The sequence below is a fragment of the Rhizophagus irregularis genome, chromosome 19 (genome assembly GCF_026210795.1).
Source record: "Rhizophagus irregularis chromosome 19, complete sequence".
In the NCBI taxonomy this organism is placed as follows: domain Eukaryota; kingdom Fungi; phylum Glomeromycota; class Glomeromycetes; order Glomerales; family Glomeraceae; genus Rhizophagus; species Rhizophagus irregularis.
In genome coordinates this window covers 2,601,561-2,730,179 of record NC_089447.1, presented here as the reverse complement: position 1 = coordinate 2,730,179, position 128,619 = coordinate 2,601,561, and the positions used below count along the sequence as shown (strand labels likewise).

Below are 128,619 nucleotides of genomic sequence, written 5' to 3'. Positions count from 1 at the left end.
TAAATGTAATATTAATTTGTTTTCTTCTGTATAAAGGTGGATAAAGTAGTTAATTGTAAGCATTATTTTTTATATGTAAATTGTCAACCATAGGAAGTAGGTTGTTCAAAACTTCAAATACTTAATAAAGTGAATAAATTGGTTATTGGTATAAAATGAAGAACAGTTTAGATACTCTTATTAATTTTTATAATTAGTTTTTTTTTAAAACTAGTTTTTAATTTTTTTTTAATTTGTTAAATATGAAGAACTTATATCAATACTTTTATTAATAAAAATTGCACATAAAATATCTAAAATTAAATCCAACCAAAACACCTATTCATTTAATATAAAATTAATCCAGATGTAAATTTGCATAGCAAAGAAAAAAGGAAAAGGGAAAAAGGAAAATTATTGCCTAATATTAATTGTTATTAAATTTTTTTTCTTATAGACATCCTTTTTAATAATCCAATTGATTAATTTTGAATCTAATTAATTTCTTTTTAAGATTTTTAAATTAGAATTATAATTTTTATTATTCTTAAATAATTAATTAAATATTTTGCAAATTTTAGTAAATTAATTAATACTATATCTGGAAATATGTAAAATCTAATAAAGTGTATATTTAGACAAACGAGTAGAAATTACACAAGAAGATCAAACAACATGGCTGTCAAACTTATTAGATAGAAACACTCACAATAATATAATTATAGATAAGGTGCTAGTAAATGAGGAACCAGGAATTTCGACTAAGAGACTGGCTACAGAACTGGGTGAAGTTAAGAAAGCAGTGGACAATGATTTCGCGAGAATGTTTAGGAAAAGAAACACTCTACTGGAAACAATGACACCGCTTTGGCAACAAATTTACGAACTCACAGGTAAATTCAAAGAAATAATAGAATCTACAATAGAGAAGATCACTAAAGAAAAATGGAACAAGACAGTTAGAGAACTAAATAAAAAGTTGGCTGCAGGGTTGTCTGGTATTAATTATAAAATTATTGCACAATTACCCGAGGAATTAGTCCTCCTTTTGGTCAAATTCGGAAACTTGACGCTACAAACTAAACTTGTACTCATGACATGGAAAACATCGATCATTCTCCCCATACCTAAGTCCATCAACTTTAAATACAACATTTTGAATATTCGACCTATTGCATTGTTAGATTGTTTTCAAAAAACTTTTACAAAGATGATCACGAACAGGTTGAGTTATGTAATAAAACGATATAATGTACTTCAGGGTTACAACTGTTGCGGTTTACCGAAAGAATGCACAAACGAACCAATACACCTAGTTAACAATTTTATCGAGGATGCTAGGGAAAATAAAAAGGAACTATGGGTCCTCACACAGGACATGAAAAAGGCGTTTGACTCAGTTGGGTTAGATGTTTTAAAATAAACCATGCTTTGTATTGACATTCCGGCATCGTTGGTTGAATGGATTATAGCCCTTTTCAAACACAGATCCCTTAGAGTAGCCACTGCGTATGGTTTAAGTGATGGGTTCACTGGATACGACGGAATTGATCAGGGCGATGCACTCTCTCCACTACTATGGAGGATTTTCTATGATCCGCTTTTAGTAAGAATACAACAAACCAAAGATAGCATATATGAAATGAAAGTTAACTGGCCGAATGATATTAATGATCCTAAAACATGGACGTAATACAGACTTTAAGTTCCTGTATGCGCATATATAGATGATACGGTATTTCTAGAATCCTCAAAATTTAGGATGCAAAAGATAGTAGATATAGCAAATGAATTCTACTTGATTAATGATATCGACATCAACACTAAGAAGTCGGAAATGATAATCATCAATCCAACAGTAGAACGATAAGAACAAACTATTGAATTAGGTCAGGATCGTTCCATAGTTCAAGCCACAGACAATGAAATAAGGTATCTTGGGGTCTGGTTCTTTAACAAACCGAATAGGAAAAGATGGATGCAACACCTATCCGCGACAATAAAAAATTTTTGCGATACAGTCTGTAGGAAATTCGTTCCAGCTGGTCAATGTATTTACCTAATCAATAAAGTATTAATACCCAGATTGATGTATATAGCTCAAATCATGACATTGACAGAGCTAAAGAGGAATCGCGTATTGTTCCTTTTTGTAATGAAGTTAGTTAAAAACTGGTTGAAATTACCTAAGAACACACCTTCATCACTAATATTTCATGAGGGGTGTCTCGGCATGGACCATCCATGGAAAATATTTTGTATCAATACTATAACGGACTTGACGATTAGACTGAATAGTGATTTACATGCAGCGATATCTACACATATCAGACTCAGAGACGCGTAGCTTAAATCGCTCATCACAGATCTGATCTTTGACTGTGATCTTCACGTAATGCCTTGGATAAAACCTCAAACTAGGAAAAACGTCTCATTTAATGCATTAGTAATAGCTAAAGCTCTCGATATAGCAATGGCAATGGACCTGATTGATAGATCAACCTGGAGTGTTACATGAGGAAAAGAGCCATTATTAAAGTTCTTTAAACAGTATCAGCTTACAAAATATATATTCTGAATTAACCAAAGCTCACATTATCCGATATTCTATATTGATCAATTATTTATTAGAGGTATATATGCTATGCGAAGGCAATGCCGTAGGTTAGCATTCTGGTACAAGAAAGGGTAGCTAGATGGTATCGTGATGTGGCCCATTTGTGCACATCCAGAATAGATAATATGATAAAAATTGATGATATGGAAATAGCCGAAGTTGATCATTAGGCCTTTTTAATGGATATTATACCAGACGCGCGTCACAAACAAGTTATTTTTATTCGGGAACCCCTGGCTGATTCAGACGTATGGTCATTAGGCAAAATTAATAAGATACGCCGTCATGAACAGGGGATTATAGTGAATTATCGTCCAGGATATAATGATAATGGAACAATTGGCTGGTAGGACATGGGACGATCCATACCAGCTTACTGCTGTAAAGTGGCAATATTAGATAAAACAATCTAAGACGCTGCGCTAGTTTCCTGGGCGGAATGGCTGTCATCAACCCATCAATTTAACGTCTCAATACCTGATGACAGGTTGCCAACATCAGCTTCAAATCCCATAATTAGCCTACCGATGGTCCTAGACATATGGATTCACAGATGGATAGATGATGATAACTTGAAAACGCAACTAATGGATATTAGAAATATACTGGCATAGAGAACAATGGTAGAATATTATACAGATGGTTCGTTCAGGCCAAGCACCCCTACAACAATGGGTAAACAAGATCCCAATTTAGTGTACGCAGACATAGGTGCGGCGTTTTGTGTTAATAAGGAACGCACTTTGTCGGCGAAAACGATATACGCTATGGCGCTTCATACAGCGTGCAGAATTAGTGGCATATATTTCTAGCATTACTCATGAGGTCCTATAAATGCAAAAATCAAGATATACACAGATAGTCAAAGCGCCATACACATGATAAACAACCAACATAACAAATCGGGCAGAAAATTATTGAAGCAGTCTAATTCTTTAATATTACTCAAGATAGATATTCTTTTACAAGAAAAAAAGATGGATCTAATATTAGTGAAAGTTAAAGGACATAGTGGAGATATTATGAATGAAATGGTAGATGGTTTAGCTAAGAATACAAGTAACAGCAGATGTTACTTTAACAATAGGTTTAACTATAGCAATAGGGCAGTCAGATTTTTTCCAATTTTTAAGCAGATTCCAATTGAATACAACTTAAGAAAATTTATCAAAACCCACGAATACTAGAGCGGCATGCAGAATGGTCATGCTAAAAACCATGGATACGAAACACCAATTGCCTGGAACATAACTTGGAACTTAATTCATAGATATAAAGGATTTAATTGTATTTCAGTTAAAAAACATTAGCATTTAATATTTATTATTAAACTATTTGCTAAACTTCTTCCTATAGGTACCACTCAGATATATACAAAGATTTTGTTTGTCCCAGGTGTAATGATAACAAAGAAGAAGACATATATCATTTTATTGAATGTGATGCCAATAAGGATCTATGGCCTATAATTAAAAACAGAATGCAAGATGATGTGATTCATATAATTCAAAAATGGAGTAATATGGAAAAAAATACACCTAAAGCCATAAGGGAGAAACTAAAACAGATACTAGGATCACAATATGACAACAACAAATTTATTGACTTTTGTTTACTAGCCCTGGAAGCTAAAGTTAACAATAATTTTTCCAAAGTATCAAAACAATTATTTGGATTTTCAGAGTCAAAGAACATTTTATTTCTGGCCTCACTTCTGGATTCTTTTATTATTCACTTTAAAGAGCTAATCTGGCTGCCAAGATGTAATGCTACTATTGCATGGGAAAAGGATAGAAATATTGAAAGAAAAGACAAACTAAATAAATCTGAATCTATGGATCGTTATTTAAAATCCTGTCACCAGCATGAAAAACAGTCAAAACAGGATAAACATTCTTCAAAAAAGAATGATTTACAAATTTCACAGAAAGATCAGACTGTAGTATTGGATGATATTTTTGAGTTGGAATCAGTACAATCTGAAAACTCAATGAATGAAAATTTTATTTTATCAAAATATTATAGAATGGGGAAAAAAGCTTATGATCAGATGTGCTTACTGATTAATAACAACTGGTGGTATAGTTGGGCTTATAAGAAGACAAAAAATATTATTGATAATGTTATAGCAGATCTAATAACAACATAACTATCATTATTCTGAATTTAAATTCTGAATGGAAAAGGAATGGGAATGAAGAAAAAAAAAAAAAAAAAAAGATAATAATAACTTTTTATAGATAAATATAGTATTACTAATTTTTATTTATTTACTTTTATTTTTATTTGTATTGGCATTTTGATGATTGCATCCTTCTGGGTGGATATAGCTCATGATAATTTGTTTGTATGATATATAAACTTAATATCAATAAAGCATATATAAATCATTAAAAAAAAAAAAAAATAAAGGTATATTCAAAAAATTATTTACATATGTAAATTAAATAAAATTAGAATGTTTAAATAGTAAAATTAAAAAAAAAAGAAAATATTATATATAAAGATACTATAGCTTGCATTATATAATAAATAATTTATTACTATATATATAAGAACTCTGAATACCTTTTATACAACTTACATTAGAGTTTGCATAGAGTTTATATGTTAATTTTGGCCAGAATTATATATTTTAGAGTATTTTCAAATTTTCTTATCATACATACCTCTGCTTTTAAGTAATTCAGTAATTAGAATTTAACAAATTTAAGCTTATTGGATTCATCTCAATAAGAGCATTTTTAGCATCAATATTGACTGAATTATTGCTAAAAATGCATTTTACTGTACATTACCTTTAAGTTATATGAGAGATGTTCAAAATCCTTATATATAAAATATAAAATATAAAAAAAATCTATATAAAATATCTACTATTAATAATAATTAATTAAGTATTCTTTAAATGGTTTTGCAAGCAAATTTGTCTGCAATTTTTTAAATAAAAATTATATTTAAATACAAAGTTTGTCAATATTCTATAATTTTGCAGTTATATTAATCTACATTTTTAACATTAATTGTATTAGTTTGATATATAGATGATCATTAAATTAGACATAAATTAACTATGAAAAAATAACATCAGAATTTTTATATAATAAATTAATTTTCTTTACCATAATATTCTATTTTATTACAAAATATTTTTAATATATTTTTTTTTTCTTATAAACTTCATACTTTAATAAATAAAATAGAGATGATAAAATTTAGCTTTATATATCTTTTATAAATTTATAAAAATAATTTATTTTTTAGGATTTTATGTAAAGTTAAAATACTAGTACTTCTAAATATCAAAATCTATAATAATAAATATTATTTCCTATAGTAAATTTTACATATTCTATTAAATTTTAATGTAACCAGTAATTAGTGTTCTGCATATGCGACTCAAAATAACTTGCATAGACTTGTATTACATAAATAATATAGTTAAAGTATTATAAAAATTAGCATAGGACAAATTTTATTATATAAAAAATTGATTTGAAACTTGATTTGATTCGATTTGTGAAGAACACTAGTAATCACAATCAAAGATCATTAAAGTTAAATGCAAAATTTTTTAAAATTTTTTGTTATCTAAAAAATACAACTTTTAACTAATAGTTAATCTTCAATCTTATAATATATAATTAATTATTATATAGATGAGAACTGAATTTTTAATAAAATTGCAAGCAAATTTACTTACAATGTTTTACTATTTAAGAGATAATTTATAAAATATTTAATTATATAATATATAAAATTATGAATTTGCATTACTTACTTTTTTTTTTTTTAACCGCAGTATATTCACTAATTTATTAAAAGATAAATGTTTAACGTAAAATATATATATAGGGTGGCCAGGTGGCGAAAAATTTTTTTACTATGAGCTGTACGCAGAGACTTTTTATATGAGTAGTACGCATAATTGACACCTGATATTGAAAATCCTGCAAAAATACGCAAATAAAATTTCAGACAATAAGTTATTAATTATTTTATCATGGCTTCTATATTATTTATAAAACCAAATACTAATGTGAAAAAATAGAATTTACCATTTTTTTAATAATATTTTTCTAAAATTTCACTTTTTAACCCTTAGAAATTTCTTTCAATTAATACTAAATATTACAATGCGGTTAGTACATACAGTAAATATATTATATATATAAGATTAGTCAAATTTAGGCCAAAAATACGCAAACTAATTTTTTACATATAAAAATTTTGATAAAAAATACGCAATCTTGATGACCTAACTATAGATGAAAAATTCTAAAATTGTACGCAAATCAAAACTTTACTCCGTCTAATTCCACTATGATGGCGACGTATCTACGTACCTCACCCCCTGTATATATTTATTTCGTCCTTATTAAATATAGAAATACATAAATACAAAATATTATATATTAAAAAATCTAACATTATTAACTAACAAATCACTCGTCATATTATAGAAAATACCCTATATATATACTGTTAGATGGAAATTACACTTAGAGATTAAACATGTATGAAATAATCTTTCTTAGCAAACATCTCTTTTTCTACGTAATAGAATTAAGGTTGCTTGCCGAAACCTAGAGGTTTAGGCAAGATGGCGTTTCACCGAAAAGCGAAATTCTGCCGAAACTATATTAAAGTTATATTAAAAAACTGGCGAAACTTTGGAGAAAGGCGAAACTGCCGAAACTTATTATAAATGCTGAAACTGCCGAAATTCTGCCGAAACTATAATAAATCTATAGTAAAATTTTGACGAAACTAATCGTAGGATTTTGAAGAGGTTTAGACAAGCAACCTTAAATAGAATCTACAGGATCTACTGCATCATAGATAAAAAAATTATTTTTCTTACAAAGTAAATTAGTAAAAAAATTAACAAAAAACACTTTATTAAATCTACTACCAATTCAAATCTAAGTAAACTTCAAAAGAGATCTGTATCTACTTTATAGGACTTAATTAAATTAATAGAAAAAAGACCAGGTTGAAGTACTCTTCAGACTTTAATTACTTCCTCTAAATTCATCAAGGTATTAGAATTAATAGACCCATATTTGTGAAAATTTTTAAGAAGTAAATAGGATAAAAGACTGACCATTAGATAAAATACACAAATATAGTAGGTGGCCATCTATTCAAATTCTTAAAACATCTATCAAATAAATAAATAACTCTATATCCTATAGAAAAAATTGAAAATAATAGAAGAGAAAAATAAAAAAAACAAATAAAAGAAAAAAATAACAAGAAACAGTAAAAAATTAAATACAAATCAGTTCTACAAAATAAAATTTTATTTTTATTCTTCTTCTTTTGAAATGTGTAAGAACAATTGAAAGTGAGCCTTTATCAAGTATTGTTTAAAAAGAAATCAATATCAATTATTTTCACAATATCAAATAAAGAATAGAACCATTAATTATCTAAAAGAAATTGTCCATTTTGGAGTTAAATCTAAAGTGTAGTTACTCTCGTATTAAGAATTTTTTTGTTCAGTTAGTTCAGAATTTGCGAAAAATGTCTAAAAACATATTTAATTTTAGACATATTCTAATTCAAAAATCTTTAGAGAACATCATAATCAGAAGTCATATGATTGATGAATAGAAAAGGCTGGCAGTAAGAATTAAACAATGGGCAAAGAAGAAGGTTTGAAAAGTTATATTCGTAGCACTTTAATAGACTAATAAAAGTATCCTAAAGGTAGTTTTTAGGTACTTAAAATTATGTTGTAAAGCTATTGCATGTTTTTTGATAATATCTTTAAATATCTTAAAAAACATTAATCTGTTAGTATGAAGTTTGTTGAAAAAATATAACGAAATCCTTAGTAATAAGTCGTTTGTCAAAAGCTCTTTTTATGTTTAAAAATTATATTTAAAATTTTTCAAGCCATATAATAATTTTCATAATGTTGTTATTTAAGATTTCTTTCTCTCTAAGATATTCTGTTTTTTAATTCCTGTTCTATTACATTTTCAGTCCAACTATTTCATCATCCTGCTTTTACATTAAAAATTTTTGTACAGACTCAAAAATTAAAAAATTACTAATATTAAAAAGAAAGAGTATATAAACTAAGATATTATAAAAAATAAAAGAAAGCTTAAAGAAAAATAATTAAAAATAAAAAAGAAAAATTTTTATTATTTAAAAAAAATGGTACTGAACTGATTATTTATTTGCATTACTTACTATTTAGTTAAAGTTATAATTTTAGATATATATTTAAATAAACTTTTATATAAATTTTAACAAATTTATTTTAAAATTATAATACAAAAAATATTTTTATAAAAAATAAAAATTTTATAAATTTTTGAATTTCAAAATAAAAGTTTTATTTTTTATTGCACCTACATTATGTTACACTTCTATAATATATTACATAGAAAAGTCAAAATAATATTCTAAATCCTTTTTAATATATTAAAAAAACTTTAAAGCAGTTAAAAATACACATAATATAAAATTTCTTATAATACATAGTATAAAATGCATAAAATCTTATATTAGAAATTTTTAAAAAATAAGAAATCTTACACAGGTCGAAAAGTGAAAAATCAGGCATCAATCAGTCACCAATCGGTCACCAATCAGGTACCTGATTGGTGACCGATTGGTGCCTGATTGGCATTTTCGCCAAATACCGTCACCAATCAGGCAGTTTGCTAACTTTTGATCCAGTGATCAGAAAAAGATGAAATATAGCTCATTGGAATCGTCTCAACAAGACGAATCTAATGGTAGTAAAATCGCATTTCTAGGATTAATACTTGATGAGAAATTAAGTAAAATATAAAAATGAAAATGTATCATTTATATTTTATTTAATTTTTTATTAACTATTAATCCTAGAGATGCGATTTTACTACCATTAGATTCGTCTTGTTGAGACGATTCCAATGAGCTATATTTCATCTTTTTCTGATCACTGGATCAAAAGTTAGCAAACTGCCTGATTATGACGTATTTGGAAAATAAAACTATCAGGCACCAATCAGTCACCAATCAGCTACCTGATTGGTGACCGATTGGTGCCTGATTTTTCACTTTTCGACCTGTGTTAATAAAATTATATAATTAAAATGATTAATATAATTAATATATAAAAATTATTAAAAAAGAGAAATGCGACATATTGTAGATAAGCATATAGATTAATTTTCAGAATTAACAAAATTAGGATATTTTACAAAATTTTACAAGTTACTACAGCTTGAAATATAAAATTACATTTTACAAATTAAATCATATTGTATTATAAGGTTATATGATATAAATTTAATTTATTTATAATAATAGATAAAAATACTCTAAAATAACTATCTTTAATGATGAAACTTAAATTTACATAATCCAATTTAGAAGGAAGAACTTGTCCTAGATTTTCTAATATGAAGAAATATTTTTTTCTTTCGCAAACTCTCTATTAGTCTTCCCATTAGTTTTCTCATCAGTTTTTTAAGTTAGATAAGCTTAAGGTTGCTTGTCTAAACCTCTTCAAAATCCTACGATTAGTTTCGTCAAAATTTTACTATAGATTTATTATAGTTTCGGCAGAGTTTCGGCAGTTTCAGCATTTATAATAAGTTTCAGCAGTTTCGCCTTTCTCTAAAGTTTCACCAGTTTTTTAATATAACTTTAATATAGTTTCGGCAGAATTTCGCTTTTTGGCGAAACGCCATCTTGCCTAAACCCCTAGGGTTCGGCAAGCAACCTTAGATAAGCTAAATAGTTTTAAAAGCATATATATTAGTTTTTCTACTTTATATATAAGCAGTAGCTTTCTTTTTTATTATTTGAAAGTTTTTTTAATATTCTGTGAAAAAAAAAATATATTATTCAATAGAAATATTTAAGAAATCATAATTAATAGTTTTATGTGTAATTTATTATTAAAAAGAAAAGATGTGATATATCACAAGTGCAAAAAAAATATATTTCATTAAAAAATACTATTTATAATTACAGTTATATAAAAAATATAATAAATTACTTAACATCTACCATATATCATGAACCATAATATCCTCTTATGTATAGTATCTCTCTTAAAAAATTTCATAGAATTGTATAGTATCAGAGAGATATTTTACAATTATCTTATAATATAGTGATCAGCTTTGAGCCATTTTTTTGTTTGATAGCTTTCATTAAGCTCTTCAAAATAAAAAAAAGATTGCTCAAATTGGACTGGTAGATCATGAGATATTTGCAAAAAATGGAATTTTTAAGTTTTATTTAGTACTTAAAGTAAGGTTGCTTGCTGAAACCTGTTTGGTCTAATGCCGAAAGGTGAAACCTCTTATATGTCAAAATTGCGAAATTGCTGAAATATGCTGAAACCTCTATAATAGGTTTCTCCATAATTTTGGCATAGTTGATCATAAGATTTACATATAGTTACGCCAAGTTATACCAATTAATAATATAATTTAGATGATCAAATAATCTACAGATAGGGATGATAAATTAACGGTTAATTATAATTTGGGTTAATTAACCGTTAATTAACCGTTAATTAACCCAATTATAATTTCTGATCTATTATAACAAATTTTTATAATTTTTATAATTTATTTAATTAAACTTATATTTTTATTTTATATTTATCAAAATTTATTTATTATTCAGTTGCTAAATCCGTAATATTTAATTCTAACCTGAATATTCTATCATCATCATCATTATTGTTATCGTTACCAGTATTATTATTATTATTATTTATATCATTATTGTTATTATCATTACGCTGATTATGTATTAATTTTTTTTTTAACTCCTTTTCGTACAACTGAAGATTTCTGTAAATATAAATCAACTTCTTAATACATTCATTTTGCAATCAATTACAGATTTTATTATGAATAAACCCAAATGTAGAAAAATTTCTTTCAGCGACGGCGAATGACGTTGGAATTGAAAGAATCTTAATAGCTAGTTGTTGAAGGCTACTATTTGGCCAAGATTGCCACCATACAGACAGATTAAGGTTAGTTAATGATAACCAAATCGTTTTATTATCATATGGTGAATTTTTTTGACGAAATTTTACTAATTCTGTAAATATAATTACAGATTCCTCTTGACCGAACCTTTTACTTGTGAATTCTGTGAATTCTCTATATCCCATTGTCTCTATATCAGTATTTTTGCTTTTTTCTAAAAAACATGAATCTAACATATAAGCAGCCATCATAACAGGATGGTATGTATAATTCCACCATTTTTGAACAAGTTGTTGAATATTGTTAGAAAAATTACAAGAGATTTCACTAACTTGATGCATTAATTTTTTGAAGTGAAAATAAACAGTTGAAAAAGTAGATGTGTCTGATTCAAACAATTTTAACGCTATAACCATTGGCTCTAAAAATTTTATAATTGTATGATTTGTGTCCAACATATTCCAAAAATTTTCTGATAATACAAAATTTCTTACTGTATTATTTATTTTTTTACGGATATCAGGATCCATTAATGTTTGTTCAAGAGCAGTTTTTGATTTTTGAAGTGACTGAAAGCAGCTAAGATGTGATCCCCATCATGTAAGTACTGGTAAAATCAACGCAATCTCTTTATTATAATTTTCACCTTGAATACGTTTAATTTTGCTGCTGATTGTACATAAGACTTAAAATAATTTACTATCATTTTAGAATTTTCAACTATAGTTTTAATTTCATCAATCTTTAAAACATCCTCAATTAAAAGATTAATAACATGAGAGTTACACCCAAGACAAACAACATTGGAATATTTTTTCTCAATTCATTTCCATGCTGATTTTATTACACTAGCTGTATCCGTAATAACAGCTGAAAATTTTTGAACACCAATAGCTTCCATTTGTTGAATAATTTCATTTGAAATCCATTCTTCTGTATGGAATTCTTCACCTGAAAATGTAGCATTAAAAAAAACTGGTTTAAAAGTACAAATGATAAAATTTTGTACTGATTCTCAATTAATATTAAACCAACCATCAGAAACCATACAAAGAGTCTTTGCTTTGGAAATTTGTTCATCAGTTTGTAATTTTACTTCATCGTAAATATCATTTAATAAATCTCCAGCAAGTTTTCTCCTATTTGGCAACTTGAAGGATAGCCGAAGACATTTAAAAAATTGAATGACAAGCAGATTTTCAACAAAGGCAAATGGTACTCCAGCTGAAAATAATGCTTGTGCTAGTTGAATTTCAAGGTCGTCTTGTTCTTCTTCACTTATACGATCAACAAAATTCTTAATCTTAGATGTTTTAGTTATTTTAATTCATTTTACAGGTATATTTGTATAAGTAGTATTTGGAGTAATAGTTGGAATGTAAATAGTGCTAGTTGTGGAACCTTGTGAATTAATATTTTTTTTAGACTTTGCATTATCTGGTGCTCCTAGACATTCTTTATCAAGATGATTTTACATTCGTGTAGGGACAGCTCTATTCAAAACTTTAGAACAATAATTACATTGTACAGTACGTAGAATGGAAGTTATTTTTATTACTTTCTGTTTGGTTTTGCGTAATAATAGTCCAATGTTTCCAAACAGCACCTTTTTTTAGTCATTGTTAAATTGAAAAATAAAAAAAATTATTGAAAAAAAGATTGATAAAAATCAAAATCGGTCACGTGACTGTAATCACTTCTTTTAATTGGCTAATTTATAATTAACCAAATTAACTGTTAATTAACCAAATTTACTTAATTATAATTAACCAAATTAACCGTTAATTAACTGCAGTTAATTAACCATAGTTAATTAACTCCATCCTTATCTACAGATAAAAGATTAAACTTCAATATTTTAACATCGTCTTAGTTCTTTTAAGCTTTATCTAGTGTTAGAATTTTCATTTCTAACTCCCATATTAATATTATAATATTACACATTTTTGCAGTTTTTTTTAAGAAGCTTATATTCATTAAAGGAAAATGCGTAATATGTATTTAATAAACCCAATTCCGTCATCTCCTTTAATACTAAACTGAAGTTTCTTTTACTTTCTTCCATTTTCTTAATAATAAAATTAATAATAAACTGTTTCAAATGACTGATCACAGAAGATTCACCCATTAAAAAGAAAAATAGAGAAGGTCGGCCACCTAATAGCATTTGGGAAGATATTAATAAAGGAGAAGCTGTTAGTTCTGGCAAATTTGCCACCTCTTGCAAGTACTGTAAAAATATATGGTCACACAGTAAAGTTTCAAAGCTTGAAGAGCATCTTTCAAACCATTGTCCAGATGCGCCAGCAGTAGTTGTTAGAAGGTATATGACTAAAGTAATGGAATGGCAAGATAAGTCCAAGTCATCCAAAAAAGGAAAATACTCTGAAGGTCAAAGTAATATGGATGATTACCATGATTTAACAGAGCTTAACAAACAAAGATGTACACGAATTAATCGTGCATTGGTTAAATTTTTTATTGCGTGCAGAATTGCGTTTAGAATAGTAGAACATCCCTTTTTCATCAATTTTATAAAAGAGCTTAATGCCAGGTACAATACATTAACAAGGGAAGTATTAGTAAATCAACTACTTGAACGTGAATTAGTTCAAGTGAACTTCAAAGTTAATTCTGAGCTTGAAAAGAAAATGAATTTAATGTTAGGTTTATTAAATTAAATAGGCTATTATACGTGATTTTTATTTAATCTTACTTATTATATAAGATTAATTTATAATTTAGCCTTTGATGGGGGACGTCCAAAACTGTGTTCGATCACGTGACTTGTAAAAAATTTATTTTTTACAAATAAAACTTTTTCGCCAATACATAAAACTTTCAAGTTACATATAATATATGTATTTTAGCCTGCTGTGCAAATTTACTTAGTGCGTAACATGGGGTTTTGAACACCGTTTTTGACTTATTTGAATTTTTTATTTTCGTCATCCATTTTTGGATATAATTGGCAAAGATTATTCGTTCATATGTAAAGTCAAAAACAGTGTTTAAAACCAGCTTTTTTTCATTAAGTAAACTTGTAAAGCAGGCCAAAATACACTTATTTTATAACCTTCATACTTACATTAGTCTTAGTTCATAAAAAAATGGCTTATTTATAAAATGTCAAGTCACATGATTGAACACGGCTTTAGACGACCCCCTTTGATGGTTGGACGTCTAATACACATCGTTCAATTTGGAACTTCATTGTAATGACTCCATCGCATAAAGAATATCTTTATCAACTTTCTGATTTGTCTGAAAATTCGCATACTGCAGAATATTTAGTTATGGTAATTGAAAAGGTTATAGAAGGTATTGGAAAAGATCGAATATATGCTGTAGTTTCCAATAATATGGCCAATGTTCATAATGCACAAAAATTATATATGAGAATCATCCAAAGATTGAGAATGTACATTCTATCAATTTAATTACATGCGACATCGTCAAGAGTAAGTTTATATTAAACTGAATATTACGTAATATATGTAACTCTCCTAATAACTGTAATAGAATCATAGAAAAAATTTTTTTAAATATTATAAATTTTAAATTACTAATAATTTATAAAATAAACCTTAATATATAAAATTTTTAAAAAAATATGTATATTTTTGCCTACTCTGCAAGTTTACTTAAAACATCAAAAATGGGTTTGAATGTTATTTTAACTTATTTTATTTTATGAAACAATATTACAGTCTTATATATCAAAAGAAAAAGACCCTAATTGTAACTCTTCATCCATTAAAAGAACAGATCCTTACTTCTACCTTCTATGAGCACCATTTCTTATTCCAGCCAATAAGGAACAGCCATGTCATTTTTAACTTATTTGACAAACATTTTTTCAGAATTTTTTCGTTAAATCACGTGATGTATTTAATTCTGACCAAAATTAAATGATCGAAAAAGTATTCTTTTTTGGAAAAAAAGCGAGGACGAGATTTAGAATTATCCAAAATTTATAATGATAATTGTTAGGTTTCTAACTGATACCCTTTAATAAAAATAAAAATTTATAATGATAATTAATTACCAAATTAAATATTAATAATACTAACTTAATTATTTCATTTTAAATTATTTGAAATGATATACTTTCCTCATTTGCATCTTTTTCTATGTGGAAGACATTAGGAAATCTCTTTGCTGTATTAATTAATATATATTATTAATATTTCTATTACATGGCATCTACGTAACAAAATTTTCCGATAAGATCGAAAGCCAGGGGTATTTGCTCGTGTGAAAATTGGGTGCGATCAATCATCTGATTAAATTCGCACATTATTTTTTCGAAAGTAAATTAATTTTTTTTCACCTTTATTTATTTTTATTTATTTTTGTTTGAAAATTAAATGGACACGACTTTCTTTCCTGAAACTGTCGTGAACATTGATGGGCATACTGTTAACGTTGACGAACTCGCTAAGCGCTTTGTTTTGATTTTTATTACATTGAAGGTGAAAATTCACCGTTTTATCATAATTTCTTGCCCAATTTTTTTTTGTAAATTGACACTTAATCTTTGCTGTATATAAAAAAAGGCCACATGGTGTCCTGTTTGCCCCCAACTTTTGTTAATTTTAAACTTCCATGGGTTGAAAGATGACTGTCCAACTTCTTTTTGCGATCCTTTTGATAGAACTAGAACTGTTACGGAAATACCCCAAGAGGAAATCCCAGTATGTTTCAATCCAATTCTTTTATTTAATCGTATTAGTTTATCAGATAATTAAATTACCTCAATTCAAATTTTAGCTTAATCGCTTTCTCCTTAGACAAGAGGCATTTTTTATCATTATTTGCCCAGGGCCAGTTGAATTAGTTCGGCAAATTCAAAATGATTGTAATTTCTCTAATTCTCCGTATCATTTTGTCGTAGATGAAAACCTTTCTCTCGCCACTTCAATTAATCTTAGGTACTTTATTTCTTTTCGATTTATGTATCTCTAAACATAATAACCAACCATTTTTTGAATTCTTTTTTCGGTATCAAAGAATGTCACGTAATGAAATTTGGCCATGTATCGCTCACATAATTCCAGAGACACTTGCAATACATCCTGTCTTTTTTGGACGTGGTCCCAGCTTTTATGGATATAGAGATTTGTTAACTTATTTGCGTGAGCATCGTTTACAAGTTGAAGATAACGCGGAAAAACTCATTCTTAAGGCCATGAAAGTAGAGACACGTTTGAGAAAATCCGTATTAACCGAATATTCGGTCGAGAATATACAACAGCAAATTCAAGCGGATCAGCTGCAGCAAGAACACCGAGAACAAATTTTTCCTTTCGAGTTGTTATCATCTATATTTGAATACCTTGAACCAATAGAAATTGTTAGGAGTGTTACGGCAACTTCTCGACTTTGGAGAGCAATTGGATTGGAGGTAATCATTATGAATCTAAAGCGTGAAATAAAAATCGTTTCAGAGTCTCTAGTAACTTATCCTCAGACAATAGATAATCAAATGCCATATTTTTCGCGAATTGTTATGTTAAAACAAAGGAATAAATTAATTGGAATTTATGAACTGGGACAACAAATAAATTATTTGACCAAAATTGTTGAAATTTCTCAACGTCTTTTAGTGTATTGTAATGTTGTTTAGGACATAAACTCTTGTATCTTTCAATGTAGAATTTAATTTATTTAGATTGTATGTATATAAATTATTTATTTTATACTTTGTTTAATTTTATTACAAAATTTAAAATATACTTTATACTTGTATAATCCATTAATCACGTAAAGGCTAATAAATTAACCAGTTGACCCCGGATATTGTCAATTTTATCTGTTTTAGGAATCCACAGTGACAATTCTATCTCCAATAATCGGAGCGACAGTGACCCAATCTTTTATGAATTCTGTATTTTTTGAATCTATTTCATCATCAATTATATCATCGTTATTAGATGATTCCTCATTCTGTCTTTTTATATTTTCACCTAGAGAAAGCTTTAATGCATTTTGAATAGTATGACCAGAAATGTGTTTCTGAGCTGTTTTATCACGGCCTTTTTCTGCCAGTTTTTTCCAGGTATCTGCTGCTTTTGAAACTGCTTCCTTAGTCCTAGACTCACAGCTCATATTGAATTTAATGGCATTAACATAATAAAGACCAAGAAAATATCGACGGATTAAGGTTGAAAGAATAATACCATTTTCTTCATCAACTAGGTACTGTGTATTAGGTTGAGCGAAGGCAGTATAACCATCGTAGCCAGACGCCATATAATTGCGAGTACTAACTGTGTAAATTTTGTGTAAATCTAATTTTTCTATAATATTAGGTTTGTCATAATCAGATTCAACTACACTTTCTCCCGTTGTATGTGGACTTTTCTCTGTCAACCAAACATTTCTTAGTCGATGTTCCGGTTCAGCATTTGGATTATATTCTATTTTCAAACCACTCACTACTGGAAATCTCCCTTCTTGTTTAGGTACCTTTGAAACAGCACTTTCCAAACCATCCCACAATTGTTGCCCAGTAATTCGAATAACAACTACCGTGTCTTCGAAAGGAAATATCTCAAGCAAATCTCCCAAAGTAATTTTTCCCGGTCCATAAACTGAATCTGAACGTATAGTACCTCCACATAATATCGAACAGTCTATATTATGAATGCATGGTTGATATGCGTATAACATTATATCAGCTACAAAGTTTCCAAATGCAGTTTCTCGAGTTCGAAGCTCTGTTGATCGGCAGTCCTACAAATCGATGACATAATCATTTAATTTTTCATAGATTAAATTAATTTACGTTATGTCGAAGATAATTATTGTAATACCCATTGTGTTAATGTATAAGCTATAGGTCTAAGTAATAAAATTAATGTATTTAGTATAAATTTGTTTAAAAATTACAAATTACATATTGACGAAAATTATAATCGAAAATCGTACCTGGACAATTTCGACTTAATATCAGAGGTAGCGGAATTAGTTAATTCTATAAAATGAGAATCCTCGGCAATTGATGACGTAACTTCTTGGCGCGTAACTGTGCGCGTTAATATGTAATATACATAATATAAATTTAAGCGGATAAATTCTCGAATAGATTAAAAAGCTAATGTTACGCTAACCTGCCACTTTTTTAATTATTTTGATAGTTCCTCCTTCTTCGTTGTCAATTTCTTCAACTTCACATTCTACAATACTTAATTCTCGAAAATCTGTTCCGCTCTTAACAACGCGCACTCCATTATCTTCACCGCTTCCACTTACTTCTTCTCTTATCCAACCATTGATAATTTCACAACCTTTCCCGATGTAATAAAAGTGATCGTGTCTATTACACATATAATGTCATGTTATTATTGGATAAATAATTATATTTAAATGAGAAATATTTTACCCTCCAAGAATCAAATCGATTTCATCTTGAGTTTCTCTTGCTAATAAAATGTCATTTGGCAAACGACAATGCGTTAAGGCTATAACAAGATCTACTGCATAAGGCCCTTTAGGGTCACGTAATTGTGCGGCAAGTTCCTTTCCAACAGCTATATAATCTTTATACTGTAATGCTGGTGGAAGACTAGTTTTTATAATAATTTGTTATTATCTAACAGAATTCAAATAAAGATATCAACAACAAATTGCATGTGACATACCCAGGAATAGTTTCCAACCAATCTCTATAAAATAATGGAATAGGTGTTTTTTTTACAAAATACTCATAATGAAAACAAATATGTAAGTTTCGTTTAAAACTTACTTTTCAACCAAACCGATAATTCCGAGTTTAAGATCATTCTTCTCCAGAATATGGAACTTTTTTCCGTTCGCAACCGGATTTCCACTTTCAGAATCAATAACGTTTGATAATAACCAAGGGAAATTGGTCTCTCCAACTAATGCTTTAAGGTTTGGTTCTCCGTAATCAAAATCATGATTACCCATGCAGGCAACGTCCACACCAAAATTATTCATCACTGGAATCTTTGATCACATGAACGAAAAAGTAAAAAATCATAAAAAGCGTTAACATAATACGTTTATATCATAAGATACACGTAACATACTTATGAAAGATTTGATACGATACGATACCATATGTCTGCCTTTACTGACACTACTCTCAACAGAAGGATTAAAAAGATCACCACTGAAAAATACACATGAAGAATCAGGCCCATATTTTGCACGAAATTCTTTTAAAACGGTAGCAAACCGTGCTGCTCCTCCAACAGGCTCCTGTTTCCGCGGTAGAAGGTGATAAACATCATTAAAGTGAAGAATTTGAATACCTCGCATTTTTTTTTAGTGAAATTATCTGTTATGAGCGAAATATAAGTTATTTTTGAAAAGTCTTAATTTGAAGTTTATTATATATATGATATGGTAACACTCGTTCCTGCATATATAGGATAATATAAGTTATTCTAATATTTACACGAGAAAGGATATAGTGTTCTGCAAAAAATATCGAAATATCATCTGAAAATGTTTCGCGATAGCTGTTATTAACTTAAAAGGTTAGTTAGTGAACACAACATGTTTGTGTATATAGTGAAGATTTACATAGCATCAATATTCAGTACATCAACTACAATCCCAAAACTTTTTTTAATGCCACCAGCATTGATTTCACCTTCGGAAAATGACTACATTCTTCGAGGCGTCGATTCTAATATCCGCGCGGATGGTAGAGGACGTCTTGATTATCGTCAAATAATATTGGAAACCGGTCTTATCACACAGGCCAGTGGAAGTGCTCGTTGTAGACTGGGAGAAGGAACTGACGTATTAGTTGGTATTAAAGTCGAGCTTGGTGCAGTAGAATTAGATGGTGCTGACGAAGATGTTGCTGCAATAAAAGCTAAACGGGGAAGGGTTGTCTGTAATGTTGAATGGTAAATTGAATTCATTGCTAAAAGTTATTCATGAATCATTCTTTCCTTTGCATCATTTTAAGTCTTGCAGTTCTCCAATCGCTTCCCAACAATTTGCAGGTAGAGGAGCTGACGATTTCAATAATGAGCTCACACAGATGTTGGATCGCGTGTTGAATGGCCCGCAAGGTGGTTTAAATCTTGAAAAACTCTGTATCATTCCCGGACAGCAATGTTGGATTGTTTACATTGATGCCATAGTAAGTTCACATAGTTTACACATCATATTTATTTCTCAACATTAAATATTTTTTCAATTCACTTTAGGTTTTAGACTATGCTGGAAATATATTAGATACAATATTTATGGCTACACGAGCTGCTCTTTATAATACGAAAATACCGAAGACAATTATACAGGATCGTGGTGACGGTGAAATAGAATTTGATATATCAGATGATGAAGAAGAATGGGAGAGAATTGAAGGTTGGGACAAGGTTCCTGTTGCTATCACTTTGAACAAGGTTAGATACACTTGTAAAAAAAATTTTTATTTTCATTTACTAAGAAATTTCTTTTTTTTTAGATCGGGTCACGTCATATTGTGGATGCTACGCCATTAGAAGAACTTACGACAGAAGCTAAACTGCTTGTGACAGTAAATAAGGATGGTAAAGTTTGTGGACTTCAAAAGAGTGGTGGTGGAAGCATAAATCCAAGTTTGTTAAATGACATGGTGCAGGTATTTTAAATTTACTTTTATCTATTTAATTTCTTTGCTGTTAAATTTGATCTAGTTATGTCTGCTCTTCCGATGGTAAAGAATCGTGCGTGTAAATCATTTTCTTGATAAGAACATTGCAACCCTATAAAATATTTCTAAATTTTATTAGACAGGACGATCACTAGGTCAAAGCTTGATACAAAGTTTGGATGAAATGCTCCAACGAGAAGAAAATGATATTAATCTGAAACGAGCGCGAAAAGAACGCATAGAGAAGCTTGGATTTTTTGCTGCGATATAAAATGATCAAATAACATGTTTTAGTTTTTTTTTTATTTCAAATAAAAATGAATGTTGCACAATATGAAATCATTTGACGACATAGATCATATGATGTATAGAATCATCTGATTTCTGATGTATAAAAGTTGTCTTGCTTCTATATTCTATGTTCTATATTCTTCCTCCTATAAAAACTAAAAACGATTAAATGGAAAATAAAGTACCTTTAAATTCGGAATATTTCCATTCTCGAAAAACAAATTCTTATCGCCGTCGTTCTAAGAGTTTATCTGATAATGTTGATAACGGTAAAAATAGTTCACTTTACAGCAGACGTCATCATTCTCCCCCTCCGAGACGTGCTCACCACCAACCAATTATGAAATTCAATGCTGATATGTGGATGCAGGTTCAATTCTTATATTTCCATATAATGTTTCATAATTTTCTATTGATCATTTCAAGTTGCTTTTCTTAGGAATTCAAACAAAATGTAATGGAGAAATTGTTTAAAGAAGAAAGATTCAAGGCCTTTCAAAAAAAACGAAGTGAATTAGAAAATGTTATGGATATTAGTGATGATGAAGAATGGCAGGAACAACAAAAGGTACAAAGTTATTCATTAATTGACATACGTTTTTCTGTTCTTTTTAAGTTTTATAAAACGTTGGTTTCTTTGTTGTTTTATTTTTTTGTGTGCAGATCACTCCAATGGTGATCACCCCTCAATATGTAGTAATATTTATCTTAACCACTCACCGTGGCGCAGTTGATCGCTGAAAATTATGAAACTGATTTTGGACTTTCTTTCTTTTTTAAAGTTAATCCAGTCAGTCGTTCAAAATGAATGGGAATATTATCAATCCTCTCCATATTCTCAGTACCAACTTTGGCTACAAGAACAGCAAAATCTTGCTGCGATGCAACAACAGCAAAATTTGTATAGTACTCCACAGCTACAGCAACACCAGCAACAAGAGTTTATTAATAATTTGCCTACAGAAATTGCCCAAGATGTTACGGTAAATAATTTGCCTTCAAAGTGGTTTCAATACCGAGAAAGTAAAGAGCAATGAATGTACAGCACACACATATATTTTTGATTGGATATATATATATTTTTTTAACTTTTTTTTTTCTGGGAATTTTCTTGTAAGTTTTCTTGTATTTCATTATTATTATAATAAATAACAAAAGCCATGAAAAAACAGAGTTGTAAATAAGTATTTAATCTAAAAAAATGATATTTAAAATTAAATCATAAATAAAATGATGAATTGATCTTAAAGGCTGTGTTTGAGGCGAAGCAATGGCTGTGCGATCATATTTGGTCCTAATTCATATATAACTTTTTGAATTTACTTTCATTTGTCTTTTTATCGCTCTTTAAACGATTTATCTTCAAAAAGTCTTTACGATATAATTATTTGATTCATCGTAAAAAAATTCATATCTAGAATTTGAGATTTTAGTCTCACTTTATTTGAGGCTTAGCTTCGAATTTGTTTCTTTAATCAATCGATGAACGTCTTGCAAGAAAAAACTTGATTAATTACTATTAACTGATAAACTAAAAAGCTGGCTAAGCAAATGCTCAGCCACGCGTCAGTTAACATACGGTTAATAAATTATACTACATTAATTTTTCTTATCATTTTTTCAAATTTTGGAATTCTTTCGTTCCTTTAAAAGTAACTTTATCTAATTTGATTTTATTTATTTTATTTAGAGAAGTGCTTTTCTTTAAAAAAAAAAAAAATAGTAAAAAACATTGTTAAATATGGTCCAAAGATGTTGTTGTTGGTAATTTTTCAGTATTGATTTATGAATGAATTTAGTTCGTAAACTTTTTTCTATTAAAGAAGAAAATTTTGATTTTTAGTATTAACAATCGTATTGGGACAATTCTTATTTCTCTTATTGTCCTAGTAAGTTTTTCGATTAAATATACAAATTGTTTTTTTATATCTTTAAAAAAATATATATATATATATATTCCTTTCAATCTCGTATTCACGAAAATTCAATTTAGGTTCAAAGTATGGTCGGAGTATGGATCGCTTTTCATTTCATTGATTGTAAGTACCGCTTACTTTATCTTGATCACGTGACGTGGACAATTCTCTTAAATTATTCTGCATTTAGCGGCTACGATTTTTTCAAAAGGACTTGGATATGTTCACGGTATTTGGAATATCGTTAGAGGAGTAATGGCTGTGGGAGGACTTGTTGGTGGTATTATGGTAAATGACAATTTTGTGATATTCCTTTCTACAATTTTAAGTAAAAAAAAGATGATTCATTTTACGTTCCCTTTTTTCCGTTTTATGTAGCAAAATCAAAAATTGGTTAAATTATTCTCAGTGGTTGTTAGTGTTAGCGCATTGGTTTATTTGGTATTTGGAACAGCAGTTTCAATTATTACTGCCAAAAACAAAGATAAACTTGTGGATATGTGTCTCAAAAAATTTAGTGAACAAGCACATGAAGGAAAGTATTGGAGCCCCCTTGAAAATTGGTCAAGACCATTCGATAAACGACAAGACAATGGTACAACGAATGAACAACGAGAATTATGTCAGCAAGCTGTAAAGTTTTATATTGGATTTGCTGTTGTGTATACAGTTGCCGGTTTCTTACTTATGGTAATTTATATATATATATATATGTATATATTTTGTATATATTTTAAAAAAAGCAAAAAAATTTACGCGTTTTTTTTACACAGTTCTATTTCGCATCAGTCATCTCTAATTACAATGGAGAACTCAAAAGGAAAGATATGTATAATAAAGTAAAAGCTCTTGATAATACCACTGTTGAACCAGAGAAACCCCCAAGAGGAATTGCTGTGGATTTATAAATATTATGTCAAAACTACTTATATTAATTTATTTATTTTATTTCATTTTATATTATTTATTTTACTTTTTTTATATAAATAATATTCGAATAGCTTACAAAAGGATTTTAAAGTCATAAATTTAAACAAAAAAAAAAACAAAAAAATATGTTCTTCTGGTCTTGTTTTAATTGATATGTTTCTAGAATGTAACAGTTTAAAAATAAATTTTTTCATAAATACCTGCATTCACTCCGATGTTAGTGAAAAGTCCGAACTTGAAAATCCTATTGAAAATGTAACGTGTTTGTATCAGATTTTAAAAAATTTCGATAGTTTTCTTTGAACACTTTACTCGTTTTCATCTCATTACCAATAATAGCCTTTTAAAGTTTATATATTAAAAAAGATGAGTGGCATCAGTGACGTTGAGAAACAACAATATTTTAAGGTTTTTTCTGCCCTAGGGCCCACAAATGGTTTTATTTCTGGTAAGTTAAATATACAGCTTTATAATTTATCTGACAAAATAAAGCTTTAATTATATTATCAATCTAGGTAACCAAGCTAGAAATTGGCTCATGAACTCGACTTTACCTATGCAATGGCTTGAAAGGATATGGTAGGTTTTATTTATTTTTAAAAAAAACTATATATATATTTCAACTAATACTTTTTTCTAATAAATAAAGGGATCTTTGTGATATTGATAAGGATGGTCAACTTGACTTTGATGAATTTTCAGTCACATCTAGATTGGTTAATGATTTATTGGCTCGGGTATATTCGGATGTCCCACCAACATTACCTCCTCATTTAATCCCCCCCAGTAAGGCATATCTCTTTGGAGGAAGCGGTGGTGGATTTCATGGAGGTTCAACATTAGGAATTAATTCCGGAGTATACCCTCGTACAATTAGTCCTATTCCGCAATCGATCAGCCCAGTTCCATTATCCATTAGTCCAATCCCTCAGTCAAGCAGTCCACTTCCTAACATGATGCCTTCATATTCACAATCACAGATACAACCTCCACTTCCACCTCCTTCACTACATCATCAGGTATATCAATTATAAATTAATATTATTATAAACCTTATATAAAAGATCGGCTAGAAAATTTTTAGTATTCTTAATATTAGTCGAGTAGTTATGGTAGCTTCCCAACAGCACCTTTATCCGATGATTTTGATTGGTATATGCCTCCAGCAGATAAATTTAATTATGAAAATGAATATACTAAACATGTCGGAGCTCATGGTTATGTCCGATGTAAGTTATGGTTTTTTTTCCTCCCACTTTTCTTTGATTTAACTAAAAAATTATTTTTTTTTAACTATTACTTATATTTTACTTTAGTTGCAAACTTTGATGAGCTTTATCAACGACTTGGAATACCGAGAGAAGAGTGTATAGCAGCATGGTTTTGAATTTATTTGTTATATTAGGTTTTCTTAAGTTGTATACAATCGTTAAAAATAATTTTATTATGAATATTTAGGGGTCTTGTCGATGTTAACTTTGAACAACAACTCGGAAAAGATCAGTGTCTTGTCTTCCTTCATATATTAAATCAGCGAAGTAAAGGAAAACGTATACCTGATAGTTTACCTAGTGCTTTAAAAACATCATTAGTAAGAGGAAAATTGAATTACAACTATAATGAAGCTCTTGATCCTTCATGGAAGTCAAAGACAAATGATAGTGTTAATAGTTCAACTTATGGACAATCTTCTAATTCAGGTGGTAGGTGAAAATTTAAAATTTATTTATATAAAAAATATTAAATTTAATAAAATTTAACTTCTCATTAGGAAAATTGGAAGAAGAAAAATTAGAAAAAGAATTAGCCGAATTAAATGAAAGGATAAAGAAAGCAGAAGACGCTGCATTATCTTCTTATACAAATGCTTTACAAATCTCATCTAGCGGAGGGAAAACATCAGAATATAGACAACTTTATGAATTTAAACAAAAGCAACTAGCAGAATTAAATGAAAAAGAACAGTTAAATAGAAATTTAGAAGAATGTATTCGAAAAGAACGTCTTTCAGTACGTGAATTACAAGATAACATTCAATCTTTGAAAAACCATGTAAGAACTTTAGAAAATACTTTGGAGAATAGTCAATCAGAATATAGAAGAATTCAACAAGATATTGATAATGTAAAACTTGGAAGATAATATGAGATATTAATTTATTTACTTAAAATCCTATTATTGTATTTTTATTTTAATATGAAGAAAATTTTTTAGATTTAGATGAAAAACTATTTAAATAAAAAAAGAACCAATTTTGGTAATGACGTAACTCAATGATCTGCGAAGTGTGATACTTAATTTTTTATAAAATTTTTTTATTAAATTTACCATCAATCCATGAAACTCTCTTATTAATTAATCTTAACCATGACAGATGAAAAATCCGAAAACTTGGATGATGACATTCCAAAGTATTTATTTATATTTCATTTATGAGTATATATTTTTTATTATTACTAAAATTTTAAAATTAAATAATATATATAATATGTTTATTTAGTTTATCTGAACATGCATTATCGGCATTAAATGAATTTCTTTCAGAACAAGAACAACATCAAATAAAATTTGAACAATTAAGACAAAAATCTTTATCATCTATACAAAATTATTTAGGAACAAATTCACAAAATAAAGGGAATGAGGAGCAAAATGAGGAAAATGAAGTTAATATGGAATTGTTTAAAGAAGATTGGCAGGTATGATTATGTCATTTTATGGATATGGTTATTATATAAATGAGAAGATTTAAATTAATAATTTTTTTTTTGTTCTTAACTTGGTTAATAAGTTGAGTCAATTTTGGGTTAAGTTTCCTTAATTTTAAAAAAGTCAATTTTTGTTGATTTTATTATAATTCTTAAAATGACCAAATATTATTTTCTGTTTAATTAGTATGATGAAGAAACATCGAATACATTAGCTCAAGAAGCTTTAGCTAATACAAGTCCAGATAGTCGGATAGCATGTATTAGTACACCAACAGCATTTGTAAAATTAAAAGTATTTTTCACATTATTTTTAAATAAATTTATAAAGGAATTAATTATACTTTTCATTATATTAACAATATTATTTGAAATTTATTAAAATAGTCAGTAAACCCACTTCCAAAACAAACAATTTGTCTCTTTGAATATGATACAAGATTTAATATATACGGAAATGATTTTTATGAATATGATTATAAGGATCCGACTAAATTTCAAAATTCTTTGGAATTAAAAAATTCTTTTGATTTCATATTAGTTGATCCTCCATTTTTAAGTGAAGATTGTTGTACTAAAACTATGATAACAGTTAGATGGCTTGGAAAGAAAGAGAATTGTAAAATTTTAATTTGCACAGGTAAATTATCAATTTATCTATCATTTATTATTATATACTCTCAAAAAAAAAAAAGAAATAATAATAATTATTTTTTTTTAGGTGCTGTATTGCGTGACCTTATTTATAGACTAGTCAAAGCAAAGATGACAACTTACTTTCCAAGACATAAAAGTGGATTGGCAAATGAATTTCGTTGTTACTCAAATTATGAAAGCCAAAAAATTAAATGGGTAAAAGATGAATTATAATAAAAATAAATTATATATTTAATATATATTTATAATAAATAATAAAAAAAATTACTGTATTGGCGGCTAGCCCAATAGTGTGCTCTTTATAAGTCCAACCTGATTCTTGATTCTGATCAAATGATTTGTGGAATAAACGTCGTTAATTTTTATTTCGAGTAGCTTAAGAATCTTTTTTGAAATGAAATTATATTCAGTCTAACTGAATTATCACCTGATATAATCCATTCTTTTGCAGTTTCCCCTATTTCTTAACGATTAGATAACACTTTCCATGAATTCATTCTTCTTGCTTCTATGATAATCTATGCGAAACGCGTTCAAATCTGTGTTACGTAAAAGATCTGAAATATTTATATCAATGCCCGTGATTGAAATTTTTTGCTATTTCATATTTTCGCAATGTTAAAAAGACTGTTACGTAGACCTACGCTTCAACAATCTCTAAAAACTAACCATGGTTTATCAAGTCTTTTATCTGTATGTATTTTATCATTTTATGACCCCTTTTTTCAATTAAATTTTTAAAACTTTTTCTTTGTGAACTTTAAGAGAGGCTATGCTTCTAGCGCAGCTCAAAAGGAGGTATTGAAAAAATAATATTTTTTTTAAAAAAAATTTTTTTTATAGTCATAAAAGCTTATCTATTTGCTTTATTATTATTAGTATTTGAATAAACATTTGTCGGAAATTGACCCAGAAGTTTTCGACATCATAGAAAAAGAAAAAAAGCGACAACGCGAGAGTATAGTACTTATTCCATCAGAGGTGAATTTAATTTACCTAATTGTATTCACTCTTATTACTTACTATTCATGTTAATATTTATAAATTAATTATCAAGAATTTCACGTCACGCGCGGTTATAGAAGCTTTAGGCTCTATTATGCAAAATAAGTATTCGGAAGGATATCCGGGTGCAAGGTATGAAATTTGATTCTAAAAAAATTGTTATCATTTTTTTTTTATAATTGGCTTTTTTTTAGATATTATGGTGGAAATGAATTCATTGATCAGGCAGAAATTCTGTGTCAGAAGCGAGCTTTAGAAGCTTTTAATTTGAAAGATTCTGAATGGGGTGTAAATGTTCAGCCTCTATCAGGTAGTTTTAATAATTCATAAATTATTTCAAATATGATATCTCAATATTTCTTTTTTATATTATGTAGGATCACCGGCCAATTTATATGTGTACAATGCTATATTAAAGCCTCATGAACGGTTGATGGGATTGGATTTACCACATGGTGGACAGTAAATATTTTTCAATTAATCATTGTAGTAATTTCAAACATTTATAAAATTTTTTTTACTTAAAAATTTATTTAATTAGCTTATCACATGGATATCAAACAGATACTAAGAAAATTTCAGCAGTTTCATCCTACTTTGAGACTTTACCATATCGGTTAAATGAAAAAACGGGGATAATAGATTATGATGCCCTCGAAGCTTCGGCGGTATTATATCGACCAAAGGTTATTATTGCTGGTGCTAGCGCATACCCAAGAAATTATGATTATGCACGAATGAAGCAAATTACAGAAAAAGTGAATGCATATTTAATTGCAGATATAGCTCATATTAGCGGTATGTTTTGCAATTGAAATTTTATGGTTTGGTACACAAATGTCTAAGAATTTTCATTTTTATTCTTTAGGTTTAATTTCTGCTGGGGTTCTTCCTTCGCCATTTGAATTCGCCGATATCGTCACAACTACAACGCATAAGTCTCTTAGAGGTCCACGTGGAGCATTAATATTTTACAGGAAAGGTGTACGTAAGGTTGATAAGAAAGGAAAAGGTGATTATGTGAATAATTATTCGATTAACTTCTTTTAGATTATCAGGCATCGTTAATTTTTTTGTTTGTTTTAACTTGTAAAGTAAATCCTCCCTATCTATAATGATCAAAAAGAAATCTTGTATGATCTTGAAAATCCTATCAACCAATCTGTATTTCCCGGACATCAGGGTGGGCCACATAATCACACTATCACTGCACTCGCCGTAGCACTCAAGCAAGCTAAATCTCCAATTTTCAAAGAATACCAACAGCAAGTATTAAAGAATAGTCTTTCATTCGCCGAAGCATTTAAGAAAATGGGATATAATTTAGTTTCGGGTGGTACAGATACACATCTGTTGTTAGTGGATTTAAAGTCAAAAGTGAGTTTGAATATGAACAAGTTCAATGAAATGTTGACATTACGCGAATTTTAATCACTTCAATCTTTTTTTAGAATATCGATGGCGCGCGTGTGGAACGAGTCCTTGAATTGGCAAATATTGCGGCTAATAAGAATACAGTTCCTGGTGATAAGAGTGCCTTTATACCAGGAGGATTACGTGTTGGTACACCAGCCATGACAACACGTGGTCTTAATGAATCTGATTTTGAAAAAATTGCAGAATTCATTGATCGTGGTGTCAAATTAACTGTTGATATAAAAAAGAAAGTTACGGGTAAAAACAATTAATATATATACATAACTTTTAATAATTAAAGTAATATAAAAAAATATTTAATAATTTTTGTATTTGTAGGGACCAAACTCCTAGATTTTAAAGAGCATTTGGGTGATCATGGTTCCAGTGAACCACTTATTAAAGATTTAAAGGATGAAGTAATAAATTTTGCAAAAAAATTTCCTACTATTGGTTTTGATGAAAGTGAAATGAAATATGCATAAATAATATCGAAGCAGTCTGTAAAATCTATATTAAACCTGATCTTTGTGCATATTACAATGTAGTTTATATTGTAAATTTTTATATTATAAAATTAAGTCAACAACAAAGTTCGAATTTAGTAAATTTAGTGATTTAAATGGTTTATTCGTACATAATAAATTGTACAATTACAGTGATTATTATTTGTATAGTATACATAATGAGCTACAAAATATTTTCATTTTCTGAATGGTACAATGTGACAAATTCTCAAATCTTAAAAACCTAATTCCATTATAATATAACCTAATATGACTTAAACTAACTAAACATATCATTTGTTTGTGGGAATAAAGAGACAAATATTTGACCATGTGAAATTATTGATTAATTCGTATCTTGTATCGTGTTTTTATAAACTTTTACGATTCTAACATAGGAATATATATTTATATTTTTCATAAAAATTATTAAATATAAGGGTTCATTAATTTTTATAGGCGAAAATTATAATATTACGAAAAAAAAAATAAAAATAAAAATAAAAATAAAAAAAATTGAAAAAAGAAGCGATCCAAACGATTCAATTAAATGAAGAAGGTTATTGTGATACTTGATGATGATGATGAATAAAATGATTTATAAATATATATATAAGTTATATAATAATTTATTTAATCTACACTAATTCATGTGAATCGGGTACTAAAAAAAATATACTATTATATATATATATATATATATATATAACATCATAATTTCGATCTATAGTTCTAAAAACATCTCTGTTTTATCCCGTAAAATAGGTTAAATCATAATTGAATAAGTAATCATTTTCAGAAAAAGGTTTATCAAAAATTAAAAGATCTTGATTAAAGTCGTCATTTCTAGAAGTAAGTTTATCAAAAATTTTCATTAATTGAATCAGTAAATCCATTTTTTTTTAATTTTTCTCATCATCAATTAAAATGAATCATAAATGGTATTATAATAATATTACTATATTATCTATCATTTTATAATGAATATTTTTTTAGAATTGATATGTTATAATAATAACAATTATAACAATCAATTAAATTTAATACATTATGATCACCTTTCAGATTAATCCTATTTCAATTAAAAATTATATATCAAATATATCTAGACAAATCCTATTTTGTAAATTTCACCCCCCTGATGATACTCGAATTTATTCCAATTTCTAGAATCACATATTCAACAAATTGATTGGATTTTACCAGGGGTTCCTCCTATCTATCAACTAATAAATTTATTGAAATTCCATTAGTAATAATAAATGTAATTGAATATATTTTATTGGGGATCAAGCCATCAAAAATTTTTGTAACAAATTGGATTATAAGATTACCAATTACTAGGTAAGAACAAAAACGAAGAAATTATTAGATAATAATAATCATCCTATTTCCTAGATTTTTTTTCCAAGTAAGGAGAGTACAGTACGTTTTTAAAAACTATAATCTTAAGATTTCAATTAAATAATTAAATAAATTAAATATAAAAAAAGAAAAGAATTCCTTAAAATAGTATTTTATTATAAAAATAAGAAAAGAAAGAAAAAAAAAAAAATTTTTTTTGATCTTTGTTATTTCTTCCTTAAAAAGTTAAGAACAAAATCATTTTAATATTTCTTTTTTTTTTTTAAAAAAAAAAAATTACTCGGGATCTTCAAATCCTGATGGCACATTTCGTGGACGTTTTGGCACTAAAAACAAAGTAATAAAAAGAAATAAATACAATACATAATGTATTAATAATCATTTCATAATTTTAAAATAATTTTAATGATTGTAAAATGAAACAAAAATAATAAAAAAAAAAGAAAAAAAAATATTTTTTTTTTTTATTTTATTATATGCATAAAATAAACTTGAATCATGCATGCAATAATCAAATCAATAAATCAATAGAACACCAAATAATAAATAATACAATACAAAACAAAAAAAAAAATAATAATAATAATTTACTAGGATAAGTAGTTGGTATAGGTTCAGAAGGAATATAACCAAAATATTTTCTACGAATAGGTGGTATAACTACAGCTCCAATTGGTCCTATTTGAAAGGAAGAAAAAAAAAAAAAGGCTTAGCCAAATTACTTTAAAAGGAAAATAAGATAAAAAATAAAAAAAAACATTAAACTATTTAAAAAAAAATATTAAAAAAAAAAATAAAATAAAAATGAAAAAAAATTTCCATTTTTCTTTTTCTTTCATCTTACCAATTATCCCAATACCAACAGCCCATGTGTAACTTGGATATTCTACTGATACGCGACGCTATTATTATTATTATTCATTATTGTTATTATTATTTACGATTTCAATAAATAAAATCGGAAACATTTTGCCGCTTTTCTTTATATTATACTTTTGATACAATATAATTTATTAAAAGTTTCATACCAAAAAATTTATTGGTCCTAAAATATATGTCGCCATTAACATAAAAAAAAAAAAAGTACAAAGTGAATTTGCCAACAAAATCAATAACAAAAAAGAGAGAAGTTGTAAGGAAAAAAAAAAAAAAAAATAAATATAATCGAAATAAGAATATTGTGTTACTTATCACAAATATTATGAATAATAAAATCAACAAATTAAACTTATTAGACGCATGATCTATTTTACACAATTCAACCAATTAAAAAATGGTCAAATATACAGGATCATCGGAAAATTTTTAACCGGGTCGTAGAAAATTCCCCGGTTTGTTTCAAAATTTTTTTTTTTTAAAAGCAAACTTTCATAAATAAATTTTATTCGGATTGTTTATCCGAAAAAGTTAACTCAGGTAAAAAAGAGATTTTTGAATTTAATTGTTTAGCGACATAGTTGCTTATAAAGAAAATATTCCTTTTGGGTCATGCAAATTGAACCCGGAAACTTCTAAACGAGGTTCCTGAAACTTTAAACAAAAGCAAAAAAAAAAAATTGTAAACTAACAAAGGTGCATAAAAAAATTATTTACTTTGTTTTTTAATCTTTCCTTATTCGGAAAATTTAAAAAAAAAATTTTTTTTTCTTCAAATTTACCAATCGAAACGAAACAAATTTAAACAAAGTTACTAGACATTTTTTTTCAAAGATCCGACTTTATTGTTAAAAAAAAAATTTTCAACTTAAAAAAAAAACCCAAAGGGATCGTCTCTTTTAAGAAGAATCCGGTAAAAAAAAATAAAAATAAAAATAAAAATAAAAATAAAAATAAAAATAAACATTACATTAAATATGTCAAATCAGAATTCTCAAATAAGAAAAATAAAAATTGATAAGAAAAAAAAATGTAACAATATTAACAAGGTAACAAAAAAAAAAAAAAAAAAATTTTTTTTTCTTTTTTTTGATTAAAAAAATAATAAATACAAACATTTAAAACAATGTAAAATACATGACTGATAACATATTAAAGTTTATCTGATTAAAATTTATACTGTATATAATAAATAACATGTGAGGAATAATTAGATTAATGATTGAGCGAATGATATGAAATTTTATTAAATAAAAAAAATATAAATATGAAAAAAAAAAAAACTTAAAATCCTTAAAATCGATATTTATATAACATTTGATCGAAGCTATTATTGGATCTTCCACATACAGTACAGTATAAAACTATAAAACTGCAATTCAAAATTTTTTTTTTCTTAAAAAGAAAAGAAAAATGGAAAAATCATGGATCTCTGAACGCCACCACACCTTGAATTAAGATTATATTCAACAAATCAAAATGATTAATCCCCCCTATTTTTATTCATGTATCAAGATATCTATCTGTTATATGCTCGACAATTATTTATATGAAAGTGCGCGAAATAAATAAAAAAAAAAAAAAATTTTCATAATGGCAAATATAGCATAAAATCTCAGGCTTGGCACCGAAAAAGGTATCACGCGATATTGTTTCGTTACACAATTATACATTTGCACTTTACAAGGGTTCATTCTAATACCCATTTTATTTTTAATTTATTTATTATTTACTTTTATTTATTTATTTATATTTCTTTCATTATTATTAAAAAAAAAACACCACCAAATGTCCATTCTGGCTAATAATGACATAACGGATTATCAAATATGTACATTCTTTATTTTATTTAATTCATTACTACAATAGTTATTTATATAACGAATATCATGGAATAATTTATTGATTAGACGTTAATGGCGTACGATTCGGCTAGTTTTCTTGTGTTTCATTTCCCTTTTACACGTTTATATTTTTGACCAAATAAAAAAGAAATTTGTCCGAATATGGAAAAAATAGTAAAGATTTTTTTGGCGGTATTGTTCAATCGAAAAAAAGTAATGCTTAATCATCTTTTTATTAGTTTATTGCATCTGATCTATATTAACATGTGGTCTTTTTTATCAATTAATTGATATATTTGATAAATTTTTAATTTTTGCACTTTTTTTTTTAAAATTTTTCGGTCTAATCCTTTATGTATACTTTTTGCCGTACAAATTATTCATAATTTCTTTTGTAACCGTTTCCCTCCGTTCTCCTTTTTTTACAGTAGGGTCCCCTTTTTTTCTTGTTCTTCAACAAACAAATAAACGGGGTGATCATCTCCTTAGTAGAAAAGTAAAAAAAAAAAGTGGAGAAAAAAAAAGCATCCATTTCCCAAATTGTGTTTGGTATCCTATTATCTTTTGGTATAATATATATTTTAATCTCATGACTATTATCCATTTATATCATTCATATAAATTATAATACAAAGTATAAATAAAATAAATTAAAATATTTTTTTTTTTTTTTTCTTTTTATTTTTATTTTTATTTTTATTATTATTATTATTTTTTTTTTTTTAAATATTTTTTTTTTTTTTTTTTTTATCTGCACTATTAGATTTTTTTTTTCCCAGAGGATTCCGTGTTGCAAATAAAGAAAAAAAAATTTTTTTTCAGTTTTTTTTTTCTGCTTATATAAAGGATCAAACGTTCCGTTTGGTTCCAATAAAAAGCACAGAAAAATTTTTTTTTTTTTTTTTTGCATCAGATTTTATCATCATATAACTCCTCATTTTTTTTTTATAAAAAAATTTTTTTTTCTTCACGAATAATTTTTTTTTCTCTTCACGGACAATTTTTTTTTTGAAAACAAAAATACTTGTAAACAAATCCATTTTTTTTTCTTAACAAAAAAAAGAGGTAATTATGGGTCTTCCTATGTACGTTTCGCCATCTATATCAAAGAGACAGCTTCCGTCAAAACAACCGACGTCACCGCCGTATACACCTCAAGCCGAAGAGAGCTTTGACGAAACTTTTCAAAATGCTAGAACAAGCGTTTTTGGTAATGGTCGCGTCCTATTTCATCGTTAACTTTTAACAGAAATTTGATTTTTCGTTTTTTTTTTAAATCTTAACCTTTTTTTTTCATATATTTTGTAGATATACCAGAATCTCAAACAGAATCAACACAAAGAAGTCAAAGGTCAAGAAGGTCATCTTCATTACCTTATACCTTAGTTCAACAACATATACATAGACTTCATCAACTTCATCAACTTCATCGTACAAGAGAACAACAACATATTTCAACAAATTTGGCCTCAAGGCGTGGATTAAATTCTGCTCACCATTTAAGTCTTAATCATCGTACACAGATACAACAATTACAACAAATGCAAGCTGCTGCACAAGCAAGACGTGAAAGTAATTTTGATAATTCTAGGAATTTTAGGGAAGAAAGATCAGATGATTCTCATGATGAAATGCTTGATTTATCTTTTGATGATATCGTTTCTTCATTAGATAATAATAATTATAATTTTGGTGACATTCAAAGGAATAATGATGATAATAATAATAATACTAATAGTAGTAATAGTAGTAGTAGTAATAATAATAGTAGTAGTAATAATAATAATAATATTAATAATAATATTAATAATAATAATAATAATGACAATAATAGTAATAACTCACATCATCATCATCGTTCTTCAAGTTCTTCAAGTTCTCCAAATGTTGCGTTAGATAATGTTATAAGGAGAGTAAATTTATTAAGACAAATTTCTCAACAACAAGAAATGAGAAGTATGAGGTCTTCATCTAGACATCATAGATCATCAACAGGACATTCTTCTGGAAGATCATCAAGAATGACTTCACAAAATACAAATGTAGATCGAAGAAGGGATGATTTAATTCAACGTGGAATTGATATGCCCTCATCACGTCATCATCAAATCCCTGATTCAAATTTATTATATGAACATAGTGTACCATTTCCTCCCATGCAAAGACTTTCAGCATGGCATACTCGTAGGGGAGTTAATTGGTCAGCTGTTGATCCACCTCCCGTTCAGAGAACGGAACGAAGATCATCATTCACTGACGATTTTTATTCAGAAATTCCTCATCAATATGATTCAGATGACCATCATCTTTCTCGTATAATATCACCAATACCTAGGAGGTATGATTCTAGATTTCCTGCTACTTTATCATCTTTACCTATTGGAAATGATCATGGATTATTATTAGAATCTGATAATAATAATAATAATAGTAATAATAGGACAAGTAACAATGATTCAATCGGGACAGAACCAAGAGGTTCAGCATCAGGAGAAGTTTGTTAGTTTAATTATAAATGTTTGACCGATTTTCAAAACTCACAAGATTTATAATAACAAATATGCAAAGTCATTTATTTCTTGACACAAAAAATTTACATTTTTTATAATATATTTTACACTGATATAATATAAATAATCAAATAATTCATTTTTATCCTTTATGATGTTATAAAGGATAAAAATAACAAAAATTGGTGGGATGGATGGGGTCATATTAAAATTTATCAAACTGTATTAAAATTGTACAACAATTCGTAAAAAAAACCAAAAAAATCATTCTCATTTATTTTTTCCTCAATTGTATTTTTCTTTCGAAATTTTTTTTTCTTCAAGTTAGCTTTATTAATAATATGCATGAACTTTTTTCTTCACAAGTTATTCAACAAAAAAAAAAAATTATAAAAAAATTGTAAAAATAATAAAAAAATTTAAAAAAATTAAGGAAGCTTTTTTTTGAGAAAAAAAAAAAAGAATATCATTTTTTTTCCCTGAGTACAAACAAAAATACAAGATGTCATATTACCATGTATTAACTTCTTTTGTAAATTGATGATAAGATGGTCTGTTCTCATTTATTTACAATTTTAACTAACAAAAACTTGTAATTTTTTTTTTTTTTAAAAAAGTGGCACAGCAATTTGTTATTATCGTACTGTGTGATGCCTTTGTACTTTTTGATAATCCTAAACCGAGATTGATTAGACCAAATGAACGCCATTTCATTATTATTGATGTTATTGATATCCGCCTTTATGCCGTTATTCTAAAATTAGTAAATAGTATAAAAAAATTAGCTCGTGAAAATTTTTCAAAAGATTGATTTTAATACTTGTTATCAACAAATTAGCATTTACTGCACATTTTGCATATTTTTTTAGTTTTTTTAGTTTTGCAACATTTTTTTTTTTTTTTAATTTTTCTAATTTTATAATTTATTTGTAAAATTATGTGCGGCATGTACGGCACAAAAAAAAAAAAATAATTGCATACAAAAGCAAATGTATGTTTTTTTATCCTGATGAATATTCCGATGAATATTTTCCATATCTTAACTTGATTTTTAACCTGTTCTTTTTTTTTTTTTTATAAAGATAGTATTAGATGAAATATAATAACATATATTTCTATATAAAGACACAATGATTTCTAATATTGAGGAAAAAAGACGTATTTATTAAAATAAAATATAAAACATTATATACATATATATATATACATATATAAAAAACATTATCTGTTATAATCAATCAATCAAATCAATAATTTTTAACTATAATAACATAATTGTTTTTTTTTTTTTTCGTGACAAATGGAAAATCTTTTTTTGGTAATAAATTGAAAAAAAAAAAAGTTTTTTTTTTGAAACTCAAAAAAAAATTTTTTTTTGATTTATACCTTATAAATATAAATTATTTTAAATAAACAATTAGGTAAAAAAAAAAAATTTTATTTATACATTATTATTTATCTTTTATCTGTTGTCAAAAAAAAAAAAAAAAAAAAAAATTTTTTTTTATTTGTCCCTCCCAAAAAAAAAAGAGGAGGCAAAATAATCAATTATACATAAAATATAAAAAAAATCTCTTTGATTTTTCCTTTTTTAAGAAAATCGGATTTAAATCACGCTATTATTATATTATTATTATTATTTATTATTATTATTATTATTACTTTATTTATTTGTATTATTTATTTGTATAAAAAATATTTTTTTTTTTTTTTTATCTTGATATAAATATATTTATTATCTTGATATATGATATATAATATTATACTGTAATAACTGTATATATTCGAAAAATATATATATATATATCGATATATATATATATACATACGATATATATATATAAAGTATTTATGCGGTATTTATACAGTATGTGTATGTATGTATGCGAATATTGGGTGAAAGAAATATTTATTTTAGTACGGGTTATTTCAGGCTAATTTTTTTTTTTAAGTTTTATTTTTTTTATTTTTTTTTTCATCGTAACTTTAAATTTTAATTTTTTTTTTTGGTCAGAAAAAAAAATATTTTTCTAAAGTTCTTTTCTTTTTTTTTTTTTAGATTGGTTTAGGGCGTAAAATAAATAAATAAATAAATAAAATAAAATAAAATAAATTTTTTTTTTTTTTGACATTATTATTAAATTATTTACTTGATCTTCGACTTACTCTTTTGTTTTTCACATATTTGATTTACATATTTATTATATCCAGTTATAATGTTATAATTATAATTTTGAAAAATTATAAATTTTTTTTTTATTTAAATTAATTAATTTGATAAAAATGTAATTATATGGAAAAAAAAAAATAATAATGATATAATAATAAAAATAACGTATGTAATTTTGATTCAATAATTTAACACATTTGTAGTACAAATTCCAAAATATGTAATTTCTATTTACAGGAATTTATTTATCATGAATCTCTGAAATTAAATTGAGGTGGTGGTAGGTTATCTAATATTTTATCAATTTCTACCATGAATTCAGGTGTTAACTTTGGTAACAATGCAACAGCTCGAAGGTTTTCTTCCATTTGTTCAGGTTTGGATGCACCGGTAATTACTGTATTGACTTTTGGATGTTTCATACACCTTTTTTTTTTAAAAAAAAAAAGAGGAAAATTTAATCAGTCACATGATCATTTTCTTTATCAAATTGATCTAAGATTTAAAATTTGATAATCTACCAAGCAAGTGCCAATTGGGCTGGTGTAGCACCTATTTTATCAGCGATCGGCTATATCAAATAATCATTAATATGGATGTGAAACAAATTTTTTTAGTATATATACACTTATATATTTACCTTCAATTTCTTCACTTTTTCAATTTTGGTTCTTCCTTCTTCACTTAATAAACCTTCTCTTAAACGTCTCATAACAGCATTATCTGTTAATGCCATTCGAGAATCTTCTGCAATACGTTCATTATGCTTTCCTGTCAATACTCCACTAGCAAGAGGTGACCAAGTAGCGGCACCCATTTTAAATTCATTAAACAAATATTCATATTCCGATTCAACCCGTTCACGATGAAACATGTTGTATTGAACCTAAATAGAATAATAAAGCTAAAATAAATAAATATATTTATTTATTTATTTATTTAAATGTTCCAACTTACTTGTTCAGCCTATTAAAAAATATTTTTATAAAAAAAAGATTAATAAACGAGATATTTACGAGATATTATATATATATATATATTTTTTTTATATCAAGTTTGAAGTAAAAAAAAATTACCAAAGGAGGGATGAGATTCAGTTTATGAGCTATACCATGAGCTTCCATGATTTGTTGAGCCGACCATTCTGAAGTTCCCCAATATAAAGCTTTTCCCTTGTCAATTACATAATTGAAAGCACGAACTATTTCATGCATTGGCTTTAGAAATTAATTTACAATAAATTAATACATTAATATGTAACTTAATGACTTATAATATCAGACTTATAATAATACTTACAGTATCAGGATCAGGTCTATGAGCGAAAACCAAATCAACATATTCTAATCCCAATCTTTTTAATGATGCATCCAAACCTTCAATTATATGTTTTCTTGATAAACCTCTATCATTTGGCCCTTTACCTCCCCAAAAAATTTTTGTGGAAATCACAAAATCCGAACGTTTCCATTGTAATTTTTTAATTGCGTTACCCATATCAATTTCGGATTTTCCACCTGCATAAACTTCAGCGGTATCGAAATAATTGATGCCATTATCAAAAGCAATCTGCATGATTTTAAGAGTCATTTCTTCATTGAATGAACAAAGAAATGGATAAATTTGGTTGGAATACAGGTTAAATTTAATGAATATACATATTTCAGTATATACATATAAAAAAAAAAATAATAATTCAGTTTGAATTTAATGTATATACATATAAAAAAAAATTTTTAAAGTTTAGATCGAATTCAATTCATCAAACAATCATTTGACATAATATATATTTATTAAAACATTTATTTCACCTGGTGAAATTTGTTGACCGAAAGTGACCCATCCTCCCACAGAAAGAACCGAGACTTTGAGCCCGCTATGACCAAGATATCGATAATCCATATTATCAATTACTTTATTTCCTTTAATATATTCCCACTCCAGTTTGAATTATTGTTTTTGTTTTCTTTTTATTTTTTTTTTATAAATAAAATAAATTAAAAATAATGTTTTGAAGGAGTAATCGAGTAACCTAACCAAATAACTTTTTATATTGAACTTATATTTATATATAGTGCTCGTTGTTTTAAACCTTCTAAGGTATAAGAAAGAATTATAAATGATTTTTTTTTTTAATAAAAAACAATATGGGATAATATAGGGATGTTTTTTTGATCTGTAAATATGGAAATGTGGTCGATTTTCGTTTGTTTATATACTCCATTTTTTTTATTTCGCTAGTATAAACAGTAAAATTAATACACGAGCTTTAAAAAAAAAAAAAGATGTAATACCGATAAGTTTATCAACTTCTGTATTTAATACAAATACAACCCGAAAAAGTATTAAGATTGCTGAGATTGATAAATAATTTTCCGCCAAAAGTATAAAATTTGATATGGGGAAAAACGTTTTACCATGGTTGAAACCGAAATAAGTTTGGAGAACAGTTCTAGAACTAAGAATCACGGTCTATTAAAGTTTTTCTGATAACGTATAACTTGTATAACTTGTTACAAAGCATAAAATTTATCCAATTTATTTAGCCTAAACGATTAACCGTATTACATAATTACATAAGGATGGAAAATTTCCCTATTTTGTTAACATAAAGAGAAATTTTTTTGATTGATTAAAAACGGTTATTTGATTGATTAATCAATAATGTAATATGATAAAATGTACTGGTAAATGGTAATTTATTAACTTTTTAGTTTTATTTTAACGAAATATTTTTAACGAATTCGGGTTAAATTTTTTTTTTTAAAAAAATTTTGAATTCAATCTTTCCCAATGATGGAATTTTGATTTATCATACATTTTTTATCATTTTTATCATTTTTTCTCATCGGAAAATTCAAAATAATCAAAATCATCAATTATTCATCATTTTAAGCCCCAAAAAAAGAAATTGTTGACAAAATTTATAAATGTTTACAAATCAAAATTTCACCATTTTAGTAAATAAATTATTAATATAATTATTAATCTTTTATTTATACTTTCATTATTAGGAGAAATAAAATTGAAATTGTAAAAATTGTAACAAATAAAGTAATTTACAAAAAAAAATAAGAATACAATAATTAGTAATTTTAAAAAAAAAATGTTTTAAATTTTTTAATATCAATACAATAGATAATAGATAAAGAAAATTTAAATATAATAAATAATAAAAAATTAAGTATAACAAATAATTTTTTTTTTTTTGTGTTTTAAAGTCATTTGTAATGCTTTGTTATAAAACAATCATAGCTATACATGTTTTTTTTTATTTAATGGCAAATATCTAATTTTATTAAATGATAAAATAGTAAAACAGATTTGTATATAAATAAAGTCTATAAACAATTAACTTTTATAATAAAGATTGCTATATTTTATTATTATTTTTTTGCAAGGTAGTGCAATTTATTAATTATATATAAGATTTTACTATACAATAATTTTATTATTAATATAAGACTAATTATTTTAACTCAAAGTAATTATAATTATATAATTTTGCTTAGTCAATTGAATTCTTTAAATTCTTTGCTATAATTTTATAATAAATTTGAAATAAAAACTAAAAGGTTTATTATATTAAGAGCTGATTGTATATTATTTTCATTTATTAAAATCATATAAATTTGCATTATTAAATATAGAAATTATACTAAAAATTATTAAAAATAATTTGAAAAGTAAAGATTTAACTTATTTTCTTATTATTATACTAATTTAAACTTATTAATTTTATAAATAATAAAAATTAAAAGTTTTTACTAAAATAAAATTATTTAATATAACTACTTTAAAATAATATTATATTATTTTTTTTAAAGAAAATTTATATATAATATTCATCAGTATTCATTTTATTGTTATTAACAATTAATTAAAAATGATTTGTCAATAAAATATTTATTTACATAGTATATAAATTTGCATTGTAAGCAGATAATCTTTCATGAATTATAATTAAAATATTATATTATTTTTTATTATATAAATAACAATTTTATAGATTTTCAGTTATTTTTAATTTATAATTATAATTATTACTTATCCATTATATTTTTAATTTGCAAAAGTAAACTTTATATTCATTCTTTTAAAATTACTTATATAATTTTATTTTTATTAAAATAAATAATTATTTAATATTATATTTCCTATTTTTTAAAAAAATAATATTTTAAAAATCCTATTTGTTATATTATTTATTATATAGTTTAATAATAACTAAAAATTGAAAACTAATACATTAAAAAATTAATAAATTACAAAATCTTATAAATTTATATTTTTAAATTTTTTTTTATTTATATAAATTATAAAAATTATTAATATAGATTATGATGATTCTATATAATCTGATAGCTACTATAGGAGGATATAGGTGAATTTCATAGGGTGATAGTAGGGCACGAGAGCAATCTTATGGATGGGAACCAGTTTGGAGTTTTAAACAAATTAATTATACATGTAACAGGATATTCTGTATTTTATATAATTAATAAACTCACAATTGCACTACCTTGCAAAAAAAAAAAAATTATTAATATAAGCCATTTTTTTTTATTTATTATTAAAAATAAACTGTTACAATATATAACTGATAATACTTATTATTTTTAAATATTTTTATAATTTGATTTTATAATATTCATATTTTAATTATTATATATGTTAATTATTATTTATAATTAATAAATTAAAAAATAAAAGTTCTTATTAGTAATTGATTGTAATTAATTATTATTAATTAATTTAAATTGTTCATTATTACTATTTTCATTGATATTATCATCATTTTCTTCAATAATAGTATTTTCATTATTAATTATAAAATTATCAATTATAAATTCTTGATGAATACTACTTCCTCTTCTATGTCTAATAGTAGTAATATTATTGATTGGTATATATATTTCTTTATTATTATTATTTATAATTTCATCTTGTTCAACTTCTTTAATTACTTTTTTTGCACTAATCCAAACATATATTATTACGCCAATACCAATACCAATTCCAATAATCATTAAACCTACTTTTAATAATCCTGAAGTTTCTTTAAAAGTATATTGTATAGAAAAAGATGATAATTTACTACCTATCCAAACATGTATCATTAATTTAAATAAGGATAAAGCAGTTGCTCCAATAAATGTTTTTAATGATAAATGTGTAGCTGATAATAATGTATTTAATACATTATAAGGATAAGGTGCTAATCTTATTAAAAATAATAACTAATAATCAATTAAAAGAAAAAACAATTATTATATAATATTATTATTTTTTATTTTAATAATTAATAATAAGAAAATATTTTACATACCTTAAATCCTTTTTTTTCAACTGCTTTAATAATAGCATTCATAGATTTATGTTTACGCAATACTTTTCCAACATATTTTTTAAACCATTTTCTACTTAAATAAAATACTGTTATAGCACCTGTAAGTGCTGCTATATATGATATAAGAAATCCTATACCAAATCCAAATATAAACCCTGATAGAGTAATTAATGTACTATATCCAATTACTAATGGAAATGTTGTTAAAAATATCATCAAATAAAATATTATCACACCAAAAATACCCATTAACTTAACTGTATGAGCAAATTTATCTAATATTAAAAAAATTTCTTTATGATAAATCAAGAATATACTTAAAGTAATCAAAGATAATATAGCCCAAACAATAAATGGAGTCCATGGTTGTACCTTTTTTAATAATATAAATTTATTATCATTATTGTTAGTGATATTTTTGTTATGTGAAATTATGCTATTTAGCGATGATGATGATGTTTTTTTATGAAGGAGAGGTAGGCTAATTATGTTGTCTGTTGTGGGAGACTGAACCTTGTCGGATAAAATTGTAGAAGTTATTACTTTATTTGATATCGATATATCTAATTCTGGTATTTTCATTGTTAAATTGCGAAAAAAAGTTTACAATATTATTGTGTATAAAGAAAGAAAATCACCTTCCTTATTATAAATGAGGGAATGAAAGTTAGATAGTATTTAAATAAAATTTTTTTACCAAAGTATTTCTGATCTGAAGTGAAAATGATTTTACATTCGTTGTAATTTATAGATTGCACGCATAAAGCATAAAACATTACAAATTACATAATATTACATTAATAATGAGTAACGCACGTATACGTAATTATCATATCAGATATTACGAACGAATGAGTACGCCAAACCACCAATCAATACATAACAAAATAAAAGAATGCAGTTATAATCCATTACAGGCAATTTAGAAAGTTATAACAAGTAAAATTTCGGTTATTTCTTTAGAAATTTCATTTTTTTTTCGTTAAAAAAAAAAAAAAAAAAGTATTTCTTATGGTGCGGCATCTAATTAAAGTCCCTACAGATTATGTATAATGAAATTGTAAATTGTTTTCTTAAAATAGATGATTTGAAATAATATGCATATAGTGCATATATTACGAATCAGTTAAAAGGGATCCTTGTTAAATATAAAAAATATTTGCATTAGTGGCACAAATTTTTTTAATCAAGGATAATTTTTTTACATTTATGGTAAAACTACCGTAAAAGTAAATCTCGGACGTAAGATATGCCCACCCATAAAAAGAATTCTGGAAAAAACTCCGATAAAATGATGTTTTTATTCCGAAGAAACTCCGACATATGATCATTTTTCTGAAAATTTTTATTAGGGCCATAATGACTTTTTGGACTCCAGTACAGTCATAACTCGATATAACGATTCAGAATCTGATTTTGGTCCATAACGAACTTTTTCTTTTAAAAACCAAAACCGTTTATAATTAATTTTATCATTAAATATTTCGCGATATTACATACACAGTACATAACGAAGTTTAGTTATAAACCAGTATTTGTTTTTTCGCGTAAACCGGTATCATCCTAATTCCAGCCAACTTAGTCTCTTCCGGTAGCATATAACATATTTTAAAACGATATAATATGACTTTATAATGTTATATTTTGGATATACCGAATTTTATATTTTTAACATATAAATCGGCATATAATAAAAATATTTGATTTATCGAAAATTTAATACAACGGCCCAAAATCACCTGAACGGAGGAAAGTTCATTATATCGAACTATTGGATCTATAATTAATTTTTTATACCTATATAAATTAAATTTAAAAGCCGTCGGTATTCAAAAAAGGAAATTTCAACAATGCATTTGATTATTAATTATTGTTGTAATTTCCTTTTCTGAATTCCGACGGCCTTACTACTCAAACGTTGCAGTTCTGTATATGAGAACCATATAGCCTCAAGTGGGCATATCCTGTATTTGACTACCTTATAAATCCAATATAAGAATAGTTTTTTTTTGAAGTATAAATTCGTACAGTAATCGTACCAAACCAAAAAATATTAGAAGCATTTTATTTCGCTCTAAAATAATATGACATATTCTGGCCAAATAAAATTTTGGAATTACAAATCGAAATAATGCTTCGCTATTCGCATATATACATTTAAAAAATCACGCGTTTAAGCAATCATGTGACTTTCAGAAAAGAAAAAAGCTATCCCCTGAAGTAGTAACAATATATATAATTTCCGTTTGAACCCTCGCATAAATTCTGATTTATTCTTATCCATGAAACACCTTTCTTTTCGCAATTTTCCCGATTTTCACTGACACGAAAGTCGATTTCCACGATAGGGTTTAGCCATTTTTCCCCTTTATTCCAAACCATATAAATGTATTTACCACCCGCACCTTCGTTCAAGTCATGGTCATCCCAGAATTCCCAACCGACTGGTTTTTCCGATTGTTTATTAGAGAAAGCAAGAAAACCTAAGGAAGTTACCGCGTCTTTATGATTTTCGGAGGTGATTCTTTCACGTTTACGTCCGATATAAATGTATTTTCCACCGTGACTTTCGTTAAGATCTTGCAGGTGCATTTCATGACCATAGAAGAAATCAGAGCAACCGCGATCATTAGATGTGTAAACTTTGAAATCAGTAATCCATGTTGCCATTTTGTTACGATATATTAAATGTTTTATTAATTAATTAAGCCTCAAATAATCAGAAATATGTTATTTGGCATAAATCTACTATTTATGAATCCAGTCCTTTCTTTGAGATTTATTCACCATTCACATTTCAGTAACAATAAAATAAACCTTCCAGTACTTCTCAAAACGATAGTAGATTAGAACGATATAGTTTAGCTTTATGACTACTAACAATTGGATAAACTGATATATTTATTACAATGGAACGCAAAGCGTAGCACAAAATAGATTAGATTATACCAGATATGGATTATTTTTTCTCAAAAATCAGAGGTGCTTGCTTAGACATCTAGAAAACCGGATGTATTATGCGTTTGAATACTACAAATGAAGGTCGAAGATTGATTATTACAATTGATATACAAATCATCAATTTTAATGCAAGATTCTTTATTATATTAATCGTACTAAAATAAATTACAAAAGATTTTTTATTTCCGATCATTTTACCGTTCCCATTCTCCTCAGTAATCCATCCTAATGGAAAACCAACCGTCATATTCCGTCTAATCCGTCTATTTGTTGCAAGCTTTGACCTAAAATTTTTATCGAAGCACTATCGACCACATTGTTGATTTCCTTAATGAGATAAATTTATAGTTTTATGATCATAAGATAATATTACAGATTAAAGAAAATTGTACGGATTCATCAAATGCAAGTGGATGTATAAAACTTATTCAAACTTGGTTACTCATGAAAGCCTTAAAACACCCACAGAATAGAACAATACTCCATTTAGATTCTCTTTATCGTCCTTCCCAAGAACAAATACTTAATTACACTAATGGAGATTTTTGCCTTCCCTTTTGCGCTCCGCTTCGCCTGTATCTGGATCACTCCTCCCGGGACATCTTAAGATCATATGCTGCAGAAATCTGTTGATTACTATTATAAAATGTAACGTAAGAGATGATGAATAGGTACTTTGCATGAGATGTATAAATCATCGACTAGCATAGCAAACTCTTTGCAAATTCAGGTTTTGCCGACATCTTCTTTATATCAATTTAGATGCTGAAGAAGGAATAATAATCCTGAGGTCTCTGGTTTTATGCGTTCTAACTGTTGTTGCCGCGTGATTACTTTTACACGGTACGCGAATGGCGAGAATGGTACGCGTGGTGCGCGTATTTTATCCGTCGCGTATTTCATTTCTATTTATCATACTTATTATCAGCGTAAATCGGGATCTTTATTCTATATATATATATATATCACATACGTCTTCAGTAAATTGATTGATGTACTGTGTAAATTCGGAAGTCGGTTTCCAACTTTTTTTCTTAAAAACATCTTCAAAACCATGTAATTTGATCTTTATTCAAGAGCCTTTTAACTTTCTTGTGTGCCTCTATTTCTGTATTATTGCGGACTGAATCCTAGAGTTGGCGGAAACATATTAGGACACGTAACATATATTATGATATAAGATAATATGAGATAATACACACCGTCATGTTTTCCACCCGTTTTCCACGTGAACACACTTTTTTTTCTTTCAATATTGCCCCAAAAATTATCTACAGATGATAACTTCGAAAAAAAAGATGATAAGTGAAACCATTATTAGGCTATGCAGAACTTAAAGACTTAAAGAAGTCGGGTATCATACGATAGGACGGAACCACCATCACCTCAGGCGGGACGGAACCCTCCTTTGGCTGTGCAATATTGTCTCGATTTTAAAAAATAAAATACCTTTTCTTATGCTGTTCGTTATATGTCTATGATCTTTTCTAAACGTTTAAAAAGTCTTTTCCTCCAGGTTGAAGATCTGTCATTTTGAGGTTAAAGCTATGAAAAGTATTATCAGTAAATAAAAATTTGGAAATCACTGCTTTAAATCCAAAAAATCTACGATCACGTGATATCAATAATATCTTCATTACAAATGATACATTGGATGCATTGATGTATTTCATTAATGCTATGATTTTATTTGAGAATTAAAGTGAACTATTTTTACTGTAAGATTTTTTAAAATTCTTTCAAGCTAATGATTACTACTTCAGATTAGTTAGATTGGTAGAATACTACCATTTTACTTGATTGGCTAGTAAGTTATCAAAAGCTCTTGCTATTAAAATGGAAATAAATATCTTGAATTTGTTTACAGCTATAGATGTATTGGAATTAGTTGCCAGTATACCTGAGATAGAGCTAAATTCTGATTATTAGCAATAGCACCTTATTTAAAAAAATCCAATAAAATTAGTAATAGTCCTATTTTTGAAATTTTAATATAGATATTTGGATTAAATAAACAACCTGATTCACAGCTTTTTTGCTAATTTTATAATACTCCTTCAGATTAAAATATTTTAAATTAAGATATAATCTAGCAATTTCTTCAATAATTATATTGGTAATTTTACAAAAATTAAGTTTTAGTTACTGGAATCTTAGGCAAAATGAATAACATTATAAATTGATATTTTAGAAAACTCTGTATGATAGAAATATTTAAACATTCTAATTTAAACTATAAATATATAACTATATAGTTAACCAGATAATCATTGCATTAAGCAGATATATTAAAATATTTCAAATTTTAATTCTACTACTATTATATATAATCTAAAATTTAAATGTATTATATTTATAAATATATATACAATATTTTTGATACTTTTATTTAAAAGTAAATTGAAATGTAATATTTTAAGATAGATTAGTTTGAGTTATAAATTAATTTTTATTCTTTTTTATATACTAATTTTAGAAATCTTTCCAGTTAAAATCAATTTTTTACTTTATTCTTCTTTAACTTAATGTATTTTTATAAAATAAAAATACTACATCTATCTATACTAAAGCTAGCAAATAAATAGAGTGGAATAGAGAAATTTATTTATTACTTAAAAAATATATAATTTGTTTTAATAATTCTTGTATAATAAAAATACTTGTATGTATCATAAATAATGCATATAATTGCTGATAATTTTGTTATTTTTTATTATTTTTAAAAAATTAAAAATAAGTTATAATTAAGCTATATTTAATTAAAGTCCATATAATAGTATCATTATTGTACTTTATATTATAATTATTAACTAATTCTTTGCTACCATTGGTTAATAATTGTGATATTAATTATTGTAAAGTACAATAACTTATAATTATAAATTATAGGGGGAACTCTTTCCGCTGATCGTATGGACCATTTTTTCCCATAGGAATTTTGAAGGAAAATTTTTTGAAACTATGGCTTCCTCGTCGATAACAAACTTTTCCAAAGCCTTTAATGAAGGCGACGACCTTGACACAGTTGTGAATAGAGCTCTTTATTACGAACCGGTTAGCCACGCCTTTAGAAAATATAGTTCCTTCAGTTTAACTGAAGAAGATATTGCTCGAACCGTTGAAAAAGCTTCTGGCGATGGCGAATACCTTGCCAACTTATTAATGGAACATCATGAAGCCCTCTCAACCTTTGGTATCAGTGACATACAATTTTTATACCACTTACTCTTTCTTTTTTATGAGTTTTTTGACTTTATCCAAGCCAGCGTTAGTAAAGGGATGGAAAGCGCTTGCAGAGAGTTTGTACAACAACAGATGATGTCACCCAAATAAATACCAGACGCGTCTGAATCTGTAGAGGATCAACCGATGGATATAGAAATTTTAGAAGCGCTAAAAACGCCCACGCCTAATCAAAAGTTGCTAGCAATGAAGGAGGCCAATCATGCTCTCTCCGACCACCGCGATTTCCTTTTACTGACAAAGGTAAACAAAAGCGTGTTTCATATGCTGACATGGTTAAACAGGACCCGAAAGATGATGTCAGCAGACCAAGCTCGCCTACACCTTCTGGTGGTAAAAAGAGGAAAACAGCACCCGTTTTGAAAGCTAATGCTAGCCAAAGTCCTTCTAAGACTACCAAAAAACAACCAGCTGCCACTTCTCCTAAAACTATTAGTACCGTTATGACTGGATATGTGATCGCGAATAAGGATTTTACCCGGAAAATTACGGTTTATGATATCCTCTCCACCTGGTCTCAACTTGATACGCTTAATCATCTCAAAGCCTGGGGTCAAGTAGTTGCGATTAAATTTAAATCTCAACAGAAATACGTTACTGTTACAGTTTCGATTGAACTCAATCAAGAGGCGACAAAACTATGGAATGATGGAGCTGGACAGTCTCCAATTTGGAAGGATTACCCATACGACGGTTTCCGGCTAACTGCATCTCAAACAAAGAAAAGAACGGGAACAATTCCAGGCTGTGATTAAGGGAGTTCCTGCTTCAGTAAACACAGCAACTTTATACCCGGAAAACCATGCTCACTCTATTCTTGCACCCATTGGATGCAAAGCATTTAAACTAATTCAAGATTGGGATACCCGCAAGTTAATTACTTACTACGAATCGTGGGCTGACTTGAATAAGGTCATTGGTAAGCCATTTAGGCAGAACGAATTTACTGGTGATTGGATGATGTACTTTACCCCTCAATCTTGAAGAAGAAAGAAGGAGGAATCTTCCAGAAGTTGAATTAAGAAGGAGACTCCAAGGTTCGAACAAATACTACTAACACACAGTCGAGTAAGAAGACAAAGATAGCCAAGGAAATCAAGAACATAGATAAGGCTATGGGCGGTATTGACAAGCTTACTATTTTAGCAGAAATAAGGTCGATGCTTAGAAAATTGGGAGCGTCATAATATAATTTCGAAAGAATGGTTAGATAGTCCTAGTTTTAGGAGTGTAGTTGTAGTAGGGTGGCTTCGTTACTGACTGTTTCCCTATTTTTAATTTTGTTTTTTATTTTCTTTTTAAATGTAGGGCTCTTTTTTTTTGTTTTTTGTTTTCCTGCATTTTTCTTTAGTTCTATGGTGCATTTGCATCAGGTTTATTAGCGCATTCTCACATTGCACTTCGGGGGGTGGTTGACCTATTTTCTGTATTTTTTGTGGTGTAATCGACACCTACATAGTATGGATTCAAGTGTCATAGTTAATAAACTGTAAATTTAAAAAAAATATATATATAATTATAAATTATATAGACTGGGTCCCGTGATCACTAGACATTGAAGATAGGGCCTTTATGGCTAAGATGACCTGTTACTAAACAAAGTCTACCTACGGAGTCAAACGATCACTCGACAGTACACACGTAGGGTACTACCGGTATGACGAGTGGTTTGTAGTTTAATTATATTAGAGTAGTTATTAGGAAATTTTACTTTGTATATATTTTTTTATTTTTTTACTTTAATAAAACTGCAAATGCGCTGCGGAAAAAAAAAATAAAAAAAAAATAAATTATATAGACTCTTTGCAGTAGAAAAAAGGAAAACTAATAAAAAAAAATTTTTTAATTAATTAATGCTATAAATTCTGAATAAATTACAATATTTGAAGTATTTTTAATATATAAATATAAATTTAATTTTTCTAGTAGTTTTTCCTTTTTTATTGCAAAGAGCCCATATCTTCAAATGAAAAAGAACTAGCTTTTTTTTTAAATCTTTTAAGCTTATTAAAATTCTTTTAAGTTGATAATTATTACTTCAAACTAAATCAAACTCTCAAATATTTGTTTAATTTAGTATAATTAAATATATTTATAATTAATAATTTGCTTCAGCCTCGCATTCTCAGCCTCAACCTCAGCAAATATTAGTAACTTCTCTCTAAGTTCAGGAATCTCAGCATTCTCCTTCCTAAGTTTGGCAATCTCAGCTAAGAGCTTGGCATTTAATTCTCTCAATGAATCAGTGGATTACATGTTCGATGATAATTTTTTATATGAAATGGAATAATTCAAAAGTTCGGTAGCATAGATAAAAAAACCGTGACAAAATGTCACGATCAGAATTTCTGATTTATTGATGTAAAAAATAAATTACAAGATCGGTAATGTTTTACAAAGTTAAATAAAGTTTCTATACTAATGCCTGCCGGTGTTTCGTTTAGCTATCTACATACGCTATCTACATACTAACACAATATCCTAACATTAACTCTAATTTCATTTATTCCAACGTCGATATTCTGGAAAGAATAAAATGGTCGTCAGTTATTGCATAGAACACGCGGAGCCAGAAATAAATTAGCAATATTAAAACTCACCAATCTCTGCCTAATAATGTCCTCGAAAGTTCTGAACAAAAAAATAGAAATTTGCTTTGCAAGCTCTGGGTCGCTTCCTTGTAAATGCACAGTCATAACCGAAATATTCATATCTTATATTGCGTAGTCTTGTCCGGAACATTAGTTTCGCCACAATGATTATTTTGATCGGCACTCATGTGACATTGTGACATGTGACTGATTTTTGAATCAAATTTTTTTTTTCGTAATTCAGTAATTCAAGGAAAAAGAGACCGTCAGAGTAAGAATTACTGACTCACAGTTCGTAGTAATTAGTCAACAACCATTTATAGAAACATATATATATGTCGCATAATCAAAATGTCAAACTATTCTTCGCTATCTCGAATACTTTCGCCGTTCCGGGTACAAACTCTTTCGCCATCCCAAGAGCAAACGAAAATCGAGGAAATTTCTCTACCCGCCAGTCAACCTTATTTGTATTTTTCTGAAAGCTAATTATTTTTGAACTTTGTTTTTAACTCACTCTCATTTTTAACTCTCATTTTTCACGTTTGCAGATATAGGGTCAAAATGCGTATATTTTTTTGTTGTTCTGGCTAAACCTCTTGGCGAATCGTCCGCGGTTCACATTACTGAAGAGAATAACACTATTGATGGTAAAACACTCCATGAAAACGATCTCACCACTTTTTAACTCAAGAAATTGATATGGAAAGAGTTAGTCGGGAATGAAGAAGGTTCCAACAAGGCTAATCAATGGACGCTATGGAAGGTCGAAGATTTCATCGAAGCACTTGAAGATATTGAGGATAGTAATACCGAAACTTTCATTAAACATAACTCAATGGTAAAAAGTTATGGTCCTTAAAGATGTTTTTTCCGTTGACCCTCCGAGAGGTGTGATCCATATAATCGTAAAAATGCCAACGCCAACGCCCGCCACCACTGGTAAGTGTCTCCCAATGGTTTACCTCTCGAACAAGAAATTCGCGTTATCTCACATCTTGTATTTTTTATTCGATCAGGCAAAAGAAAATTGGATTTGGACGATGTTAATGAAGACCAAGACCGAAAAAAAAGCAAATTAACAGGTGGGTTTATAATGTCTTGATGAACAAAAACATCAATATTTTATCTAACACATAATTATTTTAGTTCCAGAGAAAATCCTTACTAGTTCACAAAAAATCATGGAGGATATAAAGAAACTTCCCGATGATCCTAATGTTTACTCAAATCCTGAAAATTTAATTTCACTACCATTCCCATTCATTGGCGAGAGAAGACCAGTAGAAAGATTTTCTATTCGTGATAATAAATTTTTGTATATGGGAAGGAAGGCATTTGACAAAGTTCTAAAGACTATTAACGAACTTGAATCTGGGAATGGTTATATGGATTTTTTCATTTATGGCACTATGGGATATGGGAAATCGTATATCCTTGCAACAATAGTATGTTTTCTTCTTAAAACTAAAAGGCGTGTAGTATACCTCCCAGATTGCCGTGAATTAGGTATTTCTCACCTACTCAGATGATAGTGTGAAAATGAGCGGAATCCATTCCTGCACAACACTTGATGATATCATTGAATTTTGTAATCCTCCAGAACAGGAAGAACAGTTATATTTTATTGTAGATCAGATGAATGCTTTAGATAGTTATAACGATACCGGAATTGATGATTTACTTAAGAAAAAAATCAAAAGTTCCCTCAATGAAATGTCCATAAACCATTATTATATTAAGAGTTCATCAGCAAACAATACATCAGCATTGCATCTTTCAATAAAACAAGCTAACAAGAAAAAGATTGAACTTTATGGAGGATTTGATGAGGTAAGACTAAATTAAATGCTCAATGCTTGAATGTTCTGTGTACTAATGTAATATATATTTACATTAGAATGAAATGACACAATGGTGGAAGAAACATGTTGATTTGCCATTGATGAATCAGCAACAAAGGGAAGAGACTGAATATATCACCGGCTGAAATCCACTCTTTCTGAGCTATCTCCTAAGTTCCAAGGGATCTTTTAAAGATGCTTAAATATACTATTAATAGAGAAGATACAAAAGCTAATGGTGATATTTTCAGATAATGTGTCAGAAAGCAAATGGGATTTGTATGTATTTTAGTCTGTTTTACAACTGATAGAATAATTGAAACTGACTTTTAATTATGTTTACAGCCACGTAAAATTGATGTCATTGTTTCTGACAAATAGTCGACCTTCAACCGGATATAGAGATGTTGATTATGACCACCGATTTTTCTACATTAGTGAAAACTGCTGTTATTGTGCGTCTGGATTTGTACGAAATTGTATGGCTGATTACTTCTATGAAAAGGGCAAAATGGAAGTATTCTCAGATTCGAGTTGGATTAGATGTATTAAGAAATTCAAAAGAAATCCTTCAGTAAAAGGATTCATGGTGGAAAAAACGTGCATCACTAGTATTTATAAGAATGGATTCATTGCGAATGCAAAAAATTTTAAGCCTGATAAATACAAGTTTTTTGCTTGTGTAGATGAAATAAATTTTACTTTGAGCGAAGGATTATGCACAATTTATCTACCACGTTACTGGAATCAAAAGTTGATCGATGTATTCCTTGAGATCTTCTGGATTATGTCAATTAATTCTATTAACACTTTACAATCTATTCATAATTATAGTAATACAAATGTAGTGAATACGTTGTGATATTTAGCTTAACCAATTATTCTCAGCTTTTTGTTGAAAACCAAAGATGAAGAAGTTGAATTTATTTGCATTGCTCAAATTTTCAAAAAAGGAAAATCTTTGTAGATCTTTTAATTCTGACTGGAATTATAGCATTTTTTTTTATAATAATTTCTTTAAAAATTATATAATAAAAAATAAATAATAAGATTTCAAAACCTGTTGTATAAATTAACCTTTACAATAATAAAAACAAAAAAATCATTATTACTTATATTATATTATTTAATTTTACATTTTTTAAGTAATACATATTAACTGTTGATGTAGATAATGGATGAATACTAGTATTATTAATAATCATAATTTCAAATTAGTTAAATGAATTTAATAAAATAGCATAAAATTATATTCAAAACAGAGTAGTGATATGAAATTTGCAATTTTTATATTCAGAAAATTTACAATCTTTATTTTAATAATTCCAAATACTAGATAATTTAATAATACCAGTATATATCACTATTGCTAACCATATTTTAAATTCCTTTATTGTTAACTTTTCTCACTTATGCTCTTCTTCTCTATTTTTTATATAAGCATATGTATTAGTATTTTTAACAATTATTTTTATTTGTTCTAAAAAAAAAAGAGATTAAAAATGGAATAGAATATTAGAAAATTAAATTGGTAGTTATAGGTAAATTTACTATAAATTCATGTAAAAATTTAGAGTATTATAAAATATTAAAAAAAGGTAAAGCTAAAAATTGCATAATCTGTTTCTTTTCATTATCATAGCCTATTTTTCTACTATTTTTACTACTGCTATCTCTATCTTTAATTCTTTATTTCTATCTTTGTTTCTTTCTTTACTTCTTTCTCTATTTTTAATATTTTCTTCTTTAATTTCTTTAATTTCAATATTATTATTATCTATATTATCCTATTTATTATCAATATCTGATTGTAAAATGTTTCTTAAAAATTCAATAATATATTCATATTCCTCTTTATTATCATTCTTCATATTAAAAATAAAAAATAAAATAAAAAATTGAAAGTGTAAAAAAAAATATGAACAATTTTGATATTTATTTTGCAGGTTAATTTCTGGTTAAAATTTAATATTTAGCTATATAACATATATTTAATAATCATTATATTGATTATTATACTTGCAGAATTATATGACATTTTGGGTAAAATTAAAACTTTACTAATAATAATCTTTTAAAATAAAATTGAAGGCGAATTTGCCAGGATCCTGGATATTTCTTATAGAACTCACAACTGACTTTTTGCCAAAAAAGATCCAATTTACTCTTTTTTTATTTTCCATTTTTTGTGATTATCTCAGTATCCAGTAATCTGATTCATACAGATTTTTTTTATTTTGTGAAAAAGCTCATGAAAGTTAAACAAAACAAAAGTTCAAGTACAAATTGAATCGCATGGATATCAAGATAATCACAAAAAACTGATTTTTTTTTTGTGAAATTTAGGTTAATCTGCGAAAAAGTTACCACTGAGTTGTATATGTAATGTCCAGGATCCTAATTTGCCTGCATTACTATTTAAAGGAAAAGATAACAAATATAATAATATATTTGATAAGATATCAGAAAAAACTCAAATATGAGCTTGATCACCCTCGGCTCCACACAGATCGAAGTGCCAAAAATCAGGCATCAATCAGTTACTAATCGGTTACCAATCAGGTACCTGATTGGTGATCGATTGGTGACTGATAACTGATTGGCATTTTTGCCAAATATCATCACCAATCAGGCAGTTTGCTAACTTTTGATCCAGTGATCAGAAAAAGATGAAATATATCTCATTAGAATCGTCTCAACAAGACGAATCTAATGGTAGTAAAATCGCATCTTTAGGATTAATAGTTAATAAAAAATTAAATAAAATATAAATGATACATTTTTATTTTTATATTTTACTTAATTTTTCTTCAAGTATTAATCCTAGAAATACGATTTTACTACCATTAGATTCGTCTTGTTGAGACGATTCTAATGAGATATATTTCATCTTTTTCTGATCACTGGATCAAAAGTTAGCAAACTGCCTGATTGGTGACGATATTTGGCAAAAATGCCAATCAGTCACCTGTCACCGATTGGTGCCTGATTTTTCACTTTTTGACCTGTGTCATTGGTTAGTCTGTGAGTTCTTTTATGAAACCTGAGTATGGTGAGGTCACAGATTCAATTCCACTGATTACAGAAATTGGAAGAATTTTACTGCAGACGCTACTACCAATAGCGTGAAGGTACAGGGATTAGTGTAGGCTGGACTGCATTATGGTGAATTAGTATGTACCGGTTGGCAGCATATTTTAACAAAGGGTCATGATATCATTCTAGCATTTCCTAAAAGGCCATTGGGAAGCCTATTATCCTATTTAGGTGGTCACTGCTTGCATACCACCCTGACGAGCCTTCTTTGTTTTGGCCGGTTACTCCACGATACCACTGGGCGGAGGCAGAACTTTACTATGAGGTTTTACTATGCCTTGGGGATGGTACTTATGATGGTAAAGTCTCAAGTACAATGTCTTAGCAGTAGTTTACCTTCTAATAGGTTTAGGCTGATTGGAGACGTTCGTAGGCTCACAGATATATAAGGTTCTAAGGTGAGGTTCGATTCTTTAGTGAATTTAATGTACTGGTGGGTGATCTCTGGGTAACTGGGTTGGTTACTTATAATAAAGGGATGATTCCAGTACCCTTAGTAGCTTACTGTTCTGGTAGTCACTGCTATTACTACTGGGGGATTTACAACTGTGGTGGGCTGGTATAGTAATCACGGCCTGTAGTGGACTTTGAGTGAGGCTGTATTAGATAAGATTGTAAGCATTGCTCTAAGTTTCCATCATAAGGAAGGGCTTACAGTTATGTCCGCCGTTATATCTGCCGTATATGGGTGATTACTCACTCCTGATCAGCGCTAATAGGTAGCATTACTATCAGGAACCCTGCTACACTGCGATCCATCTCTGTATGAATATAAACTTGAGTTGTCTTCCCAGTGTGGTATATAGAAATAGGGGGGATGAACATCCGATTACTTCTAAATAATTAGAGTAGTTGCTTGGTTGCTTATTTATTGCTCAACAGTAGGAATGTTTTACCGCGACCACTTAGTTGTCGTCTTTCCCTCCACGTAGCTTTCGATAAGCCGGCTATGATGATGTCTCCTAAAACATAAAAAAAAAAAACTCAAATATATCTATAAAGAAATAGATTTAATAATAACTGAAGGTTTATATTAGAAGAAGAATTCTTTCTGGTCACTTTCATAACCATTTTTTACAATAATAAAATTTTATTTTTTTTCATTTTTATTAATAATTTTCTTTAAACTTTCTTTTATTTTTTATAAACTTTCTTATTTAAAACACTTTTTTCTTTAGTATTAGTAATTTTTTATTTTTCTTTAAACTGGATAAAAATCTTTGATGTAAAGGTAAATGATAAAAATGTTGAACTGAAAGTACACCAGAAAGAAAACTAAAAGACAGAATGTGCAAAGATGAAACAAACTTAAGCAGCAATATTATAAAGACTAACATACGGCTTCAAGATTATTAAGCTATTTTTTTTTGGATATGAAAAGAGTTTACAACAAAAACCTTATTACTGAAGACTTTGTTATATTTCTATAATAATACATCTTTACACCAACAGATTTACGTTCTTCAAGATACTAAAAGATGCTATCAAGAAGTATATAACGATTCCACAACATACAAAACACCTTTACAAGAAATATCTCTAAAAAACTTTTATTAATCTTCTGAAACATTTCAAACACGACTCCTTTACACCCTCTAATATGACAAATATTGTTTATTCCTTCAAACTGATCTTTTCTATTTGCCAGATTTCTGATTAGAAAACTTTTTAAATGATTTTGGGATATATCACATTAGAAACTGAACGCGTTTCTCACTACTTTTTGAAATCTGTCAGCATGACTTTTATTTTGGGAATAACATTGAATTGGATAATACTTTTTGAAAACCTACCAGATCACCTGACTTTCAATATAGGCTTACGTTTAATTCAATTTATAGAAATAATCTTCAATAGTTTCTCTTTAAACAATACTTGGTTCAACACTTAGGCCTTATTTATAGTTGCTTTTACACTTTGAGAGAGTTCAAGAATTACGATAAATGTTTTACTGAGTTTTTTCTTCAGGGTATTATGTATAGAACTCTGCACAAGTCAGATCAGGTTGGATTACCTGGTTAATTTGAACTGAAATTTTTTTTCAAGTCAAGTCGGGTTGGATAAACCATTCTAATCTGATCTGACTCATTTAACCTGAAAATATTCAAGTCACCTAGGTTACCCAAAGTTTTATTAATAAATATTTTAAATAAAAAAATATTTTATAATGTTTTTTTATTAATTATACAAAAAACATCAAGTTTGACGTAAAAAAAAATGATTTTTTTTAATTTTTATTGAAAAAATGTTAGATTCTGGCATTTATTTTTGTTTTTATATATAAAAATACTGAAACTATTTGTTTTGGCATTTTTTTTATTTTACATGTAAAAATGCTAGAATTATTAGTTCTGGCATTTTTTTTTTGATTTTATACATCAGGAAATTTGTTTAGGCGTAATTTAGTGTAATATTTAGAAGGTGGTGTAAAATTTTGAAATATTACACTAAAAACGTAATATTACAAAAGTTTACGCTCTTAAATTTAAATAATTATAGTAATTTAAGAATATCTCGCTATTTACTGATCCAATCAAGACGATCTATAGCTCATTGGAATCAGCTCATCAAGACGAATCGAATGGTAGTAAAATCGCATCTCTACAGTTGATAGAACGCTCTATAATATACAATAAAGTTTTAAATTAATAGAAAGCCATCTATCAAACGTAAAGATGCGATTTTACCACTATTTGATTCGTCTTAATAAGCTGATTCCAATGAGCTATAGATCGTCTTGATTGGATCAGTAGATAGTGAGATATTCTTAAATTACTATAATTATTTAAATTTAAGAGCGTAAACTTTTGTAATATTATGTTTTTAGTGTAATATTTCAAAATTTTATACCACCTTCGAAATATTACACTAAATTACGCCTAAACAAATTTCCTGATGTATGTAAAAATGTTAAAACTATTAGTTTTGGCATTTTTTTTTTGATTTTACATGTAAAAATGCCAGAATTATTAGTTCTGGCATTTTCTTTTTGATTTTACATGTAAAAATGCTGAAACTATTAATTTTGGCATTTTTTTTTAATTTTACATGTAAAAATGTTAGAATTATTAGTTCTGGCATTTTTTTTTTTTGATTTTACATGTAAAAATGCTGAAACTAATGGTTTTAGCATTTTTTTTCAATTTTACATGTAAAAACACTGAAATTATTAGTTCCAGCATTTTTCTTTTTGATTTTACATATAAAAATACTAGAACTATTATTTTTAGCATTTTTTTTCAATTTTACATGTAAAAATGCTGGAATTATTAGTTCTGGCACTTTTCTTTTTAATTTTACATGTAAAAATGCTGGAATTATTAGTTCCAGCATTTTTCTTTTTGATTTTACATGTAAAAATGCCAAAATCATTAGTTTTGGCTAAGGTTGCTTGTCTAAACCTCTTCAAAATCCTACGATTAGTTTCGTCAAAATTTTACTATAGATTTATTATAGTTTCGGCAGAGTTTCGGCAGTTTCGGCATTTATAATAAGTTTCAGCAGTTTCGTCTTTCTCCAAAGTTTCGCCAGTTTTTTAATATAACTTTAATATAGTTTCGGCAGAATTTCGCTTTTCGGCGAAACGCCATCTTGCCTAAACCCTTAGGTTTTGGCAAGCAACCTTAGTTTTGGCATTTTTTTTTGATTTTATATACAAAAAAGCCAGAACTATTAGTTTTAGCATTTTTTAATTTATTTAATCCAAATATATGTCAGGTATTGACTAGTACTGATCTGACTCATGTTAAGTCATGAATTTGATGACCTGACCTGAATATTTTGGGTCAATCCATCAAGTCATCTGATCTGTCAGATCAAGTTGTGGAACTCTAGTTATGCATTTTTTTTTAATTTTTACCCTATTATTTTTTTTATTATTTCTATTTTTCTTCTTTTATGTTATAGATAGAACTATTTGTTATTTTGAGAGATATGTTGGGATTTTGAATAGATATCCAGTAAGGATTGCTTTTTATGTGTTAGTTCTCATTTGATAGTTAGCCTTCTTACCCTGATGCATCTTAGTAAAGACTTACACAATTATAAGCCCATTAATTTTAATGTTTGGATGGATGTTGAGAAAGTAGTTAAAGTCTGAAGAGTATACTAACTCAGGTTTTTTATCATTGATTCAACCAAATCCTATAGTATAGATGTGGATCTTTATACAAAGTTTACTTGGATCTAGAATTATGAAAGGATTAATAGAGCATTTTTGGTTAATTTTATTTTTCTTTATATTGTAGGAAAAAATTGTTTTTTAACTGTGATGCAGTAGGTTCTATGAATCCCATCATGTAGAAAAAGAGGCGTTTGCTAAGAAAGATCATTTTATATGTGTCTTACTCTCTGAGCATAATTTCCACCTGACAGTGTATATGTGAGGTATTCTTTGTAATATAACGAGTAGTTCATTGATTAATAATGTTAGATTTTATTTAGTGTTATTTAATTTATATGTAATTTATATACTATATAATCTTAATAAATCAGTGAATGTACTGCAATTAAAAAAAAAAGGTTTATATTGGAAAATTAGGACCCCGGATATCTCCAAAACAGGTCATAAGTCACACTTTCGAGCAAACATGGCATAGCAGCCTTTATCTTTATTAATTATTTATCAAACTTTACCAAATTACATGAGAGAAAAAGAAAAATAAAATAAAAACTAACTAAAAACAAAGCTATATAGTCTCCTAGAAAGAAATTAAAATTAAAAGAAAATTCAAAAGAAAAATCGCTAATACTAACACTTCCTAGATCTCCCCCTCGATATATCCCAATCAAAGTAGAAGCAACTATGCTAACATAATAACGAATGATGCGCCCACTATTAAAATCAACACTCCATCCTGCAAAAGCGGTTATTAAGTAGCACCGTTAGACGACCCATAAAACCCGAAATGTGATTAAACCAAGATAATCCATATTGCATCGAGTTTTTTAACCAATCGGTTCCGGAGGCACGTGAATCAATTTGGGTCGGAGGTGGCAAAGATGAGTAAGGTAAATAAGAAGATTTAGACAAACCTTTAGGCCTTGGAGACTGTTTAAGTGTTGAAGTAATGTTCATCGCATGTTCCCATAATCCTTTATCATACGAATGCAGATTCCAAATTCGTTTACGGAATTTGTTGATAAAATTGTTATGTATGGCGGCAACCACATTCATAGCAGCGAGGCGAGGAATACCTAAGGATTCAAAAACTTCCAGAAAGGCGGTGGGCAAACAGCCACGAACCAGACTATAGGACGACCAGTTACGAGATGAGAAAGACCAACAAGGAAGGGAAGTGATTCTATCCACTAGAATAGAATAATCGCAATTGGCATTATCACCCGCTTCTTTAATTTTTTGGGTAAGGTGGTGAAGATAAGATATTAAGAGTTGATGTAATCTATCACGACGCTTAATGCATAAAAATAAATACATAAAATCTTCTAAATGGTCTTCACAGGAACGACAAGTTAGAATTTCCACGTATAAATCTGGTCGTGTCCTTTTCAGTGATTCCAAAGTGGGTAGGTCTTCCAGAAAGAGTTGGAATTTTAACGTATGATGTCTAGAAACATTTTCTTTAGTGAAAGAGTTATCAAATTTGGGTTGAAACATTAACGTATGCCAAGTAAGGGCCCAGTCAATCATATATCCAGAAGGATCCGTTAAGAGAAAAATAAAATGAAAACGCGAAAGAGCTAAAAGGTCTTTCATATACAACATTTGATGATATTGTTTAAACAAATGTCTGGGGTTAGATTCGCAGACTACGTCATCATAGAACATAATATAATCATGAACTGCTGCGAGATCGAGACAGGAGATGAGAACAGCATCATCAGATGTATGGGCAGTATTGGCAAGAGAATCAGCAAAGTCATTCCAGTAAAAATTAGAGTGAGCTTTAACTTTGAAAGGCAAAACTGAGAGTTGTTTATCCACAATCAGTTGTTGGATGATGGCCCAAAGTTCAAAATTGGTAGTCTTATAATAAAGACGAGAATCTGAATAATCAGATAAGAAACAATGTTTCAAACCCTCAATGGAAGACTGTGAATCTGTATAGATATGAACAACAGAGTTGGCAGGGGAGGCTGATAAAGCAGCATAAATAGCAGCAGCTTCGGCACGCGAAGAGGAAGGCCAATCACGAATAATACCCCGCTTATAAGTGGCAATAGAGTTAAGAAAGCCAGAGTCTTTGACAATTTGAACCCAGCCCCATCCCATAAAAACATCACTAGTTCCTAAATTAATAAGAGAGCCATCAGTGTAAAAGGTGTAATGTGAATCTGGAGAAAGCACAACCGATGATGCAGCAACATCGCCAGCTGTAAATAAGCGTGGAGTAGGTAAAGCTATATCAACAGTGTTGAAAGAGGAATTGAGAATATCAACAGCTAATACTGATCCAGTTGAAGGATTATAATTTGAAGTAACAAAATCCTTGATTTCCGCCCATGACACTGTAGCAGTCAAGCTGGAAGTATGACTCGTAATGGATGATTGCTTCATAGGTAAAATCCATGAGTGACTAAGAGAGACCGAGTAGGAGCAGGACACAGAGCTAGTGGCAACAAATTTCTTTGAATACGAAGATTTATTTATATTCAAGTTGCAGCCAGGGCAAGGTTGTAGAGTGATCAAATCACTCGGACGAGGTAAGCAGTCTGAGATCCAATGTACAATAGTACAGGTGGAATGCTTGGGTTGAAGCTGAATCTGTTTACCGAATATGGGGGAGCCATCATCATGCAGCGTCACTATCCAATTCTTCTTATAACCAGAAGGAGGAGTACAAGGAGTAAGTTCTTTCGTGATATGGCTCACAGGGCATTGATTAGTCATAAATTGATCTTTTAATAAACCAAATTTATCTGGAACCGTGACGTTAACAAAAAGATTTTTGTACCAATTGGGAAGACGGGCATTACCACGCTTTTGGGAAGAATTAGCATATATGACAGGCCAAGAAAGTAAATGTGTTCCCTGGGGTGTCAACAGTTGCGAAAGGTAGAAAAGGCAACGTTTTCGGAGTCTTGTTAAATTGGCCTTAAATACATCCAAAGAAAGACATTGATAAATGGGAGTATGGCCATTAGGATAAGTTAAATCAGGCACAGGCGATAAATTAGCACGTGACAGACGGAAAGGAGTTGAGAGCAGTGAAGCTAAAGTATTAGCAATATAATCTTGTTTAAAAATTATAAGAGAAGACCAATAAGACCAATCCAAAACCATCAAAGGAGAAATAGGAATTAAACAGTAAAATTGAATAAACCTCAACCTATAATTAAAAAGTAACTTCATAAAAACAGAAGAAGAATTTGCTAACAAAAATAAATTAGTAAAATGACTTTGTTGTTGAAATGAAAATAAATTGATCAAACCCAAAGCTTGTGTTAAATATAACACCACATTAGGAACAGAACGTGATAGTTTGGCCTTATGTTTAACTAAAGCACGAATTGGAGAAGTAATAGTAGAACATTCAACCTCAGATAAATGTGTAACTTGCATACGATAATCCAATTTCGGGATCAAAACAGTATTATAAAGATAAACCACTTGTTGAACAGTCAATTTCGCCGGGCGGAGAATTGCAGAGAAAGAATTACATTCTCGCTTGAGTTGTTGTCGAATAAAATTCCTAGAGCCATTAATATTAAACCAAACGCCCAAGAAACGGAAAGATGAGGTCATAGGGATAGGAGTAACCGTAATATTGGTTGTAGTGTTGAGTGATGAAGTCAATAAATTAAAGGCTATAGGAGATAAATCTCGAGAAGTAGCAACTGCATTGGTGGCTAAAACATATTTGTTATGGTTGGCTGAGGTGTTGTTCAAACGATAAAATTCTTCAGTGATGGACAACATATGTTCCATTCCCTTTTTAGAAGAAGAAATCAGAGTAGAATCATCCATAAACACCAAATTATTAATCTTTAAAACATCCAAAGAACGAGAGTTTGGTGAAACAAGATCGGAAGCCATAGGAGAAACCAAACAATAAGGGTCTTTCATTTCATTTTTCAGGACTGTGAGCAAAGGGTCTAAATAAATAACCCATAAAAGCGGAGAGATAACTTCACCTTGGTCTATACCAATTCTAACTCTATAAGGCGGAGTAAGGCCATGTGCAGTAATGACACGATTAGAACGTGACATAAATAAAGAAAGTAAGAATTGAATAGCATTTTCTGGTAGACGTAAGCGTTGGAGAGCAAAACGCAACATGGATAGATCAACAGAATCAAACGCCTTTGAAATGTCTTGAGAGAGAATCCATAAAGATTGTTTAGTGACTACTGAATCGTGGATAATAGATTCCAGTGTAATAATAGGATCGCGGCAAGAACCTCCAGGTAAACCTGCGAAGTTTCCTCCTTGAAGAACATGGTGGGAAGCGAGCAAAGGAGCAAAGCGATTGTAAAAGAGCTTAACCAAAGCCTTGCGAATCACTTCTAATAAAGTAATAGGACGAGTATTCTTGAGTTGGCATTTCCATTCATGCGGTTTCGGAATAGGAAAGACAGTAGCTTGTCTCCATAAATCAGGGATATTTGCATCTGATAGACAGGCACAAATTAGGTTAAAGAGAAGAGCAGAAGCAGAGGATCCTAAATGTTTCAACATCTCATATGAGATCATAGAAGGTCTGGGGGCTTTATCATTAAGCATGGAGGAAATCGTTGAAGACCATTCATCAAGGGTAGGAGGATCCATAAGTGAATCAAAAATAGCTGGAGAGACTTCAGCAAGCGGTGCATAAGCGTTAGACCATCGATCTGGCAAATCCTGTATGGAAGAAGGAGAAGTGGAGGTAATTGGAACAAAATTTTGAAAATGTTCAATGACTTCTTGATCAATAACATCTGGAGAAGTTAATAAAGTAGGGCGTGTTGGATGATCAATAAAGACACGATCAAGAACGATTCATCGTCTGGTTCGTGACAAGGCAGATTCAATAAAGGTAGAGATATCATTGGTGAAGTTATCATTCTGAGCATCAATTTTTGCCTGAATAGAAGAAGCTTGAAATTCTTTTTCTTTAAGCAAAAGTAGGCTTCGCAAAAGCAAAGTCATATTCTCTAATATTTGAAGTAAATTAGCAAAATCATCAATTCGTTCATCACAAAGAGAGGAAGGAAGAACAGTAGAAGTAACAAAAATTTGTTTATAACTAAAAAGGAGTTGATTAAGACGTAAATAATATGAAGACCATTTGGACTCAAAACGAACAGAATATAACGCAGGGTTTTTGTGAAGGGAGCGAATAATCTTCGCCACTTTAGACAAAAATCGATAAGATTGACATAAAGTTTCTAGATCTTTAGGCTTCTTCGGAGCATAGGTATTGCCCACAGTAACTGAGGGTAGCTGGGATTTTGCAGCTTTAATAATTCTAGAATGAAGATATTCACATTTCTGATTAAGAGGCCAAGTATCGAAGACAAGTGGATCAATTGGGCATAACTTATCCAAGTCATCAGCAAAGGCAGTCCACTGTTCCATAGAAATAGAATCATATTTAAAAATGCGTCGAGTATTACGACCAAGTTGACGAGCACGTGCAGATTTAATAGCATCTGACAGTAAAGAGGCGTCAAAATAGGTGATAATAGGGTTGTGATCAGAAATGTGTAAATCATAGGCATCAAAAATAGTTGATGTTAACATATAACGGTGAAAAAGCGGGCAGGACCAAACAAAGTCAATACGGGTAATAGTGTCCAAGTGGTGATAAGTACCCAAGGTACTAGATAAATTAAGGGAGTACAATCCTCATAATTATGAGAAAGCAAATAATGAAATAATTTATGAACTTTTTTAGCGGCAACCTGAGGTTGATGCAAAAATATGGGGTAAAATTTCTCCAAATTCATGTTGAAATCACCACAAATAGCATGGTGAAAATTTTGTGAAGAAGTTTGAGAAATAAGAGAAATTAATTGATCAATGACTTCGTACCGAAGAACAAGATCATTTGTAGGAGGAATATAAACTACAAATATACGCAATTTAACATTGCCTTTAAAAAATAAGTCTACAGAAAGAATTCGGGAAGAATGGGATTGATAAAACTGGACATGGGTAGCTAAAGAGTTGTGTATGAACAAAGAAACACCACCAGAAGAACGGCCGTGTTTAGTAGAATCCAGATCAGAATGGAAAGAAGTATAATCACAAACACGCTTAGATAAAAATTTCATTTGTTTAGGTGATAAATGAGTATCAACAATACCACCAAAAAAAATATGGTTATGGGAAAAAAAGGAAAAAATTTGGTCCATTTTAAACGAACCATGACCAGGAGTTTTTAGACCATTAACATTAAAGGAAGAAATGTTAAAGGAGTTGGGGATGGGTGAAATAAAGGATGAAGAGGAAAATAATGTATCAGATAAAGGATCATTAAAATTATTACTAAAATCAACGGGGTTGGGGGATTTCGCACAAAGGTATCATAATCTATGTTATTATTCATCATTATTACACTATGATAGAAACTGCGGGGTGAAAGAGGAGGATAACAAATTAATCAGACGAAGTCTAATTGACTAAGTCCGAGAAAGAGCCACCAGAAATGGAGCTAATAAATCTATTAATAGAGCTGGATAAGTGATCAAATTTGTTATCTAGAGATCGTTGGAAGGAATAAATTTCAGCACGTTCTTTATTGATGGTAGCTTCATCGGCAGTTTCGGGGATGGGGGAGGAGGAAATAGTAGAACGGGGAACAGGGGACCATTGGTGGAGGGAGAACCGGGCCGGAAAAGCGCTGGTCGAGGGGGCGGGTTGGCGGATTGCTGTTATATGAGGGTGCGTTGGCGATCGTCAACAAGCATATGTGAAGAATCATTGGGATCAGGTGGGAGAACATCATCTTGTATGTGTCCAAAAATACGGAGTTCCAGCCGAGACATCCTCTGATCAGCTAGTTCAAGAGCATGAATTCTAGCACGTACACTAGCCATATCTTCTTGAAGGCTTTTAAGCACTGAAAGGATCTCTTGAATTTGGGAACAATTAGGATCCACCAAGGGAGGTTTATGACCAGATGAATTGGAAGTAAAGGTACTATTACGTTGGGAAGTGGAAAAAGAAACTGAACGCTCTTTGCCTTTACGCTCATTAGATCGAGGTCGTGGTGCAGATTGGGTAGAATTATTGGAGTTAAGAGAATTGGGTGAAGAAGCATTATTATTATAATTATTGTTTCGTCCAGTGTTATTGGCTGAATGATTACGTTGTCGAGAATTGGAACGATCTTTGGATTGAGAACGGGAATGACGTCTACTGCGATTAGCAGAAGAGTTTTAGTTATTTGATTGTCCAATATTAAAATGTTCTTTTAAGTGTGCAACAGGATTACGGGTGCACGAGCGACCTCGAGAGTTGTTCAATGGGCAAGCAGTAGGAGCGCAACCAAGTTTACCGCATCTGTGGTAAAGCTTGTTTGTATTTTCAGGAAGTTCCCATTGGAGCCTATGGCCTTGCAAAGCAATTGAATGTTCCATTGCATTGTCCATCATTTGCTGTGATTTGAAGGTAATATAAGCCCATCGTTTAGGTTTATAAGAATTAAGAGACAGGGGGATGTTAACAGCCATAGCGCCAATTGCTCGCACCAAGGGCGGTGCTAAATGCACATCTTTAAGAGTTCAGAGGAAAGCTGAGATAGCAGCAACACGAATTCACGTCATGATTTCTTTTGATCAAGTGAGAGAGCACGGCGTAATGCGCAGACAAGTGGAATAACAATAGATCGCCCACTGTTTGTTCACGAAACGTTGAATGGGTGAAGCATCATCATAAACGATACGAGCCTGTTGGACCTTAGCATTGGCACGTGTATGGAGGCGACAGGATTGTATGTTACCATACTTTTTGAAAAGAGCAATGATATCATCTTTTTTGATGAAAAATGGGATGTCAGTAACTTGAATAGCCCGGAGATCTTCATCGGTTCGGAGTTGCTGAGGGTCGTGCAGAAAAAATTTTAGATCAGCAAGATCATCATGTTGGAGGGAAAGGCAGGCGTTACGTTCAGTGGTCGAATTAAAATGAATAACCAATCGTTTAAGGTAGCAGAACCAGGACGTACGCGCGGCCAGTGTAAGAATGATAAGTTTCCAAAAGGAGATTGTTGACAGCGTCAATCATAGCCCGATTGGTAGGGTACTTTTTCACAAATTCGGGAGAAGTATTAGGCGCTGCAGCAGCTTGATAATCATGCCTAAGAATAGTAATAGTGGGCGTATCGGGGGAAGAGGAGAAGTATCATTGATATCCATAATATCCTTATTAGGAGACGCGTTTAAGGGGAAGATTCTTTGTCTTTTGGAGCATGCATGAACGCGTCAGTACCAGACACGACAGAACCAGGCGCAGAAGGCGCAGTATTATCTTCAGGAGGAGGAGACGAAAAATTGTCAGCATTATTTTGTTGAGGAGGAGTAGTATTGCTACCTTCAGCATCAGCCGCTGAGTCGGCGACGTAGTCTTCTTCCATAGGATTATCGGGGAGCGTACGGGTACGTTTGGAAGGGTTGTTTTTATTGTTTGTTTGTTCATTATCAGAGTTCGAAACGTCAGAGCCAGAGTCTTTATTTTTGTTCCGTTTGTCTTGTCGCTTGGCAGGTCTCCCGTTAGGATTATTGCCAGCCTTTTTGTTACCTTTGGGAGGCATTTTAATAGTAAAATAAGAGATGTGTTAATATGAAGAATAAAAATTTCTTTCGCGAAATTTTTGACCAAGGATCTACAAGAAAGAGTTGGCAGATCGGGATCAAGTCACACTTTCGGCAGATTGGCCCATTTTTCAGCAAAAAATCATTTTTTGTAAATATCTCGGCATCCAGTAGTCCAATTTTGATGAACTTTTTTTTAAATTGTAGAGCTAAATGAGGGCTACAAAATAAAAAAAGTTCATTAAAATTGAATTACTGGATGCTGAGATATTTACAAAAAACGATTTTTTGAGTTTTAGCAAAAAGGGGTGTTTTTGGCCAAAAGTCCATTATGACCTTTATATTAGATATCCGGGGTCCTGGAAAATTACTTAAAAGAAAAAGATGGAAAATTAATAAAATTTAAAAATATAAAGATATTAAAAACAAAAATACAAAGGAATAAAATGTTAATAAAATATGATTATATAATTGAAAAATCTGAAATAGAAAAAGAAGTTTATTATATTTTAAAACTAATATATTACAATAACTATTGCTTAAATGAATTAAAAATCTTGAAATATTTTAAGGAATTATTATTTTTTAAATGAAACTATAGCAAATAATAAAAATTAAAAATTAAAAGATTTTAAAAAAGTATTATATACAAAAACAAAAACTTACTATTTGCTGTATATTCATAAATAAAAAAGCAATCCAAGTAATACTTGATAAGCAAGTTTATTAAAAAAAACAATTTAAATGAAAACTAATGAATTTAATTTATTAAATAATATATATAATAATATTCATAGAAATTTTATATATTATTTATTAGAGTGCAAATTATTTATCATATTTTAATTTTTCCTTTAAATAAGGACCACCACTTCCTTTGAATATAATAATGGAAAAAATATATATATATTATTTACTAATAATAAAAACTCATATAATGGTAGGAAATATAAAGTTATATTTTCTGAAATCTGGATTATGGTTAGGATACTTATAAAAACAAAAATTAATAATATATAATTTTAACTTTAAATTTAAAAAATATTTAACCATTAAAAGATTTTAAATAAATAAAAAAATGTATATAAAATGTATTTAACCTTTTTTATAAAAATGAAAATACTTTATAATGATATATAATAAGGGTTTATTTTTAATTTATAAAAAAATCAAAGAATATAAAATTCAAAAATTATATATATTCAATTTAATTGATTAAAATAATTCAAAGTGATGTATAATACTGAATAAAATAAGGATGATATAACCTTATTTTATGATATATAAAAATATAGCCCTCTTTTTTAGACATTAAGATTGTTAATGTTAACTGCCTACTACCATCAGAAAACAAAATAAAATATATAAGTACATTAATTTTGATTACAATAACTTATATGTTAATACACATTGATCATTTATAAAATATGCTGTAATCACGATTAATACATGTTCAATAACGATCACTTCATACACACCTGAATGACCTTACAAGGGACCATAATTATGGCAGCATTCAGTAAGATGAAGGGAAAGGTGAATGTTCGGAGTGATGTATTCTGATCCGTAATGTTCTTCGATTAATTTAGCAACAGTTAACAACCGGCAATATGCTTCATTTAATGAATTTCTATCAATAATGCGTGATAATAAGAGATGATGATATTTCATTTTTAAAAATCATGATCCTTCCTATATTGATATAAAAGTACAATATAAAAGTAACTATATATGATAATAATTAATACCGGTTGAGAAGCATTTTTTTTTTTTCACTTATTAAATTAATTCATTTTATCAAATTATTAATTCATTTTGATCAAATTGAAAGAACATTTATTGATTTTTCTTGGTTTATTTTGCTAACAGCCAAAAAGCTTTCGGAAAATGTTAGATAAGATACCACACTGAGCAATCAGATAAATACGTGTAAATAATCTCCTTTCCGGATCCTCTGATATCAAAAATTTCTTTTGTTTGCTAGTCCGCGAAGAGCATAGATGTAGAAATTACCCACTTTTCAGCATCCGGTATGATATTTGTAAAATATATTCTTTTTTTGGAAACTTGCATAATATATATATTTATTTAGAAATAATCGAATATAATTTATATAATCCGCAGAAAAACTAGCATTAAAAAATGATATGAATATTCATGAGAATTTTTTCCCACACATTGGAAAATCAGATCAGTGATTGAAAAGAATATTATTATTAGAGTATATAAAATTATCTAGATGGAGAATCTCTTTTTTAGTCACCGCCACCGTGGGGAATGTTACACATGCATTGACTTATAACAGGCTAGCAAAATTCCACAGCCAGCCTTTTTAATGCCAATTACATTTTTTTTATGATACAATACTTTTTTTACAATAAGAATTTCTAATTTCGTCATTGTTTAAAGAAAAAAAAAAAAAGAAAGGCTAAAAGGTTATACGATATTTGTCAGCGGCCGAGAAAAAAAAATAATTTTTTTTTTGATCATTTTTATGGCAAATTAAAAATTAAAAATCTATTATAGTTTACTTATTGTTTGTTCCAAAAGGCAAATAAAAGAAAAAAAAGAAGGATTTTATTCTCGTCATCCTCGAAAATTAAATTAACACAATGAAAAAGAAAAAAGCAATGGATACAAATATAGACAAATAGAAGATTTTAAAATAAAGAAAAAAAAATTTTTTACCAAAAATTCGCATACTGCATGAATATCTTAAAATTTTCTCACCTCCCGTTATTATTATTGTTGTTATTATTATTATTTATCATTATTATAATTATTAATTAAATTAATTTGTAATACATTCCTTTCATGTTGGGGAAATCGTATATTTTAAGTTATCGTGTAAAAACATTAGCAAAATCACCATGTGTAAGATGGGAGATTTATTATTGGAAAGAAAAATTATAAATTTATGTAATAAGCCGGGATTTGTTGCATAATAATTTCATATTCTATTTATATATGGAAATATTTGTCCCATTCAAAGAAATATTTCATCAAATAGATTCGTTTGATCTTATCTCATCAAGATCAATAAACATTGCGCAATTGGTAAACACAAAGACTCGGGGCCATACTTTTTATATTATAATTATTATAAGAACATTTCCAATTAAGGAAATAACAAAGTGTAGCCATAGTTTCTTTGAGGGAATTTCATTGTAATCCTTTTACCCATTTTTCAGGTAAAAAAAAACTAAATTCAAAAGAGAGTAGAAAAATTTTAGCAATGTAAAAACTAATCGAAAATTTAAATTTCTTAATTTCAAAAAAATAATAATAATAATAATAATCCACAAATTCAAAAAAAAAATATTTCACAATTTCAAAAAAAAAAATATTTCGCAGTTTCAAAAAACATTTTTCTCAGTTTCAAAAAATTTTTTCTCAGCTTCAAAAAAATTTTTTTTCTCAATTTTTTCTCAATTCCCAATAAAAGAGTTCCAGATTCTTATAACGTAAGCTATTTTTTTCCCATTGAAAATAAAAAAGAGAAATTCAATGCATAAACTGATGGTTTTGATCAGTAATGTAAATTATTTTTGTTTCAAAGAACTTTAACCTATTAAAGCCAAATCGCACTTTTAAGGAAATGTTACGAGCGGAGCAATGCATATTCGTTTATTTATTTATATGAATTTTATTTATGCGAGGTTTGTGTTATGTAGTATCTAATTGGTTAAATTCTTGTTTACGATTGAAAAATAAAAAAAAAATGAGTCATTCATATTTATGATTCTTTTTTTTCACTTTATTTATTAATTTATTTTCTTTAAAAGAATTCATCCCCTCAAAATATCTAATGTTACATCGGCAAAAATGGTAAAATTACCCCACAAACAAATAAGCAATCTCCTGATCTTATTTGTGCATAAGTGATAAATTTATGTGATATTAAGGAATTAACGCCAAATTTAAGCCTTAATAAAAACAATTTTGTCATAAATAATCTTTAAAGTATAAAACAATTGAAAATCTTCTTGTGTTCTTTTTTTTATTGAAAATTCATTTAATAAAATGCAAAAAAAAATTATCTGATTGTTTTAAAAATAATCATCTCACTATAATGTCATTTTTTTTTTTTCTTTTTTTTTCGTACGTTGTACAAATTAAGTTTGTGAAAAAGTAAATAATATGATCGTATGATTCCTCAGAAAATAGAATGCTAGAAGAATGTAAAGTTCATGGGTAATATGACCTTAGGTAGTGAAACTTGAGTCATGGTCAGGTTCAATTTTGAAGCCAAAATATAATGACTATTTATTTATTGCGAAAAGAATTATTGTGTATTTCGGGTTTATGGCCTTTTATTTTAGTTATTTTGTTATTTTAATTTTTTTTTTCGGTTTTCATAAATATATATATGTATATATATGTATATATATGTATAATTTTAGCCTCGGGTTTAAGTTCAAAGTGGCCGATGCAATAGGATATTACATGGAATTACACTACATTACATTATACATTATATCATAAAAAATTTTTTTATTATCTAATATGATTAGATGTTTATGCATGGAATTATATTAAAAGAAGAATAGTTTAAGGTAATTGTAAAAAGTACAATTCATTACTATATGAGGAAATTTCTGGAATTTGGACTTAGTTTCTGGTATAACGCTGCGCAAATGCGCAAAACTACTTAATTTAAAAATTTGGTCATGTGAAAAGTGATATCACAGTATTAAACAATAGAATATATTAAAATAGGCTAAATAAATTATGAGCCGATTAAAATAATTGTATATAAAAAAAATCATATAAATATTCACTTTTTTTTCTTTTTCGGAAAAAAAAAAAAATTTCCCTGAAAAAACTTTTTATCTTCTTTTTAACTTTTTAACCTTAATTAAAAACATCAATTGACTCGATTACAACAAATCACGTTATATATAATCATTAAATAAATGGTACACTTTAAAGCTACACCTTTATTTCAAATACGTTTAGATGATGATTCTTTGATAATGCGTGGATCGAAAGCGGAATCTGTTGGCTGTGTCCTCCGTGGTCAACTTGTTTTGTTCATAACTGAACAAACAAAATTCAAAGAAATAAGATTGACTTTTCAAGGAAAATCTAAAGTTGGCTGGGTTGATGGTAAATATATCAGTTTTTCATTTTTTTTCATTTCATTTCATTTTTTTTTTTTGGGTCAATATTCGCAAGTTTCGTTAAAATTTGTTACTAATAACTCTTATTCTTTTTAAAGGTATAGGAAAAGGTCAATATCATCATAGCGAAGAAAAAATTATATTTCAACACGATTGGACCTTCTTACCAGCAGGAAAGCAATGTCACGTGCTAAATCCCAACAATTATCATTGGGATTTTGAATTGATACTCCCAGGTACTTTACCTGAGACGATTGAAGGATGTCCTCATGGAAGTTTAAATTATAGTTTAAAAGCGGTAGCAGAAAGAAATACTTTTGCTCTTAATTTACGCGCTAAAAGGAATGTTACTATAATGAGAAGTATATTACCGAGTTCAATGGAATTCACTCAATCTGTAACCATGGCGAATACTTGGAGTGATAAGATTGAATACGAATTTTCCGCTGGTGCAAAAATTTTTAGTCTCGGTGAAAAAATTCCATTAACGATTAATTTAAGATCATTAGACAATGATCTTAAAATTCGTGAAATCATATGTGTATTTAGAGAATATGCCACCTATACAATTGGTCAAAATCAAAAAACCGATTCAAAGGAAATAGAAACTATTATTCGAAAAAATCCTTCTCCGCATGAAGACACTTGGAATCTTTCCATGGAAGCATTAGTTCCAAATGAGTTACCACATTGTCTTTATGATTCACAAAATGATGTGATTCGTATTAGGCATAAATTAAGATTTTTTGTAACTTTATATAATCAAAAAAGTGAACTGAACTATGAATTAAGAGCTAGTTTACCAATAATAATCACTCTTAATAATGATAGTTTGTATTTACCCGCTTATCATGAAAATTATTTTTCAGATGATGATATTTTTGATCCCTCTTTATCTCGATGTGGTTCACCAGTTTCATCTAATTCATCTACTTTTTCTTCACCTTGTTGTTCTTTTGATGAATCTTTAAGCATAATTGAAGACATGAACAAATTACCTTCTTATCATAGTATCTTTTCCCATATACCTATTCCCCTTGCTGATTCTTTACCACCAACCTATGATGATTCTATGAATGGTCATTAAACGGAAAAATTAAAAAAAAAAAATAATAATATAATATATTTACAAAATTTTTAATAGACAAAAGCATTATAATATAATTTCCCTTAATTTTCATCATCATTATTGCAATATATAAAATCTGCATTTTTCTCATTTTTTTCTCAATTTTTGTAATTTTTATTTTCATTTGTATTTTTATTTTTTAATTATAATTAATTATTTACTATAAACCGTTTCACTAAAGTTATAAGTAATTAAGTCTAAATTATATAAGTTTAATTATTTTTTAAGTTAATTATGAAAAAAAAAACACCCGGATAAATTTACTATGTCATTTAGAAACAAAAATTTTTAAGAATTTCATATTTGTATATTTATATTTTACTGTATTTAAAAAATTTTATATATGTTTAAAATAAAAAAAAATAAAAAATTTTATTGCATTTAAATGAAATATCCCCGCTTCAGATATTGACATTTAGTATTGTTTGTATAATATTCGTTAGACATTATGCAATAATATTCATTTACAAGTTAAAATACATGTCAAAACAATGTACGTTTATTTTCTAGTAAAAATTAGGTTATCCATTCTGGTAGTCCAATACATAAATAGTTTTGTCATATTCTTTCTCGTTCAATAAAAAAAGTGTTTTTATTTTTAGCTACGTTTATATTTTTAAATTATGTAATTCGAATCGACTTACCAAAATATGACTTTGTTAATCATAATAGAATCTCAGCAGTACTATAGTATTATACCAGCATTAGACAAAATTTCAGGCAGAATTTCACCTAATTTTGGTAGTGATGATCGTTATGGTAAAATGTATTGAAAATAAATTAATAAGCAAAAAAAAAAATTTTAATTAAATATTCAAAATTAAGGAATAAAAAAAAACTTGTCACTTTAATCATTAGTAAATTATATTTTAATATATTATATTATACTTATATATTATTTAAATATTATACTGAGATATTGTGAAAAATATATATTTTACTATTCCTTCTCCTGATATATCTGTCATTCTTTTTCAAAATCTGGTTGTCATAATATTGGGTAATTTTACTAATTTATTAACTTTTTAAATGCTTTTTCTTGTTTTTCTCCTCCATTCAAATTTCTTTTCTTTTTTTATTAGTTCGATATCTTTGAAAAATCTTTTACAAATTTCCTATAATATGAATATAGCATTACAAATGATCTAACTTATTTTACATTTTATAGTTTCTTTATATCTCTGATTTTGTTTTCTTTATATTTTTCTGGTTTTATTCCAACTATTTCAATTTTATATTCTAAAAATTTAATTTTCCTACTTCTAAATTTACATTTCTTTAATTTGATTAATAAATTTTCCCTTTTCAATTTTTCTAACATTATTCTTCATATTGTATATTTCATATATTCTTTCAAAATTTTTTAAATAAATCATTATATTATTTAAATAAATTTATTTCTTATTTTTAAATTTTATTTTATGTTTTATTTCTTTTACTTTTCTTAATTTTTCTTCATCATATTTAAATATATCTTCATATTTTCTAATTAAATATTTTTATATTCTTATTATTTATTTTTTCTAAACATATTTTCTTTTTAAATTTTTTTTTTATTTTTATCGGCATCTTTATCATTTTTCTCTTTTTTGATTCAAAACTGTTTATTTTTTCCTGTATTCTATTTTTTTTATAGTATATATAGGTAATACTTCGATCCGTAGCGATTTTATCCAGATTTTCATCTGGATTGAATTTTATTAAATTTTGCTGGCACTATGAGTTTGGCCAGAATTAGTATAAAATTTTGGGATAATAATACTTTAATGTTGGTTTAAATTATAGTCTGTTTAAATCTGAAATTCATAATTTTCTCAGCCATAATTGTCACATGAAAATATTCAAGTTTTCATTCAGATCAAAGCACTATATATAGGATTTCATTTACTTTTAATAAAGATTATAAAATTCTGCTTATTTCTAATAATGGTTTTTCAAATTTACTAGTAATTTTACCAGTGATTCTATTGATTAATTGATTTAAAAAGAAAAAAAATCATAATAGCTTTAAGATAAAAATTATATAGAATAAAAAAAAATTGGTTAAATTTATAAGATAAATTTACTTAATATTAAAAAATATAACTGTAAAATAAATACATTTTTTAAAATGTAATTTATAATTAATAAAGTAAAATCTATATATTCTTTAAAGATATTACATTTATTTATAAGATAAAATTTAAAATATTCATATGATTAATAAATTTACAGCAACTAAAAGTTTAATATTATTTTGAAATTTATTTAAAAAAATCTGGAATATATATATACTTTAAAAATCTTTTAAATAAAATAAACATTTAATTAGTAATTTGTTATAATTTATAAAAAAAATTAATATATATATGTTGTACCTCAGATCGATTCTTGCCTCAGATTGAAGCTCATGCACCTCAGATTGAGATTGTCACCTGATACACCTCGATTGCTAATAAAATGAGCTATAATTAAACATCAAATTTTCCAACTTTAATGTATTTTTAAGTACTAAGTAAACTTATTCATCATAATTTTAAGTATACAATCCTAAAATTTCAGAATAGTTGGAATCATACTCATAAAAATCTTTTCATTTGAAAATGACTTAAAATTTAATAATTTTTCAGATAAAACACAAGTATAAACTTCAATATAAATTGGATTTACATAGAAATTTCAGGAAACGTGTAACTCATTATGGCAGACAAGTTTGAATATATTACAAAAAGTGGTTTAATTAATGAGAAAAAAAGTTTACTTATAACAGACTTTATTGCATGATTCAAATGAAATGCGTCAGGTGACAATTTCAATCTGAAGTGCATGAGCTTCGATCTGAGGTAAGAATCAATCTGAGGCACAACATATATATAGAAAAAAAAAGATTTATATCATTTGGCATTTGCATAAAAAAATTCTTATAAATAATATATAAAAATCATGAATTACATTTATTATATTAATTAATTTAAATAGTATAAATTAAAGTAGAATAACTCCCTATAAAAAATTTTATCTGAATATTTCCATTACTTCTCTGTGTATTCCGTAAAAATTCTGTGAAAATGATACATTCACAGATATCCGTGTTAGCGAGATGAAAATTTCTATGATTTAAGGCTATAAATTCCATTAAAATGATACATTCACGGAAAAAATATGGAAAGATAAAACATGGATCAGATTTTTTACAGGGACTAATTATATATATAATTGTAATTTGTAATATAAAGTTATTAATATAATTTATTTACTACTAGCATAGTAAATAAATTTATTCACTTATATAATGAGAGTTCTAAACAATTTATACAATTCAATTTATGTATTAAGTTATACACATGAAATTTACTTATTTGATTATACAAATTTCTAAAAAATTGTTTTTAAACTACATACTTCTGTTTTTTAGTTAACTAATAGTTTGCTTCAATAAAAGGAATTTAATGGTATTTTTTTAACTTTAATATTTAATTTACTGAGATATAATATGAAGCAATTTTTTACCTAATATAAATAAGATATATTTAGAGTTCTGACCATATTATTAATTTAAAAGAAAACAATAAATCATTTTATTCTAATGAAAAGAGAATTAAAAAAATTCCTTACTAGTTAAAGACTGATCTTTTTCAAATATATGATATATCTTAAAAAAAAAAAAATCTATTTCATGTTCATGTGATTTTCACTATTGATTACACTATTTACACTTTCGATTCTGATCGTCAATTTAAAAAAAATTTTCTTTTCAACTTAGATTGAATCGCTTTACATTTAAAAGTATGGAAAATTCCGAAAATTCCTTTTCTTTTCCTTCAATACATAACTTTCCTCCGTTTTACACGTACGTAAATTCTACTTCCTTATACTTTTAAAAAACGAATAAATACGAATTTATTTTTTAAATAGATTACAACCAACTCAAACAACATGGCAAAATCAGGCCGCACTTTGGTCAGAAATAATTTTATCATATTATAGACATCATAAGTTATATCGGCTTAATTTATCCGAATCGTTAAATAGTGATTTATTCAATTTAAATAGTCAAGGAATTCGACGTAAAATTTTTTTTTTTTTTTTTGAATCAAATTTTTTAAGAAAAAATACAATAATTAATTGATTTTATCTTTTTTTTAAAAAAAAAAAATAGGAAAATTAAAACTTGATACATTACAAGCGATAATCGATACAATGGTTTACCGAGGTTTTTTTGATTTAATGAGTCTTTTTTTTTATTATATCGTTTTATAATACGTTTTATTTATTTGTAATTTTTATATTAATTTAGGAACAGCAGAATGGGATCCACCATCTAAAAAAGATTCCGCGATAATTTACTGGAGGAAACCAGAAGATTGGGCTAATTTAATTAATAATTGGGTCCATATTATTATATTATTATTATTATATTAAAAAATGTTTTTTTTTTGAAATTAATTTTTATCATATAAATATTTCAGGTATTAGAAACTGGAATGTCTAATTCTATAGTAACAGTATATGAAATTGCACATGGAGATTCTGCTGAGGGGTTCGGTAAATATAATTTAAATTATAATTATATAATAATTCATATTTTCACATATTGTATTTTCATAATTAACAATGTTATTTTACTATTAATTGGTGATAGAATTTCATGGATTAGATCAAACAATTTTAATGAAAGCACTAGATATATTAGTGAAAAAAGGTGTAGCACAAATATTTCAAGGAACTAGTACTGATGACATGGGTGTGAAGTTTTTTGGGGTTAATGGATAAGGAAATTTTATGTATGAGTACTTAAGCAGGATTCGTTATTATATTAATTAATCTTTCAAGTAAGTGGGTCATTCATTATTATTAATAGCATATTATTTTTAATATAGAAACTTTTCAAGAATAGATTGAATAAATATAATAATTATATACAATTCTTGTTGATTACTTGAACTTCCACTAAACAACTATTCCTGAAAAAAGTTTAATAATTAAATTAATGATGAGGTTGTTGATCTTCAACATCCAAATGCATCAAAACTTCTTTAACACTTTTACATTCATCCTTAACAGCTCGTCTAACTTGTTCCTCGATGTGATGAGCCTTTGATACAGTTATATCGGGATCAACTTGTAACACCATATCGATTAAATGAAATGGACCTGACTTTCTGCCTCTTATACTATGAAAATTTACTATATTTGAATTAGTACCCTAAATAAAAAATTAGATGTTAGGTACAAGTATATATAATATTACATATATCTATATGTAAAAAGAAAATTATTTAGTAATATATTTGTTACCTTTGATTTTTCAACGGCTTTTTCAACTTGGCATATAATATCCTCTTCAACTTTCATATCAGCTAATTCTTTTAATGAACTTAACATAATTTCAAATCCACTTTTCATTATCATTCCTGCTACTAAGATACCACCTACCGGATCAAGAAATGGAAATCCAAGATAACTTCCCACAATTGCTCCAAGGGCTACCAAACTTGAAGCTGCGTCACTACGATGGTGCCTAAATAAAATTAAATATTAGCAATTAAAAAAAATTTATTTTTGGTTTGAAAAAAAAAAGAACCAATAAATCATTCCAATTATTTACCATGCATTGGCTATTAAAACATCCGATCGTTCTTCTAATCCGATTTTTAATGCTATTGAAAAAAAAATTTTTATAGTCGAAAAATTAATTTTGATTATTAATAATATAAAAAAAAAAGTGAATTTATCAGTAAAATTAAACATACTGATTCGAAATAATATTTCCTTAACAAGAACAGATGCTGCGGCAAACCAAGCAGCATTGGGATTTAGAGGATGTAAATTTGCACTATTTATGGCACCGTTGAGTTCACTTATATTAGTCGGTATTTCTACTGGAAGAAGCTCAACCAATAATTCGTAGGAATGATGACCAATTCCAATTGCTCCTGCTATTAATAGTGAAGAGACTGCTAATGATCCGATCGATTCATATTTCCCTAATAATAAAACCAAAATGAATTTTTTACATTCATAGTTGACAACTTTTTATTAATATTTACCATATCCGTAAGGATGGGTTGCATCTGCAGGGCTATTATTGAAAATAAAAATATCAAATGTGAACAACTTGAAATTTATGGTTATTTTTTAAAAAGATTTATTTACCGCCTAGATTTTCGAAAAGTGTACAATGTCACAAAGTCGCTAATTAGATCTACATATATAAAAAAAACCATTAATTTTAATGAAAAATCATATTAAATTCTTAACCAATAAGTACGTACCACTTAAAGAATGCGCAGCATCGGCTACTAATGACGCGGAATTCATTACCCTTTTTAATGCATAATTCAAAAAAAAAACAAAATATTAGTCTTTTTTTATTCCTTTTATTCCAAAAAAAATTAATTAAATAAATAAAAATAAATAAATAAGTAAATAATAATATACTTACACACCAGCAACACCTTTTGCTGCGGTTAGTCCAACATTACTTGCAAGTCCCCACAATGTAATTTTTGTTCCACGACTTTCTTGTTATTTAAAAAAAAAACCATATCTGATTAAAATCCATAAAAACAATATATATATATATTTTTTAATTAATTAACTTACTTGAATCAGAAATAGTAAGTGCAGCAATCAAACCCGAATGTTCTTCATTTCTATGACCATGATGATGATGATTAATATGCCACCTTTTTTGTTGCTCAAAAATTAAGTATGGTTTATTACTATTATTAATATTAATTTGTAAAATATTATTATTATTTATATTTTTATTATTTCCATTTCCATTTTTAAATCGGGATAAATTATATAATGATGAATTCGTTTTAGTATAAGAATGAAAAAAATATTTATTATTAATATTATTATTTGTTATATTTATAATAATGTTAAAAGAGGATGATAAATTTTTGAAAATTTTTATGGACGTGTTTCGATTAAATTTATTCATTTCTTTTAAAATTTTTTTTTAAATACAGGTTTAAGAAAAAATTAAGAGAAGGGAAGGGGAGAAATGGGAAAATGATCCCATGTATTTATACTTTATTCGGACTATAAATTAATCCGATTTAAATAACTCTCGATATTCCTGATGTTCTTGTTGTAGGCTGAACAATCAATCTTGTGTAATTTTGGTTAAATTATTTGTAAGTTTCACATGATTTAGATAAACGTCATTCACAAAAAGTCATTTGTAATCTTTTATTCAAATTACATTTTATTATGTCTAACTGGCTAGTTACATTTTTTTAATTACAACCCAGCACTGTGTTGTATAATAGGTGACAAATAGTATTTTTTTTTTGCTAAGAATGAAACATAGAAGGCGTGACACACTGTGATAATTTGCGACTCCTAACCCTAATCTAATTAGAGTATCTATGCTCGATAAACGTGTATTCGATTATTCAATATTTTGATAGGACATACGTCATGTGATTGATTATCATTCATTAATTGTTTTGCCCGAGTCAGTTACTGATTCTGATGATCTGATCGAGTTCAATATTCGAACCGACTAAATGATTGGCTCGTAACCATAGCAAAAAGAACGGATAATCATAATAAAATTTTATAAGGACATCGTTGTGAAAACTATGGTATTCCCACGGTGACTCCGTAAGAACACCATTCTTGAATATTTTGCGTAAAAAAATCCTTGTTTCTTAGTTCGTGTCCATCACATGAGTAAAAATTCTTTGTGCTTATAATAAGTACACCCAAATTGTTATTAGGAGTACTATATTTGATATATATAAGAATAAACAGTATTTTTGTTCAAATAAAAAAGTTTCAGAATATTTCATTCTACAATAATAACATGATTCTTCATCATTATTAAAAGGAAATATCAATAAAAATTAATCATTTGGTATTGTCGAAAAAGTGGTTAGACTGGTAGAATACATATTGACAAAAAAATATATAATCGCCCATACAAAATACCACATGCATTTTTATTTTTGATCACATGTTTCTAAAATGTGTAACCTATTAGTTAAGTTATGTCATAAAAAAATTATTAACAAATATTGTTATAATAAATATTAGATCTTATAATAAATATTAATAATTAATGTTTATAATAAAGGAATATAATTTTAAAATTTTTTATGATCCTTCCCAAGGAAGGTCGGTATCAAATTGACGCGTGATATACACATCTTTCTCTTCAGGTACGAACGTAACTAAATAAAATAAAAATAAGTAACCCCTTTTTATACCATAGATATAAATGGGAAATTTTGCAAAATTTTTAATTACCTGCAGATATCGTTTCTGTTTCGGGAACTAAAATAAAAGAATAAGAATTAGCACAGATACATACACACATTATAGTTAAACAAAAAAATTACCATATACAAGATCTTCTTCAAATTGGCGCGTCACATACTCTATAATATATATAGAAAATTTTATTTAATATATTTTTTATTTTGATTTTACTTAAGACAAAATATCTAAAGTAAAATTTACCTTCTTCTCCTGTGATTGTATCAATCGAACCTAAAAATATATATATACAATGATGAAACTATCATGAATATTATAAAATCTAAGGCAAGTTTTTAAAATTTATGTTTAACATACGTGTAGTTGAAACCGATAATCTTTTGAATGGAGCATTTATAGGTTCAGGAAGATCAGTAAAATCCAGTAAACGACTGGTATAAATAGCTAACGGGTGCGTTACAGTTACGGGTCTGCTAGATGCTGGAGATGATAATTGAGAACAATCATAATCAGCGGTATTAAAAGCTGCAGTTATTTCGTTCTCGACACCATCTTTTAAATCCCAATACCATTTATGAAACGTTTCATATAGCTCATGGGCATTGGGACGTTTTTTGGGATTTGCATCCCAGCATCTATTAGTTAATTTAACAAAAGGTTTTGGCATACAGACTTCACTGATAGGGCGAAGTCCACGACAAATATCTAAAGCAAGAAGGCCGTCATGTGCACGATCACTGAATGGAGGGATACACTCTGAAACTTCCCACATAATAATACCAAAACTGTAAATATCGGACGCGGGAGTGTAAATTTTACCACGTAAAACTTCGGGTGAAACATAAGGTAAAACACCATAAACTGTGCGATTATATTCCGATGTAGATTCTTTATCTGCGGGTCCAGTAAATCCTAAATCTGCTATCTCAGCATTTTTACCTTGAAGGATATTTCCACTGTGAAAATCCCTGTGAACTAATCCTGCTTGATGAATTTTATTTAATCCTTCAGCAATTTGTTTTAATATCCCCAACTTTTGTATCCAATCAAGTTCCCCATAATTTTGTTCTAAATAAGTTCTTAAATTTCCACGATGCGCATAATATAACACTATAATATAATCTCCCGTTTCCGGTTCTTGCGATATTCCATAACATCTAATTAACCCGAATCCTCCTCCACATTTAACACATGCTTTAATCTATGATATGATATAATGAATGAGTATATTATATGCGCGATAAAGAAAAAAAAAAAGATAAATTAAAAAATTGAGTATACTTCGTCAAAAAATTTCGGTGATAATTTGGCAGAATTCTGCATAGTTTTTAATGCAACTTTCCAATTACTCATTCTTCCCCAATCATCTTTTTCATGATCCCATTTTTTAATAAATCCATCCTTCCAAATGGCAGAATAAACTTTAGCGAAACCACCCCTTGCAACAAATTTAAAACTTCGAAATTGATCATATGGAATCCATTCTAATACTTGTCTATTATTAGTAGCATTTAATTGAAAATCTTTTATAAATTTATCAATTAATTCATTACCACTTGTCCAATGTTTAAACTTCTTTCGAAAATTTTCTGAATTACATTTTTGACACCATTCGGTATGTGTATTCGGTTTATTACAGGTTGTACATAGCCCAAATTGATTTCTATTATCATAAGATTTACTTCTTGAAAAGGAAAAAGGTTTTTTTGAAATCGAAGAAGCTTTTGGGTTGTTATTATTTGAATATTCAGGTGACCAATAGTTGTTTTTGTAAGCCATTCAAAAAAAAAAAATAATTATTTTAAAACAATTATTTTTTGTTAATATTTATTTTTCTAATTTTTCTAATACAAAACTAACAGCTATATAAGAACAATGAAAGATTTAGATTTTTGGATTCCTGGAAAGAATGAAAGAAATTCATTATTATTATTTCTTTTGTTATTGTGTTTCAGTAAAAGTTGCGTTTTTTATAATTTTTTTTCTAGTAATTATTGTGATACAAACAATATAAATTACAGTTTTACTAATTTTGGAATTTTATAACTGGTCTTAATAGGCTAATAAGGTCATTGAGAGTTTAATATAATTGGTTTAAAATAAAGGGCTGAAAAATTAATTACAGAGATCACATGATTATATCTTGTCGGCCGACTTTACGCGCCTTTTCATCAATTAAGAAAAAGAAAGAAAATTATTTAAATTTATAATCGTAATAATTGTACGAAGCGTAAGCGTAGGACACTCATGATTAGGTATACTCCATTTTGTATATTTTATTAATATTTTTTGGAAGAATTTACTAATTTTTAAATTAATCAATCTATTATGAAAAAATATTTTCAAAGTCGTATCAAATAATGCGAATCTAAATCATGATCTATCGACCTCATTTTCCTGTCTTGCAGCTTTCGCTCTTTCTCTAAGTTGCGCAAACGTTTCTTTAGTAGCAACTTTAATCCTATCAACGACACTATCGATAGAGTCCAATGCTGGCCGTACGTCAAGGTAAAATACAGGATTATCACCTTCATCAGGTGCTGAATAATAATCAATTACATAACGTACTTCTCTACCACATCTATCAATTGTCCAATCATGACGATCGAAAGGTGGTGGTGTGCTAAAATTAAAGTATAAGAAAAGTTAAGAAGGAATAATTAATACACTTAAAACAAAAAAAAAAATAGAACTTTTACCCTAATGAAGGAAATATTTTTGATGCCCATTGTAATATTCGAGCTTTTGGGCTAAGTTCTTGCGGTCGACCTCTAAAACGTAATAATTTTGGTTCATTACAATTGCTTTTAAATATGCAAATAGTAGAAGAGAAAAAGAATGAATATATTATATTGACTACATTAAAATCAAATTTTCTTATTAAAAAATATCAAATGAATTATATCAACCAAAATCGATTATTATATCACCTACCAAATCAATTAAATTATATTAATTACGTACCACTTTTTCATTTTCTCCCATCTAATAATCTCATTCCAAGCTCTTTCATTCAAAAAGTTATGTATATCAACCATAGTTTCAATGCTTTCTTCAGGAGTTTCCCAGCCTTTCCTAACTAAAGCACTATAAAATTGTTGCGGAGAAGGATATTCCCAATAATCAGAACTTTTGGCTTTTGGAATTGAAGAAATAACACGTTCAGTTGGAAGATATATTCGTTGTCCAGGTACTTGTTCTTGAGATAAATGTGGCATTTGATTATCTGGTGAAAGAGCATCCCCTGAATGTACAATTGGACAACTTTTATTAGAAGCATTTTTTAAGGAATTATTATATAATGTTTCATTCTGAGAATCTTGTGCTTTTTCATGCATGGGACATCCTGTAGGAATATTACTAGAAGACATTGTCAAATTTTAAAGAGAAGAAAAAAAAATTAAAAAAAAAATTTATAAAGGTAATCTTGTGAAACATTCCGTGTTAGATCGACGGTCATTTATTAAGTATTAATGCTTGTTGTGCTTGTGAAATTTTGCAAATCATTATTCGAAAGTTTCGGAAGTTGCCGTTGTGGCGTTTCTTTACTACATAAACCTTCGTACTATCAAAAATTATATCATCACAGAACAACGGAAACTTGAATGATGATGCAATGGACAACATAAAAAATTCTCACACAAAAGAAAAAAAGATTTTTAATCGGATTTAATTATTAATCATAGTCTCGCTGAGAACATTTGTCAATTTTGCCACGCTCCATTATTGGTAGCACAAGAAGGTATTCGTTAGTCATATCAGATATGTTTGTTAAATTGCGCGATTAGTTTATTAAAAAAAATATTAGTGCAGAAAATGTACATGTGGATATAGTATAAATAAGATCACTAATAATTTATAATTCTAATGATAAAACCAATAATCAGTATAATATTCACTATAATATAAATCTTTATCTTTATATTTTACTCCACAATCTTCAATAGGAGGAGCAATTCCCTTGATTGTATTTACGCGAATTATATGAGTAATATCAGCAAAAACACCATTACCAGAATTGGCGGTTGTTTGAGTTACCAGCCATGGAACATTTTTCTTTGGGTTATCAGGAGAAGCACTCGTAGCTATTATTTTAGTTGTAACTTTGGAATTATCACCTTTTATAATTGATTCCCATGTTGGACGTCCTCCATTAATTGCTGTACATATAAAAAATTTTATTTTATGTAATTCGAAATTCGAACGTAATTAAATCATATACTTAAATCATAATACTTACGTTCTTTTACGAAATAATGTTTGGCAATATAATAATATGGAGTGAATTTTTCGGTGTTTTTATCATTAATTAAATTTGCTACAGGTGTAACTACAAGAAACATGTCGATGTGAGTAAATAGTCAATAGAATGTAATTATACACGTGACTTAATACGCGAATATTTACCTAATGTCCAAGTTTTATTTTCGGAACTGCATTGATAAATTTGATAACCATGACCATATAATACGAATTTAAAATTACGATCGGTCGGAATTGTAATATTCTTTGGCAAATCAATAATTGGTTGTTCTACATAGAGAAAAAGAATTTTTTTAGAAGAGGAAGAAATATACTTCTCATAAATAAATATAATGACTCACTAGTTTTGGTACCAATTATTTTTTGATAAGGTAAATAATGTGCTTCATTTAGTGAATATAAAGATGTCACTAATATGAATACGAATAATAATGGGACTTTGATCATTTTTTTTTTTTTTTGGTTTTTTTTTTAAAAAAAAAAATTGATTTTTTATTTCACGAAACACTAAAATTTTCCACAGAGATTTATAGAAAAATTTTTCTTGTGAAAAAAAAAGCGAATTCTTGGCATGGCTTAGCTACTCATTTGATTTAATTCGAATAGCGGTTTAAGTTAATAAAAACGAGAAAAGAGAATATTGCGGCAATTTCTTTTATTAATAATTGGGGCTTTAATTTTTACGGTTTTACCAGAAATGTAAGATCTACCGTCAAAGGAGTTTAAAACGGAAACCCATTGTAAAAGTATAAAAAATGACGAAATATACTATTTATAAATAATTACGCCATAAATAACTAAATTTAAAAAAAAATATTAGTAATCTAACTGTCTATTTAAAATATTATGAGATTCTGAGCTAAAAAAAATTAGGGTAATTCGGACATTGTCGACGAATTTAGAAAAGTTAATAGAAAAATCGACATAGTATCATATTAAATCATAAAAATTGTCTATGAATGTATAAGTATTATATGTGTAATAAATCATAATTAATGATAATACCAATATTGAGTAGTATAATAGCTTTTGAATAATTCATTATTGGAATATTTATTTCCGCCTATTTTTAGAAGTAAAAGAATTTAATTTATAGAATTTCTTATTAAAATTATATTATTTTATAAATAAAACTTACATTCTCCTATTGGGGGAGGAACGCCACCTTTAGTGTTTGTACGAACTACAAATTTGACATCACTAAAAGCTCCATTTTCACCTTCATTTTTCTACAATTAAATTAATTACAATTAATACAATTACAAAAATATATACATTGAAAAATAATTAATAAATAAATGCTTACAGTTGTTTGAATTAAGAGCCATGGAATATTTTCAGGTTCAACAGGATATGTTTGAATAATTCTTCCAATAACACTAGAATGATCACAATCAAGTGTTGAGTTCCAAGTAGCTCTACCTCCGTTAACAGCTAATTAAAAAATCATAATATATATATTTATTTAATACACTTTAATAATAATAATATATATGTGTTATCAACATCATAATACATACGAGTTGGTTGGAAGTAATGATCTCCAACGACTTTTTGGGGATTAACAAAAAGTTTAGCTTTGGGTCCAACTTTATTAAAAAAAAAATTACGTAGATATATATATTAATATTACGCGACGTGTTAAGTTCAAAGAATCTTTACGCTTTAGCTTTATAATTACCTAAATCCCAAGATTTTTGAGGAGTCGTTGTGTTGCATTTATATATTTGATCTCCCGCAGCATAAAGTAAGAATTTAAATTTGGCAGCAGGGTTAAGAATAGATGGCAAACCTTTTGGTTCCCCTTTTTAAATATAATTAATTAGCATTTTGATAATTTGACATATAAATAAATGTTGATATAATAATAAAATTATTCGTACTTGAGTTTTTAGTAATACCACATTTTTCATCATCATCACGTTTGAACATTGGAGAAGAGTCAACGAACAATGATTTTGATAAAAGTAAAACGAATAATAAAACTAATGATATCTTTAATGCCATCTTTTATTAATTATTTAGTAAAAAAGAAGAGACAAAGAGAAATTTTGTATTTATATGCTATAAATAAATACGTTTAAAATATAAATTATATAAATCCTAGAATTATATATAAATTATATGAAGTTATTACTTCTCTTTGAATGTACTCCAGGGAGATACTAAAGAAATGGTAGAAGGAGAATTTCATGATAATTTATATAAAAAAATTTTGTAAAAGGAAAAAAAGAAAAATGTTGAAAATTACACGAGCTAAACATCTCGATCTCAGTACAAGAAATTACTCCTGATCACGCGAAAAAATTTATTCCATAAACGGTATTTTTTTTTGTTTTAGTTCATTTGAATTGTTTACGAGAGCACTTTGAATTGGTTTGTTTCCAATAATTGTTCTCTCGTAACAAGAATGGGCTATTAAAAAACTCGCATCAAATTACACGAATTTTTTTTTTTAGAAACTTTCATTTTAAAATAAATAAATAAACAATAAATAGAATAGAATAAATAGAACGTGAATGGATCGGAAATTAAAATTTGTTCGTATCTACACTCAACCGTATAATTACACAAAGTGTATGTTGCGTTGTGATTTTAATGGCATAAGATTATTATGGTTACAATATCGCTACCATCTTACATTCTTTCCCTTATAAACGAATGTTATTGGTTAGATCGATGAGGAGTCAAATAAATGATCATCAAATACTTTATGCTGGCCAACAAACAAAATTTAATGGTGCATCGTAAATAATACTATTGTCAAACAAATATCATTAAAAGTTTCATTTGAACTCATGTATCTAATAAATTTATATCATTATAAATATTGTATTTATTTCACAGTGGCGTGATTTCTTTCCTATTATAGTAGACTAAATAATAATTTTGTTCCGCACATCTTGAATATCCCTCCTAAATTTAAGAATATCCTACTCCATATTATTTTATATTTTAGTAAACATGATTTTGGTCTCGCCTCTTTCAATCTTTCCCACAATTAAAAATAACTTTTATATTTGTACTCATTTCAATACGTGATTCACCTATGTTCCATATAAAGATTTTCATTTGCCCTATGATTAACATCATTTATTTTTATACTCCTACATTATTTCACAATATAATAATTGTGTATAAGAAATAGTGTACATATATATTATGTGCGTTTTTTGCTATTTGTTAATGATTAATTTAAGTAACACTTATCAACTTATAAAAAAAAGCGGGAAAAAAATTAATTGATCAATTTTAATGATAAGGTTAGACTGAAATGAGTGTGATGTTCAATTAAAATTACTTAAAAAAAAAAATTTTAGCAGGAGTTTTAATTATTGTTCTAAAATATAGATTAATTTTCTGGAAACACTTAGTAATAAATTTTGATTACGTTAGAACTTGGAATTGAGTTTGAAAAATTGCATCAGGGATTTCGCCCACCAATCAGAACTCTTTTACATATAAAAAAGTTATAATGATAATCTCCTGCTTTTTACATTATTACTTTTTAAATCATAATACATTAGAACTTTAAAGAAAAAAAACTACTATATAAAACAATGAAAAAGCATCAACATACATATGTATTGATTAAACTTTATATTATTATATGATTATGTAGGGTTATATGTAATTAACGCAATCAGTTCTTGTTCTTTACTACGCATTAATATATATATATTGGGCTAAAATCTGACAAAAAAAAACCTCATTTTCGATAAAAAAAAAAAGAAATAATTGCAAGATTTATTCTGTTCTCAAATCTCAATTTACTTTTACTTTATTCTTTTTTTATTTTGTTTACATGAATAAAATAATTTTTTCATTTTTCATCATGTTCGTTATTAATTCAGATATTAAACATATTATTAATACACGTTTACAAGATTTGTTTACTACCTCTCTTAAGAAACGACGCGAACAAGATTACATCACTTTAACTTCTCGTTTCACTTCTGTATCCAAAACTACAACTTTATCTCATATTACTACATATCACGATAATCAAGATATTATCATTTTCGGATCAATCTTTTGTGTAATAATCTCATTAATCTCTTTAATCACATTTTTAATTATTTGCATGCTTCGTCATAAATCAATTTCTTGTTCAATTTTATCTCTACGGGGAGGGAAAAGAAATCCGATTACTAATGATTCATTTTCGAATCAACAACATAAAAATGCAAATACTTCATTAAATCCTATAAATGTTGATTCGAATTGTAATCTACAAGAATATAAACCGAAATTGAAACCTTTACTTTTAGTAATAAAACATCAAGATTATCTTAATAAAAAAGAGGAGAGGAGAATTTCTTATCGTCAAAGATTTGATACCTACCAACAAGAAAATGTTAGAACTACTCTTCGAGAAAATAATTTTCAAGTTGAGAATAATAAACGAAATGTTAGGGTGAGATTTAATGAAGTAGTAAAAGTAATCGATAATAAATCAAGGTTGAAAATAAGAAGATTTGAGCGAAACATTGACAAAATCTAATTGTGTATGATAAAGGAACTTTGATTTGTGTTTATCATAGTGAATTAGTGATGTAAATACAATTATATTTATATATTTTAATTTTATGTGAATGTATTTTTATATGTAACACAAATATTTATAAATATTAAAAAACCATTCTATTATTATACTCTTCTTACGAATAAATTTAGTTTAGATTATGTTTAAAATACGGAATGCTTTGGATAAAATTGACTATATCATAACTCATAAGTAATTTGAATAATAAATTTATATCTGTTAAAACATTAAAATTTGAAGAATATCCAAATAGGTACCGTCTCTAGTACTTTTATCTTTTCTAAGTATATCATTTAATTTTATTTCTTATTATAAAACGATATTAAAAAAATCATTATTTCCAAAAAGCCGTACCTGAGTACATGTTTGTTTCAGTTGCTTATCGGCTATATTAATAGTGGGAAAATGTGCTATAGGTATTGTGGTGCCAGGGTTAGTGATTTATCAAATCTTTTTATATAAAAACAATCAGCATTTAGAGCTTATATGTAAAAATTGGTGAGAAATCGAATCGATGTAGTTTCGATTTTTTTTCAGAATCAATTCCAAGCCCTATACAAAGTTACTTTATTTTCGCCTCCTCCGCCCTAAACTCCGTTGCCTACAGTTCTAACTTCTAAGTATCCAATCCCCTCTACGCCCAATTTTCTGACGTTCTCCTGGTTTCATTTTAGCTTTTTATTCTTACGCGTTGCCGTTGACACACTCTTGGCATCAAAAGAAATGAAGAAACAGAAAGTGTGCATTCTGATTCAATTCTAATGAGATTTATTATTAATAATAATATTGCAATGATTATTTCAAAGAAAATAACCGGAAACAAAATATTTATTAGTTAATACGATTGATTACATTGGAAAGAAGGCACAAGTTTGTTAAATTTGTTGTGAAAGCACATTAGAAGAAAACGTTCCTTATATTCAAGAAGGAAATCTCATTTCTAATTGGCCGTTCGATTATCATGTTAGATTAGAACTTATTCCAGGATGAAAGAAAACAATGAAAGAATGTTTAAGCTTCTATGCTGAATCATGATGATATGTATCAATTATGTATTGCTATTTCAGGAGAAACAAAATAATCCAATGCTAAACTTGCTTATGTTAAATTTGCTGTCAAACCTTTTAATAATTGTATTAGCAAAACGATTATATGCCGTATAAAAGAAGAAGGATTCCATCATCATCCACATTTGTGATATTCCAGGTTGAGCTTCGATAATCTTAGTTAACTTTGTACAAATGATTCTTTTTCATCAAATCAATTACACAAAAATAAAATTATGGCCTACAGATCTACCCATTCATGTGGAATTTCAGTTTGTTACATGACATAAAAATCAATGGTTATTGTTAGTTTAATAATGGAAAGGGCGCAACTTTCATGTGACATCTACATTTATTTTTTTTAAATAAAAATCAAACAAACAGATTAGAAATCTATTAAGGTTTTGTATTTCTTTCTTCTTTATTGATTACATAACTGTTGATAAAAGATAAGATATCTTTCTTTTCTTTATTGTAAAAATACCAATTAACATAAAAATCTATCCATAAATAGAAAGTTGTGCGGAGAGCTCCATTTTAAAAATAAAATTCATCTAAAAGGATATGTATTAATAGCAACAATAGGAGCAGTTTATGTGCATACTATGAAAATAATCTTATAACTACATAACCACTAAATCTCGGAAGTCACGATCGTTGTTTTCTTTATTGAATTTATGATGTTTAAATATTAAAAAAAGTTTTTTTTATCAACATACTGTAAAACCGATGAAGGTAAAATATCCAATCAAAATTTGATCTCTGCTTCAGAATATTAATACATATTAATGCAATACACAAAAAAAATAGAATCTTAGAACAGATGCTCATACTTACTTGCTAAGGAAAAGTTCAATTAAAAGAATTTTAGATTTGGTACAACTATGATGGCGTATTTGAACTTGATTTGACATCATACAGTATGCAATGATCCGTTAGACAAAAAAAATGTGATGAATTTAAGGGACATGACAAAGAGGCATTTATTTTTCTTTTTTTGGAGTTTGTTTCTATCTTAAATTCACCTATTTTAAAACCATTCGACTGATAGTTTCTCAACGGTTGTAAATACTGTAAACAGTGCTTCATATAAATTGTCAATTAGTAAATTTAATAATAATTGCTTCTGAAAAAAAAAGTGAAGCATTTTTTTATTTAAACCAAATATTTTGTCGATGATTTGCATTTTTGTTACCCAAAATTAAAATTTTATTTAATTTTCTCATCTGTAAATAATAAATAATAAAAGGAAAAATGTAAACAAATGATAAAGTAAAAAAATTTATATAGAGTTGGCCATGATATAATTTTTTGCCATACATTATTTGCATGTACAAGCAAATTTTTTTTTAATATATAAATATTCAGGCATTTGTTTCTAAGTTATATATATTATATATTTTTTTTTACATCCAAGTACGTTTTCAACCTCCCTTAAAATGACGTCAACGGTAGACGCAGAAGAAACTTTGTTATTAAATCTAATTTTCAAATTACAAGATCCAATACCACAGTACGTTTTAGGCTGCCTACCAGCCATCGCGACTATAGGAGCTGCACCGGATAATGGTTTAATGAATAAACTTATATGGATTTTCCGGTCATTAGGCTCACCTTTTTCAGGATTATTCTACTTTTGTAATATTAATGAAAAAGGAATGTGTGCATATTGGCTCCCATCAGATAGTTTTATTCAAAACGGAAACACTATCTTATATAGGCCTTTTGGCCATCATGCGATGGAATTGGACCTTACACCAAATCAAAAGAAATACATGAGGGAATGTATTGCTGAAGCAACGGTGCTGGACAGATTATCAAGCTTGGCATCAGCTTATTATATAATTGTTGGGATTTTCGCAGGGATCGCTAGAGCAACAGGTGCCGTGGGAAATCCTTGTATCATCAAGGATTGGCCTTACATCCCATTAGCTCTCGCGTGGACAATTCCAGTGATCTGCGTGAGGGTTTTTAATGGGAGGGTCGTTTTTAAAGATCCACGACACAAATTTTATTTTGAAGAACCAAAGGAAGAAGAGAGTGAAGAGAGCGAAGAGGAAAGAACTGAAAAAGATGAAATAGAAATAATGGAAATAAAAGTTGAAGAAAATGGACGAAATGAAAGTAAAAGAATTCGTGTTAAAAAACTCAAAGAAGATATGTTAAATTCTAAAATTGCTCACACAATGCTCACTGCAGCATTCTCGGTGTTAATGCCTTGGATGGCCGTACTCATGGCCTACTTTACTAAACCAATAGGTTTTGCATGCCGCAGTAAATATCTTACAGGTATTTTTATTATAATTAATCAATCTTATACATCAGTATTAATGTTAATTAACCTTTAAATTTATTTAATAGTGGTATGTTCTATTTGGACTATTAATAGCCTGTTGGCTTACATATTGCATCTAAGAGGAGAAAAAAGTGTTAGTGGTCATAAATATATTCATGGATGGTTTTGTCTGTGCGGGGTTATAATAATAATCCTGTTTACTTTGTTGGGATTACTAAGTAATACACAATTATGGTGGATAAATTTATTTGGAAATTCTTGTATTACTGATTGTTCATAACAACATTTTTAATTTTATTTTGTATATTGTATATAATGTATGTTAAATTTTATGTTAGAATTTAATAATAAGTTTAATAAACCTATTTAATTAGATTGTAAATATAAATTATTTTTATTATTAAATTGAAAAAAAAAAAATTAATATTTGCTATACATAAGAAATATTTCTTTTATTAAATTTTCTTTAGTATATTAAATTATGAATTTTGCTAACTTTCTCTCTAGGAGATGTCACCTAGGTGACATTACCTGTACTAAAAATTAAAATTTATAACTTTTATAACTGTAAATTTCACTTTTTAAAATGACATCAACAAATTTAACAATACCAGCGAACCTAAACCTTACCCTATAACCCTAATCCTAATTCACTAACTACAATTCTAATCTTAACACTAATTCTAATTCCCTAACCATAATTCTAATCCTAATTCCCAGTAAGAAAAATCGCATACTGAAAATATACTGAAAATATACTGAATTTTAAGAATATTTAACTATATAATCATGTATATTATAAGTATAAATTAAATATAATTTTAGTATATTTTATGTAAGATATTTATATCCATAAATAATGCTAAAATTATGTTTAAATATACTGTATTTAATATGTAAAAAGCTCATAAAACACCCTTAAATTTTGCCTCTTTAAGTATATTTTAAGTGCAAATTTTATGTCATTAATTTCTACTTAATTTCAGGATAATTTTATTTCGTGTTATTATATATATTTAAGTATATTTAAAGCCCATTTTCAGTGTATTATAAATATGATTCAATTGTATTTTGCATATATTTTAATAATATTTCAATTAGAAATAACATATATTTTTAGTAGTTTTAAAGGTCAATTTAGTTCAAATAAAATAATATTTTATGTATCTTTTAATTAAAAATAGCATACATTTTTACTTGCATTAAAGATTATTTTAATTACATTTTTACATTTGATAATAATGATATTTTTAGTATATAAATACAATATCGATATGGTTTGATTATATTTCAATAATAATTCGTGTACATTTTAAAGGCTATGCTAATAACCAATGATACAAATAATTTCTATAGTAAAGTAAAATGTTTAATTTCATATTTCTGAAACTATATAAAACGAAAATAAATAAAGAATAAAATAAATAAAGAAAAGAAGATACAGTTAGGAAAACTTATTTTTCATACCCATTACACAATAACTCGAGACCCATTTAATTTAATGTACTTATTAAAGAGGGGAAAAAGTTATATTAGTAATTTAGTTATTTAATTTTAAATCCAATACAATAAAGTTTGATGCATACCTGTTTAATAAACATAATTTTCAAGTAAAAAATACTTATACACGTCTACAATTAACACCTCGACACGGACCTATTTAATTTAATGTACTTGTTAAAGAGGGGAAAAAGTTATATTAGTAATTTAGTTATTTAATTTTAAATCCAATACAATAAAGTTTGATGCATACCTGTTTAATAAACATAATTTTTAAGTAAAAAATACTTATACATGTCTACAATTAACACCTCGACACGGACCTATTTAATTTAATGTACTTGTTAAAGTAGAAAAGGTATATTAGTAATTTAATTATTTAATTTTAAATCCAATACAATAAAGTTTCGATGCATACCTGTTAATAAACATAAAAAAATACTTATACACGTCTACATTCTACAGTTAACACCTGACACGGCTACATTAAAATAGAAAAAATAAAAGAATCAGTTAATATTAATTTCGACAGTAACTAACTATTGGATAATTGATATTGTGGTGGAAAATTTATGTATTCATACCGTCTCTCCCTGTAATATAGTCAGCTTCTCTTCTAAAAGTAGGGTTAATTAAAACTTTCTAATTCCAGAAATTCAAGGTTTTGTATCTTGTATCCTTTATTCCTGGTAAAATATTTTTCGTCAGTAAGTTTATAAATAATATAGACTTATTACCAGAATAACATAGACTTATTACCAATATTTTATCAGAAAAGAGAAAAGTAAAATAAAAAAACAGTGAAATGTTTTGCTTATAATAGGTATTTCATCTATTTCATCATCGCTTATCCGTGTTTAACTATTTTTAGATACAAATAAAGTTAATGGGATAATCTTATTCGTGTTTAGCTATTTTTAGAAATTAATCAATATACAACAAATATTCTTAATTATCAGGTTTTTTACTAGAACATAAAAAGTTTTATTATAAGTGCGAACTGCTGCAAGAAATCAATGCCCAATATTTTCCCAATTAGAGTCATCAAATGCATTTTCTTTATCAATTATATAATATCTATTATCTATTTTAGCAAAACCTATACAATGATCTAAACATCTTACATCGATAAATTCTTTTGATCTGAATTGAGTAAAATGTTTACATCCATATTCATCTTCTACAATTTTTGATGTTAATTGTACATAAAGCTAACATGTAAACCCTCGATTGGTTCAATTCATGACAAGATAATAATTTACGATTCCATATATATCTACAATTTTTGATGTTAATTGTACGTACAATAAGATAGTAAACGATGGTTGAATTCGTAAGGACAAGATAATAATTTACGATTCCATATATATCTACAATAACGAGTTGAGGAGGCGCATTGGGTCTGTAGGCAAGTTTATCTATTGTGCGTCTTATCTAAAAATATTTATAAATAAAATATAAAATCAATATTAAAATTATATCAAAAAAATAAAAAAATAGCAATGATAGTAATCAAAGATTATAAATTTTACCTGAGCACAATAATTATTTCTTGCAATTTTATTATTTCTTTTTATACAACAGCTACTAATATATTGTCCATCTGAAGTTCTTAATCTTCCATATCTTACACCATAATTATTAACCTCCTAAAAAACGAAATTATTTTGTTATTGTAATGATGAATTTAAAATTAAATAAAATAAAGCTTTATATTACCATTTCTAAATCATTACGATTTATATTGCTTGATCCTTCGTAAAATTTAATCAGATGTTTGTGTTCTTGGCAGCAGAGAATATTGAGTAGAAGGGAAATAAAATTCTTCTTCATACCCTTCAGTACTAAAGACCCGTTCCTTACTCCATTGTTTTAGCGGGTTTTCTTTGAAAATAGCTTTTGAGATAGAAAAAAATGGTAACATATAAAATTGCTGTAACAAAGTAAGCATATTTGCAAGGTTGCTATATGGCTTGATCTTTGATTTAATGAGTGGTTGTAATATACCGTTACACCCTTTCCATAGGAAACTGCCAATGGGTCCAACTAGGGCCACAATATTTAATAGAATCTGCTACATGTAAGAGGTAATGGAAACTTATCTTACATGCTGCTAAACGTTGGCCATTGTTCTGATAATACTCTCTAAAATAATTAATCATTATTTTAATTATTATACAATTATAAATTATAAGACAGAAATCATTACCTTTCATAATAATCTGAAAATTTTTTAAGCAAAATTTGTACATCATCAATTTGTTCTTCAGATATTTCAGGTTCTAAACAAAGCTTTACAGACTTCACAAAGTTTGCCCATCCTTGAAGATGCCTATTATGTAACGAAAAGTAAAATTTACTTTTTGATTAGTTAAAAAAATTTAAAAATGTATTAATTTAACTTTTTACTTTTTATTAAAATACCTTTTATCCAGATACACCTTTAGTAATGGTAATGAAAATAAAATTATCCAATTTCTCCATTCTACCGCTTTGTAACCATTATGATATTTAAATATGTCACGTGGAGGGCGACCAATTTCAATAGGCATATCTTTTTTTACTTTTTCCATTTGTATGCCAATACTTTCCCACTGTGATTTTGATAACTCATAATCACTAGACAATAATAGATTGTTATAAAAAAATTTTCCACTCCAATGTGCATACATTGACGGTGCCACATTCTCGAAGAATAAATGCATTATATCTGTTGGGAAAGACCATGGAAATAATAATGTTTGTAATTTTAACAATTCACTGGACCCTTTAATTCCTGTATAGTAAAGTAATAATAATTAATACAGAGATGTAAGTATACTTTTACTTTTTTTCTCAAGAAAATCATACCTGTTTCTCTGATCATTTCATCTTTTCGATCTTTATTCGTTTCTTCTTCAATTAATTTTTCCATATTGATCGTGTCATCATGATTTCTTATATTGCAAAAAGCAGATGATGGATAGTATATGTGTTTATTTGATGGGTGACAAGTCCCTTTTATCATACAAAAACGACAACCTTTATACGAATTGTGTCCAGAGAGGTTTAAGCTTTTGCTTAACGCTGGAACATCCCCCGTCCATGTTAATAAATGTGCGCGTAAAATAAAAGGTTCATTTGTTCGTCCATCTATACATTGAACTCCTTCTATAATATTTAACAAAATAAAATTTCAATTATAGAAAAAATACATTTTTATTAGATATTAAAATTAGCTATACCTTCAAGTTCTTGTAATTCTTTTATAAGAGGGCGATAAAAAAGAATTAAAATTCTTTGGCGAACGGGGACCTGGTATTATCATTGTTACCAGTAGATTTTCTTTTTTTACACGAATAGAAGGATGAAGATTATTATTTATTAATAAGATGACCCAACAATCATCGGTTCGTTGTTCAAAGATCTGATATCCATCACATGTCCCAGATAGTGCAATATTCCGTTCATCTTTAAAAAACCCCTTTGTAATAAATCCTTATATAACCTATTGAAAGAAACATATTTTAATGGCCTTTTTTTTAAAAAAAAATTTACTTTAGTAATTAAATTATACTCACAATCCATCAAAGATATCAGCATATATTTCCTCCTCTCCTTTGTTTTGGGAATAATTACTTCTATATTGTAATTCTTCGGCTCTTTCTTTATTCTTGTATTGAATTATTAGGCGTTCTTTTACCGAAAAAAAAAATGTTGTATTTACAGGTTTGCCATTATCATCAAATCTGTTTTCACCACAAATAGGGCAACTGGCTAAATTTTCATATGATGATGTAAATGCAATACAACTGTTTTTGCAAGTATCGTATCTATGAGGTTCAAAAGGAACTATGCTATTGATTTTTTTTTTCAACTTATAGATTGTTAAATTAGAATTAACATTATCAAGTATTTTGTTGAATGCGATGTCAGATATTGAATGGAGTACTTTTGTATGTAAAAGACGTAAACCTTGAATCAATTCATCTAAAATAAATAAATATTATTATTCTATCAAAATTAAAATCAATAAACATAGTATTAACTGTACCATCGTTTATGTTTGTCATTTCAGATTCCTCAAATTCTTTATCATCATCTGTTAATTCATCATTCTCTTCAGAAATATATGCACTTGTTTGTGAACAATCACTTTCAGTTTCTATGTCTCCTTTATCATCTTCTTCATCACAATCTTTATTATCAAGACTTTGCCTATCACTATTCTTATCGTAATCTTCGTTATTAGGAATTGGATTACCATTATTATAATCTTCGTTGTCAAGAAATGGCTCATCGCTATCGTCATCATCATAATCTTCTGATCTGCAATTAACATGATTTTGATGATTATTAAAGTATTATTATAACAATAATGTTTAATAAAAGTAAAATTTACTTTTTTTTATAAAACAATTAATTAATTACCTTTTTGGTATGTCTTTTAAAATTACAGGAACATGATCGTTATTTGAAATATTGCTTTCTGAACTTGTATCTGATTTATCCGATTCATCGTCTTCGAACTTTCTTTTTTCAGCTGCGTTACAACTTGAAATTGATTCACTATCGCTTTTTGTTTCTGATCCGCTTTCTGCTTCAGATTCATTAATTTTTTCAATATTTGCTTTTTCTCTTTTTTGATGTTTTTTAAAAGTTTTTCTAGTAGACAACCACTTTCCGTTACCATCTTTAGAATTTATTTTACAAATACGACAAGAACAAAGAAATGGCATTTTGAAACGTGATAGAATTTATGTAACGATCTATTTTTATAAACAATCACATAGTTTGTATTACATGATTGTATTAAATTTACGCATTAAAGTTAGAGGTTGTGTTACAAGATTGTGTATCGTTATTAGAGATGATATAATAATGACAATATTCGTAATAATTATACTGATTGTATTATGAGCAATGGTTCACACAAAGCCATACTAATTGTTCAAAGCCTATTATGAAAGCAACGGTTCATATAAAAGCCATAATAATTGTTCAAAGCCTATTATGACGAACGGTTCATATAAAGCCATACTAATTGTATTAAGAGATTGTGTTATGAGCAACGCTCGTACTGATGACTGATAAATTGAATCATTATATTTTATGTATTATTATCAATGAAGTTAATTTAACCGTGTTAATACTGACAAGAATGTAGTCCTAATACTTGTAATAATCTTTCATTAATAATTTCATAATATAATTTTCATGATATTTTTTTTCTTTACGACACCAACACTACAGTGAAATGCAAAAGTTATATTTAAAGGTATAAACTCCCTCTCACCAATTGTTCGCAAGGCTCTCAATCAGTCAGAACCTAAAATAAAGTTATATCGGTTATTAGACATGTTTGATACTGGTCTCCTTAGTGTCCTCGAGCTGGGCTTTCGATGCATAAACGAGTCGTAATATATTATTCACAGGGGTAATGAGTCAGTTTTTGGAGAGGCACTTTGTTAGACCATCAGGATAGAAAATCAGAAAATGGTGTCGAACAACTATAAATGGTATTTCGCGATCAATAAAAAATAAAAATAAACAACGCGTCAGTCGCGTCACGTTTAAGTATAAAGTATAAATACATGCTATCTTTAGTGATTCTTCATTTCTTTACGCATTTTTTTAAAAAAATTTAAAAAAAATGGAACAAACACCCGAAACTGAGGTATAAAAGTAAAAATATAAAAATATTTTTAATAATCTATAATCAAAAATTCTTACTTTATTACTATATTATAGCTCAGGCCCATATATAAGCCTACGTCTAAATATAATTTACAAGATGCGTTAGGATTAAAAAATGAAAAGCAACGCTGGCTTGCTTATTTGGTAACTATTTATTAATTTTTAATAAAAGATAAAAATTGTTTTTTAATAGTAAATTTTTGTAATAAAAGATAATGCGAGAATGTCTCTACGAAAAGAATGTAGATTTTACCGCCGATTATAGGAGTCAAAAGCATACAATAACTGCACAAATAGTTCGTTCTGCAAATATTAAATTTTAATTTTCGTCATTTCTTTTTTTTTTGAAGTATACTAAAAATTATTATATTATAGTTTAAAAAAAAGGCTCCTGACTTCCCTATAATCGCAGCCGATTGGGCTGTAAAGGAGATGCTTGTTAGTACTATACAAAATAAACGTAAGTTAATAATAACTTTATTTATACCTAGTTGGTTTATAGTAGAAATTAATTATTTCATTTTATTTATAATAGGCTATTATCTGAAAAAAAAAAAATGAATTAGAAAATAATTTAAGAGTTCCACCACAAAATTCTCCAGCATTACAGGACCGTCCTCCACCATCTCCTCAAGCACAACAAGATCCTCCTTCTCCAGTTGAGCCTTCTGATGAACAAGTTCAGATCTGGCCTCCAGTTGAGCCTTCTGATGAACAAGTTCAGATCCGGCCTCCAGAACCACGTACTGATGAACAAGTTCAGGTCCGGCCACCAGAACCACGTACTAATGAAAAAGTTCAAAGTGATCCTCCAAAAAGGGTCCGGAAACAACGTGTAAATGACAAAGAAAATCAAAATAATGTCCCCAAAAAAAGAGGAAGAAAAGCAAAATCAAGTAAATAAATAAACTTGATCTCGGAGATGACAATTTCTTCGTTCTTGTATAAAACGAATCATACATAGTTTTGACTTAATTAGTTTAATAAATCTTGTTATGATAAACTATTGGTTAATTCATCTTCTCATACACTATATCAGTATTCGGCATTTCATTCGAATTAAATTAAAAATTTGAAGACGTTTAGATTACCTCCGCATAAATAATTTGAATTGTGTAACGCATAATTTGTCCACGCCTCATTACGCAATGTTTAATTGTTCTAATCATTAATAAATAATCTACACACTATAAATTACTTTGATAAGAAATTTTACACATTTAATCTTTTTTGTTCTAAAAAATCGCTTAAATCTTATAAATACCTTTCCCTTCAATTATGATAACTTACAAATGAAGATGGTTCACAAAAGAAGTCAAAATAAATTACAAGAACGAAAAAATAAATCCTTTTCGAATAATAAAAGAAAAAGAGATAAGGTGAGTGAACACTTGAGAACCGCCTAGAGTGGTTACTAGGTTCGCCCGTAGTTTTTCAGATCTTTTAGATAGCTTTTTTTATTTTTTTTCTTCTATTTTTTATTTTTTTATTTTTTTTTGGAGGGTTTAATAAAAGATGGAGTATATAATTGTATTCGGTTGTTATCTGGTTTCTAATTAAAAAATTGGTTTAGGTCAACTCTTTAAACGAAACAATTGAAAATAAAGATAAAGGTAATTATAAATTATTATTGTATAAATAATATATATCAATTACTAACATTTATTTAGAAATTACACAATTAAAACGGCAAAAAACATTTGCCGTTGAATTATATCAACAAAAGTTAAACCAAAATAATAGAAATAGAAAATAAATTAGAAAATAATTGCAAATGTATAGAAAATGAATAATTTTGTTAATAAATTATATGTTATTATAATTCAGTTCTCCCAACTATTCTGTTCCCCAAAGAACTACGTGAAAAATTTTTTTTTTTGATGGGAGAAAAAAATGATATGTTCCCATATGAAATAAAAATGATATATCTTCCATACAAAACAAGTTTTGTGAGAAAAAAAATCATTTTTTCACGAGAAAAGGAGTTTGTCAAACAAGATCTGCTACTTTTACGTAATTACTAATAGCTCATTTATTTAATATTTGTATAATTTATAAAATAAAATACGAATACTGACAAAAAGTAAATTTTACTTTCAGTTAACAACCAGATCGACATACTGTACTATTCCGATTAAAGTTTCTAGCACGTTGTTTGTAATTAATTTTGTACTTTTCTTTGTCCCCATTTTTCCCATTTCACAAAAAATTCATCAGATCTTATCGTTCTCGTGTATTTGCTAAAATCCTTCTTTTTGAAACATGTATTTTCTCACGCATTTTTTCCTATATATACAATCCAATTACGTAAAAATTATTTTAAGTTTTCGTAACGTCTAAAACTGTGGTCTGCTTGGAAGGTTTTAGCCTGCCGAGATAGTTTTAATGATAGGAATAACTTTTAATTTATATAATAGATTCACGATGGTCAGACACCGCTCTCAACGTTCGAAGGAAAAATGAATTGCTCGCATTAAGAGCAAGAGAGGAAGTGCTCGTCAGGTAGTTGCAGGTGGGTTCCTCTCTATGATATCCTGGGGGCTTAGATTGTTCTAAAGAGGGCTTGTGGACGTTTGTCCTGAAATGATCCTGTGGACGTCTTTGGATTGTTCTAAAGGTGACTTGTGGACGTCTGTTCTAAAACGAATCTGTGGACATCTAAGCGGTATCGGTGTCAACCTAAGATGGAGAAACCCGCTTGGTCGAGCTGCGCATAGATCAAGTTAACCAATTTTTTTTCCCCCATTAGATTACATAAAGGAATTGGAAAAAAAGGTGCAGGAACTTCAAGAGCAAGTGAATGGTATGGATCGGGCTTTACAGAGATGACCAGAGAGAATTGCTGCAGGTACATAATGAATTAAAGAAGGCAGAGAGGAAGTAAGTAATCAACTTTTTTGCTAATAAGTTTCCTTAAATTAATATAATTTTTCACTTTTATTTTATTAGGATTACTCGTTTAGAAGGGGAGGAAAGGGATGAAGAAGGCCAAGAAAGAAGACAAAGAAGGGGACAGGGACGAGGGAAAAGGGGAAACGTTGTTGTAAGTTGTAAATATTGACGTGCTTGGTAAACTAGTTTTAAGAATGAAGGATAAAATCTAGCACAAAGAGTAGTGACAATACAAAGTGCAATAAAATTACAGGTATTGCGAATAAAATGACTAAAGAGCCAAAAGACAGCGAATAAAATGACTAAAGAGCCAAAAGACAGAATGAAAAAAAGAAAGATATAAATGAATGTAAACGAAAATGATGCAGACCTAACCTGACGTTATACATTATATGTTATACTGTACGAACACTGTTGTGATATTAAAGTCAATCGGCAAATATATATATATATATTTCAAATAAATCTTAATAAAAAAATCAACGTGTAACTGAATGATAAATTTTCTTTACCTGAAGATTTTTTTAGGTCTCCCGGTTCGTAAGACGAAAACGTCTAACGTAATGATTCAATTTATGATCGCATTGCACATTGCGCAAGTTTAATAACCCACCTATTATTTTTTTTTATTTATTTATTATATATCTAATAATTATTTTCACACGAGAAAAAAAAATTTTTTGTCAATCCTAACTGTTACATTCTGCTACCATCAAAATTGTCATTTTTTTTTTAGTGAGAAAATTTTTTATTTGCGGAAAAAAAAATACCGAATGGGAGAAATGTGGATGTTGCACAGAGTTTAATGTGTCACGCTAAGGTGGTGGAACATCATTATTATAACACAATTAAATCTTACGCGTGCACTTCCATTTTTGGTTCATCAAATCCACTTTGCCATTAAAGTATAAATACACCGCTTCCATTAAAAGATGTAAAGATGTAATTCAATATCAAATTACATATTACGATTAATATGTCCAAACAAAAAAAAATCGAATTACATATTACGATTAATATGTCGCAGCAAAAAAGCCATGAAATAGAATTACATATTACGATTAATAAATTTATCAAAAAAAAAATTAAAAATTCATTTTTTGGTTTTTCTTTCTCTAATTCTCTTCTTTTTTTAAAAAAATACTGAATTCTTTCTACCACCTTTATCGCAATTTTAAAATATGGACTCTTTAAGATCATTAAAAATACCAATTATCCAGCTGCAAAAAAGTATTTTACCTTATAATTTTGATTCTGGAGAACAACCCGAAACAGAACAGCCTGCAACAGGTTTGCAAAGTTAATTATTTATTTTGTATCTAATTCTAATAAATCAATTAATATCTACTTCAATTTTGAATCAATATTTCATAATTGGATATATTTAAAGATAAACAAGAACCATTGGTCCTAATAATTTCTCCAAGTGTTACAAGTGACGATAGTTCTTTTGGTTCTCCTAGTGTCGGGGTTGGGGTTTCTGAAACTTTTAGTAATAATGGCACTAAAAAACCAAATATAAATAATGAATTTGACAATGATGATAGGAATGAAGAACAGGATCATGGTCAAGGTTAGTTTTAAAATTAATATGATTTTATATTTAATATATGTGCGAACACGGTATAACAGTAATATTAAAGTTTATTAAATAGTTATTAATTAACACAATTTTATTTACAAAAAGTAAATTCCTTTTTTCTTATTTATATTTTATAGATGATCAAGTAAAAGTATTGGATACCAATACTGATGATGCTAACGAAGATTTTTGTAAGTTTCAATTTATATCTTATAATCTTAGTAATTTAGAGCAAACAGTAATATTTAAATTTATGTTTATTATTTTCTATTTATTGTAATGTATAAGGTTCAACCCAAAAAAATGATAAAAAAAGAACGAAAATTGGTAAATTTTCGCATTTTTTTTCTTACCTTGTTGATTAACAAAAGAGATACTTACTTTTTGTTATTTTAAATTATATTAGATACCTCGATGCGTAAAAGGGCTAAACCGGGTATTGTATAATTCACAGAAAGTAAACTCTGAAACTTGAATTTGAAATAATATATATATTTTTCTTTAGACGAAAAAATATTATTGGCCATTAATAAGATCGGAGGTCCCACAATAGATTCGTTATTATATTCATTGAGCAAATTGAAAAATACCGGAGTTAAAAGTGTAACAATGAACTTGGTTAATAATAATATACGATTTATGGATTCCACAGAAACATTAGTGATAAAGCCAAATCACGTTAACTCCGATGATATAACAATTAATGCCAGTTTTCCTCATTATGATTATAATCAAGCCTCGGATCTCAGCTTCGAGGCAAATATTATCGAATTAAAGAAATTCAAAGAATTGGATATGGCAAGTATAAGATTGGCGGAAGATTTGCATAAGCTGCTAGGTTATATTGGTAAATTGCCAAATAATCCACCTATACGTGATAGGTCAATCTTCAGTAAAAAAGAAGAGTATAGAGAAGCCCTCATTAGTCATTTGGAAAAGATTAATTCAACACAAGATTTTCAATCTTTTCGTGGTACTCAACGTATTAATTTGATTTCTGATGACAATCAAAAAAGTTGCAGTTCTTTTAAAATTTTACCAATTCGTGTGCAAGAAAAGACTTCATCACTTACTGAATTATCTGATGAATTCAAGAAGATTGCAAAAGATTTATCGGAGGATATATTTTTATCCGTAATGGGAGAAGCAAATGAGCAAGGAAATAAAGAAATGGCCAGACGCAAGGAACTAAGGTTTCATGTCGGGTTTTTTAAGTCATACATACAATTACAGGCTTTTTGTGAGATAAACTTAAACAGAAAACAATCAGAGACGACAAAATCTCAAGCAAAAATATTAATTGCTCAATTTTACCCCTTAATTTCTTTACCGAATTTGGAATTGATGCTTCAGCGAGCATCACATATATACAGGTTACTAGAAGTAGCCAATTTTGATTGGCGACTTTTAGATTCTTTCGAAGAATTAAGCGCATGTTTTTTTAAGAGTGGAGTAAAGACGGCAATTAACTTTGAAATATGGATCAATTTGGTCCGTACAGGCAAGCTGATTAGTTATGACGAAGAATTAAAAACTCAAGAAAGAAATAGGGAAAACAAGAGGATTAAAATTGAAATTATTAAGGAATATTTTGATATTTCAGGGGTTAATTTTGACGAGATGGTTGGTAATGAGTAGGTAGTAAACAGAGAAAAAAAAATTTTTTTGCAGTCAAATAGTTTTGCATTATAATTAGAATGAATTTATATTATAATGATAAAAAATGGACTCGAAAAGCGTTGCAACCTCCAGATTTATAAATTAGCATTATAAGTAATTTAGTAATTTTACATGAATAAAAGGCTAAATAATATGCAATCTTTTATTGTTTGCGCATTCTAACATTTGCTAAATAAACTTGCTATAATTGCTATCGTTTACTATCATAAATAAATAAATAAATAAATCAATTTGTGGCTTAGCCTATTTTTACATGAAAAAAACTCCGATATGTTATTTATGTATACGTTTTTATGTATCTAAAAAATTAAATGTTAATTAATGATCTAGTTTAAAATTTTAAATTTATAATATTAAACATACCGTCCCATATTTTATTCTCTTTTTCTGCTGTTATTTCAAATTCCTCAAAACCATCATACTCTTCAGAAGTACCACTTTCTGTCTCTGAATTATCATTATCATAATTATCAATGATCTTAAAAGGTCCATAATCATAATCATCAAGAATTTGATCATCGCTAAAGTAATTATTAGGAAAATGTAAGTTATATTTTTTATTATAAATAATCGATCAATTACCTTTTAGATGTATCTTCTAACACTGAAGGAAATGGAACATCAAAGCTTTGATTATTACTGTCACTAAAGTCATATTATAACAACAATTAGTAAATTAGTAAAAGTAATTTTTACTTTTAGCAATGACAGTACGATATATTAGCTAATATTTTAGGAGGTATAATGATAATTTTAATTATTCGTAGATAAAGTAAAAAAATTGACTATACTGATTTTAAATAAGGGCAATTTTAACAAATAAGGGAAGGTTTTCACTTTGACAATCTCAATTTAGTGTAGCGAGAGGTCCCTGACAATAGGAGAAATAATGGTAAGACAACAGTAAAACAAAAATTTTAAAAATATTGATGAAACTTACCGAAAGTTCATCATTCCAAAAATATGTTTTTCTTTCATATTTACCTAAAGTCCATTCCAAAGTCCAGATGTTCTGATTCTAAAAATGAAAAAACGTTAGTTATAATATTTTTAATATAAATACATTTACACCTAATTACCTGAAAGGCCGTTCCAAATGGTTTCTTCTTTCAAGTATCTATATAGAAGGAAGACATAAAATAGAGTAATAGATTGATTAATATACGTGAAGTATGAGTCTTCAGAAATAAAAATCAGCAAAAACAATGTGTATAAATAAGATAGAACAAGTATCGATATGCGCTCAGTCTTAAGCCGCAGGATCCTCTTCAAGAAAATTTTATTTTCTAGAAGAAGAAACCTGAGTCTTGGACGATACCAATCCTATGTATGCGCTTAGTTTTAAGCCGCATGATTCTCCTTAAGAGAAGAAACCGAAAATAACTTAACAATTAATAAATTAAAATTTAACTATGGGCATAATACTGGTGTAATGATGAAAAGATTGATGACATAGTAAATCATGTAAAATTTCTTTTTAGGTCATATTAACGAGGATTTTTTTTCCTTTTTTATGTATTCAACCGCAATATGGAGAATCGTGTGAAATTTCTTAATGAACTGCAAATGCTTTTAACTCTCTTTTTTCCTTTTTTTTCAACATCCAATTTTATATCGTAAACATGGATATCTTGCCAGAAATCGACTTAAGTGAGAACAGAATTACGAATAATACAATTGACAAACTAATCAAAACGCTTAAAACTACCAAGTTCAAGGTTAACCTTATTATACAAATTAAGATATATTTTAAATATAAATCTAAAGTTTTTATTTGAATTAGAAATTGAACCTCGAGAGTGTCTTCACTAAAAATAACAAACAAGAAACCTTTGAAATTTTGAGAAAAATATGCGAAGTAATTAAAGAAAGCACAAATTTGGAAGAACTGATAATTAGTAAAAATGCACTAGGAAAAAGCGGTGCAAAGGCGTTAAAAGTTTTTTTAACTAATAATGTTAATTTAAAGCACTTGATAATCGACGACGCGGGGTTAGGCGAAGGAGGTACAGTTATATTAGAATCGTTATTGAATTCGAGAAGGAAAACTTCTTATTTAGAAACATTTTCAATAAAAGAAAATGTTTTAGGAAAACAGTGTTCCAAACTGCTTTCTATGGTTCTACATAAACATAAAATTACACTAACAAAAGTAATTTTGTCTTGAAACAGCTTTTATAACTCAGATCTTTGTTGAATAATAGAGTCTTTAAGTTTGTGTAAGAAGTTACAAATTATTAATCTCGAAGATAATTTTTTCACTAAAAAAACATCGAAAATGCTTAGTCGATCTTTGGCTAACTGGCCGGATTTAAAACAACTAATAATTAATGATTGTTTGATATGTAAAAAAGGTGTTATATATATTTTAGAGGCATTATTAAAGGGTACCAATAAAAATATTGAATATCTGGGGTTTCAATATTGTAGTATTGATGAGAATGGGTTCTATACTTTGGCAAGTATAATTAAAAAAAGTCTAATGTTAAAAGTGGTGGAAATCAATGGGAATTATTCGATTAAAAAAAAATGTATGTCAAAGCTAAATTTGGTCTCTAAAAAAAATGGAACCTTGATAAATGGATTTGATGATTTAATTAACGAAGATGATGAGGGAGAAGAAAAGGAGGGAAAGGAAAAGGAACTGGACGATAATGAGGTAGAGGAAATTCATAATGACATGAAAGGGAAAGGTCATGATGGAAAGGAGGGAAAGGAGGAGGAGGGGCTGGACGTAGAGGAAGAGGAAGGAGACTATGATGAAAAGGAGGGAAAGGAGGAGGAGGGGTTGGACGTAGAGGAAGAGGAAGGAGACTATGATGGAAAGGAGGAGTGACTGATGATGAAATCATGAGTTTTATAATAATAATAAGATAGTGCCATAGTACAGTTGCGATTTTATCGTAAAATTAAAATATTTTGTATATATTGTGCCAGCTGGCAACTTAATAAACATCCCATGACTTTAAATTTTAGCTGAAAAGTTAATTGAACGAATAATTTACTTACATTAATTATTCTACGTAAAAATCATTCATAATTTTTTATTTATTTTTTTTTTACATTTTATAATATAAAATTATAAATTCAGTCTAATGTGATAAATCGGATACTATTATTAACCAAATTCATTGCTACACTTTTAACTCCAGTTTTTTTCAATTTGCCCAAAGAATAGAATAATGAATCTATAATAGGATCTCCAATATTACTAATAGCCAATAAACTTTCTTTGTCTAAAGAAAAAAATATATATATATTACTTCAGATTCAAGTTCACAAGTTTTGCTTTCTGTTAATTATACAATACCCGGTTTAGTCACTTTTTTACATATCGAAGTATTGCCTAATATAATTTAAAATACCAAAAAGTAAATATTACTTTTGTTAATCAACAAAGTAGAAAAAAAATACGAAATTTTACCGATTTTCACTCTTTTTTTATCATTTTTTAGGGTTGAGCCTTATATAGAAACAATAAACATAAATTTAGTATTATTGTTTGTTCTAATTATTAAGATTATAAGACATAATTTGAAACGTACAAAAATCTTCGTTAGTATTATTGGTATCCGATATTTCTAATATTTCTACTTGATCATCTATAAATAAGTAAAGAAGAATTTTACTTTTTGTAAACAACAAAAGAAACGATGAAAAAGAACTACCATCACTTTCCCTAACATGTTTTTTGTTTGAATTTCCTTCGATATCTCGCGATGCTTATAATATAAATATGAAAATTGGATTAATAACTTTATAATAATTATACATAACAAAATCTCAATATTACTGCTATACCGTGTTCGCCTATATATTAAATATAAAATCATAGTAATTTAAAACTAACCTTCAGAAAGACTTTACCAACCGTGCTATTAAGATTAGAAAGATCGATATTTTAAAGATAATCCAGAACCATTTGTCCTAATAATTCCTCCTAGTATTACTGGTGGTGATGGTCCTCCTGGTTCTCCCGGTGGCATTGTTTCTGAAACTTTTAGTAATAATGCACTAATAAAAAACAAAATAAAAATAATGAAAATAATGAACTCTAACTTGGCATCGAAATCTATAATTATGAAATATTGATTCAAAAAAATTGATATAAAATTCGATTTATATTGCCACACATTTTATTTTTTGTTTTTTTTTGTTCTCATTTTTTACCTGCACAATTCTTGCATTTGTCTTTAGTTTTTGACATCTTTTTTCAAAAAATAATTCGTGTCTTTTAAAGAAAGAAAGAAATTTAGTTTATAAAATTAAATAATCTAATTACGTTATTTTATTTAATTTTTTGCCGATCGAAATATTCATGTACTCGATCAGAATATTTTAAGGACACATCATCACATACCAGGTCATTTGTGAAACCGATACGAATAGTATATAGTCCTTCCCGGAATATTTTAAAATATTACAATTCGAAACACTATTTTAAATATCCATTTGTACAATTTCAGTATATTTTAAGAATATTATATTAACATACCTAAATTACTGATAAATTACTTTTAAGGATATTTTCCATATCTAATCAGAATATTTTAAAATACCAGTCAATATTACATTTAAAAATTAAGTATATTTTTCGTATAATTTAAACTTATTTATTATTATAGAACACTATTTTAAATATACTGTTCGTACAAATTTCAGTATATTTTAAGAATATTATTACTATATAAGGATATTTTAACCATAAAACTAGTACAGTTTAAGGATGTAGACTTTTTATAGGGATTTAATCCTAATCCTCCAATTCTAAATCCTTAAATTCCTAACCCTAATCCTAATTAATCTAAATCTGGCTACTATTTTTTATGAGTGATATAATATACATTATACATATGTACCAAGTTCACATGATTTAATTTACATAAGTGGTGTCACTTGTATTAAATCATATAGGGAGAAAACTAGTCTTATACTTAAATTATTACATATAATTAATTATTAGCAATTATATAATATTAGTTATTATCAGATAATAATTTTTATATTTTTCTAATAAATAAAAATCAAAATTATAATATATATAAATAACAAATAATCCAACTATTTTCCTTATTTATTTATTTTTTTTAATAAGATATAAATAATAAATATATTTTAACTTTATTTTAACTTTTAATCTTTTTAAACTGAAATATTTTAACTTTTAATTGCCGATCCGCATGTGATCGATAGAGTTTCTATAATAAAATGTGGCGCAATTTTTATATATAATAATGTTGATGATCATTTTGTATTAAATAAATCACCAATTATTTGTTATAAGATTGCGTAATTTACTATTACAATTGTGTGACGAGGATCTTCAAAAAGCAAATTGTAAAAAAAAAACCGTTTATTATATTGCAGTTTACGAAGTTTTATATAGGGGAAAGGAAGATTTCATAATAGTTTTATTGATATAGTCCGCTAATTTCTACTCTAACAAAACACTCTCTATAAGTTTTTAACCTTTTTTTTGGCGTTTATTGGGCCTAATACTACTTTTCGCAACTGCTCCACTTTGATTACTTTCCATATTTTCAACCAGCGCCTTCTCTGATGCTACCTTTTTGAAATTAGCACTATACCTTCCTATCCATTCTTTGATGGTTTTTACTGTTGGTATTTCTTCCAAGGTAAGTTCTCCCTCTGCAGCCAATTCTTCTAAACAGGTGTGCATATTTTCTGGTGAATAGCGATCCACGGCTCTCAGATTTCCAGCCAAAAAATAACCTTGTAAATACTGAACAACCTTTTTTGATATACGTTTACCTCCACCTTTATTACCAAGTTTTAGATTTTCCTTCAAGGCCCATCCTTTTTTAAGAGGAAATTCTTGTTCAAGGCTGAAGATTTAGTTACTTAGCGTTAGTATTTTGCTAAGTATAAAATAAGACGAAAATTCATGGCGATATTACCTTATAGCTTGGCTCTCAACGATTTCATTCATCACCTCATTTATTGGAAACTCCGAATCTTATAAATAATTACAGGTAATTATTTAGTTTTCCATGATTTCAAATTTGCAGCAATAAATAATTATACAACCTGTTTTTATACTAGGATTCGGCATTATCCAAGGAGTATTTGGCTCAGTTGGCTCTGAAACTGTTGGGGAGGGTCTGTAAACTGTACCACAAAGGTTAGCAATTTGCGCAGGAGAGAAATCGATCCATTTGCCAATATGTGGAAGAGAGCGTGCACGAACGTATCCAGCAAATTGACCTGCTACAGGCCAACTCCACTCAAACCACTTTGAGATGCCGGGTATAGTTTTAGATTTTTTTTCTTTGGTATTTTTGGTATTTTTTGGTTTTTGATTATCCCTATTATGTAATTTTATAATTGATATTATTTTTTTTTTTGCTAGCGTTCTATCATTTTTATTACGCTCCATTATTTATGAACAATATTTTTTATTTAGTTTTACCAGTAATTTTTTGTTTCAGTATTCTATTTATTGTATTTTCATCAATTATAAATAATTTTACCGGTATAGTTGTATTTTTTTTTTTGTTTATAAATAAAATCAAAATAAATTACACTTTTGATCTAATATAAAATTATAAACCTAATGATTCTATTTTTTATTTTTGTTTTACTAGTTTTAGTGTTCTATTTATTGTATTTTCAATTATAAATAGTTTTACTACGTGTTATTATTTTTTATTACAAATAAGATTTCACAATAAATTTACACTTTTGATCTATTATAAAATTATAGATCTATCATTCTATTTTCGATTATATCTTTATTTTATTGAGATAATTGAAAATAAACTTACCTCGAATTTTCTTGATCTAAATTTTCTTGATCAACTAATGTTTCTATATCCCGATTTGGTTCTATGTGTGATACTGATGTCCCGCTTAGATCTTGAAGTGCCATTTCAATATTTTCGCCTTCAGTAAGATCACATCCAATTCTAACATATCTTTTGATCGCATGTGCAATCTATAATTGTTTAACATAAAATGAGAAAAAAAATAAAAATTACATCAAAATAATTATTTACCGTTGCGTGATGCGAATCAACTGTTGTTTTCGCCTCTCCTGGTTCAAGAAAAATCCATCCACGTACTTCTACATTATACCAATCATACCAATGACTAATGATTGCCATTAGTTCTGAATTATGATAATGTCCTCCATTATCCGAAATAATTTTAATCCAGAGAGGTTTAGGATTAATTGTCATAAATACTGATTCAAAACATGACGCTGTAAACCAAGCATCTTGCTTGGTATCAGAACTCCAATGGTCATAAGCCTGAATATCTAATTCTTCGGAATTATTTTTGTCTTTTTGAAACACTAGAGTCGTATGGAGAGTCCATCCACGCTTTCCAAAAAATTCACTCTTTGTTTCCCGAGCTGTTACAGGTAAAATTCGCATTTTGTAATCAACTACAATAATGGCTCCATGGTCATCTAATTCACATAAAATAGAATTAAATTGAGCATTTAGGTATGCTTTACGAGTTTGATGAGCCAAATAACATGTTAGTTGTTCTTGATATTCTAAGAGTTTTGGATGATGGATAACGTCAAGTTGATTAGTAAGATCTTTGAATAAAATAAACATTTTGTCACACTCTTGACACCGTGAAAAATGTTGTTGTGTGCATTCTCCAAATGCAAATAATAAACAATGATTAATACAATTCACATGATCGGTAGTACCACTCTTATGTACAAATAATTCCCTTTCGTAATTTCGCTTTAAATGACGACGTAAACATTCTAGTTCATGGATTAACTGATCCTACAAAAAAATTATATGTAAATATAATTAAATTGAACAAGAAAATAAAAATTCAACCAATAATACTAACCCTTTGAATTTTATTGGAAAAATTTATAGTCGCTAATTCAATCAAATTTTCAAAAGGTTGATACCTATAATCATTGCAAGTTATACACAACCCTCCCAAATCTTCTCTATATTTGAAGCGGCTATTTTGTAAACGGGACATAAAAGAAGTACGTTTCATTCCATCAGGATAAGTAGCAGAAAATTTTTCCCAAAGAGCACTTTTTTGATCTTTCAAATAAAGTATTGGTAATTGTGTTTTTGCGTCTATTTTGTAAGAACTCATGTTTATATTTGCTTTGTCTGCAAAAAATAGTTGGAATTCTTTTTCTTTGATCTCTGACATTTTTGAACGAACAATAACTGGCTTTTCCAGTATAGGACATCCAGATCCATTAATTCTGGAATGTTTTTGTGCTGCATTAACTGAATTAGGTGAAACCTAAATAATTATACTAATGAGTAATGAAATATTATATACATGTCTCTATAATATATCAAAAATTTCACACTACCTTTAACTCTTCAATTATCTCCTTATATGTAAATTTTTCTGCAATTATTGATAATATGCGTGTTTTACCATCTATTCCTTTGGAATTTGTATTATAACTATTACGAAAATAATCCCATAATGCACGAGTTGGTGAAGTTACATACAAAAGTCCTTCTGCATATAATTTGGCAATTGTTTCACGATCTTTTTCAGGTTCAGATGCATTCGTCCAAAACTCCTTCTATAAATGTACAGATTTACAGATAGTACAGTATTAATATTATAATTTTACAATATCAATAACACCATATATGTATTTATACTTACACAAGAAATATTTTTGTTATATGGAGTAATATTTGTACATCCTGTAGCACGAAGCATAGTATACCACGCCCGCAATTCTCTTTCTTGAAATTCATAATCTATACCGTATATATCATCAAGATGGGTATATAATTCAATAATGCTACTTTTTTGTTGTATCCAATTTTGAAATATTTGATGCCATTCAACTGATCGTCTAATATTTCTTTTTAAATACAATTCATATAAATGCTCCATAATTATTTCGTTATTCCAATCTGCAAGTGTGCATTCATTAGGCAATTTATTTGAATAAAGTTCTTGACGTGCTTGGTTTATTCTATCTAAAATTAGAGAATGATTTATAACAAATAAAGTTTCACCTAATATAGATGTCAAAACTCCAGTTTTTTTCCAAACAGCGTTAGATGAAATATCTATATATTCAGCAATGATTTGACTGTTTTGATATATTGTAATTAAAAAAGAATTTTTATCAACGTGTTGATAAAAAACTGATTGTACTCTTTTGTATTTATGAAATAATGATGCTGCATAATTATGGCCAATTTTATTTGTTTTTGATATAGTAATTTTACCAAGACAACTAACAAAAACTGTGATATTTTCTACTTCAACAACAAAAGGACGAAATATGACTCCTTCTAATAGTTTTTGTGCTGTTTCAGGTTGGTCTATACCTAAATAAGAGAGTCCTGCATATTTCGTTTTACTACCAAAAACAGATTGATAAACAGAAGTAATAGCCGTGGAAGCACTTGTATTAATACCACTACTTTGTCCTTTTCCTTCACAAATATAGCCAGGTTGTAGAGAGCTATGAACATTACGAACTATACGTATAATAAATGGGTTATTATTAAGTTGGATTATAATTTCAAGTCCTAAGCGTAAAGGAATAGGATAATATGTTTGTTTTTCTTGAGTTTTTTCTTTAGAAAAAATCCACCAGTCACGTAAATATGGACCATAATGAAGTTCTGGCACAATACTACCAGTTGCAACAAGTTTTCCTGGAGTAATGTGGGATTTTGACATGGGGAAAAAGAGATTTCAAACGCGTTTTTTTTTACTATTAAACATAATGCCGTAATTTACTATATCTGTTCTATCGATCACATGCGGATCAGCAATTAAGTTATAATTGTAATTTGAGTTTTTCTTGGGTTAAATAACTAAATTAAATCATTATCTCTAAAATTTTATATACAGTCGTCCTTCCATATAGTCACCCCCTGTATAATCACAACTCCCTTATAAGCACATTTACATTAATCCCAAGTTACTAATAAACTTATTAAAAAAACCTTTCCTTTAATTACATCATATATAATTTTTATAGTCCCACCATTTTTTTATGGTCCCGCAAGGTATGATTATATGGGAGGATGACTGTATATAGTTTTTTTCTAATCAATTTTAATTAGTCAATTTTAATTTATTTTTATTAAAAATTTGCAATACTTTTATTTGCAAATTCTTTTTTGTATTATAATGATTTAAAACATTAATTAAATTTTATTAATTAAAAAAAAACTATCAAATTTATATCTTTTTTTTTTTAACAGAGTTAGTAATTATGATATATAAAAAAATATATAACAATAACAAAGCAAAAAACAAAAGAATAAAGTTATAAAGTAAAAAATAAAACTCATAAAGAAAGTTAAAGAATAAAATAATAATGAAACCTATAAAGTCAAAAAATAAAATTTTTGATATTAAAAAGTAAAACATATTTGTTAAATCAAAAAACAATATAGAGTAAAAAAATATAGTTAGTAAAAAATAAAAATTAGGAAATAAAATAAGAACCTAAAAATTAAAAAATAAAAAAAAAATACCTATTATAAAAAAAAAATGGTCATAATTAAATTAAAAAGTGAACTCATTATAATTCATAAAAAAAATTAATAATCAAATAAAAGCAAATTAAGAGCAAAATGTGTTATATATATAATGTTGAAAAGAAAGGAGTTAAAGAATGGTATAAAAAAAGAAAATATAATTAGTAAGGAACAAAATTAAAAAACAAAATTAACAAAAAAGAGAACTAATATGTTAAAATATTATATTATTAAGCTAAAAAAATAAAATTATTTGTTTCTCATGAAAAAAATTGCTAAATTTGATCCAGTTATCTTATTTTTCAAAAAAAATTTAGCAATTTTCTAGAAAATGATAGTTGATTTAATAAATTTTTTGTCTGGATTATCGGGTAAAAAAAAAAATCATTTTTTTATGATTATGATTGGTCAAAACTAAAATCATATGACTAAATAAAATAAATTTTTTTATTTTTTTGTAATATTTATATAACCCATCCAGTCATGACTCATGAGAAACAAATAATTTTATTTACTTGACCTTATATTAAAAATTATAAAACCTGAAAGAGTCTAAAAACTTAAAAAATATCTAAAAGAAAAATAAAAGCAAATAACAATAATAAATAAAAAAAAGAAAATGGAATGGAAAAATAAAATAAAATAAAATAAAAAAGAAAAAAAAAAAAGAAAGAAAAAAAATTAATAAATAATAAAAATGATATAATTATAAATATTATTCACCCTTAATTTACCGTATATTATATAGTATTTTGTATAATAAAAATGTAATAAAATCAATTTTTTAATTAAAGGTAGACAAATTAGCCCAATTAAATTTATTATATGATAAGAATAAATAATTCATATAATTATGTAAAATTTACTAGTAAGTTAAATCACTTAGATTAAGAGTAGAATTCATCATTTTATATAAACATAAAGTTGATAATTTATAAATATTACATAATACTAAAATAGTATTTAGGAAAAATTATTAATTTTAACTTAATTGAATCAACATTATTTGTAGAACTTATTGAAACTGTAGAAAGATGAAAAGTTTTTAGTTATCATATTAGTAAATTTTTTAGACCTGTTTATAATAATCAAATTCTTTTAACAAATTATAAAACTATAAATCCTATTACTGGAGAAAATTAGTTTTTTTATTAGTGATTCAACTTATATATTCAAAAAAACTTAGAAATAATTTATCTAGAAGTCATATTGGTAAAAAGAATTCCAGAAAGATAATGATTAATGGGAAGGAAGTTAGTTGATGTCATATTAAAGAGATATATGATTATAGTAAATATTGCAATTAATTAATTCTAGTCTATTCTAGTTATTTGAATTAATTAAATATGTAAAAAGGATGATACAGTTTGAAAATAAAAGTGGATTTGAACTTATAGAGTGTTCAAATTCCTCAGACAAGCATCCAAGGTTTTATCCAAGTTTTTTAGAGTTTGTAATAGTGATGAGAGTCTGATAAATATAACATTGAAGATAAAATTTTTAATGATAAAAACTATATATATAACTTTAAGATTCATCTTCAAGAAAAATTTACAGTTCTCAAAAATGTTTAAAAGATAGGAAAAATTGAGATTTATGTATTCTCTGATTTTAGTCAATACCAATTTTTTTTGGTGAAAACTACCTTCAAAAATCTAAAAGTTATGAATAAAACAGATCTTTTTGTACAGTACCTGCTCTCAAATGCAAATAGTAAAATTTTTTGCCTAGCTTTATTTTTTCACTCCTAAATAAATACTTACCGTATTCTTCCATTTTTAAGCACCATCCAAATTTAAACACCACTCTGACTTTTGCCAAAAAAACTTGAAAAACAAAAATAAGCACCACCCCAAATTTGAAAATTTTTTATATTTTATTTAAGAGTGTTGCTAATTTGCACCCAGGGTAAAATCACCTAAAGGTGATTTCACTCAGGTGATTTTACTTCTAATTAGTTTATTAAATTTACTGTAAATTTTAATATTACGCACTTAAATAATTTATTTATATATAAAATTTATTTAATCAATGATTAGCTAATTTTTTTAATTGTACAATTTGAAATAATTGTATTAAAAGTGAAATGAAAAGGAATAAAAAAATGCCACAAAAAATATGAAAGACACTACGTAAATGATAGTGAAAACACCATTAAAATATAAATAATATCACAAAAATAATAAGAAAAATACCACGAAAATGATAGGAAAATATACCACCAAAATATACAAAAGTAATAAGAAAGGCACCACGAAAATGATAGTAAAAACACCATTAAAATATAAATGATACCATAAAAATGATAAGTAAAGCACCACGAAAATAATAGGAAAAATACACTACCAAAATATACAAAAATGATACAATGAAGAATGGCGTGAAAGTTAAAAAAAAAAAGAAATCTAATGTTATTACTGATATAAAAAAGCACAAAATATAGCAAAAATAGTAAAATAAGAACAAACCTGCTGTTTTAAGTTCAATAGAATTTTTTAAATGAAGTTATCTTACTCTCTGAAAGTAATATTAGCAAAAGTAAAAAAGCAGTGAAAAGCAAGAAAATAATAAAAAGAACTTCATTTTTAAGTTATTTAAAGAAAAAAATAAACATTAAGAAATGATCTGCACATTAATTAGCCAATAAAATTTAATAAATCATGTGGGTGAAATCACCTAGGTAAAACCAACCTGTTAGTTATGAATTATATTAAAATTATATAAAAATTATATAAAAATTATCAAGTTAAATCATCTAGGTAAAAAATTGTCAAATCACCCAGGGTGCAAATTAGTTATATTCTTTATTCAAAATAAATTTTATTTTTATAATGCATTATTTTACAATTCATCTAATTCATCAGCTGAATCACTATCCCTTTTATTTTCATCAATTTCCTCCTCTTTTTCATCTTGTCCAAACAAATCATCTTCTGACCCATCCATTGTATTACAAATATGACTAAAAGCGCAAAAAAAAGTGTAAAAAAAAACTTTTAATTTTAAGCACCATTCTAAACTTTTGCAAAAATTTTTCCCTAAAAAGGTGGTACTTAAAAACGGAAAAATACGATATTTGTTTCCATCAAATTGCAGTTCAAGTAATTTATAAGTATAAGTATCATAAACCTGTTAAATATGAAATTCTACACAGTAGTGATTCTCTTGATCCATTAAAAGAAGAAGTTATAAAAAACTATAAAGATCTGAAGATAAGAAACTTCTATTTTGTATATGAGGAAGGAAATATTAAACTTCAATTCTGGAACAAATATAATTTTAATACCTTTATATCTGAATATGAATTTAATGGTAATAACTATATACTTAGTTCATTAAAAGTTGTAGAAAAGGATAAAAAGTCTTTTAGTGCTTAGGATATCAAGAAAGTATTTAATGAGATTTTATGAAAAAATTATATTTTTTTTGAGAATATGTCATATTTAAACATGAAGATCCTTCCTTCATTAGAACATGAATTCTCTAAAAAGAATTTAGAAACTTTTATATGAAAACTTCAAAAAAACTTTGAAGTATTCAATAAAGCAGTTTCTACTATAAATATTATGTAATACTAAAATGGTATTTAAAAAAAAATATTAATTTTAACCCAATTGAATTAATATTATTTGTAGAACTTACTGAAACTGCAGAAGGATGAAAAGTTTTTAGTTATTATATTAGTAAATTTCTTAGACATGTTTATGATAATTAAATTCTTTTAACAAATTATAAAACTATAAATCCTATTACTGGAGAAAATTAGTTTTTTATCAGTGATCCAATTTACATATTCAAAAAAACTTAGAAATAATTTATCTAGAAGTTATATTGGTAAAAAGAATTTTAGAAAGATAATGATTAATAGGAAGGAAGTTAGTTGATATCATATTAAAGAAATATATGATCATAGTAAATATTGCAATTAATTAATTCTAGTTTATTTTAGTTATTTGAATTAATTAAATCTGTAAAAGGATAATATAATCTGAAGATAAAAGTGGATTTGAACTTATAAAGTGTCCAAGTTTCTCAGATAAGTATCCAAGGTCTTGTCCAAGTTTTTTAGAGTCTATAATAATAATAAGAGCCTGATAAATATGATATTGAAGATGAATTTTTAATGATAAAAATTATGTATATGACTTTAAAATTCATCTTCAAGAGAAATTTACAGTTCTTAAGAATGTTTAAAAGGTAGAAAAAATTGAGATTTATGTATTCTCTGATTCTGGTTAACACCAATTTCTTTTGGTAAAAATTACTCTCAAAAATCTGAAAGTCACAAATAAAACAGATCTTCTTATACAGTACCTACTTTTAAATGCAAATAGTAAGTTTTTTTTGCTTAGCTTTATTTTTTCACTTCTAAATAAGTGCTTATTTGTTTTCATCAAATTGAACATCATTAATCTGTTAAATACGAAATCCTGCATAGCAGTGATTCTCTTAATCTATTAAAAGAAAAAATTATGAAAAACTATAAAGTTTTGAAGATGAAAAACTTCTATTTTGTATATAAGGAAGGAAATATAGAATTTTAATTTCAGAACGAATATAATTTTAATACCTTTATATCTGAATATGAACTTAATAGTAATAACTATATACTTAGTTCATTAAAAGTTGTAGAAAATGATAAAAAACCTTTTAGTGCTTAGAATATCAAGAAAGTGTTTAGTGAGATTTTACAAAAAAATTATATTTTTCTTGAGAACATGTCATATTTAGATATGAAGACTCTTCCTTCATTAAAACATAAATTCTTTAAAAGAATTTAGAAACTTTTGTATAAGAACTTCAAAAAAACCTTGAAGCATTCAATAAAGTAGTTTTTACTATAAATTAATGTTCCGGGCTAAACCATTTTATGATTGGCAAAACGTTTCGTCTTTTAGGGTAAACTTCTGAAACTATGCCCAAACTTCCGTAACATGCCCAAACCTCCGTAATTTCTGAAACATTTATTTTTAAATTACTTATATCCGGAATTTCTGAAACTTATTTATTGTGATTAAATGTAAAATAAAAAATAAAGTAAATTGAAGTTTAAAATTTATTGTTTGTTTATTGAATTCTTTGTTATTATTAGCAAACAAACTTTACATATCATCAATTATTTTATCAGCTTCTACTATATCAGGGTCCCATTCTATACTACTTTCATTTTCTGATATAACTATATCTTGTATATTTTCCTCCTCCTATATTGTTGCTATCTTCAATAATTTTGTCCAAATCTGCATTTGCGTCCAAATTTAACTCTCTGCTAATCATCAAATCATCCTCTTCATCAGATATTCTTGCTTCTATATCATCACTTTCGTAATCATCATCAATAACTTCAATTAGATCGTCACCTGGATTCAAACCAAAATATTACGAATTTCCTCATTTGTTTTTCTTATACCATAATATGACAATTCTTGTTTTGCATATACATGCAAGTGGCCTCATAGTGACCGTCTGATACTTGTTCACTCTGTTTAGCGTAAGTTTCCCATACAAGTGACTTAGACCTACCACCTAAATTTTTCATTTTTTAATTTCTTCATGTTGTAGTAAATCATCACCTGGTAAAAACTCTTGATGCATCAAAATTTAAAGCTGCGGTTTCCGCAGTTTCTGCATGTTAGATAGGATGATCATTTTCCTTTTTTAGGTTTCGGAGATTATGGAAGTTACAGAAGTTTCATCACATTTCAGAGGTTTCAGCAGTTTTGGATTTTTAACCAACGGCGAAACTAGTTTCGTCAAGTTTCAGAGGTTTTGCCTGCAAATAGGTTTCGGTTTCACCCGAAACATTACTATAAATATTACATAATACTAAAATGTTATTTAAGAAAAATTATTAATTTTAACCCAATTGAATTAACATTATTTGTAGAATTTACTGGAACTGCAGAAGGATGGATTGGTTTTTTATAAGTGATCCAACTTACATATTCAAAAAAACTTAGAAATAATTTATCTAGAAGTCATATTAGTAAAAAGAATTTCAGAAAGATAATGATTAATAGGAAGGAAGTTAGTTGATATCATATTAAAGAAATATATGATCATAGTAAATATTGCAATTAATTAATTCTAGTTTATTTTAGTTATTTGAATTAATTAAATCTGTAAAAGGATCATATAATCTGAAGATAAAAGTGGATTTGAACTTATAAAGTGTCCAAGTTTCTCAGATAAGTATCCAAGGTCTTGTCCAAGTTTTTTAGAATTTATAATAATAATAAGAGCCTGATAAATATGATATTGAAGATGAATTTTTAATGATAAAAATTATGTATATGACTTTAAAATTCATCTTCAAAAGAAATTTACAGTTCTTAAGAATGTTTAAAAGGTAGAAAAAATTGAGATTTATGTATTCTCTGATTCTGGTCAACACCAATTTCTTTTGGTAAAAACTACTCTCAAAAATCTGAAAGTCACAAATAAAACAGATCTTCTTATACAGTACCTGCTTTTAAATGCAAATAGTAAGTTTTTTTTGCTTAGCTTTATTTTTTCACTTCTAAATAAGTGCTTATTTGTTTTCATCAAATTGAACATCATTAATCTGTTAAATACGAAATCCTGCATAGCAGTGATTTTCTTGATCTATTAAAAGAAAAAGTTATGAAAACTACAAAAATTTGAAGATGAGAAACTTCTATTTTGTATATGAGAAAGAAAATGTAGAACTTCAATTCTAGAACAAATATAATTTTAATACCTTCATAATTGAATATAAATTTAATAGTAATAACTATATACTTACTAGTTCATTAAAAGTTGTAAAAAATGATAAAAAGCCTTTTAGTGCTTGGGATATTAAGAAAGTGTTTAGTGAAATTTTACGAAAAAATTATATTTCTTTTGAGAACATATCATATTTAGATATGAAGATCCTTCATTAAAACATGAATTCTCTAAAAAGAATTTAAAAACTTTTGTATAAGAACTTCAAAAAAACTTCGAAGCATTCAATAAAGCAGTTTTTACTATAAATATTACGTAATACTAAAATGGTATTTAAGAAAAATT

The 128,619-nt window shown here is 27.5% G+C and overlaps 38 protein-coding genes across 40 annotated transcripts; 22 read left to right on the top strand and 16 right to left on the bottom strand.

Annotated features, from left to right (window-relative positions):
* Positions 1-12,382: 12,382 nt before the first annotated feature.
* Positions 12,383-13,179, bottom strand: OCT59_011136 (uncharacterized protein; the record flags this gene model as incomplete). The annotated part of the gene is made up of 3 exons (XM_066136316.1): positions 12,383-12,510; positions 12,595-12,836; positions 13,166-13,179. The coding sequence occupies 3 exons, from the start codon at positions 13,177-13,179 to the stop codon at positions 12,383-12,385; spliced, it is 384 nt and encodes a 127-aa protein (XP_066000950.1).
* Positions 13,180-15,929: 2,750 nt separating this feature from the next.
* Positions 15,930-17,188, top strand: OCT59_011135 (uncharacterized protein; the record flags this gene model as incomplete). The annotated part of the gene is made up of 5 exons (XM_066136315.1): positions 15,930-16,034; positions 16,119-16,256; positions 16,333-16,493; positions 16,573-16,966; positions 17,033-17,188. 5 exons carry the CDS (start codon positions 15,930-15,932, stop codon positions 17,186-17,188), a joined length of 954 nt encoding a protein of 317 aa, XP_066000949.1.
* Positions 17,189-17,229: 41 nt separating this feature from the next.
* Positions 17,230-19,848, bottom strand: OCT59_011134 (uncharacterized protein; the record flags this gene model as incomplete). Its single annotated transcript, XM_025310183.2, has 8 exons — positions 17,230-18,297; positions 18,378-18,405; positions 18,493-18,589; positions 18,675-18,880; positions 18,947-19,129; positions 19,206-19,229; positions 19,310-19,533; positions 19,645-19,848. 8 exons carry the CDS (start codon positions 19,846-19,848, stop codon positions 17,380-17,382), a joined length of 1,884 nt encoding a protein of 627 aa, XP_025185019.1. The 3' UTR covers positions 17,230-17,379.
* Positions 19,849-20,130: 282 nt separating this feature from the next.
* On the top strand, positions 20,131-21,574 carry OCT59_011133 (uncharacterized protein). 2 transcript variants are annotated; one of them, XM_025314431.2, is made up of 5 exons: positions 20,132-20,447; positions 20,518-20,686; positions 20,754-20,951; positions 21,014-21,169; positions 21,321-21,574. In XM_025314431.2, exons 1-5 carry the CDS (start codon positions 20,164-20,166, stop codon positions 21,450-21,452), a joined length of 939 nt encoding a protein of 312 aa, XP_025185018.1. In that variant the 5' UTR covers positions 20,132-20,163; the 3' UTR covers positions 21,453-21,574. The 2 variants fall into 2 exon arrangements, with proteins under 2 accessions (XP_066000948.1, XP_025185018.1); XM_066136314.1 differs by having other exon boundaries at positions 20,131-20,447; positions 21,014-21,574.
* Positions 21,575-21,606: 32 nt separating this feature from the next.
* OCT59_011132 (uncharacterized protein) lies at positions 21,607-22,773 on the top strand. The gene is made up of 3 exons (XM_025314430.2): positions 21,607-21,842; positions 21,912-22,040; positions 22,255-22,773. Exons 1-3 carry the CDS (start codon positions 21,642-21,644, stop codon positions 22,507-22,509), a joined length of 585 nt encoding a protein of 194 aa, XP_025185017.1. The 5' UTR covers positions 21,607-21,641; the 3' UTR covers positions 22,510-22,773.
* Positions 22,774-23,101: 328 nt separating this feature from the next.
* Positions 23,102-24,556, top strand: OCT59_011131 (uncharacterized protein). The gene is made up of 6 exons (XM_066136313.1): positions 23,102-23,236; positions 23,316-23,361; positions 23,466-23,511; positions 23,579-23,676; positions 23,767-24,078; positions 24,162-24,556. The coding sequence occupies exons 1-6, from the start codon at positions 23,214-23,216 to the stop codon at positions 24,294-24,296; spliced, it is 660 nt and encodes a 219-aa protein (XP_066000947.1). The 5' UTR covers positions 23,102-23,213; the 3' UTR covers positions 24,297-24,556.
* A 128-nt stretch (positions 24,557-24,684) lies between these two features.
* OCT59_011130 (uncharacterized protein) lies at positions 24,685-26,460 on the top strand (the record flags this gene model as incomplete). Its single annotated transcript, XM_066136312.1, has 7 exons — positions 24,685-24,766; positions 24,834-24,897; positions 24,968-25,337; positions 25,418-25,547; positions 25,635-25,698; positions 25,777-26,018; positions 26,090-26,460. The coding sequence occupies 7 exons, from the start codon at positions 24,685-24,687 to the stop codon at positions 26,458-26,460; spliced, it is 1,323 nt and encodes a 440-aa protein (XP_066000946.1).
* A 225-nt stretch (positions 26,461-26,685) lies between these two features.
* OCT59_011129 (uncharacterized protein) lies at positions 26,686-27,896 on the top strand (the record flags this gene model as incomplete). Its single annotated transcript, XM_025314427.2, has 6 exons — positions 26,686-26,729; positions 26,819-27,017; positions 27,110-27,124; positions 27,214-27,321; positions 27,414-27,666; positions 27,748-27,896. The coding sequence occupies 6 exons, from the start codon at positions 26,686-26,688 to the stop codon at positions 27,894-27,896; spliced, it is 768 nt and encodes a 255-aa protein (XP_025185014.1).
* Positions 27,897-28,282: 386 nt separating this feature from the next.
* On the top strand, positions 28,283-30,695 carry OCT59_011128 (the record flags this gene model as incomplete). Of its 2 annotated transcripts, none has more annotated exons than XM_066136311.1 (11): positions 28,283-28,376; positions 28,449-28,481; positions 28,563-28,664; positions 28,741-28,820; positions 28,883-28,998; positions 29,066-29,150; positions 29,230-29,486; positions 29,557-29,700; positions 29,784-30,065; positions 30,140-30,362; positions 30,444-30,695. In XM_066136311.1, the coding sequence occupies exons 1-9, from the start codon at positions 28,299-28,301 to the stop codon at positions 29,801-29,803; spliced, it is 915 nt and encodes a 304-aa protein (XP_066000945.1). In that variant the 5' UTR covers positions 28,283-28,298. The 2 variants fall into 2 exon arrangements, with proteins under 2 accessions (XP_066000945.1, XP_025185012.2); XM_025314425.2 differs by having other exon boundaries at positions 29,815-30,065; positions 30,444-30,589.
* A 1,179-nt stretch (positions 30,696-31,874) lies between these two features.
* On the bottom strand, positions 31,875-33,090 carry OCT59_011127 (uncharacterized protein). Its single transcript, XM_066136310.1, has 4 exons — positions 33,004-33,090; positions 32,820-32,877; positions 32,567-32,653; positions 31,875-32,301 (listed from the first exon to the last, which is right to left on the bottom strand). Exons 1-4 carry the CDS (start codon positions 33,043-33,045, stop codon positions 32,252-32,254), a joined length of 237 nt encoding a protein of 78 aa, XP_066000944.1. The 5' UTR covers positions 33,046-33,090; the 3' UTR covers positions 31,875-32,251.
* Positions 33,091-35,766: 2,676 nt separating this feature from the next.
* OCT59_011126 (uncharacterized protein) lies at positions 35,767-37,577 on the top strand (the record flags this gene model as incomplete). The annotated part of the gene is made up of 2 exons (XM_025314424.2): positions 35,767-35,905; positions 36,004-37,577. The coding sequence occupies 2 exons, from the start codon at positions 35,767-35,769 to the stop codon at positions 37,197-37,199; spliced, it is 1,335 nt and encodes a 444-aa protein (XP_025185010.1). The 3' UTR covers positions 37,200-37,577.
* A 2,046-nt stretch (positions 37,578-39,623) lies between these two features.
* Positions 39,624-41,277, bottom strand: OCT59_011125 (uncharacterized protein; the record flags this gene model as incomplete). The annotated part of the gene is made up of 7 exons (XM_025314423.2): positions 39,624-39,801; positions 39,897-39,946; positions 40,016-40,261; positions 40,333-40,341; positions 40,452-40,592; positions 40,675-40,967; positions 41,187-41,277. The coding sequence occupies 7 exons, from the start codon at positions 41,275-41,277 to the stop codon at positions 39,624-39,626; spliced, it is 1,008 nt and encodes a 335-aa protein (XP_025185009.1).
* Positions 41,278-44,111: 2,834 nt separating this feature from the next.
* Positions 44,112-45,439, bottom strand: OCT59_011124 (uncharacterized protein; the record flags this gene model as incomplete). The annotated part of the gene is made up of 2 exons (XM_025309079.2): positions 44,705-45,439; positions 44,112-44,615 (listed from the first exon to the last, which is right to left on the bottom strand). The coding sequence occupies exons 1-2, from the start codon at positions 45,305-45,307 to the stop codon at positions 44,112-44,114; spliced, it is 1,107 nt and encodes a 368-aa protein (XP_025185008.1). The 5' UTR covers positions 45,308-45,439.
* Positions 45,440-46,933: 1,494 nt separating this feature from the next.
* On the bottom strand, positions 46,934-49,248 carry OCT59_011123 (uncharacterized protein; the record flags this gene model as incomplete). Its single annotated transcript, XM_066136309.1, has 3 exons — positions 49,136-49,248; positions 48,889-48,970; positions 46,934-48,816 (listed from the first exon to the last, which is right to left on the bottom strand). Exon 3 carries the CDS (start codon positions 47,393-47,395, stop codon positions 46,934-46,936), a length of 462 nt encoding a protein of 153 aa, XP_066000943.1. The 5' UTR covers positions 47,396-48,816; positions 48,889-48,970; positions 49,136-49,248.
* A 1,399-nt stretch (positions 49,249-50,647) lies between these two features.
* Positions 50,648-51,684, top strand: OCT59_011122 (uncharacterized protein; the record flags this gene model as incomplete). The annotated part of the gene is made up of 3 exons (XM_066136308.1): positions 50,648-50,879; positions 50,953-50,985; positions 51,107-51,684. 3 exons carry the CDS (start codon positions 50,648-50,650, stop codon positions 51,682-51,684), a joined length of 843 nt encoding a protein of 280 aa, XP_066000942.1.
* A 2,187-nt stretch (positions 51,685-53,871) lies between these two features.
* Positions 53,872-54,382, top strand: OCT59_011121 (uncharacterized protein; the record flags this gene model as incomplete). Its single annotated transcript, XM_066136307.1, has 3 exons — positions 53,872-53,990; positions 54,072-54,078; positions 54,215-54,382. The coding sequence occupies 3 exons, from the start codon at positions 53,872-53,874 to the stop codon at positions 54,380-54,382; spliced, it is 294 nt and encodes a 97-aa protein (XP_066000941.1).
* Positions 54,383-54,434: 52 nt separating this feature from the next.
* Positions 54,435-55,510, top strand: OCT59_011120 (uncharacterized protein; the record flags this gene model as incomplete). Its single annotated transcript, XM_066136306.1, has 5 exons — positions 54,435-54,462; positions 54,540-54,605; positions 54,670-54,968; positions 55,030-55,353; positions 55,421-55,510. 5 exons carry the CDS (start codon positions 54,435-54,437, stop codon positions 55,508-55,510), a joined length of 807 nt encoding a protein of 268 aa, XP_066000940.1.
* Positions 55,511-55,599: 89 nt separating this feature from the next.
* OCT59_011119 (uncharacterized protein) lies at positions 55,600-56,226 on the top strand (the record flags this gene model as incomplete). Its single annotated transcript, XM_025314422.2, has 2 exons — positions 55,600-55,643; positions 55,710-56,226. The coding sequence occupies 2 exons, from the start codon at positions 55,600-55,602 to the stop codon at positions 56,224-56,226; spliced, it is 561 nt and encodes a 186-aa protein (XP_025185004.2).
* Positions 56,227-76,072: 19,846 nt separating this feature from the next.
* OCT59_011118 (uncharacterized protein) lies at positions 76,073-77,791 on the top strand (the record flags this gene model as incomplete). Its single annotated transcript, XM_066136305.1, has 2 exons — positions 76,073-76,265; positions 76,378-77,791. The coding sequence occupies 2 exons, from the start codon at positions 76,073-76,075 to the stop codon at positions 77,364-77,366; spliced, it is 1,182 nt and encodes a 393-aa protein (XP_066000939.1). The 3' UTR covers positions 77,367-77,791.
* Positions 77,792-81,158: 3,367 nt separating this feature from the next.
* OCT59_011117 (uncharacterized protein) lies at positions 81,159-82,934 on the top strand. Its single transcript, XM_025309705.2, has 7 exons — positions 81,159-81,237; positions 81,303-81,454; positions 81,547-81,600; positions 81,685-81,776; positions 81,857-81,932; positions 82,030-82,219; positions 82,452-82,934. Exons 1-6 carry the CDS (start codon positions 81,176-81,178, stop codon positions 82,158-82,160), a joined length of 567 nt encoding a protein of 188 aa, XP_025164578.1. The 5' UTR covers positions 81,159-81,175; the 3' UTR covers positions 82,161-82,219; positions 82,452-82,934.
* Positions 82,375-84,339, bottom strand: OCT59_011116 (uncharacterized protein; the record flags this gene model as incomplete). Its single annotated transcript, XM_025328940.1, has 9 exons — positions 82,375-82,593; positions 82,686-82,908; positions 82,996-83,047; positions 83,141-83,374; positions 83,438-83,469; positions 83,544-83,592; positions 83,663-83,712; positions 83,833-83,911; positions 83,994-84,339. 9 exons carry the CDS (start codon positions 84,337-84,339, stop codon positions 82,375-82,377), a joined length of 1,284 nt encoding a protein of 427 aa, XP_025164579.1.
* A 920-nt stretch (positions 84,340-85,259) lies between these two features.
* On the bottom strand, positions 85,260-87,565 carry OCT59_011115 (uncharacterized protein). The gene is made up of 6 exons (XM_025323070.2): positions 86,904-87,565; positions 85,980-86,823; positions 85,866-85,895; positions 85,745-85,783; positions 85,653-85,679; positions 85,260-85,576 (listed from the first exon to the last, which is right to left on the bottom strand). Exons 1-6 carry the CDS (start codon positions 87,399-87,401, stop codon positions 85,500-85,502), a joined length of 1,515 nt encoding a protein of 504 aa, XP_025164580.2. The 5' UTR covers positions 87,402-87,565; the 3' UTR covers positions 85,260-85,499.
* A 310-nt stretch (positions 87,566-87,875) lies between these two features.
* OCT59_011114 (uncharacterized protein) lies at positions 87,876-88,993 on the bottom strand (the record flags this gene model as incomplete). The annotated part of the gene is made up of 3 exons (XM_025323071.2): positions 87,876-88,245; positions 88,322-88,426; positions 88,587-88,993. The coding sequence occupies 3 exons, from the start codon at positions 88,991-88,993 to the stop codon at positions 87,996-87,998; spliced, it is 762 nt and encodes a 253-aa protein (XP_025164581.1). The 3' UTR covers positions 87,876-87,995.
* Positions 88,994-89,382: 389 nt separating this feature from the next.
* OCT59_011113 (uncharacterized protein) lies at positions 89,383-90,384 on the bottom strand. The gene is made up of 4 exons (XM_025323072.2): positions 90,227-90,384; positions 90,030-90,155; positions 89,863-89,952; positions 89,383-89,782 (listed from the first exon to the last, which is right to left on the bottom strand). Exons 1-4 carry the CDS (start codon positions 90,330-90,332, stop codon positions 89,487-89,489), a joined length of 618 nt encoding a protein of 205 aa, XP_025164582.1. The 5' UTR covers positions 90,333-90,384; the 3' UTR covers positions 89,383-89,486.
* Positions 90,385-90,877: 493 nt separating this feature from the next.
* Positions 90,878-91,892, bottom strand: OCT59_011112 (uncharacterized protein; the record flags this gene model as incomplete). The annotated part of the gene is made up of 6 exons (XM_025323073.2): positions 90,878-90,948; positions 91,024-91,114; positions 91,192-91,319; positions 91,406-91,474; positions 91,567-91,689; positions 91,769-91,892. The coding sequence occupies 6 exons, from the start codon at positions 91,890-91,892 to the stop codon at positions 90,878-90,880; spliced, it is 606 nt and encodes a 201-aa protein (XP_025164583.1).
* Positions 91,893-93,720: 1,828 nt separating this feature from the next.
* Positions 93,721-94,389, top strand: OCT59_011111 (uncharacterized protein; the record flags this gene model as incomplete). Its single annotated transcript, XM_025328941.1, has 1 exon — positions 93,721-94,389. The coding sequence occupies one exon, from the start codon at positions 93,721-93,723 to the stop codon at positions 94,387-94,389; it is 669 nt and encodes a 222-aa protein (XP_025164584.1).
* A 2,527-nt stretch (positions 94,390-96,916) lies between these two features.
* OCT59_011110 (uncharacterized protein) lies at positions 96,917-98,053 on the top strand (the record flags this gene model as incomplete). Its single annotated transcript, XM_025312165.2, has 2 exons — positions 96,917-97,766; positions 97,839-98,053. 2 exons carry the CDS (start codon positions 96,917-96,919, stop codon positions 98,051-98,053), a joined length of 1,065 nt encoding a protein of 354 aa, XP_025164585.2.
* A 2,233-nt stretch (positions 98,054-100,286) lies between these two features.
* On the bottom strand, positions 100,287-100,995 carry OCT59_011109 (uncharacterized protein; the record flags this gene model as incomplete). The annotated part of the gene is made up of 4 exons (XM_066136303.1): positions 100,287-100,484; positions 100,579-100,707; positions 100,806-100,922; positions 100,993-100,995. The coding sequence occupies 4 exons, from the start codon at positions 100,993-100,995 to the stop codon at positions 100,287-100,289; spliced, it is 447 nt and encodes a 148-aa protein (XP_066000938.1).
* A 43-nt stretch (positions 100,996-101,038) lies between these two features.
* OCT59_011108 (uncharacterized protein) lies at positions 101,039-103,991 on the bottom strand (the record flags this gene model as incomplete). The annotated part of the gene is made up of 10 exons (XM_066136302.1): positions 101,039-101,169; positions 101,381-101,418; positions 101,483-101,605; positions 101,698-102,049; positions 102,124-102,423; positions 102,498-102,515; positions 102,735-102,760; positions 102,834-103,242; positions 103,307-103,581; positions 103,684-103,991. The coding sequence occupies 10 exons, from the start codon at positions 103,989-103,991 to the stop codon at positions 101,039-101,041; spliced, it is 1,980 nt and encodes a 659-aa protein (XP_066000937.1).
* Positions 103,992-104,905: 914 nt separating this feature from the next.
* OCT59_011107 (uncharacterized protein) lies at positions 104,906-105,853 on the top strand (the record flags this gene model as incomplete). The annotated part of the gene is made up of 5 exons (XM_066136301.1): positions 104,906-104,929; positions 105,004-105,093; positions 105,162-105,245; positions 105,325-105,409; positions 105,516-105,853. 5 exons carry the CDS (start codon positions 104,906-104,908, stop codon positions 105,851-105,853), a joined length of 621 nt encoding a protein of 206 aa, XP_066000936.1.
* A 386-nt stretch (positions 105,854-106,239) lies between these two features.
* On the top strand, positions 106,240-106,705 carry OCT59_011106 (uncharacterized protein; the record flags this gene model as incomplete). The annotated part of the gene is made up of 3 exons (XM_066136300.1): positions 106,240-106,328; positions 106,523-106,562; positions 106,620-106,705. The coding sequence occupies exons 1-3, from the start codon at positions 106,242-106,244 to the stop codon at positions 106,703-106,705; spliced, it is 213 nt and encodes a 70-aa protein (XP_066000935.1). The 5' UTR covers positions 106,240-106,241.
* A 668-nt stretch (positions 106,706-107,373) lies between these two features.
* On the top strand, positions 107,374-108,010 carry OCT59_011105 (uncharacterized protein; the record flags this gene model as incomplete). Its single annotated transcript, XM_066136299.1, has 5 exons — positions 107,374-107,376; positions 107,428-107,461; positions 107,699-107,745; positions 107,798-107,829; positions 107,899-108,010. The coding sequence occupies 5 exons, from the start codon at positions 107,374-107,376 to the stop codon at positions 108,008-108,010; spliced, it is 228 nt and encodes a 75-aa protein (XP_066000934.1).
* Positions 108,011-109,022: 1,012 nt separating this feature from the next.
* On the top strand, positions 109,023-111,061 carry OCT59_011104 (uncharacterized protein; the record flags this gene model as incomplete). Its single annotated transcript, XM_066136297.1, has 6 exons — positions 109,023-109,131; positions 109,232-109,414; positions 109,561-109,614; positions 109,712-109,750; positions 109,830-109,859; positions 109,929-111,061. 6 exons carry the CDS (start codon positions 109,023-109,025, stop codon positions 111,059-111,061), a joined length of 1,548 nt encoding a protein of 515 aa, XP_066000933.1.
* A 333-nt stretch (positions 111,062-111,394) lies between these two features.
* Positions 111,395-112,455, bottom strand: OCT59_011103 (uncharacterized protein; the record flags this gene model as incomplete). Its single annotated transcript, XM_066136296.1, has 7 exons — positions 111,395-111,402; positions 111,467-111,624; positions 111,686-111,748; positions 111,941-111,974; positions 112,088-112,121; positions 112,183-112,209; positions 112,417-112,455. The coding sequence occupies 7 exons, from the start codon at positions 112,453-112,455 to the stop codon at positions 111,395-111,397; spliced, it is 363 nt and encodes a 120-aa protein (XP_066000932.1).
* A 270-nt stretch (positions 112,456-112,725) lies between these two features.
* OCT59_011102 (uncharacterized protein) lies at positions 112,726-113,270 on the top strand (the record flags this gene model as incomplete). The annotated part of the gene is made up of 2 exons (XM_066136295.1): positions 112,726-112,821; positions 112,887-113,270. The coding sequence occupies 2 exons, from the start codon at positions 112,726-112,728 to the stop codon at positions 113,268-113,270; spliced, it is 480 nt and encodes a 159-aa protein (XP_066000931.1).
* Positions 113,271-113,381: 111 nt separating this feature from the next.
* OCT59_011101 (uncharacterized protein) lies at positions 113,382-113,939 on the top strand (the record flags this gene model as incomplete). The annotated part of the gene is made up of 1 exon (XM_066136294.1): positions 113,382-113,939. The coding sequence occupies one exon, from the start codon at positions 113,382-113,384 to the stop codon at positions 113,937-113,939; it is 558 nt and encodes a 185-aa protein (XP_066000930.1).
* A 251-nt stretch (positions 113,940-114,190) lies between these two features.
* OCT59_011100 (uncharacterized protein) lies at positions 114,191-115,290 on the bottom strand (the record flags this gene model as incomplete). The annotated part of the gene is made up of 8 exons (XM_066136293.1): positions 114,191-114,339; positions 114,414-114,449; positions 114,528-114,566; positions 114,649-114,705; positions 114,772-114,825; positions 114,905-114,913; positions 115,023-115,117; positions 115,274-115,290. 8 exons carry the CDS (start codon positions 115,288-115,290, stop codon positions 114,191-114,193), a joined length of 456 nt encoding a protein of 151 aa, XP_066000929.1.
* Positions 115,291-116,567: 1,277 nt separating this feature from the next.
* On the bottom strand, positions 116,568-120,778 carry OCT59_011099 (uncharacterized protein; the record flags this gene model as incomplete). The annotated part of the gene is made up of 8 exons (XM_025311704.2): positions 116,568-116,949; positions 117,022-117,079; positions 117,152-117,429; positions 117,889-118,058; positions 118,120-118,869; positions 118,940-119,359; positions 119,433-119,654; positions 119,741-120,778. 8 exons carry the CDS (start codon positions 120,776-120,778, stop codon positions 116,568-116,570), a joined length of 3,318 nt encoding a protein of 1,105 aa, XP_025169060.2.
* Between the last annotated feature and the right edge of the window lie 7,841 nt (positions 120,779-128,619).

Excerpts from the sequence above, each read along its gene's own strand:
- OCT59_011115 (XM_025323070.2), bottom strand. The coding sequence starts at position 87,401 with ATGGCTTACAAAAACAACTATTGGTCACCTGAATATTCAAATAATAAC. Across the intron at positions 85,784-85,865 it reads TACAATCACAGGAGAAGAAG|AGTATGTGACGCGCCAATTT; the intron begins GTAAATTTTACT and ends TATATATTATAG. Across the intron at positions 85,577-85,652 it reads AACAGAAACGATATCTGCAG|TTACGTTCGTACCTGAAGAG; the intron begins GTAATTAAAAAT and ends TATTTTATTTAG.
- OCT59_011131 (XM_066136313.1), top strand. The coding sequence starts at position 23,214 with ATGGTCCAAAGATGTTGTTGTTG. Across the intron at positions 23,677-23,766 it reads GACTTGTTGGTGGTATTATG|CAAAATCAAAAATTGGTTAA; the intron begins GTAAATGACAAT and ends CGTTTTATGTAG. Across the intron at positions 24,079-24,161 it reads TTGCCGGTTTCTTACTTATG|TTCTATTTCGCATCAGTCAT; the intron begins GTAATTTATATA and ends TTTTTTACACAG.
- OCT59_011117 (XM_025309705.2), top strand. The coding sequence starts at position 81,176 with ATGGAAAATTCCGAAAATTCCTTTTCTTTTCCTTCAATACATAACTTT. Across the intron at positions 81,777-81,856 it reads CTAATTTAATTAATAATTGG|GTATTAGAAACTGGAATGTC; the intron begins GTCCATATTATT and ends TAAATATTTCAG. Across the intron at positions 81,933-82,029 it reads AGATTCTGCTGAGGGGTTCG|AATTTCATGGATTAGATCAA; the intron begins GTAAATATAATT and ends AATTGGTGATAG.
- OCT59_011127 (XM_066136310.1), bottom strand. The coding sequence starts at position 33,045 with ATGTTAATGGCGACATATATTTTAGGACCAATAAATTTTTTG. Across the intron at positions 32,878-33,003 it reads TAGGACCAATAAATTTTTTG|CGTCGCGTATCAGTAGAATA; the intron begins GTATGAAACTTT and ends TAATAATAATAG. Across the intron at positions 32,654-32,819 it reads TGTTGGTATTGGGATAATTG|GACCAATTGGAGCTGTAGTT; the intron begins GTAAGATGAAAG and ends CCTTTCAAATAG.
- OCT59_011113 (XM_025323072.2), bottom strand. The coding sequence starts at position 90,332 with ATGATCAAAGTCCCATTATTATTCGTATTCATATTAGTGACATCTTTA. Across the intron at positions 90,156-90,226 it reads AATAATTGGTACCAAAACTA|AACAACCAATTATTGATTTG; the intron begins GTGAGTCATTAT and ends TTCTCTATGTAG. Across the intron at positions 89,953-90,029 it reads AAATAAAACTTGGACATTAG|TTACACCTGTAGCAAATTTA; the intron begins GTAAATATTCGC and ends TGTTTCTTGTAG.
- OCT59_011133 (XM_025314431.2), top strand. The coding sequence starts at position 20,164 with ATGCCACCAGCATTGATTTCACCTTCGGAAAATGACTACATTCTTCGA. Across the intron at positions 20,687-20,753 it reads TTGTTTACATTGATGCCATA|GTTTTAGACTATGCTGGAAA; the intron begins GTAAGTTCACAT and ends AATTCACTTTAG. Across the intron at positions 21,170-21,320 it reads TGTTAAATGACATGGTGCAG|ACAGGACGATCACTAGGTCA; the intron begins GTATTTTAAATT and ends AAATTTTATTAG.
- OCT59_011132 (XM_025314430.2), top strand. The coding sequence starts at position 21,642 with ATGGAAAATAAAGTACCTTTAAATTCGGAATATTTCCATTCTCGAAAA. Across the intron at positions 21,843-21,911 it reads ATGCTGATATGTGGATGCAG|GAATTCAAACAAAATGTAAT; the intron begins GTTCAATTCTTA and ends TGCTTTTCTTAG. Across the intron at positions 22,041-22,254 it reads AATGGCAGGAACAACAAAAG|TTAATCCAGTCAGTCGTTCA; the intron begins GTACAAAGTTAT and ends TCTTTTTTAAAG.